This window comes from Carettochelys insculpta, chromosome 23 (genome assembly GCF_033958435.1).
Source record: "Carettochelys insculpta isolate YL-2023 chromosome 23, ASM3395843v1, whole genome shotgun sequence".
Classification (NCBI taxonomy): domain Eukaryota; kingdom Metazoa; phylum Chordata; order Testudines; family Carettochelyidae; genus Carettochelys; species Carettochelys insculpta.
Genome location: NC_134159.1, coordinates 3,120,550 through 3,263,286, shown reverse-complemented (window position 1 = coordinate 3,263,286; position 142,737 = coordinate 3,120,550). Strand labels below are relative to the sequence as shown.

Below are 142,737 nucleotides of genomic sequence, written 5' to 3'. Positions count from 1 at the left end.
ATTTCAAAACAAGTTTTCCTAGCTCTCTGGGCAGTGGGAAAAGCTGGACAGGCTCTGAGTGTGTTCTCTAGGCTCCCCCAGCTGGCAGGCCAAGCATGAAAATCCAAAATGGATGAATTCATCAACATTTCCTGACATTTAACCTGATTTTTGTTTTGGGGTCCTGGTTTATGGCTTGCAAGTGCTGCACTGCACAGGTCAATCCCATTCTCCATGCACACAAATCACAGAGCTTTCCTGCAGCCGTCCCCCAGCACTGGCCCTGCAAGGAGCTACTGAGTCATGCCCAGAAGATTCAGTACCCTGTGAAGCCCCCACTGGGCACTGCCCACCTGCCAGCCCGGCTGCCCCCATAGACAGCACTGAGAGACCCTTTGTCGGGGCTGGCCTGGCAGAAGGCCCAGTGGTTGCTGCATTAGCTGATGAGTCATATTAAAAAAAAAAAACAATGGCACAGTGAGGGCTGCAGGGTTTGCTCATAGCTGCTGCTGCTGCTGCATTGCTAAGAGCTCCTGGCCAAGCTCTTGTAAGGCACCAGGGCTCCAGGGCCCAGCTATTCCAGCTCTGTCTCAGGGTAAGGTGTACCTTAGCAGAGGGGCTGGACTTCCCTTGTCAGGGGCCTCCAACCTCCCCACATCCCCTGGGAAGGCCATTAGGAGGGTTAATTCAGGTGTTGTGGACTCAGCTCCTGGCCTGGATCCTGACCTCAGCTGCATAGTTCCAGTGCATAGCCACAGAGAGGTGGCCATGGTAGTCTGAATCGCCACAAAACCGAAAAGCAGTCCTGGAGCACTTTAAAGATTATGAAATTAATTGGTTCGGTGATGAGCTTTTGTGGGGCCGACTCACTTCTTCAACCAAGTGCTGTAACCCCACGGAGGCAACTCTGGAGCTACCGAGCATAAGTGAGCTCAGACAGAGGTCTCCTTGTGCTCCCAGCAGGCCAAGTCCACTCCAGTGCTTCTGCTTTGTCTTGTTGGACTTAACGTCCCTCCTTTAACCTGGCTGGGCAGGGAGCGATGCTTCCCACAGTGCTGCACCATGGCTAGGGCTATGGGCCTGTTGCAGCCAGAAGGGGCTGTTTGGATCACCCAGTCCAACTGCTGGAGAGCCCAGAGCAGAGAGCCTCCCCCAGAGATCCCTGAACCCAGCCCTGCGCCACCACCCTGCCAAGCCCAGCTAGCTCATTGGGTGGAGCAGGAGGCCTGAAGGCTATGTCTGCACTATACAGTTAGCTGCAGCGACTTTCAGTATCTGCTTTTGTGAAGGGGAAGGCACCTGGCTGCACTGTGCACAGGAGGTCGATGGAGTGTGTCGCCACGGCCATCGCTAACACCGACTCCTGCTGCATTGTCGCTGGTTGTTCTGGGTACGTGTTGTCAGCTTCCCATGTTGTCAGCTTCCTCCCCGCCCCTCCTCTCCACTCGAAAGCAAAGGCAAACAATCGCTCCACCCTCTGCAAGCCAGTTCCCCCCGCAGCTGCAAACTGCTGTGGCCAGCATTGCTCACACCACATGCACTACTCTGCCCAGAGCCCAGCCAGCAGCCGCTGGTGCAAGGAAGGCGGTGAGACGGCCACGTGCGCAGCCATGCAGGAACCCATTGGATGGAGCAATTGGTGCAAGTCAGGCATGCTGACAAGGGAGAAGGCCGGGGAAGCAAGCACAGACTAATGGGCCCACGTTGTTCTGCAGCTACGGGATGATGATGGGATGATGACCAGAGGCTGCAAAACTTTCACATGCCTAAGGCCACTTCCATGGAGCTGGGTGAATTGCTTCCCTCTACCCTGAAGCGCAGCAACACCGGCATGAGGTTGTTAAGTCCCAGCTTGACATAGTCCTGGCTGGGATGATTTAGTTGGGGTTGATTCTCCTTTGGGCAGGGGGCTGGACTCGGTGACCTCCTGAGGTCCCTTCCAGCCCCAGGATTCTCTGATTCTATGAGACCTGCTCTGACAATTGAGCAGGGAGTGGCCACAGCCCTGTGGAAGCTTGCAATGCCAGAGTGGGTAAATCTGCTGTGATCCAAGTAGCCAAGAGAATCGCTGGGTCGGTCTCCTCAAGGAAACCTGCATTTTAGAGCAGAGCCTCAAGAAAAAGGGGCCCACCCACTGGTCTGGGTTTGGTCAAGAAGGCTCCACCTAGCCTTGAGATGCAGCATGCAGAAACCACAGCACTTACCTGGATCCATGCCTGAGGGCTCATGATTTCCTGCCAGGGCTGGCTGCAGCAGGCTGGGGCCATTTCCACCCTGTGTACTGCTGCAGGCTGGGCACAGTGATGGCACACTGACAAGGGCTGCTGGGGAGGTGTCTGTGGGGTCCAATAGATGGAGAATCTGGAGTTCTGCTGCCAGCTCTGACACCAGGCAGGTGTTAAAGCCACAGCTTTTGTGCCTTATTTTATGCCATCTGCCCTCTAGGTTCCATTCCCAGCTGAGCCACTGACTTGGCTGACTGTGGGCAAGCCCCTGCCCCGATTTCTGCCTCAGTTTCCCCACCTACAAAAGCAGGAGACTCATGCTTGCCTTGTGGTATTAATAAATCACCTGTCTCCATCCCTGAGCTGGTGGCCTGAGGTCCTGCTGTTTCCTGGTAGCTCTTTATTAAATATCACACTTTCCTTTTGCTGCAGCTCTCATTTTAATTAAGGTGGCTTGCTATCTCCCAGCCCCTGGGGCTGCATTGCAGGGATTAATGTTTTTTTTCGGGGGGGGGGGGAGCAGCACCTCCCACCTGACCAATCTCCTGCCTTGCGGCTGCTACAGCAGCACCCAGCTGTTGTCCTGAATTTGCACCAGCCCTGGGTTTGGTGTGGAGTGGCTGGTGGGATAACACGGCCCTGAGCGGCCCTGCTCCAGTGGCCAGAAGGTCATGAGAATTCTGTGTTGGCCACACCCTTCCAATGCAGCTAAACCCTTTCCTCCACATAGCCCTATTTGTCAGGCACCGCAGGAGATGTTCAAATGAGACAGATACATGTGCTTCTGCAAGGGAGACCCTCTCCCTGGCTTCAGGTCTGACGCTGCTCAGGGCAGCAGGCAGATTTGACCACTATGTTTTCTTGGTTTCCAATAGGAGCAAATCAGCCACTTGCAGCAGGTATGTTAGGTCCAAAGCCAAGGTCAGGGCTGGTGTAAGAGTCTGAGCCACCTGCTGATTTTGTGCCTGGTGAGCCGGGGATGAATCTACAGCTCCCTAACCTGTGGGGCAGACCCAGCTGTCACACACGCCTGGTCCCATGCAGTGCAGTGCGGTGCTCTGGTTTGAAACTGCAGCTCATCAAAGGGTAGCAGGGAACTTGCAGTGTGTCCACCCGTCCAGTTAGGCAGTGTCTGCACAGCGGCAGTAGTTCAGGGTACAGCACTGTCCTGCAATAGCTGCGCATGTCTGAGAAATGGGCGCAAACAGGCACGCTACTCCGGCATCCCTGTACTCCTCCCGGTACTCCTCGAAATACAGCTTAAATTCAGTGGCCCTTGTAAGCAAGAAGGCTAACGGCGTACGAGGGTGCGCTAGGAGGAGCCTTGCGAGCAGATCTAGAGAAGTGGTTGTTCCCCTCTATTCGGCACTGGCGAGGCCACATGTGGAATATTGTGTCCAGTTTTGGGCCCCCCAGTATAAAAAGGATGTGGATGTGCTGGAGCAGGTTCAGCAGAGGGCAACAAAAATGATTAAGGGCTGGAACACATGACCTATGAGGAGAGACTGAGGGATGTGGGCTTGTTCAGTTTATAGAAGAGAAGAGTGAGGGGTGATTTGATATCAGCCTTCAACTTCCTGAAGGGGAGCTCTAAAGAGGATGGAGAGAGGCTGTTCTCAGTGGTGACAGATGGCAGAACAAGGAGCAATGGCCTGAAGTTACAGAAGGAGAGATGTAGGTTGGATATTTGGAAAAACTAATTCACCAGGCGGGTGGTGAAGCACTGGAATGCGTTGCCTAGAGAGGTGGTGGATTCTCCATCCCTAGAGATTTTTAAGTCCCAGCTTGACAAGGTTCTGGCTGGGATGACTTAGTGGGGGTTGATCCTGCTTGAAGCTGGGGGTTGGACTAGATGACCTCCTGAGGTCCCTGCCAGCCCTAGGAGTCTATGATTCAGCCCAGGGCACTGTTTGGCCACTGCCACATGCTGAAATAGCCAGGTTCAAAATCCCCTCAAAATAACCTACGCAATTAGCCTCGCACAAATTGTGTGGCGTATTTCTAGGTCAGGCTGTTGTGTAGAAGTAGCCTACGTGCGGAGCAGCCCACTTGCTCAGCTAGTCACAAACGGCTTGCCCTGCACCATGGGACCACACAGATAAGCCCATAGAGTCCTTGAGCTGCTCAGCCCCTGTGTCAAAAAGTGTGTGTCCACTTGCTGGCCATGACAAAGGCTTCTCTCTCTCACACACACACACACACACACAGGACAATCCCTGGAGCTGCAAACCTGCTTCCTCCGGTGCCAGCCCCAACCTGAGCCAAAGGGGGAGGGCGGGGGCAGTTATTCTGATGAGTCGGAGACCAGATAATTCATGCACATGCAGAGTGCCTCCCCCTCCCCCCCCAGATCCCACTCGCGTGACAGGGAGGGGCTCTGGGAAACGGGGAGGCTCAGTACACCTGGGATTAGGGGAGGGTTTGACAACTGCTCTGCGGAAGCTGGTTGGCAGTAAAGGAAACAAATGTGGCTGTGCATTCTGATGAGCCCGCGCCCCCGTCAGAGCAGCAGGCGAGGTGCGGCTTGTTAAAGGGCCGAGGCTCCCCACATGGGCTGCGGGTGTGGGGCCCTGCAGTGTCAGGGGAACACAGAACAGGCTATGCTGAGTGGCCAGGGAGGGGTCTAGGAAGCCCCTGGGTCTTCTGGGCGAGGGGAGAGCTGGCTGCAATATGTCCTGGCAGTAATAGCTCGTGTGGCCAGCTGGGTGGACCTCGCTTGCTTGCTCTCCTGTCCCTGTAAGAGCCCCCCTGGCTGGGCAAGACCAGGGGCAGGCCCCTGAGAGTGGGGAGCAGAGGAGGGCACAACACAGGCCCCTGCTCTGCCTGGCTCAGAATAAGAGCTTGCTCCTGGGTTTCCTACCGGCTGAGGGAGGGCCCGACTCCTTTGCTATCGGACAGTTGGGAGTGGGCTGCTCTCTCTGCCTGCCCTGGGATGGTCATAGGGTTTGGCTCAGTGAGGACTGGGGAAATTTCACAAGACAGCTCTTGTCCTCCGGGCTCCCCAGGCCTGAGAACCTGGCTGGCTGAGAACGCGCCTGCCCCACTTTGCAGGGAACACGGGGTTTTCTGCAGGGAGCTCCGGTTTCCTGCTCCTGGCTGCAAGCCCAGCAGGGGCCTCAGCATTCAGCCCACCAAGGAGGTGGATGGAGTCAGGCTGCTCCAGAGGCTCCCTGCCCTCCACCCCAATCAGCAGCCCCCCTTTGACTCTCGAGACAGAGCTGTGTGGCCCAGCTGTGCCCTCCCCTGGGGGATTCATCACAGGGCTGGTGCGCATGGCTCACATTGGCTCTGGTACATGGGGCATCTCTTTCATGTACCTATCTCAAAGAGCTGGAAGGGACCCTCAGATGTCATTGAGTTCAGTGCCCTGCCCTCACAGCAGGACTGATCGCCGTCCCTGACAGATTCCCGCCCCCCCATCTATTTGCCCCTGCCCCCTAAAGAGCCCCCTCAAGGACTGAGCTCACGACCCTGAAGTTCAGCAGGCCAGTGAGCTGACCCTCCCACACAAGCACTTCCAGCCTGGCTGTGCATGCTGCGCTCTCACGTAATTCAAGCCAGCGGCAGCCGTAGCCACAGCTCCCTGGCCAGGCAGATCCGAGGCTGGGTGGAAGGAGCCTTTTGGAACCATTTTGAGCACTTTGTCTGGAGCAGCATTTTACCAGCCAATCCTCCGCACGCTGTTTACCTCTTGGCGTGGGAGGCTGTTATTACTGCAACACGAGACGGTGTGTTTGTGAGTCCTTGGCAGTGCGGAATCGATCATGCTGTGTCAGCGATGCAGGGGAGCTCGGCCACTATCTGCTACGTGCCGTTATTAATTCAGGGTAGCATTCTCTGTAAGGCTGAGTGGGATGAGGATGAATTTAATTGGCATTAACCGCTCTGTGCCAATCACTGGGATTGTCCAAGGCCAAAATGCTTATGGAAAAGCACACACAGGCTTTGAGCATTTCGTGACGGTCTGGCTGTATGGGTCCCCTATGCAATAGCCCAGGGTGGCCAGCATGTGGCACACAGCTGGTGCCATCAGCAAAGAGGTGCTCCCTGTGCAGGGAAGCATCCCAGGAGGCAGTCTCCGCAGAACGGCTCATGACAGACAAGGAGCTGTTATGCTTAGGTTGTGCCTCTGTAGTAAGAGTGGGACATAGGAATATAGATGTGTAGAGCTAAGGCCTGGAGGGGTCAGCTCCTGCCCTGTGCCCTCAGGCAGCACCGAGTAACCTAGAGCATCCCTGGCAGGCCTTTGTCCTGCTTGTTCTTCAAACCTTCCCAAAGGGCTTCCAGGACTCTCTTGGAAGCCTATTCCAGCGCTTAACGACCCATAGGCTATGTCTACACTAGCCCCCACCTTTGAAAGGGGGATGCTAATGAGACACTTCGGGATATGCTAATGAGGCGCTGCAGTGAATATGCAGTGCCTCATTAGCATAATGGCAGCCACGGCACTTCGAAAGTGCCACTTTCGATCGCACGCGGCTCATCTACATGGGGTCCTTTTTGAAAGGCCCCTGCACACCTCAAAATCCCTCTAGTCCTATTTGGTGTGCGGGGTCTTTTCGAAAAGGACCCCGTGTAGACAAGCTGCATGCGATCAAAAGCGGCACTTTCGAAGCGCCGTGGCTGCCGTTATGCTAATGAGGTGCTGCATATTCATTGCAACACCTCATTAGCATATCCCACAGTATCTCATTAGCATCCGCCTTTTGAAAAGGGGGGGGGCTAGTTTAGACATAGCCATGTAGTTAGAAAGCTTCTCCTAATAACCAACCTCAGTCTCCCTTGCTGCAAGTTAAGCCCATCACTTCATGTCCTTCCTTCACAGATTTGAAGCCTGCTACCGGGTTGGCCCTGAGCCTTCTTTTCTCAAGACTAAATGTTCTGTGTTTTGCTAACCTTTCCTCATGGGCTGGGTTTTCGAAATCCTCAGTGATTTGTGTTGCTACCATCTGGATTCCCTTCAGGTCACGCAATCTTTTCAAATGAGTGCAGCCTGGAACTGGATGCAGAACTCTATGTGGGCCAAGCAGAGCAAGCTACTGTTTCCTACTCATCCCTCACCTGCAACACTCTTGTTACTAGCCCCAGAACAATGTTAATCTCTTCCACATCTGCCTCACTTTGCTGACTCATTCAGTTTGGACTCCACTGAACCTCCAAGATCCATTTTAGCTGCACCACCTCCTAGCCAGGTAGTCCCCATTTTATAGCATGTACAATTGATTTTTCCTTCCTCAGTGAAGTACCTTGCCCTTGTCCCCATTCAGTTTCAGCTTGTTGATTTCAGACCAATATTCCAAATTACAATGCCCTCCTCCGTTTTAACCCAGTCCTGCTGACCACTGGCAGCCCCACCAGCCTGGAGTCAGCCACAGGTGTTATAAGCATGCCATTCACTCCATTATTCAACGAGTTAATGAACATCTTGACAACTATCAGAGAGGTAGTTGTTTCAGTCTGTCTCCACAAAAACAGTGCGAAATCCTGTGGCACTTTATAGACTAACAGATTTTACGGAGCTTAAGCTTTTGTGGGCAAAGACCTGCTTCATCAGACGTGTGTAAAGGTTATATGAAAGCTTATGCTCCAAAAATCTGTTAATCTATAACACAGAACTTCTCATTATTAATGAGCATCTGGTCATTCATTATCATTATTGATCCCGCTCTACTATGGATTTACATATATATCCTGATCTTAACTCAGGAGTCCAATCCTGGAACCACAGATCCATTTACAGCAAGTACAGATATTTTCATCTGCTGGGAGGAAGTTCTTTCTATCCTTTTCCTTATGTTTAAGTACAGAACCCGCTTCAAACTGGTCTTTTCACTGAATCACAGTCAGGCCTAATCAGCAGCAGGGGTTGAGCTCTAACCTGGGCTCTTCCAGGAAAAATTGGTGCTGCTTTTGTAACCCACAAACCTATGAGGAGGGGGTCAGCAAGCAAAATAGCAAGAAGAGCCACTGGGTTTTTTTTCAAATTCAGTGCAAGAGCTGAATACTTCAAGAGCCACACAGCATGCGAATACGAGATGGCCCTTAATAAAAAGCATCAAACCGTACATTCTGCAACCCCTGTTTTAAGACCAGTGCACACACAATGATTTGTAACCCAATACGCGTTTACTGCAGGACTTCCACAATTTTTTACATATGCTTTTGAGGTTATATTTGTTTGTTGTTGGCGACTTTCTCATTGCAAATGAGACACAAAGGGAGCCCAGACCAGCTTGATATAAATGGGAAAGACGGGCTCCATTCCATTTGGATCCTCTATTTTCATCTGCGATTTTCCTCCTTTTTGAAGCCATTTCAACCCCTCTCTAATGAGGCTGATTTTATTTCACGTTTAACTTCAGTTTTCTTTCGTTCAGTTTTCTTCACAATAGGAACGGCACAGGCTTCCTTTTCCTTTTCAAAATCAAGACTTTATTAACAACACGAACAAAACACAGATGTCGTATCATATCCCACAATGCACATTGCACATATTAAAGGGGGAGTTATCCAATGTTTCAAGATCACATATCGTTTGCTATTTCGATATGAGTTGTTCATTGCTGGGGTTTTAGATGTTTTCCATTTATCAAAAATAATCAGAAGGGTTTTTTTAACTTGGCAATTATAGCGTTGGGAAGCACAAAGAAGTCCTTAAAGACCACATGCAGCTCCAGAGCCCCAGGTCACAGACCCCTGCCTATGGGTGTGGGTCACTCTCCCATGGTGTAGCACCTAGACCACTTACACAGAGGAAGACTGAATCTCCTCTGCAGACTTAGCTGAGAGCAGCTGGCTTTCAGCTGAAAGTGTAACAGCTCCTGCACTGTGCTACTAAGGTTCTAGGTTCAAGTCCCCCTGTGGGTGGTTGTGGTTTGTGTCAGCCAACCCTCAGAGGACTTAAATGCTAGCTAGTGCAAGACGGCCCTTTCTCAGTCAGACATAATGTAGGGGGGATCAGGAATTATGGCATCAGTCATGGTTTGGGGTGAAGAGTATTTATTATAGCCACTAACAGAAGCAGATCCCAACCTGCTCTGATGCCCTAAAAAACCTGGCACAATAAGTGTAAGGCACCTATCAGCAGGCATCCAAACCTGCTGAGGGAATTTGAGAAATGTGTCCTTCATAGGTCATTTGCATAAAAACACAAAAATGTTCATATGTGATGCCTTGTTTGCAAGGCCTGATGAGTAGCAGATGAGATAAAAGGGTTTCACCAATTATAAACAACATGTTGTTGTAAAGTCCCAATTTATAGTCTTCCCCACCCCCATAAACCTTATGAAATTTCTCTTATGCATGAGGTTTTTCAGGGTAGCCCTGTGCAATCCATATCTTATGAGAAATGATGACTGCCTTGTTCCCCCACCCAACAACTTCAAGCATTGGTGAGACTCCACAATTCTTACACTGGGTGATCGCATTAATTGTGGCTTTACAACAATATGTTGTTTACAATAGGCAAAACTCCATTGCTTCCTCTGCTACCCATCAGGCCTTGCAAACAAAACATTACAAATGCATACTTCTGTATTTCCATGCAAATGATCTCTGAAAGGACACATTCCTCAAATTCCGTCAGCAGGATTGAGCTCCTGCTCACACATTCATGGAACAATGGTCTCAAGTTGAGGTTGGGAAGGTCCAGGTTGAACATTAGGAAAAACTTTTTCACTAGGAGGGTGGTGAAGCATTGGAATGGTCTGCCTAGTGGAGTCTCCATCCCTGCAGGTGTTTAAGTCTCGCCTCGACAAAGCCCTGGCTGGGCTGATCTGATGGGTTTGGTCCTGGGTTTGGTCCCCCCGAGGACAGGGGGCTGGACTTGATGGCTTCTTAGTTCTCTTCCAGCCCTATTGTTCTATGATTCTATGATTCCTTAAGCGTGTGTGGTCAGGAGGTATTTTAGAAACCTGAGCTTGGAGCCTGCATAATCTTGTTGGAACTCTGATCTTGATTATGGTCTGGTTGGAACGAGAAAGAGAAAGAGATGGGGGTGAATCTGCAGCTTTTCTCTGTCTCCTGGGATGGCATTTGTGGTGGATATGCAAGAGGGGCTGGGTGCTCAGATTCAGTGAAAACATTTCCAAGAGACATCCTCAGGTCCCATGCCCCTGGACCGTGTGACAGTTGTGTGAGGAAGTATTACTAAGGAGCCACCCCCGCCCCCGCTGTGCAGGGTCAGTCGCACAAGGGCGTAAGTTGGAGGTCACAGATCCAGGCCTTGGGGCAGTCATAGTGAGGAGGTCATGACCGGTCAGTGGAGTTTCAGGGAATGGGGAGCACACGGAGCAGTGACTGTCAAGGGGACTATGTGCTGGGTTCCCTGGGGTGCTCACTGCCTTGTCTGAGCGTTGTTCAGGCCCCAGAGAGTGCAGCAGAGGCTGAGGGGCTGGGCAGTTCAGCTGGCAAGCAGGAGACATGCAGAGGTACTCTTCTGGAGGCCGAGAGCTGCAAGCTGGTGGGGTCTGCATGACTCATGGCAGCAGTGTGGGGATGGGCGCAGAGGAAGCTGGTGATAGACAACCCGTGGGAATGAGCAGAGGAGAACAGACAGCTGATGTCCAGGAGGCTAGTGAGAGGGAGTCAGTGGAGGGGCCCAGAGCAAGGGTGTACTTGCAAGCGTCCTGGTGAGAGGAGGTGAAGGGCAGAGGAGGGGAAGTTCAGCTTGGGGCCTGCATCAGCAATGCTAGCCAAGGGCAACGAGAAGCTCTAGAATGGGTGGGGCGATAGGAAGAGGACAGCTCTGGGGGGAGGGTGAAGCCCAGGTGATGGAGGCCTGAGCGTGGCATGCACATGGGCACATAATGCACACGCCACATCTGGGTCAGTCACAGACACCTGGGCAGGGTCAGAAATAAATACCGGGTTGGTGGGGACAGCTGTACCCAGACCGCGTCGGGGAGATGAAGCTGGGTGCCCAGCTGTACCCGCTGCTGGTCCCCACCTCTGATCCCCACGAACCCTGGGCATATCCTGCCCTGGGGCCCTGCTCCGACTTGGAGGAGCAGCCTCCAGCGCTGGCTGTCGGGGACCTGGCTCTCCAGCCCTGCGGAAGCATCTCCTCCCCATCAGCATTGACTCTGGCTTGCAGGGTGAGCTAATTCTGGAGCCGCTTGTGCAACGGTGATTAACGACAGGTGTGCTGCTCTTCCCTGCCAGCCCATCACGGATTTGAAAGCAACCCAAGGCAGAGCTAGGAATTAATTAATTCTCTCAAGCGGGAGGCATCAGGCTGAAATCAGGTGAAATTTGGGGCTGGTGGGGAAGCTGGAGCCGAGGGAGCTGCACGTTATGCAAATGGACACCTCCTCCTTCGGAAAGGGCGTCACTTCCCAGCACCTTCTCCAGGGGCAATTTCAGCAGCTGCAGACCTTCTGCGGCGGTGCCACCTGCACAGCCTGGGGCGCTGGCTGCCTGGGGCACAGGGGGCAGGACACATGCTCACCAGCTAGCTGCCGGCTTTGGCTTTGCTCCAAGAGCGAATGGGTTGGGGTTCGGTCGGGTTAGCTAGCACAGCCCAGCCGCACCCTGACGCATCTTCTTGGCCAGCTGCCGGGTGGTGCTTCTAGTTGGTAGATGCCCCGCGAAGGGGTTCTTCTGACAAAGTATGTGTTTGGATCGTTATCTTCCGGAGCATTGCAAAATATTTTTCCAAAATTAATTTTTGTTGTGAAATGTCACTAAAATGTTCATTACTTTGTTAGCACCACATTAATTCATGGTAAGTCCATAGTGCAGAATATGCCACATCGAGCCTTATTATTTGTCAGCCTGAAATTACTTTTCTATAGCGTGGAAAACAACTCCTCTAATTAGTACATTGAGTGCTTAGCTTATTGTTTAACTGTCATCGTGGTAAACTGTTTCATTACAACACACCCAGGAGAGCCCGAGCAGGAAAGGATAATATGTCTCCATCCGCAGGACGTAGCAGCTAGCCTCGGTTATTTTAAAAATGAAACAAAATAGTGGCATATAAACAAATAGAATATTTTGATCATTGTAAAATGTCACAGGATGGAATTATGGTGTCATGTTATATTCTGACATGCCTGTCGTAATAGGACCTAACATGACATGAGGTGCAAGAACGAAACCAGGGTATATTATACTCTCTTACTTGGGACAGCTAATTTACTCATGGGAGAATAAAAGTGATATAAAAGCAAAACAAATGCATTTCAAAATGAAAATTGTGTTTGGAAATAAAAGCGGCAGGTGCACAATGAGCTTCCTGAGCACTTGTCTCCTAATCCCCTCTGAGCTGGGACACCCAGAGATAATTGGAAGAAGCAGGGGCGCTCTGTGTGTGGACTGAGAGAGACTCAAGGAATCCAAGCAAGGTTGGGCTGGAAGGACCTCAGAAGGTCACCTCATCCGCCCCCCTTCCTCCCCGCGCCACAGGCCTAGTTCAGGGTAGGCAATAAGCAATCCCCAGGATGGACGTGGTCCAACACAGTTAGCCATTGATGGGCTGCCAGATGTTTTGTTGCCTGAGCAGCCACAGGTACAGCTGCTCGCCCCTCCTACTAGCTGTGGTTCACTATTCCTGACCAATGGGATCCGCATGAGCTGCAAACATCCAGACACCCGCACACTCAAGTAAACAAAGGGCCAGATAGCCTGTCAGCTGCTAGCCCTGGCGAACCACATCCAGAATGTGAAGGGTAACGAGAAGGGGTTCTACAGGCACATTAACAATAGAAAGGTGATCAGAGAGAGTGTGGGGCCATTAGTGGATGAAGGAAGTAACCTAGTAGCAGATGATACAGGAAAAGCTAAAGTATTCAATGCTTTTTTTGCCTCCATTTTCACAGACAAACTCAGTTCCCAACCTACAGCACTAGGCAATGCAGTATGGGGAGGAGGTGGGCAGCCCTCGATGGGGAAAGAACAGGTTAAAATCTACTTAGAAAAGCTAGTGGTGCACAAATCCATGGATTGCGATTTAATACATCCAAGTGTACTGAGGGAATTGGCAGATTTCATTGCAGAGCCTTTAGCCATTATCTTGGAGATCAGGAGAAAACCTGAATGGCCGTGTCTACACTAGCCAAAAACTTCAAAATGGCCACACAAATGGCCATTTCAAAGTTTACTAATGAAGGGCTGAAATACATATTCAGTGCCTCATTAGCATGCGGGCGGCCGCTGCACTTTGAAATTGACGCAGCTCGCAGCCACGTGGCTCATCCAGACAGGGCTCTTTTTCAAAAGGACCCTGGCTACTTTGAAGTCCACTTATTCCTATGAGCAGATGGGAATAAGGGGACTTCGAAGTAGCTGGGGTCCTTTTGAAAAGGAGCCCCATTGGGACGAGCTGCGCGGCGGTGAGCTGCGTCAATTTCGAAGTGCCGCGGCCACCCACTTGCTAATGAGGAGCTGAATATGTATTTCAGCGCTTCATTAGTAAACTTTGAAATGGCCATTTGCGTGGCCATTTTGAAGTTTTTGGCTAGTGTAGACGTAGCCAATGACTGGAAAAAGGCAAATGTAGTGCCCGTGTTTACAAAAAGAGAGGACAATCCAGGGAACTATAGACCAGTCAGCCCTACCTCAGTCCCCAGAAAATCGTGGAGGGGATGCTCAAGGAATCCATTTTGGAGCACTTGGAAAAGGGGAAGTGATCAAGAGTAGTCAACATGGATTCACCAAGGGCAAGTCCTGCCTGACCAATCTGATTAGTTTCTATGATGGATAAACAGGCTCTAAGGACATGGGGAAGTTAATGGATGTGATACACCTTGACTTTAGCAAAGCTTTTGATACAGTGTCCCACAACATTCTTGCCCATAAGTTAAGGAAATATGGATTGGATATATGGACTGGAAGGTGGATAGAAAGCTGGTTTGATGGACAGGCCCAACGGGTAGTGGTCAATGGCTCATTGTCTGGTTGGCAGTCAGTTTCAAGTGGAGTGACCCAATGATTAGCTGTAGGGACAGTTCTTTTCAACATCTTTATTAATGACCTGGATGAGGGGATGGATTGCACCCTCAGCAAATTAAGAGATGACCCTAAACTAAGGGATGAGGTAGATACACTGGAGGGTAGGGATAGGGTCCAGATTGACCTAGCCAAATTGAAGGATTGGGCCAAAAGAAATTTGATGCTGTTCAACAAGGACAAGTGCAAAGTCCTGCACTTGGGACAGAAGAATCCCAAGCAGTGTTACAGGCTGGGGACCAACTGGCTAAACAGCAGTGCAGCAGAAAAAGAACTGGGGATTACAGTGGATGAGAGGCTGGATACGAGTCAAAAGTGTGCCCTTGTAGCCAAGAAGGCTAATGACATATTGGGGAGCATTAGGAGAAGCATTTCCAGCAGATCTAGAGAAGTTAATATTCCCCTCAACTCGGCACTGGTGAGGCCACATCTGGAGCATTGCATCCAGTTCTGGGCCCCCCAGTATAGAGAGGATGTGGGTCCATTGGAGACGGTCTAGCAGAGGGCAACAAAAATGATTAGGGGGTCTAGAGAACATGACCTATGAGGAGAGGCTGAGAGATTTGGGCTTATTTAGTTTGCAGAAGAGAAGACTGAGGGGCAATTGAATAGCAGCCTTCAACTTCCTGAAAGGCAGCTCTAAAGAGGATGGAGAGAGACTATTCTGAATGGTGACTTCTGGCAGAACAAGGAGCAACGGTCTGAAGTTACAAAGGGGGAGAAGTAGGTTGTTTATCAGGAAAAACTATTTCCCCAGGCGGGTGGTGAAGCACTGGAATGTGTTGCCTAGAGCGGTGGTGGATTCGCCATCCCTCGAGGTTTTTAAGTCCCGGTTTGACAAGGTCCTGGCTGGGCTGACTTAGTTGAGGTTGATCCTGCTTGAAGCAGGGGGCTGGACTCGATGACCTCCTGAGGTCCCTTCCAGCCCTAGGATTCTATGATTAATCTGTTACTTGTCCCATTGCTTCTTGTCCCACCTTCAGGAGCCAAGGAAAACAGTTCAATTTTGTAACAGCCCTCCATGGCACCCGGCCTGCGGTGGGTGGAGGGTGAGGAGCCCTGAGCCTCACGGGCAGGGTCAGGCAAGCTGGGGCTGGATCTGGACGCAGGCTCTGCTGAGAGCTGGGGGCCTGGGGGTGTGGAGGGGGGCAGGAAGCGGTACCGGGCTCCTCTGCCGCTCGCTCCTCTTCCCCAGCCGGCGGAAAAAGACGGGAAGCAGCAGCAGCCTGGGCAGCACTGCCAAGAGGCTTCCTACTGCTGCTGTGATTGGTCAGAATTCCAGCCAATCACAGCAGTGGCGGATCGTGCCTGGGAGCAGGGAGAGGGGATGCAGAACCATGTGCACCTGGGGGTGCTGCAAATGAAGAGCACCCCGTCACCCAGCCCCCGCCCCTCCAGACCCCCAACCTGACTCCTCACTCCCACTCTGACCCCACCCTTCCAGATCCCACTCCCTGAACCCTCCTGCACCCTCCCTCTCACCTACACCCAACCCCCGGCCCATGCACTCCTGTGGCCCCTAACTGGGCTGTCTGTGGGTCAGTGGCCCCCCGACCTGAGAATGGTTCCCCACCCCTCGGGTGAAGAGTGAGCAGGAAGCAATTGGTTATTAGTGAGCATCACCCAGACGTTCTAAACGTCACGTCACCAGCAACTTGCCCCGGGTGGCCTAGTCTCTCTACGCAGTACAAGAGATGCTGACCGGCGTCAGTGAGTCCTTGATACCCTGCAATAGGGGAACAGGGCCGAGGACAGCAGTGGGTCCTTCCCACAAGGTGTCCTCACAAGCTCTATGCTGTGTGCTCAGCAATGAGAGAGGCTGGCCCCGCACGCAGGGCCCTTGGGATGCTGGGCTGGGGGGCGTGGTCTGTTTCTAGCAAGTCACTTTCTAGTCAGGCCCTTCTCAGAGCTGAGCCATATGGCCCCACAAGCCCTCTGACATCCATGGAACCCCGTACCCTGGCAGTTCCTCCCTGCACTTGTCCACTGCCCCCTTCCTCTGCTGGTGTCCTGAGATGTCCGAGCAGGCGGTGTCGCTGGTCTGTGCATGCAGGGCCCCATGCAGTGGGGCCCCATCCTGAGCAGGGCCTCTGGACCCCATCTGAGTGTAAACCATGCCAAAGTCAGTAGCAGTAAGTGGAGGGAACATACCTCCCTGTCAGCTGAGAGGAGCTGGGCGGCCGGCTGGCCCCATCTCTGTCTGGCTGTTCTGCTCCAGACGCTCGGCTCCCCCAGCTCTAGGGCTCAGGTTTGTTCACCTTGGGGCTAGGATGAATTTCTCCCTTCTGATCGATTGCCGGGGGCCCGAGGGGCCGAGCGCAGGGCTGGGGAGGGAGGAGTCTCTGCTCTCTCCTGGCTGCCTCTGCAGCAGCGTGAGTGACTTCGTGATAGAAGTTGAAGAAATTGAAAGACACAGTTTTCATTCCATTGGTAATTAACTCCCGCAGCTGTGTTCCCACCTAATTGTCTCCATTACTCCAGCCAAAACTGAGATCAATAGGAACCAGAGTCTCTGGGCTGGGAAAGTCACAGTTAATTAATTATCACTCTCTTGTGTGCACTGTTGCTGATCAGAGAAGAGGAGCTGCTCAACCCTCCAGGCCTGGCCCATCTGCAAACACCAGGGCCTATTCTCACCTTAATCTGCACAAAGCTGAGCCATGCACTAGGAGCGAGACCAGCCCTCGGATGTCGTTCCCAGGTGCTGCCCCATGGCCAGGCCCCTGAGCAGCTGCTTGCCCCCGTACCATTTGTAAGGCACTGCTGGCCCCTGACTAGAACGCAGTGGGCTTTTTGGGGAGTGCTCACTGCCGAAAGGAGGGGGACAGATCAATGGGAAATCAGGACCTGAGACTGACAGTCCCCAGGAGCAATAGGGAGAGGCCAGTGCTCCAGGCCAGCCTGACTGGCAGGACGGGCAGGCAGCTGAAGGAGCCAGGAGGCCAGAGGGGTCTGGGCCGTCTTGTGGGCTGGGAGCTGGGTCAGACAGGGTGGGGCCCAGCTCCGGGGAGCGCAGGCACCTGAGCAGAGCTGTGCCAGGCAGAGGGAGCCAGAGGCGCAGCCCAGGGGGTTGGAGGCAGAGCAGCCTCCAGGCCATAGAGGGTGGAGCTGGGGCTGGAGCAGTCTGGAGGCTGTGGGTGGTGAGTAAGTGGGGACAGCGCAGGGTTAGGGGGGCCCTGGGCAGTGGGCCCAGTGCAGAGACATCCCCAGCCAAGTGTCCTTGCAGGCCATACTTGGAGGAGGATTATAATCCCAGTGGGGAGAGGGAGGAGGGTGATGCTGGGATAGGGTGACTATATCTCCTTGGCCACATACAGGAGGTATGGAGGAGAGGGGCGGCTCCTCCCAGCTCCACCAAGCCCCAGGGAGCCAGGAAGGAGGTGGCAGCCCCAGTGCTCTCCCCCCGGCAACTCCCCAGGGGGCCCAAAAGTAGGGAGGCCTTTTTGTATCCCAAATATGGGACCATCCCTCGCAATACGGGACGGATGGTCACCTTGTGGTGGGAAGACGGATCCTGCCACCACTTCTCACAGTCCCATTGGCCGGGATTAGGGAACCGTGGCCACTGGGTGCTGGGAGCGGCCATGCCTGCAGACACCTAGGTAAGCAAACCATCCGGCAGCCTGCCCGGGGCTAACCCTGGCAAACCATGGGTGGTTCAAGGGCTGGAGATTCCCTGTTACTGACCTCGGCCTGTACACAGGTATTTCTGGGGGGTATGTGCTTTTTTTGTTACCACGCACTTTGTGGATCACTAAGTTAGGGAGAGAGGTAGATATGTTGGAGGGTAGGGATAGGGTCCAGAGTGACCGAGATAAATTGGAGGATTGGGCCAAAATAAATCTCATGAGGTTCAACAAGGACAAGTGCTGAGTCGTGCACTTGGGACAGAAGAATCCCAAGCACTGGTGCAGGCTGGCTGGGGACTGACTGGCTAAGTAGCAGTGCAGCAGAAAAGGACGTGGGCATTACAGTTGATGAGAGGCTGGACATGAGTCAACAGTGTGCCCTTGTAGCCAAGAAGGCTAATGGCATAGCAGGGTGCATTAGGAGAAGCATTTCCAGCAGATCTAGAGATGTTATTATTCCCCTCTACTCGGCACTGGTCAGGCCACATCTGTAGTATTGTGTCCAGTTCTGGGGCCCCCAGTATAGAAAGGAAGTGAATGCACTGGAGTGGGTCTAGCAGAGGGCAACGAAAATGATTAAGGAGCTGGAGCACGTGACCTATGAGGAGAGGCTGAGGGATTGGGGCTTAGTTAGTTTGCAGAAGAGAAGACTGAGGGGTGATTGAATAGCAGCCTTCAACTTCCTAAAGAAGATGGAGAGAGGCTGTTCTCAGTGGTGGCAGATGGCAGAACAAGGAGCAATGGTCTGAAGTTACAGAGGGGGAGGTGCAGGCTGGATATTAGGAAAAACTATTTCCCCAGGTGGGTGGTGAAGCACTGGAAAGCGTTGCCTAGAGAGGTGGTGGATTCTTCATCCCTAGAGGTTTTTAAGTCCCAGCTTAACAAGGTCCTGGCTGGGATGACTTAGTTGGGGTTGATCCTCCTTTAGGCAGGGGGCTGGACTCGATGACCTCCTCAGGTCCCTTCCAGCCCAAGAATTCTATGATTCTGTGATCACTTCCCTTACGGTGGGCCCCACCCTTCTCCCCTCCCCCCCAGATCTCCAGCTGGCCCTGCACCTCTTCCCCACCATCCCTGCCACTGATGGCCATGCTCGTGCACACCAGGGTCCCTGCTGACCTGCCCCTCTCCTACTTACCCTGCACGCCAAGGTCCTGCCTGCTGCATACCTGGGGCTCTCTAAGCTACTCCCAGCCCCATGCCTGCACCGGGGCTTTCCTGACAGTACGTAGGGCAGGGGAGCTGAGTTTCCGCAAAGATTTCCCATCCTTCAGCAGGTTGACTCGTCTTTTGGATGGGTTGAAACATTTTATGTTCAGCACCACCACTGAGGTCGTGCAGGGGTGTGCGCTGCTAGTCCCAACAAAATACCGAGCTAGAAATATGTATTGTAAACAGCCCATAGGTGTGGAAGAAAATGTATTAAAATGAGGGCTAATTAACAAGGAGCAATGCCTATGGTGTTAATTATGAGTACCTGTATTATCAGCCTTTCAGACAACTCAGGCCAGCAAACGCACCAAAACGTGCATGTCCCACATGCAGCTCAGCTGCAAGACGCTGAACAAATCTCTGTGTCACTTACAAACACTCCCAAAGTCACGGGCTGGAGGGTTGGAGGCTCAAGGCAGTGGGCTGGGGCTGGGGGGTGCAAGAGTCAGGGCTGGGGTATATGAGGCGCTCAGGTATGGGACTGGAGGGGGTAGGTGGTGCGGAAGTTAGGGCAGGGTTCTGGGGCCATGGAGATGCAGGAGTCAGGGTGGGGGGTGCAGGAGGGGCTCAGGGCAGGGGTTTGCAGCGTGTGGGGTACAGAAGTTAGGGTAGGGTGCTGGGGACGTCAGGGGTTCGGGGTAAGGGCTGAGGCACATGAAGGGCCCAGAGCAAGGCATCCTGAGTCATGGAGGACTCAGGGCATGGCGCTGAGGTGAGGGGGTTCTGGGCTCTGGGAATGAAGGGTGGAGTACAACGTGTGGGGGACAGGAGGGATGACCTGGGGTCGGATTATTTTACGTAGCCCCTGGGGCCGAGACCACGGGCAACTCCTAGCCATGGATCTGCTGTTGCCAGTTCATAAAACTCTCGTGGAGCGTCTACACTTGCACTGCTCTTTCAAAAGGCCGGGGGGGAGACAGTGCGACATGGCCGTAGCCCACAGGTTCCTCTTTCCAAAGAGGAATGCGAGTGTAGACGCAGCCATGGAGTGCTCGCTCGCTCGCTCTCTCGCAGCCTCTTTTCCCGTCACTGATGCAACCCCGTAGTTACGTAGCTCGTGACTGCCTGTCGCCTGGCACATTGCTGTCCCATTGATACCACTACGCCGTGCATGCCCTGGTCTGAATGGTGCCATTTTACGTCCGGGTGTAACGGGAACACCAGGGCCAGCGGTAGTAACCAGCACAGACCTTGATGGGAGGAGCGCAGGTTGCAGGAAGGAAGCTGGTCTGTGCTCATGGCTGGAATGTCAGCCCCAGGGGCAGTAGTGCTGTGCATAGTTCTCCGCAGAAGGAGGCAGTTTAGTTTTACTAGCACTGAGTCCTCTCAGGATATTACCCGGCACTCATCGGTGAAATGCCCCCACGGGGAACTTGGCCTTGATGCCGTGTTTGCAGGGGCTGTACCGCAACATTTCCAGTGCTGTGGGTCTGGGCAGGCTCCATGGCCAGGTTTCTGGAAAACAGCAGAGGAGCAACATTGCCGGGGGCTCAGCCTGTGCCGCAGAGCAGTGGCGCCAGTGGGAATTGCTCCCAGTTCTCAAGCTTTGGTCAGTGAGAAGGGTCTCCATGGCGTCTGCAGCCCAAGCGTTCAGCCCTGGCTGCGCAGTGTGACATGGCCGTAGCCCACAGGTCGCTCCCCTACAGCAGCCACCTGTTATTTGTGCTGTAACCCCCCCTCCCCTAGAGGCCTCCTTTCCTCCAGGCCAGAGGGGATTTCAGCCTGCAAAGCCCCCTACCTCTCCCTGTGCACTGGCTTCCTCTCAGCTGACAGCCAGGCCCGGTCTGCTTGTGTCTGGTGGTGCCCTGGAAGGGGTAATGCCCCCCACTGCTCCCGCCACCTTGGGCTGCCACAGGAATGGCAAAGCAAGATTAAGCTCCCAGGCTAGCTGTGACTGAGCTGGGGGCGTTAAGCAGACCCCTGTGGGGGCGAGGGCCCCAGCTGTGCTTCCCTCTGGCAGTTGGCTTGATTGGTAAGGTTTCCCTGTAGCTTATTGTAAACCCACAGGCCCATGTGCGGCAGCACTCTGCTGAGGGGTCGCCATGTTCCCGGCTCTGCCTTTGGGAAAGACCTGTGGAGGGGAACAGGGATGAAGTCGACGAGGCCCCACAGACATGTGAAGGGCTTCCGTGAAAGGCGCTTTTCATCCCTGGAGGCCTTCCTCACCAGTGAGTCCCTCTGGCAGGGATAGCATCCCCGGGCCATTCTGTGAAACCCTACGGGGTGGCTCCCGACCTCGGCTGAGCCTCCGGCCCTCTTCCCCTTGCTCGCTGACGTGGACATGAACTGTTACAGCCAGTCCCTGAGCAGACCCGGAGGATGTGCTTGTGGAGGGGACTTAAGGCTGCTGGGCTCAGGATCTGGCCTCCTGAAGCAGCTGTGTTCCCTGGGTGGTGTTCTAGTCCAGCTGTGGCATCCTATAATGCACTGCAGCAGCTCAGCCACAGGGCGATCCCACTGTGGATCACCAGGGATGGCTCCATCAGGAAGCCCCGACTGAGAGGGGGATGGGGGTGTGAACGGCCACTCCCGGGGGGGCACCACCGATTCTCCGACGGATGCGGAGATCCAGGCTGAAGAGACACGGAATGTCTAGTTTCAATTGTCACAAGGAAACATTTCAAACCAAGTCGCTCTGTCCCGGTGAAACCTTTCCACGAAGCCCCATTTGCCGATGGGAAAAAGTGTAATTTGAAACTTGTCATTGCATGGCCCAATTTCTCCTCAGCCGCTGCTATTCCCTTTGTAGCCCTCCTGCGGGCGCCCAATGAGACTTGATGGTTGTCAGACCAAACAAAGGCAATTTCCTTTCTGTAGAGGACAAAGCAGTTACCAAGGGCAGACACACACGCAGCAGTGTTCTTCTGCTGATGCCCGGTGAACCGGGAGACCCTCTTCTGCCCCCACAGTGGCTTTCTGAGCCTGTCTGGTATCTCCAAGAAGGAAGATGGAACTTCCTCAGCTAAACAAGCACTTGTTTTTTCACAAATATCCTGGCAACTTTGTATTTCGTAAAGCAAAACAGGGCAGGAACTTGAAAAGCAAATGAACTTGTGTTTTATGCTTTCTAAAGATGTCTAACAGAGTACAGAAGTTCATCTTGAACGGGAGGGCAACTCAGACTGCTGAGAGCTGTGGTCTGACACACATACCGAGCTCCAACGCCTTTGAAGTACCGTCTGATTTTTCATTCTGCCTGAAGTAACGTTAGATTTATGCAGCAGATGGGGAATGGTCCCTCGTTACGCGGCTCTCTTCTCCAACACTGGCTGCAAGATAAGACAACCCGCCTCGTCTGCAGACGTTAGAAGAACTCTTAGACAGCCTCATGGTCCTCAGGGGCTTAAGTCTGTCATTTGCATATTTTTTTCCCAGTTCCGCTCTAAAATTACTCTTGAGAAGTCCAACATGTTGTGAGCATCTTCAAAGGAGGAGGGAGGGAAGCTTGTCTGTGGGAGCAAAAGGTGAATCATTTGAATTCGTTTGAAAACAACTTGCCTTGTGTTTGCGGGAAGAAATGGGAGTGGGATGAAACGGAAGGGCCTCACCGTGACCTCCCTCAAACAAACCGGCTTTGAAGAAATCCTTGAAATGCTTTTTGTGCAAACCTCAGAGCTGAACACTGCACCTTGGGCAGAGCCTCCCCTGCCCCCATCTCCCAGGGGTGGTCCCTGAAGGGCCTGCAGAGACAAGAAAACCTTACCAGAGTGAGCTGAAATCAATGGGGGAAAGGGGGACCAGCAAGCAGCAGAAATGAGAGGATGGATATGAGTCAGCAGTGTGTCTTTGTAGGCAAGAGGACTGATGGTGTAGCAGCATCTCCAGCAGATCTAGAAAAGTGATTATTCCCCTTTAAATAAACCCACAGCTGGAGTATAGCATCCAGCTCTGGGCTCCCTGGTACAGAAAGGATGTGGATATGTTGGAGAGGGTCCACCAGAGGGTAACTAAATGATTAAGGGGCTGAAGTACATGACCGCCAAGGAGAGGCTGAGAGATTTGAGCTTATTTAATTTGCAGAAGAGAAGTGTCAAGGGTGATTTGATAGCGGCCTTCAACTTCTTGAAAGGGGGCTCTAAAGAGGATGGAGAAAAACTGTTCTCAGTAGTGACAGACGGCAGAACAAGGAGCAATGGTCTGACGTTACAGAAGGAGAGGTGTGGGATGGATATTAGGAAAAACTATTTCACCAGGAGGGTGGTGAAGCATTGGAATGCGTTGCCTAGAGAGGTGGGGGAATCTTCATTCCTAGAGGTCTTTAAGTCCTGGCTTGACAAAGTCCTGGCTGGGATGATTTAGTTGGGAGTAGTCCTGCTTTGGGCTGGGGGTTGGTCTCAATCACCTCCTGTGGTCTCTTCCAACCCTGTAATTCTATGATCAGTATTTCCCTGCTAAGGTCCAGCCAGGGTGTCCACCCCAGACCACAAGCTCTTCAGTCATCCTCTCTCTGGGGTAGATACATGGCAATCCCCAACCTGACCGGAGCATTCTCATGGCGAACCATGCCCTGACTATATGGTGACCTCCCCAGCTAAAGACTGAACCTCGGCAGGCTTGCTTCACCTCTCCTCTCAGAGAGGGGACACAGTGCGATTGTTCACCATGAAGTAAGCACACAGTTTGTCTAAGCAAGCGCAGATATGCGTAAGGTAAAAATATCATAGAGAAAACACACTGAAAGGCGTTACGCACATGCCAATAAGCTTTTCATTGGTCATCCCAGTTCTAGCAAGGGCTCTGGCCCGGGAGTAGTCCTTCCAGCCCTGCCCAGGGTTCTTCCTGTGGTCACAAATTCACAACAGCTTAGGCTCAGAAGATGCCTCCTTGGGCAGCAGGTTCCCCCCTGCTTTATGTCAGTGTAAATTCAGCCAGTGTATCCAAAAGTCCTTTCTTTGTCTGCTAGGTGCTGGAGAACCCAGCTTGACCCAGTCGCAGGACGCATCTGCAGGCGTTGCTGCTTCTCTAGAGGTACCACAATTTGAGTGAATTTGCCCAAGCAGCCCTGCACTTTTCTCAGTTTCTGGAGGAAATGCGGCTGCCTGTGGAGATACATATAGTCCCTGGCCCGCTGGGCTATGTCAATCTGTCATTGAAAACAGCAGACTCCAGCACCAGGAAACTTAGTTCCGTAAAGGCTGGCCAGGATAGTGCAGGATGTCGCCGTACCTGGCAGGCAGGTCCCAGCACCCCCACAGCCTTTCCCAGCTGTGGGAATGGCTGGGAACTCTGCCAGGCCCCTGACTCCAGTAAATCCAACACCTGCAGCAGATCATGTGGATTGCAGCCAGGCAGGAAATTTTGACAAAACTGTTCTGTCGGAAAATGCTCGTTTATCACAACCAAAACTTGTTGCAGGAACGTCCCAAGAGTCTTGTCGGGAATGCTTCTCAGGCTGAGACTGGAATTTCTGTCCATTAACAAAGGCAGCCCCCCTGCCCTCAGAATGTCTGGGGAGAGTAAACAACCCCCTTTGGAAGACCCCATGTTGGGCCTCGTGTGGGTCTGGATATATAGGCATGTATACACGCAGCTGGGCAGTGACGGAGCAGCCTCCCAGGGAACATTTCAGAGAGGTGAAAGTACCAGGCCTGTGGCTCCATCACAGCCTGACCAAAGAGATTCATAGTTGCAAACATTTAAATTAAAAAAGAAGTCCTGTGGCACCTTATAGAGCAACAGATTTTTTGGACCGTAAGCTTTGGCAGGCAAAGACCTGCTTCGTCAGATGCACACACAAAGACCCACATGTATCTGACGAAGCGGGTCTGTGCCCGCCAAAGCTTACGGTCCAAAAGATCCGTTGCTCTGTAAGGTGCCACAGGACTTCTGGTTGTGTTTGCAGATACAGACTAACACCGCACCCCCGCTGATGCTTGGCAAACATTTAAATATTACCTTATACTGTGGGATATGAATATGAGGGGGAGGATTAACATACGCAGCCGCCTTCAAGCAGGTCGTCAAGTCTAAACACCCATCACATGCCTATCACACTAATACCTAGTCACACGCCTAGCAGAGATGTGAGTAAGTCTGGTGTCCAACGTGGCCTTTGTGTTCAGTGAGGCCAGGAGCCTTGGCATGGTTTGGCCCCTGGTCTGCTAGTGTCACCATGACACATACATGGAGGGGGGTGATCGGGGTTTCTTAGGAAGCATGGCACAAGCACGTAACAGATGTTTCAACATGCCCATGTGTAACTCCCTATCTGCAGGAGCAAAGAAAGGAGACCTGGGGGGTTCGATCCTGGGAAGCAGCCACTCAGAAGACTTGGGATGGTGGTAGATAATCAACTCGACAAGAGAGCCTCCCAGGGCACCAATGAGGCTAAACAAAAATGGATCCTGGGATGTATGAACAAGTGCCATGGAGTGTGGGGGGTCCCCAGGCCCTGCCCCCATGTGCAGTCAGACGTGACCCCCACTCAGCAGGGGGAACAGGAAGGTTATGAGGCAACAGGGATACAGCGTAGAACAGACTTATCAGCACAGAAACAGAGGCAGTCACGACAATCCACTTTGGGGAGAGGGGCCCAGGTCCCCTTCCTCCTTCTGTAACCAGGCCAGACTACCCCACTGCAGAGCCCAGTTCCAGTTCAAGCCAGCCAGGCCCCTCTTCCTGCCCTTAGCCTCTTTCCCAGGAAGAAGAGTGTCACCTGGTTGCCTAGGTTACAAACAGCCTGGAGAACCATTGCCTACATGTGAGAAATCACCACACCAAAACTGCCCGCACCAGTATGCCCGGATGCTGTGCCTAGGGAAACTGAGGCACCCACCTCAGGTTGCTCCAGGACAGTAAGAAACCAGGCAACCCAGCCAGGGGAATAAAATCCTCACACACCCCACTTCGTCAGCTGGGGCATTGCAAATAGGAGCAGAGAGGTTTGCCTTTGGTATTGGTGCGTCTGCTGCTGGAACTCCAGGTCCCACTGTGCTGCAACTCAAGAAAGGTGCTGATAAATTGGGGAGGGGTCGGAGAAGAGCAACAAGGTAGCTTAAAGGGTTGGAAAACCTGCCTGACCCTGATAGCAGCTCCACCATAGAGAGAGGGTCAGCTTGTGGCTTGATCACAGTCAACAATACCATGAGGGCAGGGGGCTGCACTTGATGACCTCTCAAGGTCCCTTCCAGTCCTAGTGCTCTATGAACAATACTAGGTGGGAAGCAATACGTAGTAATGGGCTCTTCGGGCTAGCAGGGGAAGGGTTAACACAATCCAGTGGTGGGAAGTGAAACTAGAGGAACTCAGAAGAAAACAAGGTGTAAGTTTGATGGGGTGGGCAAGGAGCAGAATTAATTGTTGGAACCTTTTCTCAAGGGTCGAGGTGGGCTCATCATTCCTGGAAATCTTTAACTGAAGCTTGGGTGGTTCTCTAGGAATCACACTGGGGCAGGTCTCCAGCCTGCATGCTGCTGTTATGGGGCTTGGGGTCCCCAAGCACTTCACCCTAACCACAGCCAGGAGTGACGCTCACTCAGCAGGTAGAACAGAGGCACAGCGCAGTGCAGAGGTGTCAGTATAGCAGGCAGAGACAGTCATTCCAACCCATCCTGGGGTGAGGAGGCCTGAGGGGAGCCCCCATCCGGGGTGTAGCCCCCCCTCAGCACGGGCTAGCTGCCTTCCCACTCTCCCTCCAGCTTCCAACCGCCGCTTCAGATTCAAACCCAGCTGGGCTCCTCCCCGCTCTTTGTTCAGGGACAGAGGTGTTACCTGCCAGCTCGGGTTACAGGCAGCAGGGGGTCATCTCACATAAACCCCTCCCTGCCCCACTGTGTCACAGATGCTCACCATGGTTCCATCCAGCCTTGGAAGCTGTGAGCTGCTGTGAGGTGCTGAGCCCCTGCCCCGGAGCAGTGCCTGGTGCCTTTGCCATGAGTGGAGTGAGAGGTGCTGTACAGAGATCTGTCCCTGAGGAACAGCTGGGGATCCCCCAGGTCTCTTTGCATGGAGAGTTGGGAGGGGTTGGGTGGGTGACTGGGCCAGCAGGGCCCCCATGGGATCCAGAAGAGACCAAGAGCAAGTGGGGCTTGGCCAAGGGCCGCTGGGCTGGGCTGGCCTGGGAGGGAGCAGTGACTTGTCTGGCCTTATGGGGCCATCGCCAGCCTCCCTGGACAGATGAGGAAAAGGACAAAGTCAAAGGAAATTAACAGAGCAGAAAATGCCAAATGACATGGAAATAATTCCCCGGTTTAAGGGAAGCTCCTGGACTGGTTAATTTCAGAGCCCAACTGTTTTCTTGTTGCTGAATTGCAATATCAAAGTGAGGGGCCGAGAGGGACCGGGGGGGCCCATGGGAAATTGACTTGCAAAATACGGGGTTTCCAATGCATAAGGAGGCCAGTGGGAGATGAGGACATGCCAGTGTCCCCACCCTGTGGGCAGGTCTGAGGCTGTGTGGGAGAGGGGACCAGGACTGGACCAGGGTTCTGCAGAGATTTAGACGGTTAAAATGGAAAAATTAGGAAGTGGTTACCCTGCCCCTGATTGGGGTAGAAGCTGGATCAGGCTCCGCATGCAGAGATGTCCCTGAGGGGGTACTGGGGAGAGATGCCAGGTATGCGGAAGCTGGGCCGGAAGACCTGGGGGCAGTTTGCTGTGGGAGAGACAGGACAAGCAGAGACCAGAGTCACACAATGAGATGCCAGGAGGGGTCGCCCAGGGGCAGGGAGAGCAGCTGGGCTGGGTGATGCCAGTTAGGAGGTGGGATCAAAATGCCAATGGCTCTGCAGGAGCTAACGGCATATTAGGATGCATTAGGAGGAGCATTTCAAGCAGTGGTTGTTCCCCTCTATTCGGCACTGGTGAAGCCACATCTGGAATATTGTGTCCAGTTTTGGGCCCCCCAGTATAAAAAGGATGTGGATTTGCTGGAGCAGGTTCAGTGGAGGGCAACAAAAATGCTTAAGGTGCTGGAGCACGACCTGTGAGGAGAGGCCGAGGGATCTGGGCTTATTAAGTTTACAGAAGAGAAGAGTGAGGGGTGATTTAATAGCAGCCTTCAACTTCCTGAAGGGGAGCTCTAAAGAGGAAGGAGAGAAACTGTTCTCAGTGGTGACAGACGGCAGAACAAGGAGCAATGGTCTGAAGTTATGGAAGGAGAGGAGTAGTTTGGCTATTAGAAAAAACTACTTCACCAGGAGGGTGGTGAAGCACTGGAATGCATTGCCTACAGAGGTGCTGGATTCTCCATCCCTAGAGGTTTTTAAGTCCTGGCTGGACAAGGTCCTGGCTGGGATGACTTAGTTGGGGTAGATCCTGCTTGAAGCAGGGGGCTGGATTAGATGACCTCCTGAGGTCCCTGCCAGCCCTAGGATTCTGTGGTTCTATGACACCACACCTCTTGTGCCAAGGGACCTGGGCATGGCTGTCTGGGGAACGAGGCCCCCAAGAGTCCTGTTAGAAAGCACATCTTGAGCCTTCTGGGCTGCGGAGAAAATCTTGACGTGTGAGGCAATGGGACTGAATGGAAGCCCTAGCCCCCACCCCAGGTGCTAACAAAATCTGCCCCATGGGAGCCAGCCTGCTGATTTGTGGTGCAGGACTTGGCTTCCGAGAAGACCAGATGCGGCTGGCAAACCCACCTATCTGCAGCAGGCGAGGCCTGCACGCGGCGGCTGGTTACCTGGGATGCGGTGCTGAAGGAGCAGCACTGAGGTAGCTCCCTCCAGGCCCAGACAGACCCCTCCTTGGAGGGGACGGGGAAATGCAGAGGAGCTGGCAGGCCTGGAGTGATGGCAGGGGCCTTCCCTGGCTATTTTATGAGGCTTCGTGTACCCCAGTCACTGTCCCATCTGCAGGGGGAGGGGCTGAGGACTGGCTGAGTCAGGCGACCAGCACTTGGGACCCTTTATGCTGCTCTGCCCAGCAGGCTCTGTGTCAGCGGTCCGGGGGTAGTCAGAGCCTGTGTGCGACCGCACTGATCTGGGGGAGCGCAGGACCCCATCCATCCAGCTGGGTACAACACGCTGACCATGAGGGTCTCTGGGCACCACCGCTAGGGTCGTGGGAGCTCCCAGTGAAGACGGAGGTGGACGGGAAGAGAGGACATGAGTCTGCAGACCTGGCCCAGCAGCTGCCTGAGCTCTGCTGGACAGGCCATGAGCTGTGGCCAGGCAAGTGCTTGGCAGGGTGAAGGAGCCGCTGTGGGAGCAGAGGGTTCATTTACAAACCCTCCTTCCCCCTGTTTGCACCAGACCCCCTGTGTTTCACCCACCCCATCTCCCTGAACACAGAGATAGAGCAGGTGATTTAATGACTCTGGCACTGGCCACGGCCCTTCAACCTCGCTGACCTGGGCACCCAGAACAGCCTGACAGCTCTTGTGTCCTGCCCCAGGGCCTCAGAAGCCTGTTCTTCCCACAGGGCCTGCTCAGAGCTGGGTGCTGAGCGCCACACTGGGCCAGGCTGACCTGGGGATGGGGGAGCAGGCACAGGCCACACTCCCTCTGAGGGCCAAAATCCATCCGGAAATCCCCCAGGAGCCCTGAAGAGGGGAGTCAGCTTCTCCCTGGCAGAAGAAGAGAACTTTCCAGCTGCCCTTTAGGCCCCACAGCACAGTGAGACGGAACTGCGCTCGGCCCCTGAGAAAATCACTAGGCTGTGGCTTTTCTCTCCTTACACGTTCATGAGCAGGAGCGACTCACTCGCTCCTCTCCAGGCAGCCGGAGGAGCCTTCACAACCCCATGGAGGAGAGAGGAATCAGGCGACACGTTACCAGTGATTGCTCTAGAGTCTTCGCTGGGGCACATCCGTTCCCCTGGGCGATACGGCAGAACAGGGGACAGACACTGAGACTGAAACGGGTCAGAGGGAGCACCTCGCAGGCCAGCCACAATGAGTCTGTGGAACTCGCTGCCACAGCAGATTCCTGAGACCAAGGGGGTAGCGGGCTTAGAAAGGGGGCCCCCTTTGTTGGAATAACAGGAGCATCCCAACTGACAACAGAGTTTTAAAACATCAGCCAGGCAGAGGGAGCTGTGAGACAGACAGACATGGACAGCAGGGAGCAGGGGGCATATCCACTGGGCACACATGCACCCAGGCCTGCCAGTGCAGGATTCTGTCCCTTCCTGGCAGCTCTGTCCACCAGTGATGAGACACCAGGCTGGGAGGGGCCCAGGGGTCTTTCCTATGAGCTGCTTCTCTGCCAGTTGTTTCTCTTACAGGGACATTGCTGAGCTTTGTGAAAGGGACTGGATTAAAAGCTCCAAAAACTGAAGCCCTTTCGGGGCAGAGCAGCCACCTGGCTCCTTCCTGGCACCCTGGTGGTGTGTGCTGCACCCCTGGACTGCAGCAAACAGCTCAGGAAAGAGGTTGCCAGAGCTCATGGCCTGGCCACTCCTGAGACAGCAAGACGGGCAATTGTGGTAGGATTCTGAGCTGGGAGCATCTGGAGCTTCACCATCATGGCTGCCACCTCATCATCTCCTGGAGACCTGGTCCTCTTTCAGTCTAATCCTGAGCACTCTCCTGTCCAGACTGGGCCAGAGAGGGCTCCTGGTGACATTACCACCAGAGAGCAAATAAGATCAACAGCAGCAGTAGCAACACCAGCTCAACTCAACTAACTTTCTCTTTTCCCAAAGGGACAGTTATCCCCAGGTCTGATCCCATCGAAGAGACTAAGGGAGGCTGCTGAATCTCCAACACTGGAGATAAAGACAGGTTAGGTGAATATCTGTCAGGGGTGATCTAGACGGTGTTTGGTCCTGCCAGGAGGGCAGGGGACTGTCCTCAATGACCTCTCGAGGTCCCTTCCCGTTCTAGTGTTCTATGAATCTATGAAACGAGGGGAAGAGGGTCCTTCTAGAAACCCTCTCAGCTAACAGGAAGGGGAACAAGGGATGCTTTGAAACTGGAAGCCTGACTTAATACTTCACCTTTCCAGAGCTTTCATAGAATCCTAAGACTAGAAGGGACTTTAGGCGGTCATCTAGTCCAGCCCTAACTAAATCATCCAGACAGGACTTTGTCAAACTGGGACTTAAAAACCTCTAGGGATGAAGATTCCACCACCTCTCTTGGTAACACATTCCAGTGCTTCACCACCCTCCTGGGGAAATTGTTTTTCCTAATATCCAGCCTACACCTCTCCCTCTGTAACTTCAGACCATTGCTCCTTGTTCTGCCATTCATCACCACTGAGAACAGCCTCTCTCCATCCTCTTTAGAGCCCCCTTTTGGGAAGTTGAAGGCTGTTATCAAATTGCCCCTCATGCTTCTCTTCTGCAAACTAAATAAGCCCAAATCTCTCAGTCTCTCTTTGTAAGTCATGTTCTCCAGCCCCCTAATCATTTTTGTTGCCCTCTGCAGACCCCCTCCAGTGCATCCTCATCCTTTCTCTACTGGGGGGGCCCAGAGCTGGAGGCAGTACTCCACATGTGGCCTCGCCAGTGTCAAATAGAGTTTTCCTTCTTATTCGAATCTTTAAGAAAGGGTGGGCAGGCTGTGGGATGGTGTGTTTCCCCTGCTACTGAGCAGGCTGCGGTCTCTATACCACCCAGACCTTGTTTAGCACTGGTTAATGTCAGACAATGGCTGGCTTGTGTTAACACTTTTGGCCCATTTAGTCCATCTAAACTCAGTCAGGAGAAGGGGAAGGGTCTGTGTGTGCACAGACTGGGGCTTCAGGATGCTCCATGGACAGCAGCCCAGGATGGCTCTGCAGCAATGGTCCAGAACCAAAAGAACAGCTCTCTTTGCAGTGTCTTTGTGGTCCTGCTTCTAACCATGGCCTCATAGCCCTGTCTCCTGCTTGGTTAGGAAGTGAACATTTTTGAGCAGCAGGCTCCACAGAGAGATGGTGATGGCTGTTGCTCCATCATCCTTCAGGTGATGGAGTGAGAACCTTCTCCCCAGTGGATGGGGCACAGGAGCAGTCCGGGGTCATGCTCGGGATGTATCTCTGTGCAGCAGAGTCTTTCCTGAGCCTGGAGAATCTCAAGCAAATAGTGGCCCTCTGGCTCACAGAGGGGCCAGGGATGCATGGCCCAGCGTCAGGGGCTGTAGCCTGCATGGGAAAGAGAAGGGCAAGAAAAGCAGCAGCCGCAGCCAAGAAATGATGAGCAGAAGGTCCGGCTTCACTGGGATTTTCAGAGCATTTTTCTCTCTCTCTTTTGCACCACCCCCTCCCCCCCCCCCGGGCCAGAAAAGTGACTGTGTCTGGGAGGGAGGGGGGAAAGCAGGCGCTCTCAGGCAGAGAAGCCCCTGGCACTTTGCTCCCTTGTGCCAGCAGCAGCCTGTGGAGTGCAGCCAATACGAGAGGAATTGCGTGTCAAGTGTCCCCCTGGGCCCAGGGATCACTGCCTCTGGCTCCCCCTCCCCTGCCTGCTCTCCGCCTGGAGTTCAAGGTATGGCTGCGAAAAGGAGCTGGCAATGGTCACCAGGCCCCTGCGAGCCGGGAGGCGGTGGGGGGTGGAAGGCTGGGAGCACCCCGTCAGGCCTGTGCACCTTCGGCACAATGACAACGTGCTGGCTGCCAAGCTGAGAGCTCGGGCTGGGCCACCTGGCAGCTTTGCTTCCTGATCAGCCACAAGAGGGGCTGGCTGTCAGGGGGCGGGATGCACCTGCAGAGCACGGCCAGGGTGAGCCCCCTCTGTGTACAAGAGAGCAGGAGAATCAGCCCACCAGAGTGAGCCTGATCCTGAAAGCAAGGTAGCGCAAGTGAAATCGGTGGAGCCATGCTAACTTACACCAGGAGCTGGCCCGCTCTTGCAAAACTGGGCCCCTCTCCGCCATGCAGATGCCACTAACACATCCCTGCAGAGGGAGTTTGTTCTTCCACAACCGACCGCACAGTATAATACAGCAGGTTAATGCTGGATGTTTGCAGGCCCGTATAAACCCACCTAAATATGCAGCCAGGTTAGCTTCAGAGTTAATAGCCTTGTGCCTTCAACTGCACCGAAAGAGGCAGAGTGCCACATGGGTGTGCAGGTAAATTAGCTTTGTAGTTAATTGCATTATCTCCTGAATTACACCTAAGGAAGGCTGTGCAACCTGCTGAAAAGAAATTGCACAGTACACAGCCACTAAGAAAATGATTGAGAGACGTGCCCTGCAGAGAGAACTCTCCACGTAGAAAGCCCATTTCGGTAAGGATAGACTGAAGTATTGTGACAATGAAAAGGGTGAGAGCAGGTAGCACAGAATAAAAATATATTATAGGGTAATCTACATGGGTCTGTCTGACACCGTTAGCAATTCTGTGATATTGTGTTGGCTGCAAAATAGTGCGTACACATGTAATGAAGGACTGGCCAGGAAGTTGTGTGCACCAAAGGGCAGAGTTAAGGTTACAAATGCAAGGTTAACCTTGACTTTCTGTGCTTGACTAAGCAGCAAGAGTGTAATTTTCTGCGGGACTATGCTGTGCCTTAGGTATGGGAAATTCATGCAATTGTGAAATCGTAGAATTTTGAAGAGGAGATGCGAGCCCACAGAAAGCACAGTAAGGACCTGCCAGACACCCACTACGCATGCACCAGATGCAGCAAGGACTGTCACTCTCGTGTGGGCCTTCACAGTCACCGCTGCAAATGATGATCCCAAATGGAACTACAAAGGGCACGATCCATAGTCTACGTAGGCTGAAGGATGCCTACTACTAGAATTTGGAAGCAGCAAAAGAGCACGTGAGCTGTTGGACAAACTGGGCAGACACTGCGCCACAGAATGAATGGACACAGAACAGACATTAGGGATCTCAATACACATAAGCCAGTCAGTGCGCATTTCGATGGACTGGGCCATTCTGTTAAAGACCTGAGAATATGCGTCCTGCAACAAAGAGACTTTAAAAGCAGATTGTAAGGGGAGATTTGTGAACTGGGGTCCATACTCAAATTTGCCACATGAACGCTTGGTATGAACAAAGACAGCAATTATCCCATGCATTACAAGGGCCGCTTCCCTTCCCTTGATGCTCGTAATTATCTCAAGCAGGACACTGAACATCCCCTGCCCCTCACTTCACTTCTTCAGTCCTATGTCTTTGATTTGTCAGTTTTTATTGCCGTTTTTTTTTTCTTTGGACCTCTGGGCTGTGCAACTGTGTCTGGACTGGCAATTCTACAGATCTGAAGAAGTGGGTCTGCCCCCTGAAAGCTCAACACTTAATACATCATTTTGTTAGTCTTTGAAGTGCTAGAGGATTGCTGCTTTTTTTGTTAGAATACAGACTAACACGGCTGCCTCTCTGTTACAATTCAAGCAGTAAGGGAGGTCGACAGGAGAGTTTCTCCCACCAACCTCCCTCTGTGAGGATGGCCAGATACGTCGTTTCTAGCTATGCAATTGCCATAGCTGGAATTGCACATGTACAATCGACTTTGAGGTCTAGTGTAGACCTGGCCTCAGTGCTTGCTGGTGATACCGTTAGTGACTGTGGTTTTCTGACACACTCGCTAGTGGCAATGTGAACACGTCTTAGCTTCCTCTGCAAAGCTAGGGAGCTGGGCCCCAGGCTTGATGAAGAGGGACCTTACCCATTCCCTGGGTACCCGCCCTCCTCACCTCCAGCCTCTCTTCTTTCCCTTGCCCTGCTGAAATTCCTGTTCATGCTCAAACTGGTCCTGTGCGTGCTGCCCAAGCGAGGATCTGCGCTGGTGACCAGCCAGTCACATTCTCCCTGTTACATTTGGGTTCCAGCTGGAAAAGCAGCAAAAGAAGAATTCGCTCCCAGCTGAGACTCTTTGGAGGAACACCAGCATTGTGGCTGGTGAGCGACCAGTGCCAGGGGATGACCTAGCTACAGGCAGCTCTGGGACCAGGCTTTCTTCCAGCCACTGAGAACCTAAGAACATAAGAACAGCCAGGCTGGCTCAGACCAGAGGCCCATATGCCCAGTATCCTGTCCTCCGACAGTGGTCAATGCCAGGTGCCCCAGAGGAGATCAGAGCAGCATTCAGTGAGAGACACAGGGAGCTGCTCCCACGCCGGGGCTGGGGGACTGCTGGAAAGGGCCAAGGAGCCTGTCAAGGCAGCAGGCAGGGAGTGGACAGTTGCAGGGAGCCATGAGCTGGGAGTTAATCAGCTGCCTGCTTCCGTGACTGAGCTTGGCGTTTGCTGCAAAGAGCTGCAGAGCAATCCCCTTGCTCATGAAAGAAACATCAGCGCTAATTGACTCAGGATCCATCCCGGCAGCACGCAACGCAGCCCAGCGCCTCATTCATATTTCATCCTGCATACCACTGATGCAAAGCCAAGATGGGGAGTCCGAGCGATGGGGAGTCCTGCTGGGGGGCTGGGACAGGCCAGAGGAGGGAGCGGTGTGTGGCCAGGAGCCTGACACCAGACCTGGGTGAGCCGGGTGGAACACACCTGGGGGCAGTGGCATCAGATTGCATGGATTCTGTTCTGTGCAAAGATGAGAGGTTTCTGAGCTGCCTGCGCCTCGCCGTCCTTGCCACCCCCGACCCTAGCAGAGGATTGGCTGTGGAAACTGCTTTATGCTAGTTGTCATCATTGCTGATGGGCAGCAGATCTCCAAGAACGTCCATATACCCAACTAAAACACCACCACACCTTTCGCAGGCCAGTCGTCCAGCTGGAGGGCTGACAGGTCGATTATCTCAAGGACCTCTCTGAGACCAGGGCAGTGCTGAGCTGATCGCGCCCCATGGCTGGTCTTGCTGGGCTGCATGGCTGGGACGCCGGAGCAGGATGGAAGGAGGGTGACGAGGGGGGCAGCTGAGGAGACAGTGAGAGGCCAGCAAAGAGGTGGAAGTTGGGCCCAGCTCGGCTGCTAGATACTGATCTGTGTGGGACCCGCTAAAACCAGGGGGGAGCTGCTGCCAGTTCCTGAGCACTGGAAACAATATCACATTCCTACCTGTAGCAGGGACTTCTAGCTGGTGGGGGAAGCCCCGGTACAGAGCCTGGACCAGAGACTTTGCTTCCGATGGGCCCCTCCTTCCCTTCCGACATGCCCTGGATGTAGTAAACATTGAGGTGACCTGGACACGCCTGATGAAAATGACCTTTTGATCGCAGGACTCTCAGCTGCTCCATCCTCTCCACGCTGGAGGTGCTGTGCACAATGGTGAATGTACCCTGGCTGTGGTGGGGGCTCCCAGGGTCTCCCGTGCCAGTGTCTTGCAGGGAGGGGGGTGAGGATTGGGGGCTGCCACACACAGTCGCTCCAGAAGGAATGCTGCAGAGAATGGGTGGGGCCAGTCCCCATGCCTGGGGGAGTAGAAAGCTCCTCTGGTCTCCTGCTCTGCCAGCTGCCAGCAGCTCAATACCAGGCAGCTGTGTTCCCTGTGGCTGAGCTCGTGGGTGGACGCCCAGGAGAGGCTCAGGTGCCGCACAGCTGATCGGTAGAACGCCCACAGCCGACAGCGTGTGGTTCTGCTGGTGGTGCACGTCCCCATTTGTCTTGATGCGCATAAAAAAATGTATTCTGCCCAGGGAAGGAAAAAAAGTTGGTGGGAATCCTGCCAGGCAGCCCTGCCTGCCCCCTCCACACACCTGCCCAAAGCCTCACTGGGCTCTTCTGCAGCCCCTTGAGCTGCAGACTGCAAGGATCCCTCCATGGGAACTCCTGCTTGCTGGGCCCCCTCTCTGGCTGACTCACTCAGACGGGGGCAGACGTGGCAGGGGAGAGGTGGTAAGCCACCCGCCTGCCCTTGGTTCTGCCTCTCAGATGTCACAGCCCTTGTCCCACACCCCTTGCCTATCCCAGGCAACTGGCGGAACTCACCCCTGCTGCTTCAGCCACCCCTCCCTGCCACATTGCTCCCATCACCCCCAGCTGCCCAACGATCCCTCTCCTTCCCATCCCCAGCCTCAGACGGGCACTCAGGGGTCCTGTCTCCTATCCAGATGGTGGGTCCCACCCCTCTAGTGGACAGTGCAGGAGCCAATAGGCTCCCCATTGTCTTCCTTGGCACACAGGGTCCCATGGGCTGGGTGGATCAGCTCGTTCCTTCTGTCTGCTGCACTCCTGAGTATCAGGGATTGTCCCTCGTGTGACCAGAACCGCACAGCACTGCAGGGAGTGGGGTGGGTGTTCAGCCCTGGGGAGCTCCCAGTTGTGCCAGGCCTGGTCTGGGCACTGCAGGGAGCAGGGCAGGAGAAATGGCTCAGTCTCTGACAGTATGAATATATGGAGGGGAATATCCAGCCAGGCTCAGCGTCTCCTAGCAGGGGCACTGTGCTGAGCTGCTGGCAGGCAGAGCAGGGCCACTGGGATAGAGGGGCTGGCCGAGAGGGTGGTAGAGACAGACCCCAAGGACTCCCCCTCTGTCCAGCCTGAGCTTTGGCCTGCTGAACCCAGGGTTGTGAGTTCAATCCTTGAGGGGCCATTCAGGGATCTGGGGCAAATAGATTAAAAACAATCTGTCAGGGATCGTGAGCAGCCCTGCCGTGAGCGCACCAGGGGACTGGACTTGATGACCTCCCAAGGTCCCTTCCAGATCTATGAGAGGAGTATAGGTAACATGCAGGGCAAGCTGCAGGCCACAGGGCCCAGTGGCTGCTGGGAACCAGCGCAGGGAGCGATGCTGCTGTTTGGAGGCACATACCTCCTCCTCCTCCTCCTGCCCCATCTGTGCCCTCCAGCGCAGGCTGCTCTATGCGCCACCCTCCCAGCATCAGGCGCATGGCGAGTACCAGGCAGAGGGTGAACACTGACATGCCCAGGAAGAAGGAGAGGTGCCCAGGCATCGGGAAGAGCAAATCGGGAGACCCCGTGATCAGCTGCTGTGTTTGCAGCTGGCCCTGGCCTGGGCAGCGGAGCTGCGTGCAGGGCTGGCGGCTGCCCCAGGGACGGGGTCACAGAGCAAGAGGGATCGATCTGTTTGCATGTTTCCGTGACAATGTTTTCCTGCCTGGATAGCGTGAGGACTGGTCTCTTCTTGTCACCTCTGGGAAAGTGTGCCTGGCGTCCGGGGTCCCTGTGACACAGATGGAGCTGAGCACAGAGCCACCCGGGAGCAGAGCTGCCGGTGGAAGGGCTGGAAACAGTCTGAGCCGGGCACTCCTTGCCCTGCTCCCGTGCCCACCGAAGAGCTTTCAGCAGACTGGGCTAATAGCGAAGCCAGTTGAAAACTGATTGAAACTGACAAGCTCCTGGCCTCCTGCAGGGCTGGGAGTTAAAGAGCCAGCCCCCTCCCCGGCTCACAGCCTACATGGCTGTGTGTGCAGACAGCAGCTTATGCAACGGGGGTTCAGCACAGTGACACTGGGGTCTTCAAGGCATGCTGGGAGCTCGGTGGCTGTATGCCAGGGTTATATCAGTGCACAGGGGGTTGCACCGTGCTAATGAAATGGGGTTAAAAATCACACCTTTGGTTCAAAGAGAGCCACCTTGCATGGAAGGGTGGGAGGGAGAGATCCCTGTCAGGAGAGGTACAAGCCGCACCTCCGATCACTGCTCCTGTGTGCTCAGTGTCACAGAGCAGGGGGGATCCCCAGGCCCTGCCCCTCCTTCCGCAGTGAGATGTGACCCTCACGCAGCAGGGGAAGAGGAAGGGTACTGGGGACAGGGACACAGCATAGAACAGACTTACCAGGACAGACACCAGAAGCCGTCAGCACCATCCGTCTTGGGGAGCGGGGCCCAGAGGAGGTTCCCGAGTTGACGGGCAGGGAGTAACTCAGGAAAAAGCCAGGGAAGGGCTTTGGGGTCCAGTGTTGGCTAAAGAGGCTTGGGGCACACCCAGGATTGACTCATTTTGTACTAGGTTGCACTGAGCTTCCAAAGGGAGCAGGCGCAGGGCCCCGAACTTCAGCAGCTTCTCTGGCCAAAAAGTAGCAACAAGACGCAACAGTTGTCCCCATGCCATATGGACCAACCCATCCCATCTGGGCATGTCCCCACCCCACCAACCTGTTCTCCTTGCACCCTCGTCCTGTCCCTGGCACAGCATGTGGGGGTCCCCAGGCCCTGCCCCCCATCCGCAGTCAGATATGCCTCTCATTCCGCAGGGACAGCCAAAGTTTTAGTATGCGACAGGGACACAGCGTAGAACAGACTTGTCAGCACAGACATCAGAAGCCGTCAGCACCGTCCATCCGGGGGAGGCGGGCCCTGAGGGGGTCCCCAAGCCAGTGCCCTCGTCCCCTTCCTCCCTCTCCATCCAGATGAGACTGCCCTCTCCAACAATCCTATTCCAATTCAAACCAGCCAGGCCCCTCCTCCCACTTTTGTCCTGTTTCCCAGAGAAGAAAGGTGTCACCTGGTTGCCTAGGTTACAAATGGCATGCAGGCCCTATTGTGCGTGTGTGAGAAATTCCCATCACCAACTAGGCACTGATGCTGTGCCTGGGGAAACTGAGGCGCTCACTTGATGTTACTACAGGACAGTCGGAAGCACTTAGAACCTAACCAAGGGAATAAAATCCTCTCTCTCTCTCACACACGTGTCAGAACAAAAGAGTCTGAGGCAGCCCTGCCCCAAAGAGGAGACATTCTGGTGCAAACTCGCCATTGTTTGGAGGGGAGCTGAGATCCATATCCTTCAGAAAGTGCCTGACCAGGGGCTTGCGAAGGCAGAGTGACCTGCTTCTGCCACCTTAACCATGAAGTAAACTCGGTAAATTGACCCTTCTCTTCTCTTAGAAGCTGCCTGTCCTTGGGACTCACACGATGGCGCTGTGACAAATGGGCACATATGTGACCGTGCAGACGGTTAGTAGTAGGCATCCTTCGATCCCGAGGGATCATGGGTTTGCGCCCCAGCTGGACTGATTCGAGCAGCGTCTCCTGTGGCTGTGCAATCCAATCCGGGAGTAGCAGTCCTTTCCGCACTGTGAGCAGCAGTAGGAAGATGTCACTCTGGTGTCACGGGCACGGATCTTCCTGAGGGCTCTCCTGTCTTCCACTTCCTTCACCAAGGAAGTTTCATACATAACAAGAGCTTCCTTCACTCCCTGTTTCCAGGCATGCCTGTCTGAGGCGAGCGAATGCCAGGTGTTCGCACTGATAGAGCGAACGCTGAGGTCACGCTTGCACATGTCCTTGTAGCGCAATTTAGGTTGCCCTTTCGGCCTCTTTCCAGACGCCAGTTTGCCGAAGAGGAGGCCTTCGGTATTCGGCCATCCATCATGTGTGAGACATGGACAGTTAGATCTTAGAGAAGTGCTATGTTAATCTCAGTGCAGGTCTTCGGGGGGTGTTTTAAGCTGAGCGTGTCATCGGTAAACGTTTGTTTACCGCCGTAGTCACTCAAAAGGGTTTCTTAGCTGCAGGGCTGGCGTCTAGGATAGACCCCTGGAAATGAAACTGTTGCTTCATGTCAGACCATGACACCCGCCGCTTGGGAGGCTCATTTCTCTCGCAAGTCAGTAGCACGCCAAAGAAGGGGGCTGCTCTGGGGAAAACGCCTCCTCCCTGGCTGCCAATCCAGTGCAGACTGTGCGCCAGATTTCACTGGCCGCGCTGGCCCTGTCGGTGCGGGGCAGCTCTGAGCTCTGCCCAGAAGGGAAAGGCCCTGTGAGCCCAGCTCGAAAGAGGCGCAGCCTGCAGAGGGGGGGTGGGAGAGTTCAGGGCGATTGCTGCCAGGAAATTGGCTCCGGAGGGCGGGCGCCTGGAGAGGAGAAGCCCAAGGAGGGAACGCAGCGGCGGGAGACGATCCAGGGCCCCGCTTTGCGAGGGGGGGACGCAGCAGCGCTGACTGTCAGGGACTCATCCAACCGCACGGAGCTTTCTGCAGGCCGGAGTGAAAAAATCTGGCGGCACAGCCCAGCTGCCGGGCACGCTGCAGAGGGGATGCCAGGCAAACCCCACACTTCCAAAAGCAACGTCCCTCCTGGCCCGCCGTGGCGTGCACGCTGGGCATTTCGCAGCAGAGTGGGGCTCTGCTCTCGGCAGGACCAGGCCCTGGCCAGGGCTCCTGGCTGCTGCCATGCTGGGGGTGTGGGGAGTGGGTTAGGGCTGGGAAACCAGGAGTCCCTGGCCTCGGCAGCAGTTGCGCAGGCTGGGGGTGGCTGGGTCGTGGGTAGGAACAGGAGACACGCTCCAGTAGTGGCCCGTAGGACAAAGTCAGGGGGCCGGGCACACCCTGTGCTTTTGGGAGCCACCCAGCTGTCCTATGGATGGGAGGGGGAAAGATTACCGGGGGCAAGGCCCAGCGGTGCCCCCCCCATGCTGCACCACACCACAGCCTCCTGGCCTGCTCAGCCCCACTTCTTCACGGCTGTGGGGTGGGGCAGAGCAAGCTGCTGCACGTGCCATGCGGTGAGGGTAGGTGGGAGGGCGGCTGGGGGGGAGGCAACCCCCTGCTGCTGCTGCCCCAGGTAATCCCCGGCCCCCACCCCACAACCCAGCGGTGACCCAGACGGCTGTGAGTCGGGCTGCGCGGGAGCTGTACTTACTGGTGGCCATGCCCCCTAAGGGGCGGGGCGTTACGAGAGCCCCCGGGCGCAGGGCTGCACTGCTGTCCAATAGGCATTTCTCGGGGCAAAACGTTTCGGTCTGACGCGCTGCCCCAGCCGCGGCACAGCAGCGTGGAGGCGCCTCGCCGATTTCTCTCGCCCGCCCCTGGGAGACCAGAGGGACCCCGTGCCTTGCCCAGCGTCACACCAGGAGCAAGGGGCTGGGCCAGGATCGGCTGTGCCCCATCCACTGCCCCGTCCTTCCTTCCCTGCCAATGGACGGTCTCCTCTGCCCCGCCTGGCTACCCCCAGCCTCCATAGTTCCCTTCCTTTCAATGGCCCACAAATCTCCAGCTGTCCAGTTCTAACCAGCTGCTTGCTCACTAAAGGTTGGGGGGCACCAGGGACACTGGCTCAAGGGGCCCAGATACCCCTGAAGTGAATGGATCTTGGCAGCGCCACTAAAGACTCACCAGCACAGCTGACCTTGAACGGATGCTCTGGGACAGTGTCCGATCCTTTCACTACAAGATCTCAAACCCGTAGGAGGGGACGTCAGGCTCAGCAAGGCCTCAGCTCAGGAACACGGCCGTTAGAGAAGGAAAAAGCCTATTCAAGTCCATCTAGCCCATGGCCCCTGGGCCAGGGGCGAGCTGCTCCCTGCTGCGTTCACTCTCCTGCCCTGACTCAATGGCTCCTGATTCTGTCACTTATCAGAGAGGTGCCTGTGTTAGTCTGTAGCTCTGAGAGGAACAAAAAGTCTTGTGGCACCTTACAGACTCATAGGTATTTTGGAGCATGAGTTTTCCTGGGCAAAGACCCATTTCATCAGATGCATGAGTGGGGGGATGGTTCAGAGGGGTATTTAAAGAGTGGGGTCCCAGTAAGAGGAAGGGCCAGAGCTGACAAGGTCTATTCAGCAAGGTGGAAATGGCCCATGTCAATGGTACTTATCAAAAGAGGAAAAAATAAGTCAGATCAGGCAGGGATGTGGGCCTTTGTCAGAGTCTAATGGGGAGCTATCAACATAGTGTATCATATGTATGTTGATAGCTCCCCATTAGACTCTGACAAAGGCTCACATCCCTGTCTGATCTGACTTGTTTTTTCCTCTTTTGATAAGTACTGTTGATACTGGGCCATTTCCACTTTGCTAAAGAGACCTTTTCAGCTCTGGCCCTCCACCTTACTGGGACCCCACTCTTTAAATACCCCTCTGAAACCATCTCCCCCCAACTCATGCATCTGACGAAGCGGGTCTTTGCCCAGGAAAGCTGATGCTCCAAAATATCTGTTAGTCTATAAGGTGCCACAAGACTTTTTGTTGTTCTCGATTCTATCATTGTTCCATTTAAGGAGAGCTCTGTGTTAGCGTGTAACTCCCTTGGAAAGTGGGGTACACACCAGGCAGGGTGATCTCCGACTGCAGCCTGGCTGAGGAGTGCTGCAGGAGACATGGCACAAGCCACTAGAGACGTTTTAACTTTGTTTGCAAATCGTCCGGAAGATTTAAAGCTAAAAAAACCCAAACCCCATTTTCCCAATACAAATAACCCTAGTGGGGCTGGATCACAGGCAAAGAAGCAGCTGGTATGAATCACTAGTCGGAGATATTGGCTTTACCTGGGGAAAGCTTAACTACAGTTTCATTTCAAACAGTTATATTCGCCAGATGCTTAGGAAAAGAACAGACCAGAGCCTTGTGACAAACAGGTGAAAAGGCTGGAAATCCTGGAGGAGTTTTCATCATAAAAATTCATGGCTCCGTGCACCACTGATTAAGAGCAGTTATTTAAAAAGATCTCAGTTCCAGTTCCCATCATTTTCAAATACCCACCACATGTCTATTGTACCGACAGCAACTTCAGTAGCTGCAACAAAAAGACTTTATTTATTCTATTTATCCCCTTTGAAGCCAATCTCTGGGTTGCTATTAAAAAACCAGTAAAGGATTTGTGCTGTTGGTTGCAATTTAATAATAAATACTGCTAATAATAAAATGCATTTCCTAGTCAGTGCCCCTTTAGTTCCACTGGATCATTTAGAGGTCGGGTTGAGTTGGAAAAGAATTCAATAGTTCAATAGAAGTGTCCATTCGGACCTCTTTGAATTTGTCAGCTGGGTTATAGTTCTGGCACAGAAGCCCAGGGCTGAGCCAGCGTCGTATCAGGCCCATTTGTTTAATGGCACTTTTGCAGTCCTGGTGTAACCCACACACCGAGGTGCGATGCGCTGTGCCACGTAGGGGCGCGTAGACCACTTCACAGAGAACAAATAAGTGTCTTCTACAGCCTGAGCTGAGCACCAGCTGGCCGTTACCTCAAGCTGCGGAGAGGCCTGCACTGTGTCCTAGAGCACCCAGGTTCAGGTGTGCCTGTGGGCCCTTACACCAGCATCAGGGCTTACCCCCTTCTGCTGACTCAGCTTTCAGGTGCGTTTGGCCCTGTGTTGCTACCTAGCTCGTCCTGTGGCAGTGCCTAGTGTAATATGAGCCCCCATCTGTGCTTTCCAGCAGCACGTGAAACCTTCTGGCCGCAGGCACCTCCCCTGGTTTAGCATTGCTCAGCTCTGGGGGGGCCTTGAGGCTGTTGTACTGCCCAGCTCTCTCCAGCAGGGCCTGGGGTCTCTGGGGGGTGGGGGGGGCAGTAGGTCTGTCGTACAACCCCCCTCTCTCAGGCAGGGTCTGGGGTTGTTGTACAGTCCCAGCTCGGCTGTTGGCCTGTCATACCCTTCCTGCTGTCTCAGGCAGGCTCCAAGGCATGTCAGACCCCTCTGGCTCTCGCAGGGCCTGTCATACCTGCCTGGGCCCCTCAGGCAGCGCTCTGTGCATCGTGCCCTTCACAGCAGCTCTTGTTGGTTCCTTGCTGTGTATTTTGAGCCTTTCACACCGTCCTTGTGCCTACAGGTCCCCGCTGTAATGAGCCCAGCAGTGCTCTGCTCAGCAAAATGCGTAGAGGTGTGGGGTGGGGGGAGGTGGGGAAGGCCCGGCGTGTAGCAGGGGTCCTGGCGTTCTGATGAGGGCAGGATTACAAAGGCTCCCAGGGAGAGCCCCTTGGCACAGGCCTGGGCGGAGAGACATGAGGCCCTGGGAGGGTTTCCCATTACCTGAGCTTTGTGCTAGAGCAGATGGAGCCAGGAGTGAGGTTCTGAACTGCTTCCCTGCACTGATCGTGCTGCCTGGGCCGAGCTGCTGCTCGCGGAGACCCCAGTACTTGCTCTGCTGGTGGACAAGCCGCTAGCAGCTCTGGTGGCCCAGGTGCCAGCTTCACAAGTTTGCTCCTCTCAGGATCATGTCCCCAGCTTGGCAGCTCCCAGGCAAAATGTGACATGCAAGAACGGGGCCTGTTGTTTAGTCCCCATTTGAAGTGCTGCTAATGTGCGGTGTGTGAGCCCCAGTGTTTGGCTCGGCTCTGCCAGAAGAAAGGCTTTATCATGTTGCTCTGCACGGACTGGAGACCTCCCATTTTAATCTGTCCATCGTCTCCTCACAGCTCAGACCCAGGAAAAAACGCATCAGTGCAAAGCCTCTGGGAACTGGACATTTCAGACACGCTGCTGACCCTTCGCGGGCAGCGCCGGGCGTGAGAGGCAATAAGGCATTCTAACGAGGCACCTTTCCTGCTGCTGGTGGAGGTGGGGGGGGCCCAGCACTGACAGGTGCTGCTGTCCTTACTGCGCTGCCTGCAGAGAGAGAGCACGGTGGGAGCCAGGCCATTCCTCCAGGGCCAGGGCCTGCTCCTCAGTGCGTGCTCACACCCCTGCTTGCACACTCACCTGTTCCTGTGTTTAATTGCACTCACATCCGGCTCCAGGCGTGAGCACTTACAATCACCCACACACTTCCCTGGCCATTCTCTAGCTCACTCACCTCTGCTTACGGCCTGCACCCACACGTACTCAGTGGTGCACACAAAGTAAACCTCCAAGTGCCCTTGGCCTGGCACCCTCCTATTTGTGAGTCCACTGGTGGCTGATCAGCCTGGTTCTGGACCTGCCGGTCTGAGCACAGAAGGGGCAGGTGCTGGCAGCTGTTGCAGGGGCACGGGGCAGTTTTTGACACTCTTTTCTTCTCCACCTCTCCTCGTCTGCACTGCAGAGGGACCTCTCAAACTGCTCTCCACTGGGGACAGTCCTGGGCATGGTTCTCCCAAGTGTCCACACCGATGCTGCACTTTTTCGTGTGTGCCTTCAGCACGTGCTCGTCTCTCTTCTGTCCCCCCAAAGCTCCCCCGGCCTTCCTCCAACTTGGAAAACAATCTGTTTTGGGAGGCGCTGAGCAGACAGCTGACCCACATGACCAGTCCAACGAAGATGCTAGGGAATGATTATGGCTTCCATGCTGGTCTGTTCGACTCTTCCAGGAGGACGTTCATGTGCCTGTCCTCCCAAGAGCTATTCAGGGTTCTCCTGAGGCAGTGTTGATCATATTGTGCAAGTGCCTTCAAATATGCTTGTGTACTGTCCAGCTTTCATATGCCCACAGTACCGTTGGCACACAACCACAACCAGTGCATCCTGGCACGCATGCACGCACACACACACGCATGCATGTGGTCCCTGGAACATGCCAGTTCGCTTGTAGGCATGTTGTATTGCACACACCCCATGCTCCACACTTAGCCCCCACAGCCAGTGAGTTATGACCACCCATTTGCACACATGCACCCTGTCTCTCACCTGCTCAGCCAGGCTTGCGCTGCCTCCACCTGTGATCCTTTTGCTGAACCCTTCTGTGTTGCGTAGTTGCGAAAGTGGACCTGAGGAACACTATGATTTGTCCATTACCGTAAGGATGGATTCTGGCGGACCATCTGGAGTTCAGGCTTGTCTCTCACCAACAGACATTGGGCCACTAAGCAATGTTACCTCCCCCACCTTGGCTTTCTCCAGGGCTGTAAGTCAAAAGGGAGCAGAAGAATGCAGACCCGGCACTTCCAAAATGCAGCGTTTGAGTCCCTTAGGGGAAGGAGAAGGATGGGCTAGATCCCAGGGGATGCTAATATGATGGGGTGGGGAAAGACATCCTGGAGAGCTGGCTGTGTTGTAAAGAAGACTAGAGGGTGGCATTTCCTTCTAACATATAACATATGTCCCAGCCTTTAAAGTAAAACCCCATTTACACGCAGATTATTCAGTAGAGAAAATGCAGGCAGAAGCCCAGCAGCAGAGTGGGGGGCTATCCTGTTTATTGTGTAGAGTGCAACATGTACAACTACCTGCCCTGTGGGCTGGTGGCGTATGTGTGTGCTTCTTGCAAGGAGCTCATGACCCTCAGAGACCGAGTTTGGGCTTTGGAGGCCAGGGTGGCTGAACTGGAGGAGCTCAGAGAGGCAGAGAGGTATGTGGATGAGGCTTTCTGGGACACCGTAGTACCGTCCCACCTGCAGTCTGAGAGCCCCCACGCTCTTAAGGAGGATGAAAGGCTTGGGGAAGACAGCAGCCATTGGAAGCGCAGGGAAACCATCCCATAGTTGGGACCCTCTTTCCAAGGACTGTTACGGTATCCTCTCGCACTGAGGATACCTCTTCGGGGGAGGGAACGCCAGGTGTTAGGAAAAGGCAGGTGTTAGTAGTGGGTGATTCGATTGTTAGAAATCTAGATAGCTGGGTTTGAGATGAGTGGGAGAGCCGTTTGGTGACTTGCCTGCTTGGTGCGAAGGTTACGGATCTCTCGAGGCATCTAGACAGAATAATGTGTAGTGCTGGGGAGGAGCCAGTGGTCGTGGTACGTTGGTACAAACGACATAGGAAAGGGTAGGAGAGATGTCCCGGAGGCCAAATTTAGGTTGCTGGGACAGAGACTGAAATCCAGAACCTCTAAGGTGACATTCTCAGAAATGGTTCCTGTCCTACGCCAGGGCCAGGTAGGCAAGCAGAACTTCAGAGTCTCGATGCATGGATGAGACGATGGTGTAGGGAGGAGGCATTTAGATTTGTTAGGAACTGGGGACACTTTTGGGAGCGGTGGAGCCTATACAGGAAGGATGGGCCCCACCTAAATCAAAGTGGATCCAGACTGCTGGCACTGAACATTAAAATGGTCGTAGAGCAGTTTTTAAACTAAGAGTTAGGGGAAAGCCGGTTGGTGCAGACGAGCACATGGATCAGACAGAAACTCCTCTTGGAGGAGAATCCATCGACAGAGAGACTCTAGGTGTTAGTAAAAAAGAGAGGAGGGGAGATATCAAACAATGGGCTAGCTCAGACAAACAATCATGTGTAAAAGTATCTAATACATCTGGGCTGGGAAGACAAATAAGCAGAGGCAAATCTTTAAAATGCTTCTACACAAATGCTAGAAGTCTGGCTAATAAGATTGGTGAACTAGAGTACCTTGTATTAAAGGAGGAAATTGACATAATGGGCATCACGGAAACCTGGTGGAATGAAGACAATGTATGGGACACAATCATACCAGGATATGAAATATATCGGAAGGATAGAATGGGCCGTGTGGGTGGTGGAGTGACACTGTATGTGAAAGATACCGTAGAATCAAATGAAATAAGAATTTTAAATTAATCAAAATGTTCCCTAGAATCACTATGGATAGTAATTCCAAGCTCTACTAAGAAGATAGCAGTAGGGATATATTATCGACCACCCGATCAGGACAGTGAGTGATGCTGAAATGCTAAGGGAGATTAGAAAGGCTACCAAAATAAAACACTCAATAGTAATGGGGGATTTCAATTATCCCCATATTGACTGGGTACATGCCACATCAGGATGAGACGCAGAAATAAGATTGTTCGATGCCATTAACGACTGCTTCTTGGAGCAGCTGGTATGGGAACCCACAAGGGGAGGGGCAATTCTCGATTTAGTACTGAGTGCAAGATCTGGTCCACAAGGTCACTATTACAGGACCACTTGGGAATAGTGATCATAATGTAATAACATTTAATATTCCTGTGGTGGGAAGAACACCTCAGCAGTCCAACACTCCAGCATTTAATGTCAAAAAGGGGAATTATGCACAAATGAGGAAGTTAGTTAAACAGAAATTAAAAGCCAGAATGACTAGAGCAAAAACCCTGCAAGCTGCATGGAAGCTTCTCAAAGACACTATAACAGAGGCACAACTTAAATGTATACCCCAAATTAAAAAACATACTAAGAGAACAAAAAAAGAGCCACCGTGGGTTAACACCCATGTAAAACAAGCAGCGAGGGATAAAAAGGCGTCTTTCAAAAAGCAGAAGGCTAATCCTAGTGCGGTAAATAGAAAGGAACATAAACACTACCAAATTAAGTGTAAAACTGTAATAAGGAAAGCCAGAAAAGATTTTGAGGAACAGCTAGCCAAAAGCTCAAAAAGTAATAACAAAATATTTTTTAAATATGTTACAAGCAGGAAGCCTGCTCAAAAACCAGTGAGTCCCCTAGATGATACAAATACAAGAGGAGCAATCAAGGATGATAAAGCCATTGCAGAGAGACTAAGGCTGGGTCTACACGTGCCCTTTCCTTTCGAAAGGGGCATGCTAATAAGCAGGTTTGAAAGATGATAATGAGGCGCTGCAATGAATATGCAGCATTTCATTCACATAATGGTAGCCGTGGAGATTTGAAAGTGCAGCTTTTCTAATCGTGCGCCCCCCCGTGGAGACGAGACCTTCCGAAAGGACCCCCCTTCCCAGTTTTCAAACACCCTTCTTCCGATCACAGATAAGAAGAAGGGCTTTCGAAAACTAGGGGGTCCTTTTGGAAGGTCCTGTCTCCACGGGCGGTGCGCGATTTGAAAAGCCGCACTTTTGAATTGCTGCGGCTGCCATTATGCTAATGAAATGCTGCATATTCATGGAAGCACCTCATTAGCATCTTTCGAACCTGCTCATTAACATGCCCCTTTTGAAAGGAAGGGTCACGTGTAAACCCAGCCTAAATGATTTCTTTGCTTCAGGCTTCATGGCTGAGCATGTTGGGGAGGTTCCCAAACCTGCACCGTTTTTTGTGGGAAATGAAACTGAGGAACTGTCCCAGATTGAAGTGTCATTAGAGGAGGTTTTTGGAACAAATAGATAAACTTAATGTTAACAAATCACCAGGACCGGATGGCATTCATCCAAGGGTTCTGAAAGATCTCAACTAGGAAATTGCAGAGCTATTAACACTAGTTGGTAACCTGTCCTTTGGATCAGCTTCCGTACCTAATGACTGGAAGATAGCTAATGTGACACCAATGTTTAAAAAAGGCTCTAGAGGTGACCCTGGCAATTACAGACTGCTAAGTCTAACGTCAGTTCAGGGCAAATTAGTTGAAACAATAGTAAAGAATAAAATTGTCAGGCACGTAGAGGAACATAATTTGATGGGCAAAAGTCAACATGGTTTCTGCAGAGGGAAATGATGTCTTACTAATCTGTTGGAGTTCTTTGAAGGGGGTAACAAACATGGAGACAGTGGGGATCCAGTGGATATAGCATACTTAGATTTCCAGAAAGCCTTTGACAAGGTACCTCATCAAAGGCTCTTATGTAAATTAAGCTGTCATGGGATAAGAGGGAAGCTCCTTTCATGGGTTGAGCACTGGTTACAAGACAGGAAACGGAGGGTAGGCATAAATGGTAAATTTTCCAAATGAGGAGGGGTAACTAGTGGTGTCCCCCAAGGGTCAGTCCTTGGACCAATCCTGTTCAATTTATTCATAAATGATCTGGAGAAGGGGGTGAGCAGTGAGGTGGCAAAGTTTGCAGATGACACTAAACTGTTCAAGACAGTCAAGAGAAAGGCAGACTGAAGAACTTCAAAACGATCTCATCAGACTGAGTGATTGGGCAACAAAATGGCAAATGAAATTTAATGTGGATAAGTGTAAGGTAATGCACGTTGGAAAAATAACCCCATCTATACTTACAATATGATGGGGGCTAATTTAGCTATAACTAATCAGGAAAGAGGTCTTGGAGTTATCGTGGACAGTTCCTTGAAAACATCCACACAGTGGGCAGCGGCAGCCAAAAAAGGCAAATAGGATGTTAGGTATTATTAAAAAAGGGATAGAAAATAAGACAAGGAGTATCTTACTGCCCCTATATAAATCTATGGTGTGCCCACATCTTGAATACTGTGTACAGATGTGGTCTCCTCACCTAAAAAAAGATATTCTGGCACTGGAAAAGGTTCAGAAAAGGGCAACTAAAATGATTAGGGGCTTGGAACAGCTCCCATATGAGGAGAGGCTAAAAAGATTGGGACTTCTTAATTTAGAAAAGAGGAGACTGAGGAGGGACATGATAGAGGTATATAGAATTATGACAGGTGTGGAGAGGGTGAATAAGGAGAAGTTATTTACTTGTGCCCATCATACAAGAACTAGAGGACACCTAATGAAATTAATGGGTAGCAGGTTTAAAACTAATAAAAGAAAGTTCTTCTTCACTCAGCGCATAGTTAACCTGTGGAACTCCTTGCCAGAGGAGACTGTGAAGGCGAGGACTATAACAGAATCTAAGAAAGAGCTAGATAAATTCATGGAGGTTAGGTCCATAAAAAGCTATTAGCCCAGGGTAGGAATGGTGTCCCCAGTCTCCGATTGTCAGAGGCTGGAGACAGATGGCAGGAGACAAGTCGCTTGATCATTGTCTTCGGTTCACCGCCTCTGGGGCACCGGTACTAGCCACTGTCAACAGACAGGCTACTGGGCTGGATGGACCTTTGGTCTGACCCAGTATGGCCGTTCTTATGTTCTTAGGCTTGTAGAGGGCAGAGGAACAAACCATTCCAATGTGAAGAAAGGATCCCAAATACGGTAGGTGACCTGCTTGGCTCAGAGCGGTCTTCAGAGAGCTTAAACACAGAAGGGAAGCTCACCAGAAGTGTAAACTTGGCCAGATGGTTAAAGAAGAGTATAAATATATTCCTCGAGTATGCAAGGGTGTAATCAGGGAGGAAAAAGCACAATTGCAAGGAAAGTGAAGGATAACAAGAAGGGTTCCTACAGGGACGTTAACTACAAGAAGAAGGTAAGACAAAGTGGGGGACGCTTGCCGAATGGGGACAGCTGCTAGGTGACAGATGATGTGGAAAAAAGCTGAAGAAAGAGTATCTGGGGGACTGGTCAGCCTCACCTCAATCCCTGGAATAATCAGGGAGCAGGTCCTCAAGGAGTCCATTTTGCTTCCCTTGGAGGAGAGGAAGGTGATCAGGAATAGTCAACATGGATTTGCCAAGGGCAAGGCATGCCTGCCCAACCTAATTACCTTCTGTGTTGCGCTAACTGGCTTTGTGGATATTGGGAAACTGGCGGGACATGGTATGCATTGACTTTAGCAAAGCTTTTGATACACTCTCCCACAGGATCTTCACCACCAAATTAATGAAGTATGGCCTGAAAAGTGCATAGAAAGCTGGCTAGACCATTGGGCTCAATAAGTAGCGATCAATGGCTCAATGCCTAGATGGCATCTGTGTAAAACATTGTGCTTCTGGGGTTGGTTCTGGAACTGGGCTACCTGTCAGATACGGGGGACAGAGGAAGCTCCAGATAGCAAGGGCTACAAATTGACAGCTTTATGGTTTTAGCATCTTTGTGTTCTAAGGGCTCGGCAGGAGTGTTAGGGTTGAGACCATGCACTGTTTTGTTTGGAAAAGGCTGTCAGCTCCCTCTTTGTATGCCACTGGTCACAGCTCCTGCAGATGGAACTGCCCTGCTGAGGCAATCCTGCAGCCAGGTCTACGAACGGGAAAATCCTGGGCCTCCTTCCTGAGAGAGAGAGGAAAGCTCCAGGTTTGTCCCTGGTGGGGTGTAGCTTTAAGGTAGGGCTGTTCTACAACAGACCAGCTTTGCCATTCCTTAGTCAATCCAGTGCGCTGAGAGGTGGTAGCTGGGTGGAAGAGGCTTAGGATGACCAAGCCATGGAACTGAATAAATGCAGTTGGATGACTGACTTTTGAGTTATAAACCACCTTAGGGCTCACTCAGGGTAAATTCTCTAGGCCCTGGCTGGCAGTTTTCGCTGAGGGGGACCTGAGGCCATGTCTACACTGCAAACTTTGCCCAACTCCGCTCACGTTAATGCCAAAGTTTGCATGTTGCTCAGCTGTGTACAAAGACTTGGCACTGCAGGTGCTGCCCGGGGCAGGTTAAGGAGAGCGCGGTGTGTCGCACGGAGGTTTCTGGGTTTGCCATGCACCCCATCTGGGGCAAAGCCTTTTGGGACCAGAACTGAGGCGCCCAGCTGACCAGCACATTACCAGGGTCAATAGTGTGATGAGAGGGTGAGTCCGGAGGGGCCCAGCTGACCCCCGCCTCACTCATGCATTACACCAATATTCCACAGGTGGCTGCACTACAAGCTGTCAGGGCCACTGGCCCCACGACGCAGCTGGTGGCTGAGCTGTGTGACTGGCCTCACCCACAACGATTTCAGACCTGGGGCTAATTTAGACCTTCAGGTCAGCAGCACGGCTATGGTACCTGCACACAGGGCTGGCTGGTGGGAGGGGCAGGGCGCAGCCTAACCCCTCCCCAGTCCTCCTGGTGCAGGGCCCTGGGCACACCAACCATGCCACACGCCCCGTCTTTTTCCTGCTCTGCCCACCACCCAGAGCTCTGGTCCCCTCCCTGGCCAGCTGAGCCCCAGATTACCCCGGAGCAGGGGCTGGCAGCAGCTACCACAGGGGGGTTGCCTCCTCCTGGCCTCCCTACCCCCCGCCCCAGCCCCAGCACTCTGCCATGGTCTCCTGAGTCCCACTTCTCCTGGCTGCCAGGGCTCCCCCACCTGGGGTTACAGCAGCTGCCCAAGAGGGGCTCCCTGCCCTGGGCTGACAGCAGTTCTGTACCCCTGGCTGTCAGGAGGTGGTGGTGGCTCTGCTCCCAGCCCATTGGGCTGCCTGCTGGACCAGCTGAGCTGCCACCCCAGCAACCTCTATGGCTGGGGCTCCCCTGGTTGAGCAGTGTGGACATACCCCTGCCGGCCTTGGTCTTCCTTTTGCTTCTAATGCGTTGGCAGAACATTTTTTCCTGTTATTCTTTATGCCTCTCGCTGGACTGAGCTCGTTTTGTGCTGTGGCTTTTCTAATTTTGCTCCTTGCTGCTTGTTTTATTCTTTCCTTTGTCATTCGACCTAGTTTCTATTTTTTGTAGGACTCTCTTGATTTTTAACTTAGGCAAGAGCTCCTTGGTATGCTGGGGTGGGCTCTGCCATAGCCTATAGCCCGTCTCTCTCCCACACAGTGTGATAGACCTAGCGCATAGGGCTGGAAGGGACCTTGAGAGGTCGTCCAGTCCCGTCCCCTGCTCTCAGGGCAGGACCATCCTTGACAGTTTTTTTTTTTAATCTATGTGCGCCAGATCCCTACATGCCGCCCTCAACGACTGAGTGCACAACCCTGGGTTTAGCAGGGCCAATGTGCAAACCACTGAGCTATTCCCCCGCCCCCCACATGAGAGACTGGCCTCGGGGAGGGGGCGAGCTGGGGAACGTGAGAGGGCAAGCAGGGGGAGAGAACACAAGGTGGAACCGCCAGGGGGATAGGGAGGAGAAGCCGGGAGGCATGACACAGGGAGGAGGGAGAAGGTTGGCGGAGCAATGCGCTGAATAGGGAAGGAAAAGTACACCAGGGGGCCAGAGCTTGGGGAACTGATTGGCCAGGAGAGGCAAAAGAACGGATGAAAACTCCTGAATTTTAATTATAGCCACAGTGGCAGAGCCACTTCAAGAGAGACTGAGAACCTTGCACCTGCCTGTCCCTGAGGTTAACTCATGCACCTGGGAGGCAGCAAATGGCTTTTCCCCACACCTCCAGGGGTGCATTGGACTGGAAGGTCCTGCAGTGCAGCGAAGGGCTGTAACCAATAGGCTGGATGTGATTTTCTTCCAATAACAGCACAGGCGCCTGAAACCCAGAGAGGCTTTGCAGCCGAGACTCCCTAGCAGAAAGTGGGTCTGCCCTGCAGTTCGGATGGAGGTGCCGAATCTCAGACACCTCTCTCATAGAATCATAGACTCCTAGGGCTGGCAGGGACCTCAGGAGGTCATCTAGTCCCACCCCCTGCTTCAAATAGGATCAACCCCAACTAGGTCATCCCAGCCAGGACCTTGTCATGCTGGGACTTGAAAACTTCAAGGGATGAAGAATCCAGCACCTCTGTAGGCAACGCATTCCAGTGCTTCACCACCCGCCTGGTGAAGTAGTATTTCCTAATAGCTAACCTACACCTCTCCCTCTGTAACTTCAGATCATTGCTCCTTGTTCAGCCATCTGTCACCACTGAGAACAGTTTGTCTCCATCCTCTTTAGTGCTCCCCTTCAGGAAGTTGAAGGCTGCTATTAAATCACCCCCAAGTCTTCTCTTCTATAAACTAAAGCAGCCCAATTCCCTCAGCCTCTCCTCGTAGGTCATGTGCTCCAGCCCCTTCATCATTTCTGTTGCCCTCTGCTGAACCTGCTCCAGCACATCCACATCCTTTTATACTGGGGGGGCCCAAAACTGGACACAACATTCCAGATGTGGCCTCACCAGTGCTGAATAGAGGGAAACAACCACTTCTTGAGATCTGCTTGAAATGCTCCTCCTAATGCTCCTCCTAATGCACCCTCGTGTGCCGTTAGCCTTCTTGGCTACAAGAGCACACTGTTTACTCATATCCAGCCTCTCATCCACCACAACCCCTAGGTCCCCCTCGCCCCCGTGGAGCACTTCAAAGACAAACAAAATGATTTATTTGGTGATGAGCTTCAGATCTATAGCATTTCCAGTACAGACCGCCATCTATAACTACAGCTGTCTGAAAAAAAATTGCAGTAAAAACTGACAAATCAAGTACATGGGACTGAAGGAGGGGGGTGGAGTCCTACATACTTTGTCAGTTTTTATTGACTTTTTTTGGGACCTCTGTACTGGAAATGAGATTGGCCTGATGAAGTGGGTCTGTCCCATGAAAGTGCATCACCAAATAAATCACTTTGTTAGTCTTTAAAGTGCTCCATTGCTGCTGCTTTGTTTCATTCGTAGACTATTGCACTTTTCCGTTGTGTGTTAGTGTTTGTGCCACAGCTGGTTTCTCTCTTAGGTGCAGAAAGGAACCTGTGGCCTGCTGGAGTCATAGGCCTGCAGATCCACCTTCCTTGTGGCTTTGGCTGGAAGAAGTGAGAGGAAGTTGGGATGATAGCAGAGTAACTGATAACAGTGGATAGCGATGGGAAGAGGTCTGACAGGGAGATGGGCTGAATGAGTCCAAACTAAAAGGCTGCCTGGGGTAACCCAAAGGCTGTGGCACATCATGTCTGGCAAATGGGACGGCAGTGAACCAGAATCGGAGTAGCAGACAGCAGCCGAGGAGCGGAAGCACTCCTGTGCCACCACTCCCTTCGTGAGGCCAAAGAAAGAGACTTAGGGGAGAAAAGTTGGCTACTGAAGTGAGTGTCACCAACATGAGTTCACCATGAGGTGTGGCTACTGGATCACCGTCATGGCAGCCACCTCCACCGCCTCTTGGGGCCTCTGTCCTCCTGGTCCTGAGCGACGTCCTCACCAGCTCTGGCCAAAGAGAGGGACCCCAGCGACATCTCCATCCAACCCCGGTCAGGACTGGATTGGGTCAGTGGTGGCAACAATGGCAGCTACCACCATCTCTGCTTTCTCCTCCCACACCCAGGCACAAACACATCCAGGCATGCGCACGCACACGCACACACACACACACTCTCTCTCTCTCTCTAACTCATGCCAATTTTGCCACGTCACATTTCTCAGCTCACTCCAGCACCCTCACTCAGCAGGGGAGCTGCCCACAGGCACTCACGTACGATAACACTGCAGCACCGGGTGGGGCTAGAGAAGGGTTGGGCTGCCTTGGGTCTGCCAGAAGGGATGGCAGGAACAGCCTGGGATCCCGCAGCACTGGGTGCCCAGCGACAGCAACGCTGCACAACGCCTTTGTCAATAAGAGACAGCGGAACGGGCAATGGGAAGAGTTTTATTGTCCTGCAAGAGGTGCAGACTCCGACCATAAAACAAAGACAAGGAAGAGAGAGGCCTGGGCCATCTAGCAACATTCCTCTGCTGTGGACCATGCCCTTGACAGCAACTCGCCCTCCATCACCAAGGTCTGTCCAGCAATTCCCAGCCCCAGGGGTTGGGATTGTCTAGCAACCCCCTCCCCTGTCTGTGGGTACCAGGACCCATCCAGCAACTGTCTTCCTGCTGGGAACCAGGATGTGTCCAGAACCCACCTGGCCTTTTACCTCCCATGTGCAACAGGGTGGGTAAGGGCCAGCCCACACTCCCCGCTCTGGGCATCCCTTGTGCTGCAAGAAGAGCTGCTGCATAAAGGTCTGAGCACTCAGACCCCATCGTTTGCTGACTGAGCCCTGCCTGGGCTCGGGAGAGGTCTGAGCACCCAGAGGGTGGAATGTAAATAGACCCACATGCTGCATCCAGCCCTCAGAGGAAGATCTTCCATAGGAAGAGGTACAGTGAGATGGCTCTGGATCGAAAACTAAACCCAGCCCGGCGGGCTCAGCTTACACAGGATTATTGCAGACTGGAAAATGGCTTTACCCCCTCCCCCCACGTCCCAACAGTCTCCTGCTCGTCCGTGGCTGCTGGAAGGAGGTGACCTTAGGCCATAATCCGTTGTCACAGGTGCTGGTGTGAATCCAGAGGAACCTGGCGGGATGGAGAGCAGACTCTGGCCTCGCCAGCGGGCCGGTGCGGCTCTCGGACCAGCAGCCCTGACGACGTGCGCCTGGAGGACTTGGCAGCGCGACCAGCCCTCGGCTGGGATTTCTGTGCTTTCAGACCGTTTGTAAATGTCTAAAGGGAGATGCCACAAACCGGCTTTGAACACAGCAGAAAATCATATTTACAGAGGGGGTGACAGGGCTGCTTCCCTCACAGGCCTGCCCCGGCCGGCCTCCTTCAAGCGTGCTTCTGCCTCTGGGGCTGGCTCAGAGTGGCTGGTGCACTAGCTGGCTGCCTTCCAAAGCCCCCCTCACACCAGGGGTGCGTGTGCCAGTGGGGGGCCGGGGAGGGGGCCGTCGCATCTCCCATAGGGTGGCCCAGAGAAGCTGCCACCGACTGGGCAGCCAACAGCTGACAGCTGAGCAGCACCTCAGGCTGAGCATCGTATGCTCACAGCTGGGCCTGCTCCTGGAAGCGGTACCACTGCTGGTGACTCTCCAGGAGAGGCTGGGCAGCCCCCGCCTCGGTCCCGGATGAAGATGCGATGGGCAGAGGCCATGACGCCTGGTACGGCACAAGCCTGGCAAAGAGTCACGGCATCTTTGTAGCCACAGGGCAAACCTGAGCGTGTGGCTGTAAGCCACTTCCCCTCGCCTCGGCCTGTGCTAGTTAGGCTGGTGACCTCCACCTGGTTCTGGGTTCTCCTTCGACAGCACGTGCCAGCCCTCCAGGTTCCCTCTCCCGAGCTCCAGGGAGGTCCTTCCACTCCCAGCACCAGCAGAACTTGCTGCCGGAAGGTCCAGGACTGTCTGGTTTTCAGTCTCCTGTGGCCTGACCCTCCTGGAGCAGTGGCAATGCCATCCATAGCCCCTCGGGTTGGTGGGGAGGCAGAGGTGAGGAAGGGACTGTTCTGCAGGTCCTGGGTAGAGCAGGCCACCATCATGGGGTGGTGGGAGCAGGCGCTCTGCTCTGCCAGCCATGCCAGGCTCAGAGATCACACCCAGCGTCCAGGCAATAGAGCAACTCAGACACAGTTAGCAGCTGCCGTCACTTTCAGTCAGTGCAATCCCATTTGGAGAGCAGCTCGGGACCCAGCCTGGGCAGCGCGCCCCTGTGGCTGGCTTGCTGGAGCAGCCCAACAGTGTGGGCACCTTCTCTGACATAGCCCCTGGTGTGGCCAGGGGAGAAGCCAGCCCCTCAGGGACACAGAGGGGAGAAAACCAAGTGCCCTGCCCTGCGCTGGAGGCTGTGGAGGACTCAGCAACGCAACTGGAAAGTGCTTCTGCTCTCCCTGGGGAGGGCAGAGCCCAGCGAGGCAGGAGAAAGCCACAGAGGCTCCGCTCGTCTCTGGCTTCCCAGGCAGGCTGCTGGGTCTGGGGAGCTGAGGATTAGAGGTGGCGCCTGGGGCTGCTGGCGTTCAGCAGCTGAGACCTCATGATCTGGATGCTGCTCAGGATCTTCTTCTGGTGCCCCACCAGGGTGACCCCCAGGCTCCGAACGTCACTGTGGAAACGAAGGCAACGTCAGACCCACGGCTCCCCAGACGGCCTCCCCCACCTGTGCTGCCAGCCGGGCCTGAGGCTGCCCCTCCGCTGGCTCAGCTGTACTCGCCTGCCCGCTCTTCTCAGGAGCGACTGGCAGTGCCACGGACCCTGCGCCGTCCCTGGAGGGAGGCACAAGCGGAGGGGAAATGGTTGCCGACAGGCCAAGGGCTGGCAAGAGCGAGGTTCTAAAACTGGGCTCTGCTTGAGTGAGCTGTTCCCAGACGAGCCCGTCAGACCCACGCCCGGACGGACGGACGGACGGACAAAAAGCCCGCCCCACGCAGCAGCTTCTCTCATGTCCCTGGAACTCCAAAGAGCCCCCCACATTCCGCAGCCCTGCTGTGACCACCCAGGCAATTTGGCTGACAGTGGCTGAGTGTCCACTGTGCAGCCTCCCATCCAAGCCTGGGGTGCGCAACCATCTCGACAGACACACACAGCCTTACACATGCACACACACACGTGCACACACACAGTCCTATGCACATGGCTGCATGCACAGTACCCGAAGGTGTGTCCACACACACACACACACGCGCACGCACGCACACAGCCCTATGCACACGCATGTGCATACACAACCCCACACACATGCACTCATGGCCCGAAGGTGTGCCCATACACACAGTCCTACACATGCATGCACACACACAGCCCTGTGCACATGTGTGCGCATACACAACCCCACACACATGCACTCACGGCCCCGAGGTGTGTCCATACACACACTCCCACGTGTGCACATGCACACACACAGCCCTATGCACACGCATGCACAAAGAACTCTGTGCACACACCCACTCAGGTGTGCTTACACACACAGCTCTGTGCATGTGAGCATGGACCCAGTCCAATGCACATGCATGTACACCCCCGGAGCCTGTTGGATATGCACGCACAACCCTACGCATGCACACACACACGCACGGAGCTCTAGGCATGCATCAACACACAGCTCAATGTGCACAAACACACAGCCCTATGCATGCACACAGGGGCGCCCCCCCCCCGAGCCCCATGCACGCGTGCATGCCCACCCAGAGCTCAGCACCGCCTAGGAGCACTGCCTCAGAACTGGCTCCTACAGAAGACACCATGGAGAGATGCACCAACACCACTTCCTGCGGTACTTGGGTCTCCCCTCCAGGCGCGGCCTCGGCCAAACGCAGCCCCCACTGGGAGGGTGGCAGAGGGCGTTGGGTGGTGCTGCACATGCAGCCCTACCTCAGCCCCTTCTCCCCCTTCGTACTCACTCAATGTTCATCTGCATCACCATCCCCAGTGAGGAATATCCAGCCACCGCAAAGTTCTCCCTGTAGCGCCCCAGCTTGATGGACTCCAGCCAGTCCTCCACCGTAAAGCAGCTCGTGAAGTCGAAGAAGCCCCTGTCCAAGGGGGTCTGGGTGAACCTATGAGGCAAGAGGAAGGATATACACTTAGCACGGAGGAGGTGGGCTGGGGTGGGCCATGAGTGGAGTGAGGGTAACTAAAAAGCAGCCATGGCCCAAGCTGTGCAGCTAGGACAGCCACCTGGTGCCCCACCATTGTTCTACCATCCTGCAGATCCGGACCTCTCTTCCCGGCTGCCTGTGGCCATGGACGCAGTGACGCCACGAGCCCCACTGTGGCCGGGATGCTCTTGTGGCTTAGTATGGCTGTGGGCCGCCCTAGCAGCTCGCTGGGGCTCTGGTCCAGCCAGCGCTGTGCAGTGCCGTAGCAGGTGAGTGCCTGCTGTGGCCGGTGCCAGGTTGGAGCCTGGGCTTGACTCGGTCTGTGACTGTCTCACAGTCAGAGTGGACAAGTAGGTTCTGGGGGGCTGAGGAGGCTCCTTAGCTTCCTGGGTGCCTCAGCAACCTCCCCGTCTCCAGGGAGATTAACAGATAAACCCAGGAAGCTACGTAGCAAATGCTGCTTCCTCAGCCACTCCAGAACCTGCCTGGGGCACAAAGCTTCTTTTGGATCCACTACAAGCGACGCTTTCCCCGGGATGGCTGGAGGTCCAGGGAGGGACGCACAGAACAACTGCAGCTGGGCTGGGCCAGGACTCCTCCAGGCAGGTGGTCATGGGAGCTTCTGGCCAGCAAAGTGGGGGGGTGGTATTTGGGGTTCTTCTGGGTGGGGGAGGGGTGCTCAGGGTGACAGCCACAGAGGGGGAAGGAGAGGCAGAAGGACAGAGTTGTGGCTCATCTCCATGGAGGGGAGCTACAATGCACTGGCTGGTGCTGGGGGTGGAGTCTCTCTGGCTCATGTTGGCCATGCGCAGGGGGTGCTAGGAACTCTAAGTGGCTCTCTCTGGTTGTGGCCAACTATATCAGTGCATCAGGCCTATGACTGGCCTTCTCAGCCCACCAAAACTGTGGCCAGCCTTCCTAGGTCACTGGGGCTGTGGCCAGCTGTGTCTGCTGACCTGGGCTGCGGCCAGCCTTACCGGTTCACTGTGGCTGTGCACTTGAGGTTCTCAGGGTTGCGGATGAGCTTGTCCAGGATGCTGACGATCTGGGAGAAGCGTGGCCGTGCACAGCGGTCCTTCTGCCAGCAGTCCAGCATGAGCTGGTGCAAGGCTGTAGGGCAGCCCATGGGGGCAGGCAGGCGGTAGCCCTCCTCCACCGAGCTAATGACCTGGAAGAGAGGTTGGCTCGTGGTGAGCGCACTGCTCTTCTGCGGCGCCAGCCACACGCTATCGTTGGCAGAGCCGCTGCGGGAGCAGCTCTAGCAGTGACTGGTGGACAATAATGGTAGCGTGTACCTGTTCTCTGGAGCTTTCACGCTGCACACCCCAAACCCCGGGCTGCCTGGCCCTGTATGCCACCCCCTCACCTGCCCCACTCCCCTCCCTTCCCTTGTCTTTTCCATCTCCACAGCTTAACCCCACCTACAGCACATAAATAACACGCAGGGGGCGGGGACGCCCAATGACACGCAGGGGGCGGGGACGCCCAGTAAGACACAGGCCTGGTGGAACACCGATAACCTGCCCCCGGGATGGAGAGGCGCACGGTGCAGAAAGAAGGGTCACAAAGCGGACCTCTGACAATCCCCCTGTGCTCAGCTGAGTGCGGCGTCGCAGCCCCAGCATTGCCCGTCCCAGCCGGCAGAATGTCTCAAGCTGCATCGCTGACAGAGGCCATTAACGTGGGGAGGCAGCAATGTCCTTGGCCCGGAGAACTGCACTCTGGCATTGGACTTCATTCCCCAGTGGCCTCCACCCCAGCGTGCCGTTTCAGAGGAGTGTGAAGCACTCCCCTGCCTCCCCCCCGGCCGGATGGATAGTCAGGGGAACGGGCAAAGGAGCACCCAGCAGCCCAGCACGCATGGCCGCTGCCCCCTCTGTCCTTCCGAAACGGCGTCCTTGCCTCCCTCCCAGCTCTCCGTTAATGGGAGGGGCGGCCTGCAGGCCAGGGAGGGAGGGTCGGCCTGCAGGCCAGGGAGGGAGGGTCATCTCACTTACATCCCTGTTGGTCATGTTCCAGTAGGGCCGTTCCCCGTAGGCCAGCACCTCCCACATGACGATACCGTAACTCCACACGTCGCTGGCCGAGGAGAAGGTGCGGTACACTATGGCCTCGGGCGCCGTCCAGCGAATGGGGATCTTCCCCCCCTGGAAGAGAACACAGGGATACACTCCAGGACAAGGAGCGGCAAGGCCATGCAGCGGTTATTGCAGAGAGCCAGAGGTGGGTTTCACTGCCCGGGCATAGGACCTGGGCTCAGGCATGCAAGGGGAACGTCTCCCAGAGCCTTCCCTTGCTTCTCTGTGGCCACCAGTATGGCCAGGCTGTCACTGGGACCTGCCATCTCGAACCCTTTGGGCTCTCAGCCACCACTGAGAGGGCATAACCTGCCCAGCTCTCTCAACAAGATGCTCCCAGGCCTTATCCTGCTCAGCCCAGTTCCCTGAGGAAGGGCTCTCTGTTCTTTGAGTGCTAACAGGCCCCAAGCACCGGGGGTGCTGAGGGGCTGACCCACTCCGCTAGGAACACACATCCCTCGCTCGAACTACAGCCGCCCTCAGAGCCAATGGACCCCAAGAGGGGGCACTTCCCAGTGCAGCGTTGCCGGTGGCGCTACTGAGACGGAACTGCGGACAGGCAGCTCCAACCCCACCCCCTGAAAACATGGGGAAGCTTTCTGGTTTGGTGGCTGGCCCCGGGAGTACGCAGGGCTGCAATGCTAATGGATTTCCTTCCCTGTGCTGGGCCAGGGAGGTCATCTAACAGCGAATCCCTCCCTCCTCTGAATGGTTAGCACCTCCGTCCTCTCCCGGGCCTTCTTGGTATGGTAAAGAGGGGCCCGTTATTCACCACCAGAGCAATAGCAGGTGCTCTAGTGTAGGCAGGGCCTGGCACGTCACCATCACGTCAGCCACCCGAGCTCCGAGCAGGGGTAGATGGAAGACAGGCTGAGCCCTGAGCCAGGCTATGCAGGTGCACCCCAGCGTGAGCGATTAGTTCTGGCTTTGCCCGTGGAGATTCAGCCCTGCTGTCCTCGCAGGACGCTGGAGCAGTTGGTAGTGGCACCACGAGAACTGGGCTTTGGCTCCTACCGGCAGTGTTTGCTGCTGAGCAAACCTGCTCATTTCAAAGGCAACCAACCTGACCTCAGCCTGGCGAAGCAGAGGAAGTTTAAATTCAATTTCTTGCCCCTGCCTCAGGCTCAAGGCCAGATGTTCGCCCACCCCGAGCACCCACCGACGCAAAGGCGAGTGGAGTAACTCTGGTAGCAAATGCCCATGGAGGCAAAGCGTGCCCTCGTCTACCTAGAGCACCGAGACATGGGGCGGGTGGGAGCGCTAAGGGCCAATGACCAGCTCAGGCCTAGTGGCAGGACAATCTCATTGGGTCACCCAGACCAAGTACTAATTGTTTTGCTTGTGTGCAGGACTGAACCCAAAAGCACCTGGAAGATTAGCCTGGCTGCTAGAAGGCCTCCGTCTGCAGGTGGCCCAGAGAGCTGGAGCTACAGACGACAGTGAGACAGACAGTAGCTCAGGCTGACTCCCCAAAGCCTAGACTCTGAGCCCCTTCTTCTCCACCTCACTGAGAAACTCAGCCTCTGCCCTGAGGGCGTCGCGTACCCTGCTACAGGGTGGCCACACGTAAGCCCAGCGTGGAGAACAAGCCCAGAAATTATTAGACACTGGAGGTGTGTAAATATCTGGATGAGCAGCTGTACCCCCTGGATGAGCTCTCTGTACCCCTGGGGGCTGCACACCCCTGCTTAAAAACAATGGATCTACATTATGTTTGCAGTGTTGCTGTAGCTGTGCTGGCCCAAGGGTATTAGGGAGATGAGGTAAAAGACGTGTGGACCCAATAATAGATTGTACTTCCTCCACCTCGTCTCACTAAACTGGGTTCATTTAACATTGTTTTTGTCTGTAGTTTCCTGGATTTTCTTTCAAAGGAAAAGCAGATTCTGTGCTGTAGATCTGTTAACCAACCCACCCCCAACCAGACGACACCAGCAGGACTAGAAACCCTCAACCTCCATTACTGCCACACAGACTTCGATCCCATTTCCCACAGCTGCAGGACAAGGGGGTGGGATGGGGACTCTCTCCCGTCCCAGGTCAAGAAGTAATGGGCTCCTGCTCCCTGTGGCGCCCTAGAGTGGGGATGGGCTCCTCTCACACCCAGCAGGGCTGGGAAGGGGTGTGGATCCGGGTGAGAGCTGTGCTAAGGGCTGGTCCCCATCCCCAGCATTACAGCTGCTTTGGCAGATCTCTGTGCCGTGGGTCTGCTCTGGCTCGTCCTCAGAGCGTTTATGTTGAGTTTGTGGTCTGGCAAGCTACCAACATTTCCCTCAGAAACGTAGGCCAGAGTGCGGAAGCGGTGATGGTTAGTGGTTTTCTGTAGCCACAGAATTTCCTGGGACAGGCGAAAGGTCTGTCTCGAGCTCAGGAGCGTTGCTCCGGCGGAGCGTCGAAGGCCTGCTGCAGAGCAGGGAGGTGTGAGAGCACCTCAGAAACAAAGGGGAGGGGTGTGTGAAAAGTAACTCCAGAAACAGAAACTGAGGGAGCATCCATGAGGGGGCCAGGCCTTCCTTGGCAGCGAGACTCGGTCACTTGAAACCGTGTAGCACCTCTTCTAAGACTGACGTAAGTTATTTCTGAAATGAGCGTTCACAGTGGAGGCCCAAATTTCAAACTAAGAGCAATGATGAGCAGCCTCCCTGTCATTCTCTCTGCTTGGTACCCCTGAGTCCATTTGGAAACTGGAAGAGAGGGTGGGGGGATTGTCGGCAACATTCATCCATTTTGGTGGAGTTACTATTTTGGGTTAGAGAACAACAAGAAGTCCTGTGGCACCTTACAGATGCATCTGACGAAGCGGGTCTTTGCCCACGAAAGCTTATGCTCTAAAATATCTGTTAGTCCGTAAGGTGCCACAGGACCTCTCGTTGTTCCCGAAGATACAGCCTAACACAGCCACCCCTCTGACACTATTTCGAGTTAAATGCTCCGTTATTCCAGAAAAGAAACAATCTGTGGACATCAGGGTCATCCCCTCCCACCTCGGGGAAAAGGTTTTTTCCCACCAAACCCCATCCCCCCCCCGAAAGCCGTGTAGCCAAGCCCCGAGAGAGGGAAGTTGTTACCCCGCTCGGTTCCAAGGGAGAGGGGAGGAGCTTACACAGCGAGTGGAGGGTCTGAGCAGCCCTGAGGCAGGAGGAAACCCAGGAGCAGCGCAGCTGCAGAGAACGTTTGATTTTATCCCTCCACAGGAGAGACGATGTGGGACAGGATATTGTGTGGACTGTATCTGAGAGCAGGCTGGGAACAATCACTGCTGTAACTCCCTCCGTGTATGGCTGGGAAGAGATGAGTTTGTTTTATATGATGGGTTGTCCAATAGTGTACAATGGGCCACAGAGGTCAAGATAAGGCTGGGCTTCCCACCCCAGCGCTCCATCCCTTGACTTCAGACTGTCAGATTTATCTCCCGGGAGGTTGCCTGGAAGGAGCGCTGACCTTCACCAATCAGCCCAGAGGAACAGAGTTGTAACAGCAGCAGTGGCCTTGCCTGCCAGGCGGGGAGGCGCAGGACGTACCGTGGTGGTGTATGCAGCATCCGGATCGTCCTCCAGGATTCGCGACAGGCCAAAGTCAGACACCTTGCAGACCAGGTTGCTGTTGACAAGAACATTGCGGGCGGCCAGGTCCCGGTGCACGTAGCCCAGACCGGACAGATATCTCATGCCGGCGCCGATGCCCCTCAGCATGCCCACCAGCTGGATGATGGTGAACTGGCCATCGTGTTTCTGGAGAAAGAACAACCCAGTCTCTAGTCCTGGCCTCTCACTGGCCCCTGACAAGCGCCGATCGTGTGTCACTTTCCTGGGACCTCTGGGCTCTGCAAGGCCTCATTAAGCTACATGCACTCAGCTCAGCTGTTGCAACCTGTAATGCCCCCTGTCCTCACTTGGGGACCAAACCCAGACACCTCTTGGGGCAAGCCAGAGGACAAGCAGGAGAGGTAGTACTCTGGTCACCTCCAACCTACCACCCTCTGCTCTTTGCATCACACTGTCCTGTGCACCAAGAGCCACCAGGAGTCCTGCCTCTAGCACCAGGGTGCTCCTCAGGAGGGCAAGTTCGGATGCCTTGGAGCTACTGTTCTCTCTGAGCTGGCACCTTTTCCTTAGTGCTCACACTAGTCACGAGGCTGAAGAGTGTGGATCAGCCTGTTCTTCTCCCTCATCAGCCGCCCAGCCCAGAGGAACGTGCAATGAATAAAAACACAGAGGAGCTGATTACCCGGAGAAAGGAATCTAGTGAGCCGTTCTCCATGTATTCTGTCACAATCATTACCAATTTGCCTGCAGGAGACAAGAGAGGTCAAGTTAATAGAGAAGTCACCTTCCCCTGGGAGTCCCAGGGCCTGCCTGGTGCAAGGAGGGATGCACGGTATTCCCACAGCCCTGCAAAGAGCTGGTGAGGTCCCACATGTGAAAAACCCCATTGTGTGAACACAGCATGAAAGCGTCCAACTCACACCCACACATCCAACTTGTGCAGTGACACAGTCAATTTGCACACTAGCGTGCCACATGCCCTCGCACCTCCAACTCGTGCATCTAACTGGCACTAGCACACTATTTGCACACACCCGCCCTACTTGCGCTTGTGTATCCTACGCACGCTATGCATTCCACTTGCACTGCCACCTCTGATGCAGTGGGTCACTCCAGGCACCCTGGATGTTGCCAAGTCGGTTTCATTGGCGAAATGAAATTTGCATCCCATTACCATAATACTTTGCATTTCAATGTGCCTTTTAAAACTAAGACTTCGCATTACAATTCCACATTGTGTGGCCTTTAAATGCAGGCTAACGTGTAGTGCTTACCCTCATCCGCTAACTCCGATCTCGGGCGTGGAGGGGCAGAGTGAAGCAGTGGAGGGGGAGCCATTACATTACCGCTCTCCTGCAAAGGACCCCATTGACATCCCATTTTACCTCCCTCGACCGAAGGATTGGGAAAGCCGCAAGTAAAGCCTTCGCCTACCCATGGTTTGAGCTGCAGCCAGGAGTGAACACTTCGTTTCTCCAATGAAGTTGGAGGGGAAGGAGAGAAGCCCTGGTCCCGCCAGTGACAAGCGTCTCCCTCGCTACAGGCGAATTTGAAATATCAAAAGGAGCAGATGCTGCTGGGCTGAGGAGCTGGCTCCTAGCGCTTGACTGTAGCAGCAGAGCCCTTGGCTCACGGGCAGACTTCAGCCTGGGTCCCTGAGCCTCCTGGCCAGCAGCAATCCCAAAACACTTCTTCCTCAGATGCCAGGAATTCAGCGCTCTGTGCACATCCTGGTGCAATGACACCCTCCGACCAGGAACAGCCAGGGCTGTGTCAGGCAAACATCAGCCATACACTGCCGCCTGTCAGTGCCCATCCAGCCCTGAGCAGGGGCGCTCTAGGAACCACAACATAGCTATCTCCATGTTCCTTTGGTAGGACTGTCTCTGGGTGCCACGCCTAGCAGCTGTCTCTGTTGGGAACCAGTGGGAGACTCCACCCAGGAGATGTTTACCCCCATGTTCTGGACGTGTTTCATATTGGCCATCTGTGCCCCGCCTCCCGGAACTCCCCTGCAGCTCCCACTGGACACAGGAGCCTCCGTTCTTGTCCTAAACTCGGTAGAATCATGGAATCCCAGAATCCGAGGGCTGGAAGGGACCTCAGAAGGTCATCAAGTCCAGTCCTCTGCCTAAAGCAGGGCCAACCCAACCAAATCATCCCAGCCAAGGCCTTCTCAGGCTGGGACCTAAAAACCTCTAGGGATGGACATTCTATCACCTCTCCAGGCAATGCATTCCAGTGCTTCACTACCCTCCTAGTGAAACAGTTTTTCCTAATATCCAACCTGCACCTCCCGCTCTGTAACTTCAGACCATTTCTCCTTGTTCTGCCATCTGTCACTACTGAGAACAGTCTCTCTCCATCCTCTTTAGAGCCCCCCTTCAGGAAGTTGAAGGCTGCTATTAAATCATCCCTCAGTCTTCTCTTCTGCAAACTACATAAGCCCAAATCCCTCAGCCTCTCCTCATACGACATGTGCTCCAGCCCCCTAATCATCTTCGTTGCCTTCTGCTGGACCCTCTCCAATGTGCCCACATCCTTTCTATACTGCGGGGGCTTGGAACAGGACACAATGCTCCAGATTTAGCCTCACCAGTGCCAAATAAGGGAAACACCTTTTAGGCTGAGAAAGTCATAAGAATAGAACTGCCTAGCCTGGGGCTTAAATCCATGAACCTGAGAATAAGAGCATTGCAATAGTCACATAGCTGCCCAATTCCAACCCACAGGCAACTGCCTGTGGACGGCGAATAAAGGGATCTCTGCAAAGAGCAGATGGCATTTTGGTTTGCTATACTGGCGCTCTCTGGGGTGAAAGAGGCCAGCAAAGGGCAATGCTCCCTTTAATGAGCTATACATCGTGCAGCGGCTGGCTGGCCTCTTGGGACCTCGCTGCAGCCAGGCTCAGGAGAGGAAGACACCTCCTGAGTGATTTAGCTGTGAATCAGCTCCCCTTGGGTCTCCCTGGGACTGCGCTGCAGGTGCGGTGTCACCCTGCCTGCTGCACCCAGCCACGTACTCCTGGTGACCACGCCCTCCAGGCGGATAACGTTGGGGTGGTCGAACCGCGCCATGATGCTGGCCTCGCTCAGGAAGTCCCGCCTCTGCTTCTCCGTGTAACCCGCCTTCAGCGCTTTGATGGCCACGGGAAGCTCCCTCTTCCCCGGCACTTTCAGGTGGCCATAACACACCTCCCCCGATTCTCCTGCAAAGCAAGAAAAGACAAGGCAGAGGGCTCAGCATCACAATTCATTGCAGCCGTCTGGCACCCCAGCAGATCAGCCCCTGTTCTGTCATGAGGCTGAACTGCTGTCCAGAGCCAACAGCTCGGGGACCTGCTTCTAGCTGCAGCATGGTCCAGTGCTCCAGGGGTCAGGACTCCTGGGCTCTATTTCCCAACACCGCCTCACCTTAAGGAAACCATTGCCTAGCTCTGTGCTGCAGAGGCACACTTTTAATAGTAACAGAGAGGCGGCCGTGTTAGCCTGTATTCTAACAAAACAAACCAGCAGCCCTGTAGCACCTTAAAGACTAACAAAATACTTTATTAGGTGATGAGCTTCTGTGGGGTCTTGTGTTTTTTTGTGATGTGGTTTTGTTACCCACCTTTGTGCACAGTGGTGTTGAGATGTGCTAAGCAGGTCCTACTATAGGATTTCCAGCTTCCCTCACAACAGTGTGTCAGGAAAGAGGAAGAGAGGGGCTGGTTTAGTGAGAATTCCTGGCACCTCCCAGGCTGGGCCCCCTGGAAGCCATCTGAGCCTCAGGTCCTGACTGGTTCTGTGCAAGAGCCAAGCAGGAAGGTGCTCGGGTTCTGTGCATACTCTGGGTGTCACCAGTGGCTGACATCTCAGCCGCTTGCTCACTCTCTTGTGCACGTGCCTCCCAAGCCCCTCATCTCAGCTGCTATCACTTTCCAGGCGGGGGAAAAAAAAAAATCACCATTTTTGCTAAATTGGCTCAAGCACCTTCTCAGTCCAAATGTGAACACTGGGGGTGAAAGCCAAGGTGGCAGCTTAGCAGACACCCAAACGTGGATAGATGGAACCTGCAGCTGGTGCAAGTTGTCGTGGTTCCATTGGCTACAGCGGAGCGTCACCGATTAACACCAGATGAGCTTCTGACTTGGGACAGTTCACTCCATACATGAAGAAATTCTGCATGCGCGTTTTGTGCTCAGAAGGCTGCAGAATGGCTTAAGCCCTGGCTGAGGAACATCGTAATGCTCAGCATGGTCTGAATTTACTGAGTCCCTCACTTCTCCAGAGAACTGCACAAACCTCGGGGGAGAAATGTGTTTCCAAAGGAAATTCCAATTGCACGATGTGAACAGAGTCAGGGCACTCACCAGACCCGATGATTTTCTCAATTTTAATCCTGGAGGCCTCGATCTCTCGTGTGAACTCGTATGCAGCCTGGCTGGGGTCCTCGTACGTGTGTTGGTCCACATAGAACTTTGACTCGGGGAAAGTCACTGTTAGATACCAGCAGGGAAAGAAAAGGTGAGATGGTTCCAGGAGCAATGCCAGAGGGGCAGCTGGAATGCAGGCACAACAGCATTCCAAGTGGACTCTGCAGGGCCACATGCAGAGGAGAGATGGCTCAGCCGGAGGGGGCCTGTTCTCAGGCACCCCGCTTCCACAAAAGCCAAATTTCCCCTTCAGAACACAACCCTGCCCTGAGCAGCTCAAAGGCCTGGACACCCAGAGGGACAAGGCAGATCACCAGGAGTAGCTGGTCCAGAATTCAGGCCCTGCTGGGAAGCAGAGAGCAGCTCACCCCAGACACATCTACATGGAGATTTGGATTTTCTGCCTCATGTAGGCCTGTTAGCAGCATTTCCCACTGCCCCGCTCCCAGCCTTCCAGCGTGGGAGTTCCATCTGCTGAGATTCCCCTCATGCTGGGAACCCATGAGTTACTGACACACCACAGCCATCCTCCCACAGCTCACAGCCTGGCCTCTGCACCCAGCACTGTCAGATGAGAATGAACGCAGCCAGTGCCCCGCAGCTGCCAGCCCCCAGACACTCGCTGAAACCGGAGGCTCCATGTGCTTGGTGCCCTGAAGACAAGAGCCCGGCCAGCCATGCACCTACCCTGGCCATTCTGATAGTGCATCTTCTCCTCATCTGAGTCCTGGAAAGCCTTGCTGTAGCCACAGTGTCTGTCATGGAGACAGAAGGGGAAAGGGAAGCGTCCCGATAGAGCACCACTGTTCCCATCTCACACGCCCAGCCGGGGGTCACCAGAGAGGGTTGCAATGAGCAGGGTGCAGTACCTGAGATTCACCCCAAAGCTGGCCAGGAGCTGCCTGCCACTGCCACGGCCCCCGCCCCTCTTGCTGAGATCGGACACACGACAGCTGCACTGCAGATGTGGACTGCCACCCCCAGCTCTCGACTTGCTGGGATAAGGCTGCCCTGTGTACCACACCCAGAGCAAGCAGCTTGGAGAACACCATCCCACCCAGCCCCTTGAATATCTGCTCTTCACTGCTCTGGGTTTGTCCCTGCACAGCCTGCAGCACCACCGTAGTCTGGCAGCCCCTCCAGTCGCCCTTCACAGCAGGGCTTCTGTACACCACCACCCACCAACCATCATGCACATCAGCCAAACGGCGCTGCCACCGTTGAGCATTTTGAACTATCGACATTGCATCCTCCCACGTTGGCCACCCCCCTGAGCAGCAGGAGCTCGCGTGATGTGGAGCGGACAAAACTGAGGCAGAAAAGTCCTAATAGATGAAATCCGCATCTTTAGCAGGTGCAATGGCAATCAATAAAAACATGGATTTGAGTAACAGGGGCACATGAAGCAGAGGGCTGGGGGTGTAGTGTGGATCTCACTTGTCATCTGAGACAGCTTCCACTTCTGATTATGGGGAAAACAGTCAACAAATCAGAAACTGCCTCTACAGCCAAGTTACGAATACAGTAATAACTGTAACCAGCCTCTTCATTGTGGAATCATTCTAAGTCTCATTCCAACACCAGCCGAGTGTCCCAGCACTAGTAATACAGGTCACTACTTATCATCATGGTTTTATCTGCAAGTGCTAACACTGATTTTATCAGATTACTACAACACACCATATCCTTGTGGCATGCCCAGAATGTGGTTCATGGCAATCTGGCTCATAGGTTTACCAGGTGAATTACCCTTGATTAACTTCAAAGTATCTGTGTACCATCGGCTGGTACAGCTTTTGGAACAGTACATGCATGTCCATTCATAGTGCTATGGATCCAGCAGACAGGCAGCTAGCTCCAAAGCACCTGACTATTGGCTTATTTTACATATCCCTTCCTTTAGTGATGGAAAGGAGCTGAGCATTGGGTTTGATATGCTACCTTTGCTGATTCCTCGCCCATGATTTCAACCATGCTGCTGTAGCATGGGGACACTGTTTGATTATCTGTAGCATTCAGCCATGAATTTGATTGCCTGGTTAGTTACAGCAGGCACTTCTGCATTGATGTTACCCAGCAGAAGGGGAGTAACCAGCCTGCAGAATTTTCAGCAGAGTGCTGCTTAGGAGGCCAAAACAGGAAGTTACTATATCACAGCCTGAGCGCATGGATGCATACAGCCCTGCCTCAATGTTCTGGAGCTGCTCTGCAGCAGCATGGATGGCTACTACAGCTCTCTCTTGGACTGTGAATTCCATAATCACTAAATATGTTAGGCTCTGAGCAATGCACTGATGGAAGAGTAAGACAAATACATCTATGTCATCTGAGAACACTGACTTTCCCCCACGTTCTCTTTTGCAACCACCATGGTTTGTGGTCTGCAGTACAGAATGAGAAGCGACTCCCTGCGAAGGAGTAATGCAGAAAGGGATCTCAGAATCATTGTGGACCACAAGCTAAATATGAGTCAACCCTGTGACACTGTTGCAAAAAAAAGCAAACATGATTCTGGGAGGTATTAACAGGAGTGTTGTGAGCAAAACACAAGAAGTCATTTCTTCCTCTCTATGCTGATTAAGCCTCAACTGGAGTATTGTGTCCAGTTGTGGGCACCAAATTTCAAGAGGGATGTGGAGAAATCAGAGAAAATCCAGAGAAGAGCAACCAGAATGATTAAAGGTCTAGAGAACATGAGCTATGAGGGAAGACTAAAAGAATTTGGCTTGTTTAGTTTGGAAAAGAGAAGACAGAGAGGACATATTAGTGGTTTTCAAATACCTAAACAAGTGCTACCAGAAAGAGGAAGAAAATTGTTCTCCTTGGCCTCAGAGGATAGGACAAGAAGTAATGGACTTAAATTGCAGCCAGGAAGGTTTAGGTTGGACATTAGGAAAAACTTCCTAACTGTCAGGGTGGTTAAACTCTGAAATAAATTGCCTAAGGAGGTTGTGGAATCTACATCCCTGGAGATATTTAAGAGCAGGTTAGACACACATATGTCAGGGAGGGTCTAGGTGGTGCTTGGTCCTGCCATGAAGGCAGGGGACTGGACTCGATGTCCTCTCGAGGTCCCTTCCAGTTCTCATGTTCTGTGATGCTCCTGACTTCCTCTTGCAAGGTGGCTGTGTCTCCTCAGTTGACCACTGTGCCTCACTGGTTTATTTCAGCTCAGGTGCTTTCTTTGCTCGTAACAATTAGCTTATGCTAATTATGTGTGGTGCTGATGAAATTATATGTGGTCTTGAAAAAGGTTTTAGGATTAAAAAAATAATCATAGAATCCTAGGGCTGGAAGGGACCTCAGGAGTTCGTCGAGTCCAGCCCCCTGCCCAAAGCAGGATCAACCCCAACTAAATCATCCCAGCCAGGACTATGTCAAGCCGGGACTTAGAAACCTGTTGTGCCAGAACAATGTCACTCGAACTCTCTCTTACTCTCATTAACTGTCAAGACAACTTTCTGGGGAGGCAGCTGAGCATTAGTTCTCATCTCATGCTCTCTGCCCGCTTCTGTAGCTGAGCTTGATCTTGTGACACTCATTGTGCTGAAGGATTTTCATCTGTCCAAGACAAGGTCCGCAGCACCTGCTACCATCCCATGTCCAGGGTCAGTTCTGAAATTTGTCACACAGTCCTTGATGACACAACATGCTGGCCAGGGTATGGCTGAGCCATCAGTGACTGCACTGGAACTGATAGGAAGTATATCTCGCTGACACTTCTGTCTGTAGCTGCTTCTCTAGCTTAGATTCTCTAGCTTAGGTTCAGCCTTGTTACCAGAGACAGGGGTACAGAAACCAGCTCACGTGATAAAACATTATTGATGTAAACCTCTCAGGAACTTGCTTACAGGTCTACCACTCATAAGTAGAAAATAGTGTATCTGGTTACATGACTAACTGATAAGCATCTGCTTAGCAGCTCCCCTGCTCCAGGTAAACAGGGGTGGCTGGCTCAGGCCACGTCTACATTTCCCAGAAGACTGACCCACTCGAGGTCGATCTTCTCAGGTGTGATTTCACGTGCCTGGTAGAGACGCGCAAAATTGACCTATCAGAGGTCGGCAGTCGACCCCTGTACTCTTCACTATTGTGAGGCGTAAGGGAGGTTGATGGGAGAAACTCAGTGAGGTTGGCCAGGTAAGTCGACTGCAGATTGATCAGTTGCTGCTCATATTAACAGCAGAACTTCAGCGATATGAACTGACTGGTCAACCACACACCTCATCTGGAACCAGAAGTACGCACCCAGGCAGCAGAGAACAAAACCCCAACGGCTGCACAGTCAAGGTCCAGAGGCCCGAGAAAGTAACAAACTGGCTCCCAATAGTGAGAATACGAAATAAATACAATAAATAAAAAGTTCAAGCACACCTGGTGGTCTGGATTTGGTCCAAAGCCACCTGTGGTTTGACTCCTCCTGCCTGACATGGACACAGTACAAGGTGCTATGAGACAACTGCTTTCCCAACGGGGCTACGGCACCTTAGCTCCAGGTCCCCCATCTGCTGTGTTAGGTAACCGGGAGCCCGGCTCTTGTCAACTCATCTAACGCTGCCAGGACCACGCTGGTCTCTCAAAGCATTTCCATAGTTTGCCCACTGCCATTCTGCCTCTACATCTGCTGCTCTCAAAAGCACTTCACTCCCCGTTGACTGGACGGAGCAGAGTTCCCAGGTGTGAAACTCACACAGCCTCTTCTTGCCCCATCTCTGTGCAGAGCTGAGATAGCGTCTCTGAGTTCAGCATGCAGTAACCTCTGTGGGTCTCCTACCTCTTCTTGCAGATCAGGACCACCAGCAGGACTACAAGGCCAGTTATCAGGGTCAGGCAGATCCAGATGATTGTCATGGTGTCATACCTGAGAGCTACTGGACGAGAAACATCACAGAAGGGGAACTCAGGGCACGTGGGCCAGGTGTGAGGAACCCACTAACCCCCCGCTGTAAAGCTACAGTCCATAAGATAGAACAAACTGCCCCATCGCCACGCCTGCCACTGAGGGTCTTGGTGGGAAAGATATTAAGTTTCCTGACCCCCTATGTGGTGACCTCTTTACAGGGGAAACTGAGGCATGGAGCAGGGCCACAAGTGAGTGCAGAACGCAGCAGTGCCGGCTGCCAATTCCTTGTGCTATCTGGAATCCTGCGTCTTCACTGGGGCCACGATCCCCAGCGAGTTGCTACAATTCTGGGGCCTTGACCCACGGTGCGCTGTGTGAGTCCTTCCCAGTACATTGGGGGAGAATTTGTCCCGCTGGGCACGCCAGAGGACTGTGGAAAAGCCCTGGAGGGCTGTCCCGCAGCAAGGATTTCACCTGCATCTGCCCCCCAAAGAGCAGTCACACTCTGCGAGAGCTCCCCTCCGGGTCACAGCCAGACAATCCCAGTTCTGTGGCTCTGTCCACAGAAAAGGAGAGCGGGGGAGGCTGTGGATGCGGGAATAAGCTGGCGGGGACAGCGGTGGGAGCGGGGCCCTGTGGAGTGATACCAGCAGCAGTGGGCCTGCACCGGTGGATGTCCTGATTCTAGGGAGGTGCCAATGGCCACTCAAAGGTCAGAGGCTGGCGGGCAGGGTTCAGAACAACACTCAGCTAGGAGCTGGGCTAGCTCCGCAGGGAAGGCAGGACCACTGGGGTCTCTCCTGCCCACCTCCTCGCCTTCAATGTCATGTCCCAGACCCAAGAGCTCAACCTCCCCCAGCTTTCCCTCCCCATCCCACAGCCACCACCCCCTGCCCCTTTGTGCCAGAGCTGCTCCCAGCCCTTCCTGCTTTCCCACAAGCCCGCAAGCAACCACCCCCCACTGCCACCCCAGGTATCAGCTGCTGCATCACCCGCGTCAGTGCCCTGCACTGCCAGCCTGGCTTCCAGCAGAGCTCCTGCTCGCCTGACTCAGCCTGTCTGTGTACTAGTCTCCCATCAGCCTCCCTCTGACTGGGCGGTGGATGCTGCGCCAGCTGCCCACTGGCTGTGTGTCTGGCTGCTGCCCTGTAACCCCCACACCTCACCCTCTCACGCACTCACTCGCTTTGCCTGTCTCCACCTCCACCATCTGGCTGAACCTCCCACAGCCGGCCGAGGTCCGGGCCCGAACCTGGAAGATGTAGCGGGTTGCAGGCTTGAGCCCAGACACGGTGACACTCGTGTCTTTGGACTTCAGCGTGGAGTAACTCTGCATTTCCTTGTCCTGGTGGAGAGCAAGGCAAAGATCTCACTGAGACGCTGCAGGGGCTGGGGAGGGCCCAGAAGTAACCTCCTCTGTGTGGCTGGCTAGTAACAGCAATGCCACCCAAGCAATAACCCCGTCTTCACGGGCCTGGCCAGGTAGCAGCGCCTGGCCCAGCAAAGGGCTGTTACCTTCTCGTAGTACTTGACTTCGTACTCCAGGATGACGCCGTTGGGCTGGTCTGGCTCATGCCACAGCAGCGTGACGCTGTTCTGACCTGCGCTTTCCTGGCGAAGCACCATCACCTGGGATGGGGCTGAGAACGCAGATAAAGCACGTCAGAAACGGGGCCTGTCCCCCGTAACAGCGAGCCGTGCGGCAGCTTGGGAATCCGAGCCTCTGGGGCCCTGGAACTTCCAGAGCCTAGACTGAGCCCAGCCATAGCCCCAAGCTTCGGGCCTCCAGGCACGTGGGCAGAGGAGAGCCCAGCTGCCTAGCACTGCCCCTGAGGGTAGGACACAGCTGTCCAGTCGCTGGGGCCCCACGCAGCGCTGATCCCTCAGAATCCCTACATAAGCACACCGGCCGAGGGCTCCACTCTGCTCCTCAGTGACGAGGGGCAGCGACCTCCTGGCACCCCCAGGATGTGGACCTGTGAGCACCACGACCAACCCCTGGGGAGCTGCTATGCCAAGGGGTATCTATTAGCGCAGGCAGCACCTCCAGCAAGCACGGCAGAGTACCAGCCGCCGGCTGCTGGCCTTTGTGTGCGGTGGGAAAGGAGCAGGCGACGGAGCATGAACTTGCGTGCGACCCTGTGGGAAGAGAAGCGAGGGGCAGGTCGAGGGGTCTGTGCCCTGCTCTGTGTTCAATACACAGAGTGTATTGTCAATACACAAATATCTGAGGTGTGCCCGGGCAGCGGGGGAAATGGAGCAGCCCAGCACAAGACCACAGCCGAACAGTCTGGGAGGTGGTGGTGATGAGGGGCTGAAAGCAAAAGGAAGAAGATTAAATCCTCGCTCACTCGAGGCGTGCTCCTGCAGACAGCAGCCCCGTGGTGAGCCCCAGCGGCCCTGTTGCCCCAGAGCTGGTGCCGCACAGACCGAGGACCTACACACCATTGCTCACAGGTGCCTGTCTGGTCACCACGCCCGAGCCAGCACAGCTGCAGGCCACCCCACACAATGGCCACCAATTCCCTTCTCAGTACAGGGAATCCAGGGTCAACACTGCGCCCTCAGGGGCCTGTAGGCAAACGCTGACCCCTGGGGTTAGGGTCCAGCCGGACCCAGCGGGGGGATGTGCACACCGGTTACTGTGGCCAGGGCCTTGTGTGGGTTTCTGCTCCTCCTACCTGCCTGGTTCGTGGTGATGTTGACTGTGGCGAATCTCCTGGGCTCCAGGCTGAGGTCGGACACGCCATTGACAGCCTCCACCCAGAAGGAGTAGTTCATGTGGGCCATGAGGCTGGCCACCACGAGGGCAGGCCGCGCCAGGCTCGTCTGCTGGGGAATGAAGCGGATCCCGCTGCCACACGCCTCACACTGGTCCAGGCCCCACGCGCAGCGCCTGCAGATCACGTTGTACGTGATGTCAGTGCGACCCCCCTTGTCCAGGGGTGCGCCCCACTCCAGGGTCACCGAGGTGCCATTCACACTGGAGACCAGGTTCACGGGAGCAGAGGGGGGCCCTGGAAAGAAGCAGAGATTCATCCTGATTGGTGCCGTGCGGTGCACGGAGGGAGGGGATGGCAGAGAGAAGAGCCATGGGACAGGGATGTGATCTGCAGGATGGAATAGGGTGATACTGCCTGACTGGAGGGTGATGTGCGCTGGCTGTGTGTGGGAAGGGAGAGGGACAGGAGTAACACAGCCGAAACACAGGCTAACTTGAGGGTGACAGGCTATGTGAGAACCCTGCCTAGAACAGAATTAGTGGTAGATTTCACAGGTCTCCCAAGACCCCGTGTTCTTCTAGACGTGTGGCTCACGTCCACCTCCCATTAGGCCCAGTGCTCGCCACGTGCACCTGTAATGGAAGTTCTTCCTCTAGCAGCATTTGCAGGCGGCAGCTCTGGCAACTCCTGCTCCCTTCCCCCCATCCTCAGGTCTTTCTTAGTAGAAACTCCAACTGTGGGGACGGAGGGCGGGTCGTGGCGCGGACGTGAGCACCTCATCTCAGAAAACTGCTTTTAATTCTTTGAGCGCCTGCTCCTGTCCAGTCCACCGTACGCGACTCCGAGCAGCACTGCTGGAGGCCGTTAGGCATTCGTGGACGTGCTGACGGAAGCACAGCTCAGCCAAACTCAGCGTTGCCTCTGGCCAGCTAAGTGACGGTAGAATGAGACGTAAATTTGTCGGTAGAGGAGCGGGTCACAACTGTGCAGATGTGCTGGAGGGGTACCTGTGCCAGGAAAGCCATTGAGGATGTCCGGACCCTGGGGGAGTGGGCACAGATGAACTGAGGCCAGGGTATCCCCCACAGCAGGGGCGTATTCATTCAAATACCCAGGTTGAGATCTGCTGCCGAGGTACCAGTAGGCCCTTCGCGCCGCCTCCAGTGCAACAAACAGTTGCGTTGGCTCCTGAAAGGCCTTGGTAGGCTCCAGGCAGAAGGCCGGAGCTCGCCACACGTCCACAGCGCGCAGACGACCTCCCCCACTGTCTGGTGAGGCTTGGGGAAGTGCCTCCCATGATGATGGAACCCAGGCCTGGCGGTGCCATCCTGAAGGGGTCAGGAGCAGGGGCAACCCCTGGCCTGTGCCGCAGGCCTTGCCCCTCCTCCACCCTTTCCCCTTACCCCTCCTGCCCAGGCAACAGGGCCAAGGGATTATGAGGGGGTCACGGTCAGGCGGTGGAGGCAGCAGGACTCACCTCTCCCCACCACCCACTGCTCGGGCGGCGGGAGCAGCCGCCTGCTGTGCGCTGCTGTCCTCCCCGCCTGCTGCCCCTCGCTGCTCCGCTGGCAGCAGGAGCTGGAGAGCTGCGGAGGAGAAGTGAGGTGCGGCAGGCTGGGAGGGCGGCACGGCACAGCAGGCTGCTGCTCCTGCTGCCCACGAGGTGAGCGTGGGGACGGGGGGAAGAGAGGCAACCACCTGACCCTCAGCCACAGATAATCTCCCCATTCCTCCCGTCCAGAGGCTGGTTGGGGCGGCGGCTGTGGGGGCCCCCAAAAGTAGGGGGCCTGCGGCATTTGCCCCACCTTGTCCTAGGGATGGGACGGCTCTGAGGCCTGGGGAATGATGCAGGCTCCGGCAGGCCTGTTTCACCAAGGCTGAGGGGCGTTGGCGCCACAGGGGTGAGCAGTGGCGGGACACGCCCCTGGATTGGGAATGGTGCCTAAGGCACAGAGACCTTGGCCTTGGGCCCTTTGAGCGGGGAGCTGCTGTAGTCGGTGTGGATGTCCTGGGCAGCTTGCAGGGCCTCTGGTATGGATGATGCTTCAACACGGCCAGAGCCTCTCTGCTGTGCGGTGTCACAGGCCTGCATGGGGCTAGACAGCTCAGCGGGAGTCAGTGCCCATGATCCTGATGAAAGGGTTGAGTCACCTGGCGTGGCCAAGGCTCTCCTCTGGCCCTTCCTTTCCCTGACGGGAGGCGGAAGATCTGTCCCTCATGGTCTCCGCTGCACTCTTGGACAAGGCCAGCATAGGGGACTGGCGCTGGTTGGAAGATCTGGGGGAGAACTCTGCTCCAATGCCGCAGTGCTCAGAGCTGAGTCCAAGTGCTGCTCTGGTGCCAAAGCCAATGCTGACTCCATCAGGGCAGCCCAAGGGCAGATAACACACTCCCAGTTAGTCCCGAGCTCGAACGATGGAGAGATGCCACGTCAGCACCGCCTCCTTTCCCAGACTCCTCTGGCTGTGCGAGTTGCTGATGGGCACAGGATGCTTGCAGAGGTCACAGTGCTCGACCGGGAAACTGGCCATGCCTCAGCTTGGGGCAAACAGTACCCTCTGGGACTAACGACTGATGCTTGTCTAGAGCAAAATAAAGAAGAAACAGGTCGTTCAGCCGAACGACACAACAAGCGGGCAGGAGGCCGCAGAAGGTTCCAGCACCATCACTGGTGACAAGGAGGAACTGAGAGTGGCGGGAGCGCGCAGCAAACCTTATACTCTGCCATGAACGTGCCACTCCAGGGGGCGCTAAGAGTGCTCCCTTATGGGTACCGCTAAGGGAATGACTTCCAGCATGTGGCAAGCAGATGCACCTAATGTGGAATGGACGTGAACAAGCACCCGAAGAAGAATATGTTTTATTAATGTGATATACATATTTATATGTTAGCCAATATCTAAATGGCAAGTGAGCGTAGCAAGTGGTACCACAGCCTCCGTATTGCGACGTCAGGCCCAATGCTGGCAATGATACCATAAAACTACATGTACCGAACAAGATTGTTTTAACAACACATCTCCATTAATATACTGTGTCACTGAACAGGAAGTACGACTGGTTCTTAAAGGGCATTTATCTGCATGACTCACCACACTGCCGGTTAGGCATAGTTTTGTCTTCCACCGAGAGCAATCCCAGTTAGCTTACTGTTTATCAACCAGGCAGTTTTTTTTTCCCTGAGGAGTTGGTTGTGGTAGTTACCATGCAACTCCCAAAAGCAGGAGAAATAATTTATATGTTGGTCTGGTTTTTTTCTTCCTTTTTTATCACTTGCTTCCATTAGGTTGCTGACTTTAGCTGTCTTTGATCAAACAGTTTAGCAATGTGTCCAGCATTTGTAAGCATCCACTCCCTCACTACCATGAGTTTATGGATTTAGAGACAGTTTATGTCGCCTGTGGTCACAGTAGTAAATGTTCATATGTGTATTTCATTTTACATGTATAGAGAGTAATCAATATTTCCATCTAGATTTTGGAGTCTCCTGTTTTGCAAGAACATGGAACAGCCTTTTTCCTGCTCTTGAGAGTTTTGTGCAGTCCTGATAAGGTGATATTAAATTAATTAACAAAGAAGTATACAGAAGTGATATACTTGTTTTTATGGAATAACCAGATGATATAATATTTCACCAAGAAAGAATTAAATCTTTTGGTACATGCATGAAGTCGCTTTGCTTAAAAATATAAAATTTAAATAATGGTTAGACCTGACCTGATTAGAGTTGTTTATAATGTTTCTATAGTCGATTGTCCATATATTGTAGGTTGAGATATAGATGAGATGTAGTTGACCAGTGTGTTGTTATATTGTGGTTTGTTTTCTTCACTCATATCTTCTGATGTCTCTGGCCTATTGGATATACCCTTAAATAGGTTAATATGATGAAAATGGTCAATTTTTTATTTGTTGTTGCATGTCTCTTGTTTTAGTGACCCTAATTTACATAGATTAATTTAGCTTCTTTACAGTGTAATAGGGCCAAATGATTTATGATGCTTTTGTTCTAATTTTCTCAGAGCTTTAGCACAAATATCCCTGTTTAGATGCTTTGTAGTTTCTGCAACATTTATTTCTATTGCATTAACTTGTGCTTTACTAATTTTCCACCTACTATATATTTTAGAGAGTTTGTCTGTTTGATAAAGAACTCCTCCTAACCAGTAAGAGCTAAGACCATCGAATTCGGTATACAGCTTCTTCTTATAACCTAAAGCAAAGTAAGGGTTTGGTTGCGCCAGGAAAGCAAGATGTGCATGGGATGGGATTACTTCTCATAAGCAAGACACATTGTAAGCAAGACCTAAGAAGTAATTCTTCTTCTTTACTCTGTGCTGATTAGGCCTCAACTGGAGTATGTGTCCAGTTCTTGGCATCACCATTTCAGGAAATATGTGGAGAAATTACAGAAAGTTCAGAGAAGAGCAACAAAAATGACTAACAGTCTAGAGAACATGATCTATGAGGGAAGACTGGAAGAACCGGGCTTGTTTAGTTTTGAAAAGAGAAGACTTAAAGGGAACATGATAGCAGTTTTCATGACCTAAAAGAATGTTACAAGGACGAGGGAGAAAAATTGTTCTCCTTGGCCTCTGAGGATAGGACAAGAAGCAATGGGCTTAAACTGCAGCAAGGGAGGTTTAGGTTGGACATTAGAAAAAGGTTCCTAACTGTCAGGGTGGTTAAACACGGGAATAAATTGCTAGGGAGGTTGTGGAATCTCCATCACTGGCAATATTTAAGAGCAGGATAGACAGACATCTATCAGAGACGGTCTAGACAATGCTTGGTTCTGCCGGGAGGGCAGGTACTGGACTCAGTGGCCTCTCGAGGTCCCTTCCAGTTCTGGTAATTTATGATTCTACGAAAACCAATCAAAAAAGAGAGAGAATCACCGAATCAAGTATAGCCCTCAAAACTGATATAACTGAGCAAATATTGAAAGAGACTAAACCACAATGAGCGTGAAAAACAGGACGAACCTGGAACAGGACTGCTTCTCAATAAACCTCACAGAAAAGAGATAGAATGGAGAAATCTAGTTCTCTGTTTTGGCACAGCTAAATCAACGCTTTAGGTCTGAAAACTAGCAGAAAATATTATTGGAATTCAAATTGACTCTAGCCCTCTTTTGTTAAAACACAGAGGACATTAAGTTTACAGGGCTGAAGAAAAAATACATTGATAGAATTCCCATTTAAATTTTGTACTTATATCAAACAAGTAACACAAATTTTAACAAGCCCTCTTTTAAGAAATTCAAAATAAAAGTTAACATTGTATTTTTGAAATGTACAATCATTAAACAAAGCACGTACATTTTCCATTTACTCCCCCCAGCCTCCGCAAACCAAAACCAAAACCAAACCAAAACAAACCCCTTAACTGAGTTGAGGACCCGAGCAATGCCAGGTAAATCTGCTAGTAATAGTCTAGTGCTTGACTGATAAAACAGACGCTTACAATCTTCTGAGAGATACACTGCTTTCTCCTACTTAGAGGCTGGATAGGGGTTTGTGGGGCTCTGGGCCAGAGCAAGTGGGGGCCCCTTCCACTTGCAGTCCCCCCCCTGCTATCTCCCCTTCTCTGAACTTCTGCCAGGGATATGGGGTTGAGTGTAGGGACTTGCCACGCTTGACCTCACTTTAAGCTAGTCTAAGAGGAAGCTTCATACCAAATTTGCTGGTCCCAGCTCTTACCTTTTAGGAGTTCTTCAACAAATGGATTCACAGATGGACGGACTCACAGACAGACGGATGCGTGAGCTTTCTGATACGTGTACAGAGAGAAAACAATGAGCAGTCCCATGGCACCTTATAGACTAACATGTTTTTTTGGAGCGTGAGCTTTCGTGGGTGAAGACCCACTTTGTCAGATGCATCCGTAAGTCTATAAGGTACAACAGGACTTCTCGTTGCTTTTGCAGACACAGACTAACACGGCTCCCCCCCCGCCCCCCATACAGAGCATATCAGTGTAAAACTGGCTTTAGCGGCAACAAAATGAAAGCATCATTGGCCACATGACAGACACACACAACCCACGACGAGAGGAGGAAACCCTGCCCTAGGCTGGCGAAGGAGATTGTAGCCACCAAGGCAGTCCGTAGGGGCAGATGACAAGCGCGTGCTGGCTACGCCAAGTGTATGAATCATCTGTATGCCCAGATGCACATCTGTTCACATGCATGAAGCACTACTAACATCAGGCACACACCAAGATGTCACTTGCGCTGGATTACATCGTGATCCTGTTCACTTTTGCTAAGTATCCCGTAACTCCAGCCATCTTCTGTCTCCATGTCTCTGCTACCTCATCACCCGGGCCTAGAGCAGTGGGAGGTGAAGCTGCAGCCGAGGCAGGACAAGGGACTAACCCCCCGCTGCTGGCACAGTGAGTGAATGGTGGCATCCTGCCCACGGGGGTGCTGGCTTCTCATTCTGTAGCAGGGAGGAAGAAGATAAAGCAGCTGTGCTGGACGCACACGTCAGCTGAGTGTTCCATGTCCTTAGCATGGATACGGAGGCAGATGAGGGATTTGTGAGGCCGTGGGAAAGAGTAACTGGAACCCCCACCCCATGCTGCTGCCAGGGAGGGAGGTTGAGGTGCAGAGGCTTCTCCTGTTCTCCAGGAGGCACTGCAGGCAGCCGGAGCAGGGCAAGCCCCTACATCCTTACCTTGCTCCCCAGCAGCAGTACCCAGGCAGGCAGGGAAACGGGGGCACCCATTTTTCCAGGGGTCCCCCACTGGTTGGGGACTCTGGGCACAGATTCCATTGGGCCACCAGCTAATCTGCCACTGCACGGATCTGCTCAATCTTCGGTGAATGATCCAAGGGAGCAGTGTGATAACCAGGGTCCAGACACCCCAAGGGGAGAACAGAAGATTTAACACCCACACAAGCAGTTAAGGCGACTGACTGCAAACTGTGTTCTTCTCCTGACATGGTCTATATCAAGTGATATCCTCTCTGGATGCTCGTGTTACCGCCCACAGGGGGACTCGAACCTGGGACCTCAGGAGCTAAGTGCAGGAGTGTCTACGGCTTGAGCTAAATGTCAGCTGCCTCCCTAAGACTGCAGGGGAGACTCCATCTTCCTCTAGGTAAGTGATCGAGGGCAACTACATGGGACAGTGATCCACGCCCAGGGGTGTGGCTTACACCTGTGAAGCAGTGAACTGAACAGTCACCGGCCGTGTCTGCACGTGCCCCAAACTTCGAAATGGCCATGCAAATGGCCATTTCGAAGTTTACTAATGAAGCGCTGAAATGCATATTCAGCGCTTCATTAGCATGCGGGCGGCAGCGGCACTTCGAAATTGACGCGGCTCGCCGCCACGCGTCTCGTCCAGACGGGGCTCCTTTTCGAAAGGACCCCGCCTACTTCAAAGTCCCCTTATTCCCATGAGGTCCCAGGTTCAAGTCCCCCTGTGGGCGGTAACACGAGCATCCAGAGAGGATATCACTCGATATAGACCATGTCAGCAGAAGAACACAGTTTGCAGTCAGTCGCCTTAACTGCTTGTGTGGGTGTTAAATCTTCTGCTCTCCCCTTGGGGTGTCTGGACCCTGGTTATCACACTGCTCCCTTGGATCATTCACCAAAGATTGAGCAGATCCGTGCAGTGGCAGATTAGCTGGTGGCCCAATGGAATCTGTGCCCAGAGGCCCCAACCAGTGGAGGACCCCTGGAAAAATGGGTGCCCCCGTTTCCCTGCCTGCCTGGGTACTGCTGCTGGGGAGCAAGGTAAGGATGTAGGGGCTTGCCCTGCTCCGGCTGCCTGCAGTGCCTCCTGGAGAACAGGAGAAGCCTCTGCACCTCAACCTCCCTCCCTGGCAGCAGCATGGGGTGGGGGTTCCAGTTACTCTTTCCCACGGTCTCACAAATCCCTCATCTGCCTCCGCATCCATGCTAAGGACATGGAACACTCAGCTGACGTGTGTGTCCGGCACAGCTGCTTCATCTTCTTCCTCCCCGCTACAGAATGAGAAGCCAGCGCCCTCCCATGATGGGAATAAGGGGACTTTGAAGTAGGCGGGGCCCTTTCGAAAAGCAGCCCCATCTGGACGAGCCGCGCGGCGGTGAGCTGCATCAATTTCGAAGTGCCGCTGCCGCCCGCATGCTAATGAAGCGCTGAATATGCATTTCAGCGCTTCATTAGTAAACTTCGAAATGGCCATTTGCGTGGCCATTTTGAAGTTTGGGGCACGTGTAGACATAGCCACAATGAGCTTGGCCTGCAGCCCATGGCCCTGAAGGGGTGTTTGTCTCAACTGCAAATTGTAACTGTAACCATGGGACGACTGCAGCTTCATCTCTCAGCAGGGCAGCGAAGCAATCAGGCAAGACTGGCTTCAGGCACCTGGCCATTTTCCAGCTCAGGAGCAAACGATGAGGAACCATCCACAGAAATGGGAACAGCTTGAAACTGAAAAAGAAATCCCTTGTGCATGGAATCTGAGCTACACTAGAAAATTAAGTCATCTTAACTCTATCCCTCAGGGGGTAACAAATCCACACCACTTAGTGGTGGAGTTAAGTCAACCTAACTCCCTCCGTAGCAACCCGAGGTTGACAGAAGAATTCTCCAGTCCATGCAGCTGGGGAGGTGGATTACTTATGGTGCCAGGCGAACCGACCCTGTCGGGGTAGCTAGTGTCTGCAGCAGTGCAGCTGGAACATTTCAGCTACATCTACACGAGAGGCTGTTCCCAGAAGAACTGGGCTTTTGTTGGGGAAAAACGTGGCACACCTACCCGCAAAATGCGCTTTGTTGATAGTTTGCGGACAAAACCCGCCACATCTGCCAGCAGCGTTAGACCCCTCCCCTTCAGGGATAACGCCTCTCTCGACAGCGCTCTGTTGATGATACAGCTGGTAGACACTCTGGGCCCTTTTGTCAACAGAGAGGGCTTCCGGTTCACTGGGCAGCCCTGTGCGCAGAGCTTCTGGTCAGACATTCTGTCAAGAGAGGGCTGGGCAGCCTGGCTGCTCTCTGTCCACAGAGCAAATTGCTGTTTCAATCCGCTTTCAGGTGTAGACGCAATCTGTCGACGGAAGTTTTGCCAGGAAATCCCTTGCGACAGCGACTTCTGTCGACAGAGGAGTGTAGACGTAGCCTTCAGGTGCAGATCAGCCCTAGGAAGAGAGTTTCCACCACTCTGAACATATGCAGTGAGTGACGGATTAAAAACCAGCAGCCCTTTAAACCTGAAAATCATCCAGAACTTGAAGGCAGCCCTGAGGCAGTAGGCTGCCCAGGAACCCTAGCGGGGAAGCTGAGAAAGTGGTTGAGGGCAATAGGCAATTATCATCAGACAAATGACTGAGTCTACAGATTGAACCTCTCTAATCCAGAACTCTCTTGTCTGGCAACATCCATAATCCACTGATTTTAGTTAGTCTGATGACCACTTACCACGGGCGTGGCCAAGTTTCCTACAATCCCATAAAGTTCGTTTCCAGCCACGAGTCCTGGCTGTCAGTGTTCAGTGCTGTTATTTAGCTGTAATTACCTCTAAATGTCTTCTCAGAGCCCAGTGGGCAGTGGAAGTGTGGGTAATATGCTAGACAATATTGACCTCCTGTGGTCCAGCAAAATTCTCTCATGTGGCACCAGTCAGGTCCTGAGGGTGCTGGACTAGAGAGGTTCAACCTATAATATGAAAGCATGAAGCCTGCAGTTGTGTCCCTAGGTTTGTTATCTGGGACTGGTAGATGCTTGTTTTCTCCTTGCTGGGTCAGCCTGGGGTTTTCTATAAACACCGTTTTTTGTTTTCTTCTCACACAGGCCTCTGTTGTGCAAACTGTGTGGAGGGCACAAGCCAAACTGAACAGATAACTGGGGGGCTGGTTTTGTGCTTTTTGGGGTGACAAACCAGAGGGAACAGTCTGAGTGGCTGGTCATTAGGGACTTGTGGAAACTCAGGGCTGGGTGGCTGTTGTGTCACTGTGCCCCACGGATGGGGGCGGAGCTTTGTGACTTTGTCTTCACCCACAAACATTGCAGATGTGAAGACAATGTATACCTTCAAATCAGTGGCACTGCTGTGGGCACCCGCATGGCCCCACAGTGGGCCAACATTTTTACAGCCGACCTGGAACAACGCGTCCTCAGCTCTCGTCCCCTCGCGCCCCTCCTCCACCTGTGCTACATTGATGGCATCTTCATCATCTGGACCCGTGGGAAGGAGGGGCTTGGAGAGTTCCACTGTGATTTCAACAACTGCCACACCACCATCAACCTCAGCCTGGACCAGTCCACACAAGAGATCCACTTCCTGAACACTACTGTGCAAGTAAGTGATGGTCGCATAAATACCACCCTCTATCAGAAACCCAGGGACCGCTATGCTCATCTACACGCCTCCAGCTTCCATCCAGGGCACACTACATGATCCACTGTGTACAACCAGGCCCTGAGGTACAACCGCATTTGCTCCAATCCGTCAGACAGAGACCAAAACCTACAAGACCTTTACCAAACTTCCCTGAAACTACAACACCCACCTAAGGAAGTGAAGAAACAGACTGACAGAGCCAGACGTGTACCCAGAAACCACCTACTACAAGACAGGCCCAACAAGGAAACAAGAGAACACCACCGGCCATCACATACAGCCCCCAGCTAAAGCCTCTCCAGCACATTATCAGTGATCTGCAACCCATCCTGGACAATGATCCTTCACTCTCACAGACCTTGGGGGCAGGCCATTCCTCGCCTACAGACAGCCTGCCAACCTTAAACAAATCCTCACCAGCAACCACAGACCACAACACAGTAACTCTAAAGCAGGAGCCAGTCCCTGCAACAAACCTCGGTAACAACTCTGCTCACATATCTGCATCAGCGATATCATCACAGGACCTAACATCAACCACCCCACCAGGGGCTCTTTCACCTGCACATCTACTAATATAATATATGCCATCATGTGCCAGCAATGCCCCACTGCAATTTACATTGGCCAAACTGGACAGTCTCTACGTAAAAGAATAAATAGACATAAATCAGATATCAGGAACAGTAACAAACAAAAACTTGTAGGTGAACACTTTAATCTTCCTGGACACTCAGTAACAGATTTAAAAGTAGCAGTCCTACAACAAAAAAACTTGAAAAATAAAATGCAAAGAGAAATTTCAGAGCTGCAATTCATTTTCAAATTTGACTCCATCAACCAAGGACTGAACAGAGACTGGGAGTGGCTGGCTCATTACAAAAGCAGTTTCTCCGCTCTTGATGTTCACATGTCCACACTAGCATCTGACAATGGGCCACATCCTCCCTCTCTGAACTGACTTGATTTCTCCTCTCTTGATGTTCATAACTTCACATTAACTACTGATAATGGGCCACATCCTTCATGACAGAACTGACCTTGTCAGATCTGGCCCTCCCCCTTGACTGAGACTCCCTCTTTAAGTCCTTCTCTGAAAACCCCCAATCATGCATCTGATGAAGCAGGTCTCTCCCACAAAAGCTTTATGCTCCAAAATAGCTCTTCATCTATAAAGGTACCACAGGACTTCTTGTTATTGTTGAAGATACAGACTAACTCAGCTACCTCTCTGATACTTGTGCCCGTGTAGCTATGCTGATGAAAGCCAGGGTGAGACTTGTGATATGAGGGAACAGAACCACAGCCTCGCATCACTGAGGTCCCATGGCTACAGTGAAAGCACTCACAGAACTCTTCTTGGGTCTAGGGGAACCCCCAAATCTCTCAGGAGGAACCTGTTTTCCCTCTCAGCCCAGAGCCCCTAGCATCATGCTGGAGCACCAGGGTCAGTACTGACACAGAGGAGAATTACACACCCTCCACCACAGCACAGCCATGCCAGACCCAGGTTGAGGGGAGAGCCCCCATCCTCAGTAACTTGCCCTATTCTGTGCTGCCACTAGAGCAGTTTCGCACGGTGCTTAGCTTGGGAGATCTCAAAGGATCACGTCATCCTGTAGCACAGACTGCCGAGGAAAATGTGCCAGCAAAGCCATGTGGGGCACCAGGCCTGTCTTACACCCATTTGATCAGTGTGCGCACTAACCCAGCACAGACTGACCCAGCGTGTTCAGTTCTTCAGCTGACACAAACCTAGAGACACACGGATCTCCCTAAAACCACATACATGGGCAGGCACATGTGCTCCAGAAACACTCACACACTCTTCCTCCCAATGAGCAAAACCATCCCAAAGACACAGGCATGAAATCAGCTCACAGAAAGAGATCTGCAAACACACAGACAACTCCCATGATTGATGTCTATACACACCCCCGCTCAGCACCCCCACAGAATATCTAACAAACACAAGAAAGGGGGAATTGTGCTGAATATAAATCAGAACCTAGGGACTGTAGAAAATTGATAAGGAAAACAATGGACACAAAGAGAACTATGCAGCCAGGAGAGTTAAAGACAGCAAGAGTTTGCCTGTAATGGGTTAAACCCAGCAACAGTGGGTTTGCTGCTGGCAGGTAGCTGGGTGAGCCAAGGGGAAGAGAGGGAGATTTCTGAATTGAAGCAGTTACCTCCTGAAAGGCTCTTTCTTTTGTGTGGCTGGAGGAGAGAAACTGTAATGGTTTAAGTCTGAATCAGGCTTGGAGGATTCAGTAAATGTCCAGGCCTCAAAAGAAATCTTGGCATAGAGATATGTGAGGAGAAAGGAAATGTTTAGTCAGATGTGATGAGGTTAGTTTTTATTTTTGGGTTTGGTGCAAGACTTCTCAAGCTGGCTATTGTACCTACCCTGTACGCTGCGGCTGTGGCCACACTTGGCCAAAATTTCAAAATGGCCACGCTAATGACCAATCGAAGAATACTAATGAGGCGCTGAAATGAATATTCAGCACCTCATTAGCATGCTGCCAGTTCTGCTCGCGCGAGGCTCAGCTACACAGGGTACCTTTTCGAAAAGACCCTGCAAACACTGAAATCCCCTTATTCCTATCAGCTGATAGTAAAAAAAGGATTTCGAACTCTGAAGGGTCCTTTTGAAAAGGATCCCCCTGTAGACGAGGTGTGAGTGAGCTAAACGTGGCACTTTCAAAGTGCTGTGGCTGGCAGCATGCTAATGAGGCCCTGAATATTCATTTCTGAACCTCATTAGTATGCTTCGATTTGGCCATTAGCATGGCCATTTCAAAATTTTGGCCAAGTGTGGCCACAGCCTGTAACTTTTAAACTGAATCCCAGGGAAGTAATTCTCTGTGCTTTAATCTACCTTGTTTTGTACTTGCTCTATAATGCCTAGCAACCACATATGCTTTATCACATATACATTTTCGTTTTGTTAACAAATCACCTTTTTTAAGGCAATGATTTGATGCCTGTGTCCTAGAGAAGGGTCTGTGTACGTGCATGCCTAAGACTGACAGGCCAGCTATCGGAGATAGCAGTTTAATTACTTCCTCTCTTTTCAAGCTCTCTCCCAAGGGAGGGTTAAGAGCTTGGGGTTTCCCCATAGGGAGACATCCCCAAATGTGTCTTCCTGGGTTCGAAAGAGGGGTTTTCTCACTTGGGTGGTGACTGGTAGCAGCAACCTCCCAAGGTCAGGGAATCTGTGACCTTGAGAATCTTTTAAGCAGAAGCCTATTGAGGCAAAGTAATTTTAAGGTCTCTTGTGGCTCCCCACCTTCTGCACTCCGTGTCAGAGTGGGGAACAACCTTGAGACATATATTAGGAACATAATCCTAGCAAAGGAATTTGTCCATTGCTTAGACAGAAATGGAAGAATTATCAACAGTAATGGAGAAAAGGCAGAAATATTCAATAAATGATTCTTTTCTATATTTGGAATAAAACATGCTGCAGTCATATCATATGATAACGCTTTCCATTCCACTAGTATCTCAGGAAAACGCTCAACAGCAGCTACTAATGTTACACATTTTAAATCAGCAGGTCTGGATAAGCTTGTAACCAAGAGTTTTAAAAGAGCTCGGTAATGAGACCATTGATGCTGCTTTTTCAGTAAGTTTTCGAACACCAGGGAAGTTAATGTTATATCACTATGTAAAAAGCGTGAATGGGATGACCTAGGTAATTATAGGCCTGTCAGCTTGACATCAGTCCCAGGTCAGATAACGCAGCACTGACTCGGTTAATAAAGAACTATAGGAGAGTGATATGAGTAACTCTGGTCAACATGCATTTATGGAAAATAAATCCTGCTCAACTAAGTTGAGCTCTTTTTTGAAAAGATTGCAAATATGGTTTATAAACTGTGATGAAGTGGGGGATACCTGTGTGTGTGTGTAAGTGGCTCACAGAGGGTGTGGGGCTCCTGCTGAGGGTAACCCTGACAACCAGGTAACACCTTTGTACTGCAGACAAAGGAGGAGGTGGAGCCTAAGGGGTTTAAATTGAAACTGGGAGTTGGAAGCAGTTAGTCTGGGCTGAGGGAGAGAGAGACCAAGGAGGGGGCCAGGCCCCGGCTCTGGGGACCCCTCGGGGCCTCCTCTCCCCAACATGAATTGGACTGGCTGTCTCTGCCTGCTGTACTGACTCCTCTGTACGATGCTGTGTCCTGTCGGCTAATAAACCTGCTGTTTTCCTGCTAAGTGAGAGACTCTCCTGCCTGCGGACAGGGTGCAGAGCTTGGGGGACCCCAGAACCCCATCACATAAACATAATAGTATTGATATAATGTTGATATAATTACCTTTCTGTAAGGTACAATATTTGGATTAAAAATGAATATGGCAAACAAAAAGGGATTAAAAGCTGGCTAAGAGACAAGACTTAACATGCAATTGTAAACGGGCAATCATCACTGAGTGGGTGTTTTTCTAGTGGAATCACACACAGATCTGGTTTTGCCCCTATGCTATTCAACCTCTTTATTAGTGACCTGGAAGAAAACAGCGTCATCACCAATACAGTTCACAGATGACATAAAAATTGGATGACTGGTACATAATTACAAGGACAAATTGCCACTATGAAGCAATCTGGCTCCCCTGGTAAGCTGGCTACCAGCAAAAAAATGCGCGCTTTATGATGATTAAATGCGAACGTATATAACTCTAAGAACAAAGAAGGCAGGCCACACTGGCAGGATGTGGGACTCTGAACAATATTTGGGGGTTGTGGTGGATGATTGTCAAGCACAAGTTTCCAGTGGTAAAAGGCCATTGCGATTCTGGGATGCATAAACATGGGAGTCTCGAGTGGGAGCAGAGAGATTATTTTACTTCTGTACTTGGCACTCGCATGGCTGCTGCACGAATACTGAGTCCAACTCCGATGCTCGCAATTCAAGGTGGATATTTACAAACTGGAGAAGATTCAGAGAAGAGCCATGTACATGATGTAAGGACTAGATCACCTGTCTGAGAGTGATAGACTCACAGAGCTGAGTCTATTTAGCGTGACAACTAGAAGGTTAAAGAGAGACTTGAAGACAGGCTGTACGTCGTTGCAAGGAGAACAAATGTTTACTAATGGGCTCTTCTGTCTAGCAAAGAAAGATTCACTGTGCTCCAAAGGCTGGAAATTAACCTTAGGCCATGCTCCCATTGCACAGTAGATCAACGCGCTCAGAATCAATCTTCTGGGGCTCAATTTCATGCGCCTGATAGAGATGTGTGAAATCGACCTACCGGGGTCAGCAGTTGACCCCCCATTCCTGACTACTGTGAGGTGTAAGGGAGGTAAACGGGAGAAACTGTCCTGTCGACCTTCCTCGGTGTGGAAGGCCAAGTAAGTGGATTGCAGATAAGTCGATTCTAGCTACACAATTGCTAGAATTGAGTATCCGCAATTGACTTACCTGCCTAGTGTAGACCAAGCCTTAGACAAAATTAGAGTGAAAAGGTGGAGTACATCTTTAATAGTGAGTGAGTGTAATTAACCACTGACACCACTTACCAAAGATCGGAGTGTATTCTCCAACACGGGTGATTTTTAAATCAAGACTGGATTGTTTTGTTCTAAAAGCTCTTTGCTAGGAATAACCTTGGGGCATGTCTCTAGACTGAGTGACGTTACACAAGAGGCCAGACTTTTTGATGCCACTGGTCCCATCTGGCCTGGCAATCTGTGTACCTGTAAACCCATGGCAGAGAGGCAGGTCCCATCTATGCTAAGGGAAAGGAGCGGTTAAAACACAAGAGGTTTTATTTTCGTGCTGTAAAATCCTTGTGGAGTCAGGGCCCATTGCAGCTGGAACAGGTGAGAGACACACCCTCAAACTCATGCAGACATGCCTCCAGGACAACACAAGCATCCCTCCAGGGCACACTCCCAGCAGCCACTCCCGATATGCATACGAACATACATGCCTCACCCGGCACTGACTCCAGGGAGGCCAGGCTTCCAGCCTGACCCATTCACCCTCAAGGACCAGGGGCTGCCCTCCTCTCAGACAGATACTCCCTCACCCACCTTCTGGCCTTTCCTGCTCCCATGGGAATCTGCCTCTGCGGCTGTAGCCAGGCTGAGCTGGGACGTGGGCAGGGTTTCCTGCATGCTGTGGGAGGTGTGAGGCAGGCTGGCGTGGGCAGTCCGAGGCAGACGGGCAGGTACTTACGTGTGCAGGCCGCAGACGGAGGATCTCGTGGTGCCCGGTAGTAGCTGCTGTTGCAGAGACACACCTGTGCGGCCCGGCTGTGGGAGTAGCTATGCAGGGGACACTTTGCACACAGCTGGTCACCAGGGGCTGACTTGTAAAATCCCAGCTCACAGGCTAGAGGAGAGGAGGAAAGGAAGCAGTTAGAGGGCAGCACCCAGCACAGACTCATCCACTGGCTTGGAAAATCCCTTATCCAGACACCCAGCTCAGTTCCCTTATGGGAAAGGGGCTGAGACACCTCGGTTCCCACCTCTCTGCCAGGACCTCCCAGATCACTGGTCCTTCTACAAGTTCTGGTGAACCCAGCGCTGGGAGCTTCATGGTCACCATGGGCCTCTGCATGAAACTGACCCCATCTCCTGGCTGGCTCTGCCCAGCTCTCCGAGAGCTGTCCACTAAGCTGCTGCTTCCCAGCACAAGGCAGGGAAACGGCTGAGCAAGCTGAGGGGGAAAGGAAGTAATTCCCCACTGGAGAAGGAGGTGTGACCTGCCCAGGACTCCACTCCTGTGGCTCCCCACCACAGGCCTGTCCATGTATTTCAGGTACCACATGCTGGGTAATAATACGAGAGGCCTCCATGCTTATAATACAAAATGAAATTATTAAGAGAACTACTTCCAGAAGTGCCACCTCTGCCACATAGACTGACTTCCTAGGGCTTCCTCCAAATTCTACCTTCTTGCAACCTCAGTTCCTCCCTTCAAGTTCCAGGAAGGCTGCTGCATCTGGCACATGGAGACTGGCCGATCCTTGACTAAAGGCAGGAGACTGTTTTCAGAGGAATGCAGCTGAGTTGGATGCCCAGGGCTGTGCCGGCATTGCAGGACAAGACAGAGGGACAGCTGGGAGCATTGGCTCCCTGATTCCTAATTCCTACCTTCCAGCACAGTTGCTCAGGAGAAGCTGACAGTAGCTTGGGGGTAACAGGTGAGGAGAGGAGAGGGAAGAAGGTTGGAGAAAAGCACAGCAGCCAGGCCCAGGTGTACTGCCTTCCCTGCTTCTGCAAAGCATGTCTCCACAGCAGCTCTCCCTCTCCCCAAAGCTACGGTCAGCTTCTCCTGAGCCATGACTCAGAAACATGGAGAGGGCAGCCAGGGCCTGAAGCTGCTGGAGGGTCTCCTCCGTCCTCCCCCCAGTCTCAGCTGCAGCTCCAGGCACCTAAGGCTGACCTTTGACCTTCACTTCTTTGTGCCTGGTCATATAATGTAGAGACCACTATGCCCCTTCCTCCCAGCTCCGCTCCCCAGCTGTGGGAGAAGCACTCACTTAGGGCAGGCTCGCGTGGGCTCCATTAGTCAGACTGCTCGTCCTCTGCATTTGTGCTTTTGGACCAAGGAGTCAGAGATGATCCCCCAAACCAGGGGCGGTGATGTCAGAGCCAATTTGTCGCTGAACACGGCTCCCATTTATCAGCTGGCCAGGACGGGTTGGAACAGAGCGTGACAGATTTTCATTGAGCACGACTTGTAATCATTTAGACTTTAACGTTGTAAAGAAATGTTAATTACCTGTGGTGATTGTTCGCATTTATTTTAGATGTAGTCAAGGGGAAAATTATGTTAAATTACCACACGTTACACATGCACCAAACGAAAGCCGGCAGGGGGACAGGGCTGGTGGAAATGTGGGAGGGTGTCAGACATTCAGCCAGACCCATTACCAGCACTGCACAAACCCCTGCTGCAGACCTGGGGATCTTGGCCAATGTCTCTGCTGGAGCCAGGCCAAGTGCACTGGGAGGTTCCTGTTCCAGGACTCACTTTCTCTCTCTCTCCCTCTTTCTCCTGCCGGGCCTGCCAGGAAATTCATAGCATCATAGACTCCAAGACTGGGAAGCGTTCACCACCTAACGACGGTCACGCAGTCCCCAGCAGTTCTCAGGGGAAGTGGTGTTTTTCTTCTCTTTAATAAGTAAAATGTCTCCCTGCACGTGAACTGAATTAGAGGTGCTTCCTGGCAGAAACGTCCAACCCTGACCCAAGTGGGAAGACGCTTGGCCCAGGTCACCAGAGCTAAGCTGCCTTGGGAAGCAGCAGGGGAGGGCGCTGTTCTCCCCAGGTGTTCCGAGGCCAGTTGTCCATCTGTGTCTCCAGCCCAGCCAGGCCTGCCAGCAGGGAGCAGGGGCTGGGCTCTGTTACTTTGAATGGAAGCCTCCCTAAACCAGGCCATAGCCAGGTGCCAATCTTCAGTGACCAACAATGGGGACCTCCCTTTGACTGGGAGCAGGGAGGGTCTCTAGTGCACCTACTGGCATTCTCTCCCCTGTGTGCCTGTCCCACTCAGCGGCTGGCTGTACCCTTGATCCCTCTTCTCGCTCAGGGGTTCCCTGTGGCCATTCTCCTTCTCTGACTCAAGGGCAGGCTGTTCCACTGCCTTATCCACTTACCAGTGAGCTGGCTGCATCTGTGGCCCTGGCCTGATGAGAGAGGAGGCTGTGGCCCCTTGGGAGGGTCCACACACCTCCAGCCCGAGCCCCAGCCCCTTCCTGGTCTGGGAAGCCCCACACCTCCTGGGAAGAGTTAGGTGGGGCTTCTGATTCGCTCTTGTGACAGCTGCTTTGCCTAAGCACTTGCTATCCAGCACAGGGACAGCAAACAGACAGAGGCCTGGGCTCCTTTGCCCAGAGCGACAGCAGCCGCGAAGCTTACGCGCTGTCCGTGTGACAGGCGCCGTCTCAGGAGTCCCGCCTCGTCTGGGCTGCAAGACCGGCAACGAAGCTGCTCAGGCAGGCCCTGCTGTGCGTGCGGCTGCCTGGCTGACGGACTCCAGACGCCGAGGGATTTGCTGGGCGCGTGAGAGGACAGGCTCGGCAGCCTCACTTGACAGCCACTCCAGACCGTGAGCAGGGTCACGGCTGGGTTACTGCGCTGAGGAGAGGAGCTCACAGAGGGGGCGCCGGGCCAGAGAGAAGCCAGGCGAGAGCTGCGTTTCCCAGGCAGTTAAGGGAAGAACAACCAGCCTATTGACTGTGAAACAGGAAGCTCTCCAGGACGGCCAGCAGCAGCCGGCCTAGCGAGAGAACAGCAAAAAGGCCAGGGCCACTTGGCCAACAAGCTCCCTTCAAGACCAGCTGCTGAGCCGGCCAATTCTTGCTCGGCCTCTGCATTTGAGCTCCAGTACTGTGGAGGCCCCAGCTCAATAGCTGAGCAGATCCTGGGGGCCTGAGCCCAGCTGCTCGTTCCCAGAGTTATTGGGCAGGTGGGGCAGGGAGGGGACCCTTGGTGGCTCATCGGAAGAGCTGAATGGGGAGGAAAGCACCACAGCGTCAGAGAGCAGGATTGCTCTGTGGGGTTTTCAAAGCACTTCTGAGCCCGGACCTAGGTCGCTCTTCAAGTCCACATCAGGGCCATTCCAAAAGAGCCTGATTGGTTTCATTCCCTCTAAGCATTGCAGGGTTGCTCCACAAGGGAGAGGTTCTGCGCTGCAGGCAGGCAGGCTCCTGGCTTTTCTCTGCTCAGAACTACCTTGAAGGTTCCTTTCTGCTAGGAAGGGCCTGTGGATGGCATCCCCAAGGGATGGAGATCCTGTTTTAATGGGGTCACCAGGGCTGGTGTTAGATTTGCTGGGCCCCAGGCTAAAATCAAAGTCTAAAGGCTTTGGCCCAGGTGGCAGGGTTAAGTTTTAGGCCCTTGCTATAGGAGTTAAGTGGGGGCTCAGCTTCTGGGGCAGGGCTCAGGCTTGGGGAGGTCAGACTGTAAGCTCACATTAATCGCTCCTGGACATGGAATCTCTGAGCCGATGAACCTGCAGTTACCCTGCGTACAGCCCAACAAACACCTCGACTGTCCCAGCATGGCCGGGGCACAGTGAGAGCTAAGCCTCTTCCAATGGGCTCTCTCAGCATTGCAAATCACAAGCTAAGGCTGCTGAGAGCACAACACGTCAGTGTCCCCGGGAGGCCCATCACTTCCCCCCCAACCCCCAACCCACCAGCATGTGGGTGAGAAGGGCACATGCGGACTACGAAATGGCAAGTTTCCAAGGACCTGAGACTTCGGGATGGAACCTGTGTTGCCTGCGCTGCTCACTCAGCTCCCTAGCCTCCCGCCTCTCAGCACCGATTCCTCTCTGCAGTCGTGCAGCCTGTTACAGAGAGGGCACACACTGTGCTCGCTCCTGGAGACGGCGATCGTTCTCTTTGCTTTCCTGCATCTAAAGTAAAAGGCAATTTGAACTGTGCCTCAATGATCCCAGTGCCAGTGGTGCTTATCTGGGGCCGGTCCCTGTGCTGCTCACATGTGGCTGATCCCTGGCTCCTGGGGTGCTGGGACAAGGCCGGTCCCCATGCCTGGGGTGCCCAGATCTGGCTGATCCTTGTGCCTGGGGCGCTCGGGCATGGCTGATCCTGTGAGTACCTGAAGGTCAGAGTAGAATGAAAGTGCTGGGGCTGAGCAAGGCAGTCAAGTAGCAAGAAATGCTAATGCCTCACCTGGGATCTGGCCCATCACACTTTGCTCATATGTCTAGTGCTTCCCAGGTTTCCGTGTGACAGACAGCCGTGCCACAAGCACTCTCCGAGAGCAGCACTCCTTGGGGACAACCTCACGAGACCTTCCCCCCATGCTCCTCATCTCCCCATCCTGCCCCCCACCTCCTATGAGTAGGACACTGACTTTCCTCTCCTGACTTTGTTCACAAACGGCTGTGGATGCAAAACTGTATTCACAAACTCCTAATTACCAAGCTGGGGCTGTCGCCTCATAATTAGCAATGCTGTGGCACTTTAATTGCTCAATTAAAATTGCCCACAAGGAAGGTTTAAGGTCTATTAAATTTGTTGATTGGTTCGTCAGCAGGAATCCCACGGACAAGAAAACAATCAACTGGCTTCCAGATTGTTAACGGGGCTCCCAAAGCCATTTCCAGCAGCCCTGTTCCACCAGGGCCACAGAGCCAGCCCACACTGGGGTCCTGAAACCTATTTGCTTGCTGTGTTTGTAAAGGCCTTGTGGTCCTGGTGTGCCAGACAGGCCATTTCACATTAGCACCATTGCCCCTCTCAAGATCACTGATTGGAAGGATCAGAGATGTCAGGTCACCTTTCCCCATCAGAAGACAGAAGCTGAAGGCTCCACCTGCTAATCCCAGCCCAGGGGCCACATCCAGCCTGAGTGGAGCTGGTCAAGGTCAGACACAGAGTTTTTTGAGTATCTGAGTCAGCCATGCCTGGTCAGTGTTCGCTATAGGTCAGCCATGCCCCAAGTCTGGTAAGTGTTCGCTATGGGTCAGGCGTGTCCCATGTCTGGTCAGTGTTCACTATGGGTCAGCTATGATACTTACAACCAGACAGATACAAGAGAAACATAGAGATAACATCAAGACCTCTATGTGATTTTCATCAACTTGACCAAGGCATGGTCAACAGAAACGGGCTCTGGAAAACACTTGGGCGAATTGGCTGTCCTGAAAAATGCATGAACATTCTTCAGTCTTTTCATGATGGCATGCTTGGTCACTCCTAAACAATGGAGAAACATCAGAACTATCAAACAGTACAAAGCAACATCTCCTTCTCAGTGATGCTGTTCGTTGCTTTTAAGGACTGCACGTTGAGCATACCTACTCAGTTCCGAACACATGGCAGTATTTTCAATCTCCAGAGATGCCAGGCTCACACTAAAGTGGTGACTACAACTAGCCATGTTCTTCTGTTGGCTGCTGACTGTGCATTGTTGGTCCATTCAGTGAAGGATGCACAGGACCTTTTTGCTCACTTTGTTACTTCTGCTCACTGCTTTGGACTCGCAGTGAGCCTCAAGAAGACAGAAATTACACCTCAGCCTGCTTGGAAAGAGCTCAGTACCCCAGTGATCACTGCTGCTGGTACAGTCCTAAAGGCTGCTGACAAGTTCTGCTACTGCAGAAGTGTACCGTCCTCTGAGATAAACGTGGATCATGATGTATCTGCTCAATTAGCCAAAGACAGCGCTGCCTTGGAAAACTGACCAAACGCCTGTGGAATGACTATGGTATTAGACTCCATACCAAGGTAGCAGTTTGTCAGGCAGTTGTCCTGAATATCCTGCTGCATGGCTCGGAGTCACCGCCATGTTTTGAAACTCAATCAATTCCATATGCGTTGTCCACATGAATTGGTGGGACAAAATTCCTAGCACAAAAGTTTTTAAGCTGTGTGGTGTCATGAGCATGGAAGCAATGCTTATGAACAGACAGTTTCACTGGACTGGTCATTTCATGAGGATGGAGGATACATGGATACCAAAGATGGTCTTCTATGGCCAGCTTGCTAAAGGAAAGGGCTCTGTTGGTGGTCAGTACTAGTGCTATAAAGACATCTTAAAGGCCAATGTGAAGTCATGCAACATATCTCCCAATGATATGGAAACTCTAGTTCAGGGCAGATTGTCCTGGTGGTAAACCACTGTACAGGCTCTTAACTACTGCGAGAGTCAGTGTATCCAGGCTCCAGAGGAAAAGCGTAGGATCCAAAAAGAACACACAAACGCCCGTAGTTGGCCTGTTTTTATGTGATGTGTAATTGGTTCTGCTGATCAAGGACTGGTTTAGTCGCTCACCAGCTGCATCATAGAAGACAAGATACATTGATTGATGGCTCAGTCCAAGAAGAAGATGATGATTCTAAGTATGGAGAATAAGCAGAAAGGACACATACTGCTCATAAACAAACATAACTATTAGATTTTGGCACCAGAGAGACTTGGTGGGATAATAGGGATGACTGAAACATTGGTACAGAAGAGTATAGATTGTTCAGAAAGGACAGGCAGGGTGAAAAGGAAGCACATATTGTCTTATATGTATACCTCGGACTGAGGTTGAGATGCATGTAGGAGACAGACTTGTTGAGAGTCTCTCTGTCAGGATAAAAGAGATTTAAAAAGGTGATGTCATGGTATGGGTCTACTGCAGACCACCTAACCAGAAAGAAGAGGTGGATGAGGCTTTTTTTAAACAGCCAACAAAATCATCCAAAGCACTAAACTTGATGCTGATGGTGGAGTTCAATTATCCAAACATTTTTGAGTAAAACAGTACAGCAGGGCACAGGTTATCCAGCAACTTCTTGGAATACACTGGCACAATTTTTCATTTCAGAAGGTGGAGAAAGCTACTGGGGCAAGTAGTTCTAAATTTGATTTTGACAAATAGGGAGGAACTGGTTGAAAATTTGAAAGTGGAAGTCAACTTGGGTGAAAATTATGAAATGACAGAGTTCATGGTTATAAGGAACAGTAGGAGGGAGAATGGCAAAATAAGGACAATGCATTTCCGCAAGGCAGACTGTAGCAAACTCAGGGAGTTGGTAGGTAAGATCCCATGGGAAACAAGTCTAAGAGGAAAAACAATTAAAGAGACGTTATTAAGGGCACAAGAGAAAACTGTTCCACTGCACACAAAAGAGAGGACATATGGCAAAAGACCACCCTGGCTTAACCAGGAGATCTTGATGTAAAAATCAAAAGAATCCTAAGAAAAGTGGAAAGTAGGTCAAACTACAAAGAAAGAATATCAATGAATATACAAATAAGTAGGGGCAAAATTAGACAGGCGAAGGCACAAAACAAGCTCAAACTAGGTAGACACACAAAGGGTAAAAAGAAAACCTTCTACCAGTATGTTAGAAGCAAGAGAAAGACCATGGGCAGCAGAGACTGGTCCATTAATCAATGGGAAGACCAGTACGAGAGAATATGGAAATGGCAGAAGAGCTTCTGACAGGGTGTTGTCACAGGAGACCCCCTGGAAATGTTCCCCAGTGTGCTGATCATGTCACTGACAACTGCTTTCTTGCACCCTACTACTGCCCACCACTCTGTGCTACTGAGCCATATCCTCTGCTCTCCCCCAGTCAGTGCAAAGTTGTGGTAACCACTCCCAAGCAGAACAGTGCAGACACTGATTTACTTCAGCTCTGGGAGAAGGCAGACCTAGGGCACAGCTCCTAGGAAACCAACCCCCCAAAGGGATCAAAACTCCAAATAAATCTGTTTCTCTCAAAAGTTTTGAACAGAATAAGCTTGTCAGGTAAGTCCCCTTCATCCATGAAAGGGAGATATGGGCAGTGGTGCTCCTCCCTGAAATAATTACTTACACTGGGCTTCATCAGAAACAAGAGTTTTTATAAGCATAAACACTGGGATTTAAGTGTTATAAGTAAAAACAGACAGATTAAAGTAGCTATCAAAATGAAATGAAAATGCACAGCTAGTTCTATCTTCCTTAAAAGATTTATTGTAGAGAGATTCAAACCCTAAAGAGCTATTCTCCTGTCAGGTAAAATCTTCAACCCAGAGTTGTTCTCTTTCTTTGATCTGGGTGAACAGCCTTTGTTCTCCTTGGGTGTGTCAGGCAGATTCCAAAGCTGACTGAAGACAAAGACCTGATAGATTCCCTTTGCTTAAATAGCCTTTCCCAGAGGGTGGCAAATCTTTGTTTTACAACCTTTCCCCCACGGAAAAACACTGGGTCAAAATTGCTTCCAGTACCAGGTGGGGTCCATCAAGCTCTCACATGGAACCCACAAGGAAAACGCAAAAAAGGAAGACCTTGGACATCGTGGAGAAGGTCTACTGAGATTGAAGGACAATAACTGGAGTACCCCTGGAGCCAGCTAGAAGTTTTGTCCCAAGACAGAATGAAGTGGAGGAGACTTGTAGATGACCTGTGCTCCATGCGGAGTACAAGGGTTAAATAGCAGTAGTAGTAGTAGTACCACCACCAGGTGGGATGGTCACATGTCTTTCTGGCACCAACCTCCTTTCAGACTTACAGGACAAACATGGCCATTTATAAGACATCAATTTGATGACCCAATCATTAGGGTTGGGGTAGGAAGAATGGCTGTCACTAGCATATTTACAGCTATAAACTGAGTTACAGTTCATATTTCAAACTTCACATAGAAGACTGACACATACACCAAAATAGAATATACAGATCTAGCAAACTGACATTAAAATTGGCAGGTTACATGAGATATTTTGTACAAAGTGTCTTCAAGTTATGTGTATTTATATTAATAAGCCAATTTTCATAAAGTTTGAGGAGAGAGAGGTCCATCACAGTGTTTAATGGCTTCTTTGTTTCAGTTTTCACCAAGAAGGTTGGTGGTGATTGGATGCTGAACGTAGAAAATGCCAGTGAAAACGGGGGAGGTTAAGAAGTTAAAATAAGAAAAGAACAAGTTAAAATTACTTAGATAAGTTAGATGCCTTCAAGTCACCAGGGCCTGATGAGATGCATCAAAGACTACTCAAGGAAATGACCGAGGAGATATTGGAGCCATAAGCTATTACCTTTCAAGAGCCATGTAATACAAGAGAGATTCCAGAAGACCACAAAAGGGTAATACAGTGCCCATCTATAAAAAGAGAAACAACCCACAGAATTACAGACCATTCAGTTTAACTTCTGTACCCAGAGAGATAAAGGAGCTAATAATCAAGGAATCTACGTGCAAACATCTAGAAGACAGTAAATTCCATTCAGTGTGGATTTGTAAAGAAGCAATCATGTCAAACCAACCTGACAGCCTTCTTTGATAAGATAGTAGGTCTGGTGGATAAGGGAGATGAAATAGATGTGGTATATCTAGATTTAGTAAGGCATTTGATAGTCTTGCATAACCTTCTCACTCACAAATAAAGTAGGGAAATACACCTTGGATGCAGCTACTACAAGATGGGTGCCTAATTGGTTGCATAACCATGGCCAGAGAGGAGTTCTCAAGGAGTTCACAGTCATGCTGGAAGGGCATACTTAGTGGGGTTCTGCAGAGATCAGTTCTGAGACCAGTTCTGTTTAATATAATCAGCAATAATTTACACAATGAGCTACTGAGTACACTTGTCAGGTCTGTGGACGACACCAAGCTGAGAGGGGTTGCAAGTGCTTTGGGGGATCAGACGGAAATTCAAAATTCAAATGATTTGGAGAAAGTGGAAAAATGGCCTCAGGTAAACAGGATGAAATTAAATAAGGATAAATGCAAAGTACTCCACTTAGAAAGGAAGAATCAGTTTCTACTACTACTTAACCCTTGTACTCTGCGTGGCGCACAGGTCTTCTACAAATCTCCTCCACTTCACCCTGTCTTGGGACAAAACTTCTAGCTGGCTCCAGGAGTAGCCCAGTTGTTGTCCTTCCATCTCACTAGACCTTCTCCACGTTGTCTGAGGTCTTCCTCTTTTGCATATTCCTTGCAGGTTCCATGTGAGAGCTTGATGAACCATGATGGCTTTCTGAGGCTGCGTCTACACATGCACGCTACTTCGAAGTAGCGGCACCAACTTCGAAATAGCGCCCGTCACGTCTACACGCGTCGGGCGCTATTTCGAAGTTAACTTCGACGTTAGGCGGCGAGACGTCGAAGTCGCTAACCTCATGAGGAGATAGGAATAGCGCCCTACTTCGACGTTCAACGTCAAAGTAGGGACAGTGTAGACGATCCGCGTCCCGCAACGTCGAAATTGCCGGGTCCTCCATGGCGGCCATCAGCTGGGGGGTTGAGAGATGCTCTCTCTCCAGCCCCTGCGGGGCTCTATGGTCACCGTGGGCAGCAGCCCTTAGCCCAGGGCTTCTGGCTGCTTCTGCGGCAGCTGGGGATCCATGCTGCAGGCACAGGGTCTGCAACCAGTTGTCAGCTCTGTGTATCTTGTGTTGTTTAGTGCAACTGTGTCTGGGAGGGGCCCTTTAAGAGAGCGGCTTGCTGTTGAGTCCGCCCTGTGACCCTGTCTGCAGCTGTGCCTGGCACCCTTATTTCGATGTGTGCTACTTTGGCGTGTAGACGTACCCTCGCAGCGCCTATTTCGATGTGGTGCCGCGCAACGTCGAAGTTGAACATCGACGTTGCCAGCCCTGGAGGACGTGTAGACGTTATTCAGCGAAATAGCCTATTTCGATGTTGGCTTCACGTGTAGACGTAGCCTGAGAGTGTGGCCTAGCCATCCCCCAACTGCTCTGTGATCACTCTGAGAGTTGCTATGTGGTCAGTACAGGATCTCTCGCTTCAGAAGCCAGCTTGTTGTTCCCTGAGCTGTCTATTGATTTCTGCCTTCCTTCTCTCCCGGAGAATCCTATTGAACACTTTCTTAGAATAGTAACGTGATGCCCCTCTAGTTCTTGCATTCCTTCAGGTTGCCTTTCTTTGGAAGCTTGTTTCCAGTCTTGTGGGATCTCTGCAGTGTCCCAAATAGATTATACATCATGTTGACTGATGTTTGACTACCTCCCATGATTGCTTCTCCGGGGACGTTGTTCGCACCAGGTGCTCTTCCACTTTTTAGGTGCGCTATGGCTTTTCTGATTTCTCCTTTTGGAGGTCTGCCGTTGTTAATTTGCAGCCGTATATTTGCAGGCAGTAACTCAGGATATTCCATGTGGGTGGTTCAGTAGCTCTTCAAAGTGTTCCTTCCATCTACTGAGCTGCTCACTTGGGTTTGCTAGCACACCCCTCTCCTTATCCTGTACATTAAGGTCTCAGAGTACACAACCCCGCTCTGATGCAGCTGATCCCCGATCCCTACAGTAAACCCTGGAAATATGCGATTTCCAGATGCATTTAACTCAATCCCCCTCTGGCCCTGGCTCAACCTTCCCAGCTCCGCATAGCCCCGGCTCAGCCCCCTCCCCCTCAGCTCTGCTCACCACCCTCACATAGCTCCTGCTCACCTCCCACCCCCACCTCTGGCTCCAGCTCACCACCCTTCAGGTATCAGAGGGGTAGCCGTGTTAGTCTGGATCTGTAACAGCAACGAAGGGTCCTGTGGCACCTTATAGACTAACAGAAAAGTTTCGAGCATGAGCTTTCGTGAGCACAGACTCACTTCTTCAGATGCTCAGGCATGACTCTGGCTCAATCCCCCTGGCCCCGGTTCAACCCCCCTGCCCACTCACCACCAATGCGCAGCTCCAGCTCACCCCTCACCTCCACACCCAGCTCTGGCTCCTGCTCACCACCTCTCACGCATGGCTCTGACTCAAACACACACCCACACACCCCCCAACTGTCCCAGTTCAACCCTCCACATGCAGCTCCAGTTCAACCTCCCACCCCACCCTGGTTTAAACCCCCTGTGTGTGGACCCCATTCAAATCCCTGCAGCCCAGTTCACCACCTCCATGCACAGGTCAGGCTCAACTCCACTCCTTGCTCCCCTGCAGCCCTAACCCATCCTAGGCTTAGCCCCCTGCTGTCCACGTCCCATGGCCCCCACCCACTGCCAGGCTTAACCATCCCCAACTGCCCCCCACATCCCAGGATTTACTTTTCTGGTGCTTCCCCAGCGCAGAACCTGTGTTCTGCTAGAGAAAAAGCCATAAGCCCACTTACACAAAATCCAATTTACACAAGGGTGCATGGAACAGAATCCTCGTGTAACTCAAGGGTCTACTGTGCTGGCTGACCCACTGTACACCGTGACCCAGCTAGCTTTCATGTGATGTTATAGAGCGCTTTCAGGTTTCTCCATCCTGCAGCTTGTTCGGCTTGTTGTGCAAGATTTTCCACAAAGTTCTTCTTCTTCTTAACTTTGTTGTTGGCTTCTGCGTACAGCGTCTGAGCTTCCATCTTGGCTGCTTTCCTGTCCATTTGTTCCTTCACTTTTCTCAGAGTTTCTGCTGTGATCCATTCTTTGTGATGCCCCGTCCTCTTTCACAATGCTTTATTGCAGGTTTCTTTTCAGGCTGTTTTGGTGTGTTCCCAAATTTGTTCCACGGTAGCATCGTTTAGGATGAGGTTTGCCAGAAGTGCATCTCTGTTGTACAGCTCCACTTGGGAACTGATTCTTGTCAGTTAAACACATACAAAATGGTAAATGACTTCTAGGACCCTGTACTGCAGAAAAGGAGCTAGGGGTCAAAGTGGATCACAAGCTAAACGAGTCAACACAGTGATACTATTGCAAAAAAACAAAAACTTTTCTGGGATGTTGTGACAAGACAGATTAGGCCCAGAAGCCGTCTGCTGGACCCTTGTGGCCTTGCCACTCCCTGCCCCAGAAAAGAGCAGTAGAGAAGTATTCCATACTCCCTAGAGTGGCTGTGTGAGAAACCAATCAGGGCCCAGTGAGTCAGTATAAATAAAGCTCTTGGTGTAGAGCCAGGCAGTTGCTCTCTGGAGCTCAAGGAGTGAAGACAGGACCGGCTGAAGTAACAGCAGTACCATGGACAGCTCACAGTGAAGAGCTTACTGTAGGCCCCCATTTATAGGAAGGCTGTGGATACACTGGAGAGGGTCCAGCGGAGGGCGACCAAAATAATTAGGGGGCTGGAGCATACGACTTATGAAGGTTGAGGGAATTGGGACTGTTTAGTCTGCAGAAGAGAAAACTGAAGGGGTACTTGTTAACAGCCTCAAACTTACTGAAGGGAGGCTGCAAAGAGGCTGTTCACAGTGGTCAAGGATGGCAGAACACAGAACAATGGTCTCAAGTTGCGGTTGGAAAGGTCCAGGTTGAACATTAGGAAAAACTTTTTCACTAGGAGGGTGGTGAAGCACTGGAATGGTCTACCCAGGGAAGTAGTGGATTCTCCATCCCTGGAGGTGTTTAAGTCTCGCCTCAACAAAGCCCTGGCTGGGCTGATCTGATGGGTTTGGTCCTGCCTAGGGCAGGGGGCTGGACTCAATGGCTCTTTTAGGTCTCTTCCAACTCTATTGTTCTATGATTCAATGATTCTACGACAGGACTGAGGCTGAAAGACAGCGGCTTGGCTGATGGGAAGGGCTGCAGAACCCTGTATAGGGAGCTGCTGGGACTTTATGGAGACAAAGCCCTAACACAAGGGCAAGGATGGCATGGAACTGTGGCAAAGTGGCCCAGAGAGTTAGAATAGCAGCAGAAGTTTAATGATCAGATTACAGCAAACAACTGTTGTTTAAGGGATCCCTGAGCCAGGACCCAGAGTAGTGGGTGAGCCTGGGCCTGCCCAAGCCCCATTATCTACTAGGTGAGAAGAAACCTGGTCCCCAGGCAACCCAGGGAAGGGAGCTCTGGAACACCTTCCCAGCCCAGAGCCAGAACAAACAGGAAGAGCATGTGGGCACACGCCATCAGCCATAAGAGGTGGCTTCACAAAAAGACGGTGAATCCACTACAGATGTCTTAACAGGAGAGTTGTAAGCAAGACAGCAGAACTAGTTCTTCCACACTACTCTGCGTTAGTTAGGCCTTGACTGGAGTATTGTGTCCAGTTCTGGGTGCCACATTTCAGAAGAGATGTGGACAAATAGGAAAAAGGCCAGAAAAGAGGAACTAAAATGATTAAATGTCTAAAAAAAGTGACCTGTGATGATAGGACACAAAGCAAGGGGCTTAAACTGAAGCAAGGGAGGTTTAGGCTGAAGATTAGGAAAACCTTCCTGTCAGGTGGGTTAAGCACTGGAACAGCTAGTTCCACTGGAGATTTTTAAGAGCAGGTTAGACAAACACCTGTCAGGGATGGTCTAGATGGTGCTTGGTCCTGCCACGAGCGCAGGGGACTGGTCTTGACCTCTCATGGTTCCTTTCAGTTCTATAGTTCTGTCCCTGACTTGCTGTCCTCTGGTCTGTGACCAAATACAACCCATCCCACAGTCACCCTGGGACCGTGGGCTGGAATGAAGCATCCAAACTCTTCAGCAAATAGGCACAGAGAATGAAGCTAACCAGAGAAATCAGGGCCAGGCCAAGAAAGAGCAACTCATTTCTCTGCAGGTGTTATTCCTAATGAACGTGTGTAACTGCCCACAGCGGGAAGGGAACCTGGGCCCTCCAGAGCTTAGTGGAGGAGCCTCTACAGTTTGAGCTCCAAGCCCGCGCTCTCTCAGCTCAGGCTGCAAAGCAGACTCGTGCTTTCTCCATGTAAGCGGTCTAAGCACCACTCCATGGGACAGAGACCCACACCCCTAGGTATGTGGGTTACATGTGCAAATGGGTCTGACCCCAGTGTCAGCACATTTCATACACCTCTTGCTCATGGTTTACTCATTCCTGTTTGTTCACATAAACACTTCCCCACAGACACTGCAGAGCCAGATACCACCATGGCTGACTCATGGCCTGAATGAATAGCTGATGGTCAGTTTCCAGAGAACACTGCTCCTGACTTGTAGTCACATGGCTTTATGCCAAACAGGTTTAATGGATTAGCTACATGCCCATAACTTGCAATCTACTGCACAGACTTTAATCCAACTTGCTGTAATAGCTGCTTTACACCCTGTGGCCTGCCACCAGGAGAAACCAGGCCATGGAGTCAATTTCTGAGAGCCATACAAGCAACAGGGCAGAGGAATTTAGGACTGGCCATTTCAGCAACTCCTCCTATCTCCTAGGGAGTGTGTGATGGTGACCCAAATGTGTACAGTCCTTGCCTCTGAACTGGACCATATATTCCCAGTCACCTGCAGAGTGGGACCTGGGAATGGCTGGTCAGCGCCCAGCAGTGCCACTCAGCACCCTTGAGGGGAAGTGGAAAAGAACCATGACTCCAGCTGGAAGTCCAAGTGCAGGCCACAGGACGTGATGGCCCCAAATGGAGCAACTGGAGTTAACAAGAGAGGAGCCCAGCTCCTGCACAGAGCCTTCAAGGCCTTTTGATGACTGAAAATGGCCAGACTCTGTGTTTTACTTGCCCACAGAATGACATGCCTTCACCTCCTTCCTGGCTGCAGGTAGCAGGGGCTGTGTCTGTTGGGACAGAGCTCATGCGATGACTGGAACAGAGGCACAATGCAACTGGCTTCCAGAACCCATGAAGCTGCTGTCCCTGGGGCAACTATGCAACCAAACCCCCACTGCTTGCCCTGGGGCTGCAGGATGGGATGAGGCCAGGTGTCTGTAGGCAGGCATGGGACGACGCTGATAATGGGACTGACAAAACAAGAAGGACACCATGGCAGTGAAGCCAATGGCGACACCACCGACCGTGAGCGACACGGTGGCGAGCACCTGGATGTCTCTGCACAGAGCCCGTGGGTCTGCCAGTCTGAGGAAAGAGGCATGCATTGTGTAGGTATCACAAGTGTGACACTGGTAGGAACTCACCCAAAGAGCCAGCTGGGAAACTCGGACAGAACTTCAGGCACCCAGCAGCTGCTGTGAGGTGTTGGGCGATGAAATAATTCTGCACCATGGGTGTAAGGAAAGTATCTGCTTACACTGCTTCAGATTTGTGCACTTTGAATGCCCTGGGTAGGGGAGGACGGCAGATCAGTCAGTGACCTCGCTGAAGGGCGGCGTCTCTGCAACCTAGAAGGTGTGGACAAGTGGGCAGAGCAGCAGAAGACCAGCCGGAAAACCAGAACTGAGGGGCTGCTGCACCGCATGGTGCTACAAGGGGACATGCTGATAAGAAAGCACTGTAACGAGCGTGTAGTAAATCCCAACATTAAAGCAACAGGAACCCAGGCAATAAATGACAGCCTGTCAATCACCCCTTCTCGGTGTCAGCTTGAGGGAGGGTGTGTCCAAGGAATATATTTACACACAGAAGCAAATGGATACAGGTCTTTGGATCGAAGGTTCAGGTGCTCGATATGGGCAGAGTTAATTTTTCATAGCGAAAAGGGCCTTTCTGGGGAGATTTATAGCCTGAGTGGATGGTCGAAAGTGGAAATTAGCCGTTTTAATTGTCAGGCAGACAAGAGCCTGATTCCAGCAGCTACCACCCCAGCAATTCTTCATTCCCTGCCACTGGGATGAGACAATATAAATCACTTCGTGGAGCCATAATCATCTTTATATTAATAGCAGGGAAATTCTGTTTTGGCCAGGAGAAGAAATGAAAGACAAGAGACTTTGCCTTTATAGCAGTGTTTAAAATGCGAATCCAGATTAATTTCCTGGTGCCTTCCCCAGCCAGACACCTTATTTGTCAAAGCTAAAGATGTTTGAACAGTGGATGCCTTCTCCCTTCTCTCCCCGTTGTTCTAAGTACCTGCCAGAGTGATGGAAGACAGGTCAGGAAAATGGACCATGGACAATGCACTTCTGAACCTGTCAGTGCTGGGGGATGGGAGGCTGGAGCAGCAGAGCTGGGGACCGATGAACCCCAGGCCAGATGTAGGATGAGGCTTATGGGCACCCAGCATAGAATCATAGGCCTAGACAGAACCTCAACAGACCTCTGCACTTACAGCTGGACCAAGCACAATCTAGATGATCCCAGACAGATGTTTATCTAACCCGTTCTTAAATATCTTCACCAATGGATATTCCACAACCTCCCTGGACAATTTATTCCAGTGCTTAACCACACTGACAGTGAGGAAACTTTTCCTAACGTCCAACCTAAACCTCCCTTTGCTGCAATTTAAACCCATTCCTGTTTGTCCTATTCTCAGATATTAAGGAGAAAAAAAAAATGTCTCCCTCCTCCTTGTAACACCCTTTTAGATCCTTGAAAGCTGCTATCATGTCCCCTCCCAGTCTTCTCTTTTTCAAACTAAACAGATCTAATTATTTTAATTGTCCCTCATTGGTCCCACTTTCATCATTTTTGTTGTTCTTCTCAGGATCTTCTTCAGTTTCTCAATGGACACAGTATTCCAGCTGAGGCTTACTCAGTGCAGAGTAGAGCGGAAGAATTACTTCTTGAACCTTGCTCACAACACTCCTGTTAATGCAGCCAAGAACTATGTTTGCGCTTTTTTTTTTTTGCAACAGAGTCACACTGTTGACTCATATGTAGACCCCTGGATCCCCTTCTGCAATGCTCATTCCAAGACAGTCACTTCCCATTTTGTATGTGCGAAACTGATTGCTCCTCCCTAAGTGGAGTATTTTGCATTTGTCCTTCTTAAACTTCATCCTGTTTACCTCTAGGCCATTTATCCAGTTTGTCAAGATCATTTTAAGGTATATCCCTATCCTCCAAAGCACTCACTATCCCTCCCAGCTTGGTATCATCTGCAAACTTTAGAACCCTACTCTCTATGTCATTATGTAAATCACTGATTAAGATATTGAAAAGAACCAGTCCCAGAACTGATCCCTCCAGAATTCCAGTCATAAGGCCCTTCCAGCATGACTGTGAACCACTGATAACTAATCTCTGAGAATAGTTATCCAACCAGTTATGCACCCACCTTACAGTAGTTCTAGCTAGGTTGTATTTCCCCACTTTATTTATCAGAAGGTTATGTGAGACTATGACAAATTCCTTACTAAAATCTATGTAAACCACATCTACCACTTCCCCCTTATCAACAAGGCTTGTTACACTTTCTTCTGGAAGGGCTTGAGTTCAGAAGAACAACGCCTCTTGGGAGTTGGATTTGCTGTTCAGAACACTCTCCTGAAATCTATCAATACGCCCACAGGTGAATCGAAACATATTATATCCCCTGAAGCTCTGCACCAGGTCAGGATATGTCAACATCATCAGTGCTTACGTACCCATGTTGACATTATGCGCCAAAGACAAGGACCACTTTTATTATAATCTTCAGAAAGTTATTGACTCTTTTCCAACTGGCGAACAACTGCACATCCTTGGCAACTTCAACGCTAGAGTTGGGTGAGACCATCAGTCCTGGCCCGTTTGCGTCTGTCATCATGGTATTGGGAAAATGAACAAAAATGGTCAAAGGCTTCTTGATTCAGCTCTCAGAATCAGCTCTGCCATCACTAATACTTTCTTTAACTTGAAAGAGTGTCGCAAGGTTTCATGGTGTCACCCCAGATCTGGTCACTGGCATCAACTTCACCTTGTACTGGTATGCAGGAAACAGCTCAACACTGTCAAAATTACACACACTTATCACAGTGCAGATTGTGACACTGATCACTCCTGGATCATCAGCAGAGTGAAAATCATCCCAAAGAAACTCTATATGACAAAGGAATGCAATAAGCCAAAAATCAGTACCCTCAAAACCAGAGATGCACTGAAATACTCTGTCTTCAAGGATGATCTCACCTGCAAAATGGAACACAAACCTGACCAACAAACCATTGATGAAACATGGCCCATGTTGAGAGACGCAAATATACGAATGTGCTAAATCTGCCTTTGGAACATGTAAATTCTCCAACAAAGACTGGATCGACGAAAATGCTGACATTCTTGGGCCTCTTCTTGAGGAAAAACTCAAGGCACATCTGAATAACGTAAAGAACCCATACTAAAGCACAAGAGATCAACTTTGACATCAAAAGGCATCTGATCTGGGCGACCTGAAAACCATGTATGATGCATTGAAGAAAGCACTCAGACCAAACATTACCAAAGTCGCCCCACTGAAGCATTTAAATGGACAGGCAACCACAGACAAAAAGCTGCAGGTGTCCAGATGGGTGGAACACTACTCAAGTCTTTAATCCCACGAGCACACAATACAGCCTGAAGTTGACAATCTCATCCCAACTCTTCCAGAAATGTCTGAGCTAGATGCAGAGCCTATAGAGGAGGAACTTTCTCAAGCTCTTGATGCTCTCTCCAGTGGAAAAGCACCATGAAAGGACAGAATTCCAGCTCAAGTGCTGAAGGCACACAAGGCTGTGCTCTTCCCGTTCCCCTATGATTTACTCCTAAAATATTGGAGAGCAGGTGATGTCCCACATGATATGAAGGGTGCAAACGTCATCACTCTCTATAAAAGCAAAGGCAAGAAGGGGGACTGCAGCAACTACAGATGCATCTCGTTACTGAGCATCACAGGCAAAACACTCACCCCTGTCATTCTCAAATGCCTGCAGAAACTCACAGTTTGAATCTATCCAGAAACACAATATGGCTTCAGGGCTGGCAGGTCAACAACGGACGTGATTTTCTCACTTTGACAACTACAGGAAAAATGCAGAGAACAAGGAAAGCTGTTATTGATAGCATTTGTGGACTTAACAAAGGTGTTTGACACAGTCAGTAGATCAGGACTATTCAGACTATTAACCAAGATTGGCTGCCCACCAACCCTACTCAAGCTCATAACATCCTTTGACAAAAATATGAAAGCAACAGTGCAATATGATGGATCTGCGTTGGAACCATTTGCAACGAACAGTGGAGTCAAACAAGAGTGTGTTCTTGCCCCTACCCTCTTTGGCATATTCTTCTCAGTTCTACTCAATTGCCCATTTCAAAACTCACACAGCGATGTATTTCTCCGCACATGATTAGATGGCTCTCTCTACAACCTGGCAAGACTCAAGGCCAAAACTAAGGTCAAGAAAGTCCTCATCAGGGAACTCCTCTTCGCAGATGATGCAGCTCTTGTTGTTCATAATGAAGACACGCTACAGTAACTGATGGATTCTCTATCCAGAGCCTGCAAGTTGTTTTCCCTTGACATAAGCATGAAGAAAACTGTTGTATTCTCTCAAGTTACACCTCGGCGACCCAATGTCATTCTGGATAACAGCCCATGAGATGTGGTTCAACAGTTCTGTTACCTTGGATCTACTGTCAACACAAACTTATCCATGGACAAAGAACTGAACAACAGAATCGGAAAGGCAGCTACGATTTTTGGCAGACTAACAAAATGAGCATGGAACAATCCTAAACCGACAGTGAAAACAAAGATACTAATCTATCAGGCATGTGTATTGAGTATTCTGCAATATGGTTCTGAGGCATGGACCACCTACTCGAATCAGGAGAAAAAACTGTGAGGGAGGGATAGCTCAGTGGTTTGAGCATTGGTCAGCTAAACCCACAATTGTGAGCTCACTCCTCAAGGACGCCATGTAAGGACTGGGGCAAATAGATGTCAGGGATGGTGCTTGGTCCTGACAAGAGGGCAGGGGACTGGACTAGATGACCTCCCAAGGCCTCTTCCAGCTCTAGGAGATGTGTATCTCCAACTATATCATTACTACTGTAACTGAACAGCTTCCATCTTCACTACCTCCACAGAATTATGAATATAAACTGGCAAGACAAAGTTTCAAATGCAGATGCCCTGTCAAGATCTGGCATACCCAGCCTCATAGCGATCCTCTACAGCAGAAGATTACGATGGCTTGGTCATGTGAGAAGAATGGGTGACAAACATCTTCCCAAAGAAATCCTCTCTGGTAAACTGTCATGTGGGTTGAGAACAAGAGGAAGACCAAAGCTAAGATTCAAGGATACGTGCAAAAATGCCATAAAGAAATTCAACATGGATCCAAAATCCTGGGAATCTACATCATCAGATCAAAATACTTGGTGACGATTGCTATGACAAGGCACGTCATCCTTTGATAATATACGTGCAAGCCATGGGAAAGAACTTCATCTTAGAAGGAAAAACTCTCAGACTCAAGAATTCAGAAACAGACTGACGTGCGGTTACTGCAATCGACCGTGCAAATCCAGTGTTGGACAGATAAGCCAGGAGAGCAGCTGCAGACTCAAACGCTGCCCATAGATCCTCACTACCGCTAACCACCACCTCTCGAGACAAAAAGGGGACACACAGTGTAATCCTACCAAAGAAAGCAGTCAGGTTGGTGTGCCATGATGCGTTCCTCACAAATCCACGCTGGCTGTTACTCATTATCTTCCAGATGGGTTCCTAAATTATTTGCTCCATTATCTTCCCTGACAGAGTCAGTGGGACCGTTACTGCTGCTGGCGGTGATGGCCAGAACCAGCTCTGGGTGCACACCCCTGCCACTGCCAGACTTTGACCAAGGTGAGCAGGGCTGCCACTCAGGGAGAATTGCTAATGGGAGCACACTGGAGATGTTCTGTCCCATGTGAACTTACCTGCGGCCAGCCAGCTGGGCAGGAGCAGAGGCACTGCAGTCAGCCCAGCCAGCATCATGGAGGAAGAGAGGTACTCGCTTATCTCAGGTAACCCCCCTGGTTTGGTAGGAGCAGCAGCAGGGGTGGGCTCCCCGGGAGGCTCATTCTTCTCCCTGGGCCAGCAGGTCCATGTGGGGAGTGGGTGAAGCAGGCTGTGTTGGAAAAGGCTCAGGGTGAGTAGCTGAGGTTGTGGGAGGAGCTGAGGAAGGGGCATGTTTGTGCAGCTTCTCCCTGTGTCCTGGCTGGCTGGGGTTTGGAGCAGCCCTGCTATCTGGGTGTGAGCCAATGCAGAGCGGGGGTCAGCAACCTTTCCCAGGCGGAGGGCCGAAATTTGACCTGTCCAAGGGCCGGTGACACTTTTTAAACTAATTAATAGCCCTACTTACAACAGCTTTATTAACAAACAACTCAAGAGGCAGAGCTCTGCCACGTAGGTGCTGGTTGGTTGCATTAGCCGGTCTTGTGTCAAACCACAGGCGGCCTGGCTTTGAGTGAGCTCCCACCTGCATGGGGAAGGATGGGGGGTGCTCAGCTTGGCTCATGTGCCACTCTTAGCAGACGTGCCAGGGGTTGCTGACCCCCGAGGCAGAGCAAGTCTGGGTCCACCCCCTCTTTACTGTCCCATTCCCCCTAGCAGCCCCACTTGTCCAGGAAAGGGCTCGCTCTCTTCCCCAGCTTTGCTAGCTGGAGTGGTGCACACATCTCTCTACCACGTGAGCAACAGGCTAACCCAGGCTGCTGCTGCAGCCTGCCTGCTCCCATCCCATCCCTGCCCTTCAGAGAGGTGACACATGGCGGAGGGACATGCACTGCACTGGGTCACACTACTGCCCACTCAGTTTTCTGCCAGGGTCTGCCAAGGACAAGTGCAGAGTCCTGCACTTAGGACAGAAGAATCCCAAGCATTGCTCCAGGCTGGGGACTGACTGGCTACGCAGCAGTTCTGTAGAAAAGGACCTGGAGATGACAGTGGATGAGAAGCTGGATATGAGTCAGCAATATGCCCTTGTAGCCAAGAAAGCTAAGAGAAGAATTGGAATGGGAGGGGCTGGGCTTTGATAGCAGCTCTCAGCTTCCTGAAGGGAGTTCCAAAGGGGATGGAGAGAGGCTGTTCTCAGTGGTGACAGATGGCAGAACATGCAGCAATGGTCTGAAGTTACAGAGGGAGGTGTAGGTTGGATATTAGGAAAAACAGTTTCCCCAGGAGGGTGGTGAAGTGCTGGAATGCGTTACCTAGAGAGGTGGTGGAATCTCCATCCCTAGACGCCCTAACCTGACGAAGCTCTGGCTAGGATGATTTAGGTGGATTGGTCCTGAACGGGATTCTTTTTCATTTGACTGTTTCTCATCAGATCTTACCCACATTTTACCATCTTCCATCCTCTCCTCTTATTTACTAGAGTTACCAAATGAAATTAATAGGCAGCAGGTTTAAAAGAAATAGAAGGAAGTATTTCCTCACACAAGACACAGTCAGCCCATGGGACGCCTCACCAGAGAAGGTTGTGAAGACCAGGCCTTTAACAGGGTTCAAAAAAAACCTAGGTAAATTCATGGCTAATAGGTCCATCAATGGCTATTAGCCAGGATGGGCAGGGCTAGTGTCCCTAGCCTGGTTGTCAGAAGCTTGGTGTGGGTGACAGGAAAGGGATCGTTCCCTCGGGGCACCTGGCTTTGGCCACTGTCAGCAGACAGGACACTGAGCTCAAGGGTCTGACCCAGTCTGGCCGTTCTGTTTAGAGAACCTCTGTTAATTCACCTCCCCATCTCCTGCCCACTGGAGGGGTGTGTCTGTCTGATCCATGTGCTCCTCTGCACTGACCGGCTCTCCCCAGCCCTCATTTTTAAAACTGCTCAATGACCTTTTTAAGTTTAAAAATTTGCCAGCCATCTGTTCGATCAGTCTATGCAGTGGTGAAGTATCACAAGGCAGGAGCAGTAGGAGACAGGCTCATAGCACTGCAGATTTAAGGGGAGACTCCAATCTCTTTGCTCTGCCAAGAAAAATAACAACTGGTTACTGCTACTGCCTGACTGTGATCTGTCTTGGGACCCTGGCACTCAGGGTGGAGGAACCAGCACTGGATTTGTGCAACAGATTTCCAATAAGGACAGTAGGGCTAGTTACAAATTACCTAGTCAAAGGTGATCTTCTGCCTGTCCCACCCCTACAGCTTTATCCACAATGTGCCAACAGGAACCCTCCACCAGCAGAAAGAAGTCCTCCCAAACACCCAACTCGGGTTAAGCCGACAATCACATGTATCCCCGGATGACATTACAATCAAAGACACTGGGAGAGGTGGACTTTAAGAAGTTAGCTCTTATTCTGCCTGTTCTCCCAACTCCAAGTTGACTTCCCAGCAGAAAATGGTCCCAGAAGAACCTGGATCATTTCTGCTCTGGCTGTGGAAAGTTCTAACCTTGCATCAAGTCTTGTAGGTCAAAACAGCACCATTTACCTCACCCCTCAATTCAAATAAAGCGCCGGGCCCATGTTTGATATGCTGGCGCTCTGCTCCTCTAAATACCTGGCATAAAGAAATCAACAGCAAACAAATCTGCACCGAGAGGTCTCCCGGGGAGCCCAGCAACAGAGTTCTACACACACACACAGCCCCAGACCAGCAGCACAGCCTGCTCCCCAGGCTTCCTTATCACAGTTTATTCAGTCAGCAGCTGAACCTCTTCCTGATGTGGGGGAGGACCAGGGGAATCTCCTCTACAGCCCTGGGGGCTGTGGTGGCAGCTCTGGATGGCAACATGATCAAGGCGATAACCTTGTTTAAAGCACCTCAAGGCCTCTTTTGTTTGCTTTGCTGTTCACTCCCTGTCAAAGAGAGGTGATGAACACAGTGCTTAGGTGTGTGGGAGGAAGGGCTCTTCTCCCTGGCAGCGAACCGCTCACAGGAGTCCTGGATCTTGTGCATTGAGCAGGTCCCAGGGACATGGCCAGCATAAAGTCATAGCTTTCTACAAAGCCAGATTCCTGGCCAAGGTTACCAGTCACAGTGCTGGGGATAACCCCCCCCCCGCATCTTTCTAACATGCTCACAGACTGTCGTTTGCATGGCTGCTTCACTCGCAGCTCAGAGAGGAAAGGGAGCCACTGGCCAAGCATGTTTCATGCCTGGTTAGCCAATTTCTGGCCAAGGTCACTATTGGGTTCCTCTGCCCTGTCTGGATTACAGCCGCTGCAGGGCAACGGCGACTTGTCAATAAAAGATCAGATAAAATAAATAAAATCCCCCACTCCTGCCGCACCAAGATCCACTGGGATCCTTGAGACCATTCCTGTGGTGAGAACACAATGTGCAACATGGAGGTTCTAGGGCCCATTTTGACCTGTGGGTATGGTTGTACCCAGCCCTCCTCCGCAATGAGTACTTAGCATCCCAGCCTCCTTCCCCTTCAAGAGGTAATCAGTAGCACAGAGAGACTTACCCACACACGAATCCCTCTGCTCTTGGTAGCCAGCACTGCACACGCATTTCCCAATGGGCACCAGCCATTCCCCCTCAGCACTGCAATACATTTTGGGGGTGTCTCTCTCCTCCGAGTGCCCCACACACTCGCCCCGCACCTCCACCAAGGAGGAGGAGTCCGCCCCGGTCACCACCTCGGAGAAGGCTGCCAGGTTGCGGACCGTGGCGGGGCACTTCTTGTAATATACCCGGACAGAGACGATGGCAATGCAGGCCCCTATGTCCTGGAAGGCCAGGTAAAAGCCCCGCTTGCTCAGGGGTCCCACGCCCCGCACCTCGGTGTTGAGCTTCAGGCGTCTGACCCCCAGGTCCGCACCGGTGAAGCTCTCGTCAGCCGCAATGGTGTCGATCTTCACAAACTGGCTGTCCCGGGTGCTGGCACCTAGGTCCCGGTCAGACTCCAGGTAGTAGAGATTGAAGGTCTCCTTGCAGGTGCCCAGCACCCCTGGCATACTGTTACAGTCCCGCAGGGTGAACTTGATCTCTGCGTAAACCCGACGGGCACCGTCCCGTTGGACCCAACTGGTCCGCAGCCAATTGTTCTGGTTCGGGGTCATGACATTACACACCTGGTAGGTGTGGATAGGGCTGAAAAATTCATCCATTTCATTGATAGAATCCCACTGCGGGACAGAGGGGGAGAGGTTAGTATGAACATGCATGTCAGCCATCCATGGGCACCCGTTAACAGAGTGCTCAGGACTGCAGCTGTCCAATTATCTACTGTGAATAAAACTGACTGTGAATTTGGGGGGGGCTCAGTGGGCCAATGAGATTTAGTTGCACAAGCCCCCAGAGCTGCTGGGATTTGTGCTTCCAAATCCCATAGGCACTTTTGAAAAATCCCCTATTCCTTGGGCTCTTTTGATATCTGCAAATTGTTGGTAAAACCACTCCGATTCCCCTGGGCGCGCTCCCTGTTCATGGTGGGGGCAGCTCTCAGCTTTAGGATGCTCACAAACTGTCCCCTGCAGGGAGGCGCTGTTACTAACAGCGTGGGATTATCCCCTCGGTCTCTGCGTCTGCTCCTGGACTGGATGACACACTTTGTACAGCGATGACTGTTGAATGACAAACACCAAGCAATGCAGGTTCCAGCACAAACTATCTTAACTGCAGAGTTCTGTGATACCAGGCCTGAAAAGTTTGTCGGTGCATGAATTAACCAAACTCCTGCCAACACACTGCATCAGCTTCCTTCCATCCCCTGGCACCAGGAGTGGGCCCACAGGGCCTCTGGCCAACCGCCTGCATTGTCTTTTCTCCTCTCTAACTAAAAGAGCACCTTGAAGTTTGCTATTTTTGGAGAGGGCTCCAGAAATCAGCTGGAGCCACCAGGCGGAACCAAGTCCTGGCATAAACCAAAGGTTTGGGCTCCACGAAATCCACCATAATAATCCCTGCTCAAGCCTCCCTCTCTGAGACGTGTTTGGCGTGAGTGGTAAAGACCCTAGACTGGGGAGCAGCTCGTGATGTCCTGCTGGTGTCTGACTAGCAAACGCTGTGGCTGCATAGAGCGCTGCTGGCCCTGGCGAGGTGGTCTGGGGAATCTCCCAGCTCCTCCTTCCATACTGCTTTTTGGGCATCTGCTCTGACCCCAAGGGTCTTGGTTCAGGGCACTGTTCTGAACCTCACACTAATGGGGCTCTGGTCCAGGCTTCCTCTGAGTCTCCTGCTTTGCCACCTCCTTCTCCTCTCCTCCTCCCCTTTCTCTCCATCCACCCAGCCTAGCCCTGTTCTTCTGCCATCCTGCTCCACAGCCCCACCAATGTCCCAGCACATGCCACCGTGGCACCAAGCAGAAGCCCCGCCCCCCGGGATGGATGACAGGTGAGCAATCACTTTGATGATTATCTATTCTGCACACTCTCTCTGGGGCATCTGGCATTAGCCTCTGTCAGAAGACAGGACACTGGGCCAGGTGGACCTTTGGTTTGACCCAGTCTGGCTGTTCTCATTCTTTTGAGTTTCTGGATGATTACAAAAATCACCTCCTAAATTACACAGTAGCACCGAGGCACCTTGTGCTTCCCCAGCACCCATACATGTGATGGCATGTGAGCCATATGTCCAGCATAGCCTTCAGAAAGGCCATGTGTCAGCTCTTTAGGACCTCTTTCCAACCCTCCCAGTGGCGCAGGGCCACGGAGAATGGGTATGTCTACCGAGGAGTTATGGGTCTACCCAGCACAGGCAATGCAGCAGTGAAGAGGTGTAGGCTAGCTGTCCTAAAATAAGCTCACCGGGCAGTCTGGGTGCACACTCAGGTCCATGCCAGTGCACCTTCACAGCTATTGGTACCCAGGCTAGTGAGATGAAAATGAGCCAAGGGATGCATACGTGGGCTACCATCACTGATTAGCTGCAGTCACGGTGGCCAGTGGGGCCAGGGGCCTGCCAAGTTCATAACCCCATCAGAGTCCTTGTGCTGCCTCTGGATCCCCCAGTGGTAGAGATTCCACCTTCAGCACAGGGGGGAACTTTGGAGTGAAACGGAACAAACAAGCGTCTGAGAGCTGGACGCCTGGCTTTGTCATAACTCGGGGGTGTGCAAAGTGAGGGGTGCCAAGTTTTGTAGGGGAGGGTGAAGCATGATTGCTCCTGCCACCCCTCTGCTTTCTCCCGCACGGCTCATCACCAAGGGAACACCACCCCACCCTCCACCCCGCCCTGCTGGGCCAGTCACAATGCACACAGGTCCTGAGTCAAGCGGTGGGGCAACCAGCAAGTTCCCAGCTTGATAAGGTGATCTCCTGGGATCCCTTCTTGGTACCTTCCTGGGGTCCCCCCCACAAGCACACCTCCTCCTCCAGGGAACCCCTTCGAGCCTCCCAGCATCCCCCTCCCCAGCATCCCACCCACCTCCTGAGCACCCCCCTGCATCCCTTCCTGCGGTCCTCCCACAGGTGGGGGGGACGGCTCATAGCAGAGCCGAAAAGCGGGGTGCAATGCCAAAAGTATGCTCACCCCGTCCTAACTGCAGGAGTTACTTACCACCTGCATTCCAGCAAACCTCTCCCGAGTTAGCCCAGTCCCAGCAACAGCGGCCACGCTGCGAAGTAACACGAATGGGTCAGCAGCCGGCGAGCACAGCCTTGGCCTGGGCAGCCGAGCTGAGGGAGGCTCATGCGCCCTCCAGCACAGCACAGGGCGCAGGAAGTGCTGAGCGCACTGACCTGCTGCGGTCCAGCTGCCCAGCGGGGGTGTCAGCCGTGTCCACACTGGGCAGGCAGTGCATGGTGCTCCCGTGCCCACGGCTTTCCACAGCCCTGTGGCGCACACCACTGCACAGCCCAGACCGAGGCCCAGAGTGAGGGGTTTGTGGAGAGAAGCCAGGACAGGGCTGGAAGTCCAGTTAACTCTGCAGCTGAAGACAAGGCCGCGACACAGTATAACCAGAACTGGCTGGGTGCCAGGAACCCTCCGATTAGAACCGAACCCCAATCTTCTCTCTGGCCTTTTCCCCCAGGCGCCACTGCCACATCCCATTGAGAGCTGGCTCCCGAGGACAATGCAGCAAAGCCAGTCCATGATTACAGCCCTTCCTGCGGCATCAGACACCGATGGCGTCATTCGCGGAGGCAGTGGAGAATGACCTGTCTAGGGCCTTGATGATCTCTGCCTCCAGCAGGAGTGTGGCAGCCCCTCGAGTTATGCGAGGTTGTGTTCCCGCGCGCCCTCGTGTAAGTCGGCGGGGGTGGAGGGCTTTTTTCTGCAACCAGGTAAGCAGCAGGAGCACCTGGAGCTCCTTTGGAAAGGCGAGTCCTGGGGCTGGGGGGGCAGTTGGGGAGGCTTATGTCTGACGGAGGGTTAGGGCCATGGCAGGGGGATGGCGGGGTTAAGGCTGAGGTGAGTTAGGGCTGTGGGGCGGGGGGTGGATTTGAGTCAGAGTCATGTGGGAGGTCGGCAGGAGCCATATGGGTTGGGGGTGAACCAGGGCTCCGGGGGGGATGAGGATTTTGAGTTGTGCTTAACTTGCGTTAACGCGACTTCAGCCAACTCAAAATCACACATTTCGAGGGATTACTGTACATGGACGAGAACCCCTGTGACAAAGTGGGATGTGAGGATTTTGTTCCCCTGGTTAGGTTGCAAGTGCTCCCTACTGTCCTGTAGTAAAACCAGGTGGGTGCCTCAGTTTCCCTAGGCATGGCATCGGTGCATAATGGTGAGGGGAGGGTCAGTGCAATGACTTGGCAGCATACACAACGGGCCTCCATGACCTTTGTAACCTAGGCAACCAAGCAACATCTTTTTTCCCCAGGAAACAGGACCACGGAGAGAGGAGGGGCCCATCTCGGGGACCCCCTCGGGGCCCCTCCCCCCAAGACGGATGGTGCTGAGGGCTTCTGGTGTCTGTGCTGACAAGTCTGTTCTATGCTGTGTCCCTGTCCCAGTAACCCTCCCATTCTCCCTGCCGAGCGAGAGTCATGTCTGACTGCAGATGGGGGGTAGGGCCTGGGGAACCCCACATGCCGTGCCAGCCCTCCAATGCCCCAGTCAGCGAGTGAGGGGTCCTGCCACCACACAACAGAGACCAGGCTGCTGCTACTGACACAAAAAGACTGAAGACGACATGCAACTCCCCCACTAACCCCTTGTCTGCGGGCACTTACCGCATCCAAAGTTCACCCGGTGTTTGCACCCCTACCTGCCCGAGCCTCCCTTCTCCTGAAGCAAACATAGTAAAATGAGGGTCTGAAACATAAACTCATCTATCACAGGCCTGTTATGAGGCTTAAAAGCTAGGCCATAATGGTCAAGCCTGTGCTAACAGGGGGAGGGATAGATCAGTGGTTTGAGTGCTGGCCTGCTTAAACCCAGGGTTGTGAGCTCAATCCTCAAAGAGGCCATTTAGGGGTTGGAGCAAATAGATGCCAGGGATGGTGGTTGGTCCTGCCAAGAGAGGAGGAGACTGGACTGGATGACCTCTGAAGGTCCCTTCCAGCTCTATGAAATAGGCATGAGCTGTGAGCAGGAGGCAGGCTTGCTAACAGGGTTACTGCTACAAACACAAAAAGGGCCCAGGCTGGGAGCATAGCCCAGAGTTGCTGTAACACAACAGCTCAGGAAGAAACACCTTGGTACCAAGGCACAGCACCAGACAGAACAGGGTCTAAAATGGCAGAGTGATGTTCTGATCAAATCACCACCTCTAATGTAACATAACAGGGGGATCTAGGTACATCCAAGGGCAACAAACTGATCCACCCAGAGTGATGGGCACCTCTGTGTACAAGTGCCCCCCAAAGAGCTGTCTTGGTCCATCCAAGGGGGCAGTGGCAAAACCCATGTCAATAAGTCACATCCATTGCAACAGGCACACAGTAACCTAACCACTGTCACCTGGTCCAGGGAAGCCATGACCACACCTTGGTTTTATTAAACCAGCCTGCTACCTTCAATCCTTATCTGAGTGTGGGGTCTTTGGGGGCTGTCCTGGAGTCTCCCCCACCAGCCAGCTGGGTAGGGTTAACGGGACATCCAGTGCGGGGGGGGGGGGGGGGGGGGGCAGACCCACATCATCCAACAAGTCTCATCACTGACAGAGCAGTGAGCACCACGCCCCGGCGAGTTCTGACTTCTACAGCAAACTGTCTGTACTAAGAGGAGGCGGCCAGGGATCTTCCTCGGCCTCTAAATACACCCAACAAACCATTCGACGAGCCCCTTTGCACAGGGAGGCATCCCTCCACCCCAGCTTGCCTTCCCTCACCCTCTTCTAGCTGAGACAGTCTCACCACCCTCCCTTAGCACCTCATCCATGCTGGTGAGTGGAGCTGATGGTGACACGTGCAATGCTTAACTTACGTGCCAGCAGCCAGCTAGAGAAACCCACCTTGTGAGACAGCAAACCTGGTGACCTGTCCCTAGCCAGAGACCTGAAGAACACCACGGTCAGCCAAGGAACACAGCTCCTTGTAACAACCATGTGTGTTTTGCTGTGATTTTGATGGACAGCAGGACACCAGCTTTCACCTGGCCCCTGCCATCACACTTCTTGGACTGTGTGTACCAGACCCAGGAGGTCCCTGGTGCCACCAGCATCCCCTCCATGCACCTTCCCAGTGGGCACCAAGAGGGTCTGGGCCGCAAACATTCACCCTGCCTGCACCACACCGGATCCCCCACTGCCCATGCCTGATGGCAACACCCCTCTGCAGAGCTGCTGAGCTTGTCTGGGGCATACTCAGGTGGACTGTCACTACACAGGAAGCTGCTGGTGATGTTATTTGCCCAGCCTGTCCCCTTGCTGGCCTCACCCCAAGGTCAAATCTGCAGGTGATAGTCCTGCTTTTCAGATGTTCTTTGTTTGCACTTTGCCCTTGGCCCCAGTAAGGCCACAACCTGGGGTCAGACCTGGCCCCCCTTTCCATGGCCTTCCCCCCCGTGCAGGGTCTGACAGCTCCTGAGCAGAGCTCTCTTGTCTGACACTCAGGCTGTCCTTGGGAAGTGGAGGCAGGTCGGGAGTAACAGACAGGAGGGCTAGGAGACTCTGATCCACCTAGAGACTGGAGGGCAAAACAGCAACTCTGGTGTCTGATCGCCTGGTAAGTTCTCCCACTAAGCAGCCAGCGCTGCTAGCTAACAGACTCCCATCAGAGCTGGGGGCAGCGGCAGCTCTACCAGGCTGGCTGAGACCAGCAGCCAAGTGCTCCGTGTCTGTGCTCTGGGGGCATTATCCGGGACTGGATAGGTCTGGGGCCCCTAGCTTGGCACAGCCAAGGAGTAGGAGCTACTGGGGGAATTTTAGGTCGTATTATACATCCAGCTTGTCTCCTGCCTGAATTGATGCCAGTCAAACCAGTAGTTTCACTAGATCCCTGTGCTCCTGCGACCCTGATCCAGGAGGGATCCACTACCGAGCACCAGGATCCAAGAACGAGGGATCTAGGGGCCCAGAGCCAGGATCTTCCTATACTAATTGCTGCTGAGGCAGAGTTTGGGAGCATTGGACCAGATCCTGTCTGGGGTGCGGGGAGAGACACAGCCCCTGGGCCAGGCATTTGTCTGCTCTGTAACGTTGCAGGTTTTGCTCTGTTCCTGGGACGCAGAGTCTCAGGGCTAGCTGCCTTCCCTGGCGTGGCGGGGGTCTGGCGGATCTGATTGGCGCGGGGGCCTACAGAGGCGATAAGCCTCAGCTCAGTAATGAGGGCGCTGTGCGTACATCTGGCCTCTCCACCGTATGCTCAGCCTGCTCCCGGCTGCCGGTTTGAAGTGGCTTTTATTAAGCGAAGCTCGGCTCGTCCCACATCCTTGCGATAAGATCCCCCGGCGAGACGAAAATGAGGACATCATAATTAGCGTGGCCGTGTGAGGCGGGGGAGGGGGCACGATTCCATCTGCATCCAGGGGCTCACTGAAGAGTTTAAATTAAAGTCAACAAGTTTTACCCAAAGAAAGAGCAGACTCTGAAAGGCAAACAATGCAAACAGCAGAGGGCTGTGCAGCTGAACCAGGCCTCCGAAAGCGCCTGGGGCCTGCACAGTGCAATGGGGAGAGTCAAGAGGAACGAGCACACCCGGAGGAAAGCTGGGCTCCAGGAAAGGGGCTCAACCCTGTCATTTCCCGCAACAGTTCCCACGCATTGGCTGTGCCAAGCTAGGGCCCCCAGACATACCCAGTCCTGGATCACACCCCCAGGGCACAGACACAGAGCCTTTGGCTGCTGGTCTCACCCAGCCTGGTAGAGCTGCCGGTGCCCCCAGCAATCTCCGGAGCTTTCCTGCGCCGGGTGCTGCAATGTGATGCCTTCCCCGGAGCTGCCTAGCACTGTCTGGCCCAATCTTTCTTAACCTTTACTGCAGCCTGCGCCCCTTCGGTTCTCAAATACGTCCTCGCCCCACATCAAAAATGGAGACGGAGGGGAGCCTATACACTTTTAAATGCTTGTTATATATATGTAAAATAGTTTTGTTACTACTCACCACAGCTAATAGTACAGTAGGCACACAAAATACACAAATACTACCCAGAGATGCTGCCCTGTTTCCTTCCGGAAGTCAATTGTAACAGACACGCTAACAGTTAGCATCTGACTGAATTCAAACACAACCACTCATTTACCTTCCAAAAAAAACCTGGCACATCTCGCACCCCTGGAAAGGGCATCACATATCCCCAGGGGGTGCATGCACCCCAGGTGAGGAACCACTGGCGTAGTGGAAGAGGGACGCCCCTGTGATTGTAGCAATAAAGCACCAAATGGGGTTTACTAGTGACAATCCCCCACAGTCAGGCACTGCGATGGCTAATGAGGGATCTGTCTGGCAGTTAACAACCCTGAGCCCTAACTGCCAGCAGTGACGAGCATCTACATAAGACCCTACAGACAGCCATGCTGGGTCAGGCCCAGGGGGGATTTAGCTATAGGAAGTGCCCCTCGCAGAGGGAGACCAGCTTGTGACTTACTGCAGTCTTTATGTTTAAGGCTCTGCTCACACTGACAGATTCATTTTTAAAGAAACGTTATGTGCACTGGGGCCTGGCCCACATTCCATTCTAAGGGGCAATATTCCTGCAGACAGAAACCCCTAGAAATCTCACAGCAGGCTCAGGGGCTCCCAGGCAGCGGTAAAAGTCTACCTGCCCCTGCACCATGCTCCTGAATGCAGTCGCCCAAGGCCAAAGGCAGATCCCTGGCTCGGACGTCTCCACCAGAGGGCAGGACCCCCAGCCCCACACTCCGTGCTAGCCAGCTACCTATAGTGCAGATGGAGGTCCTGTCTGACAAAGAGCACTGCTGTCTGCAGCAAAGCACCCCCCTTCCATGTCCAGGCCTCCTGGAGCTGTGAGCAGGCCAAGCCTTCGGGGAGCTCCTTGCCACTCGTGTGATGGTACAAAGGCCTTGCAGGAAGAGCCAGCCTGGCTGGCTCGAACCCAAGACCTATTGCCATTGACTGGCTGTCTGCTGGGTGGGTTTATTGGCTTTCCTGGCAGCAGTCTTGGGACAGAGGCCCAGGCCTAGCACCAGAAGGGGGAAAGGTTTTTAGCAGGACAGTGAGCCAGGCAATCCTGCTGCCTATGCTCTGACTGCTCCATGGCTCAAGACCAGCCCCCAGCCACCCTGCTGGTGCTTCCACAGCAAGAAACTTCCATTAGTACCACATGAACGCCGCAGGCAGTGCCTCCTGGGGCGTGCAGCTCTGTTGGCTGGTCAGGCAAATTGGGTGAAATTCCCCTGGATGGTTTTTGAATATTCCAGAGCACCGAGAAGCTGCTTTGGGGTTTTATGTTCATCGTCTGCATTCAGGGCACACAGAAGCAGCTCCTTTTGGGGAGTGGGGGAGAGAGCCGGCAGCAGAGCAGGCAGAGGTGTCCGGGAGCGGAATCTTCTCTGCGCATCCTCTTTTCCACTCACAGCTGCATGGCTAAAACGGAGCGACAGACAGCCCGGAGCCTGCCACCTGCCAGGGAAACAGCAGCGATGCCTCCAGAGCAACACGCTGCAGGCAATGGACAGCTACCGAGCCAGCCCGCCCGCCCACCTACCAATGCACCAGATCTCAAAGCATCTGCATTCGCAGTTGCCAGGACCCTCACTAAGAAGCAGTGACAATAACCCTGGCACTTAACCAGGTCTCACAGCACTTGTCAGTCTGTGAGTATAAACCGCCCCCCCCCCCAGGGCAGACCGGCATTACAGCCCCATTGTGCAGAGGGGAGAGATGAGTCAAGAGGGTGAGCAGCTTGCCCAAGACTAGGTACCCCCAGCTCACACCACTGCCCTTGGGTCTGCTCCCAGACAGATAAAAGGCTGGCGGCCAGCGCCTCCCCGAGCCAAGAGCCATCACATCTGTGTCCACATGTGGTGAGCCTGCCCTGCATGCAGCCAGAGGCGTGGCCATGAGCCGGGGTGGGTCCTCGGCCGGGGGGTGAAAGCGGCCTGGCCAGCCGTTGGCGACGGACAGAGTTACACACACTGGCCATGAGGAAGGGTGGCCCTACCTTCACCCGTGGAGAGAGGCTGAGGTCTGGGCTCCGACTCCTGGATGTGCTTAGCCCACTGGACACATCCATTGCTTAGTCACACACCTCTGACATGGGCTCCTCTGTGCTGTCCCATCCACACAAGTAGCGGGGTCCTTTCCAGCCCGGGGACTCAGCAGGGAGGAGGCTGGAGTACCAGCTGGCCGCGGTCCCCGTGGGGGTGCGGGGGACATCCCAAGAAGTGGGGCGGGCTGCACCGTCAGCACACCAGCCTCCTGTTGTAATAAGCATGGCAGGGACCCTCCCACCTCTTCAGACACTCGGAGTCCGACCCAAACCATTTCCTGTTTGATTTTGTAAATCAAAGGAGAAGACACAATAATTATTAATAATGTGCTGACTTATCCCATCAGTGCTTTAATTAGGCAGTGGAAAAGCAATCTGCAGGCGAGCCGATCGGGCTGTCTCCGAGGCCAAGGCTCAGGGGCCCAGTGGGTGCAGGCAAGAGGGCACCAGGGCGTTTGTCGCGAGGGCTGGTGCTGGGCAGTGGAGAAGGGGAAGTGGGACTCGTGGCGGTGCTGAGCAGAGTTTAATGAGCTGCAGGAAGGGAAGGGTTCCAGGGACAGAGCTGCTGCCAATCGCTCCACTGCGCTTTGAAGTTTTAATTGAGAGGAGCTGAAGCCTGCGGGGACGGGGCTGCCCCCACTGACCCTTTCTCCCACTGCATGTGTCACTGAGCTGGAGGCTGATGGCTGCTGTAATTAAGCCCTGGCATGGCTATTACAGCCAATTACACATCCGTTAATCACCCGGAGGAAACATCAGACCAGACCCTGGTACTTCCCCCCAGCCTGTGCTGCGCTGGGGCCAAAGGGGCACAGCGTAACCACCCACAGTCGGACTCGAACCCGGGACCTCTAGAGCTCAGTGCAGGAGCCAGCTGGTGCTCAGCTACTGCTGTAGAGGAGACTCATTCTGAGTGGTCTCGGTGCCACTCCAGGGGACAGTGAACCACACCCAGGTGTGTGGGTGACATCAGCACACTCAGGAGGCCGGGTTGTGCTTCTGGGCCCAGACCCTCTGTAAGGCCCTGGTCAGAGCAATACACCAGCACTTCCCACCAGGGTCTCATCTCACCAGGAAGGGGGTCCCTTGAGGATGCCAGTCCTAATCTAGCCTAGGGCCATGAAGACCAAAAGGTTTCACCATCTACAGCCAGCTAGTGGCCTCTTGGAAATACACCTATTAGCCTCTCAGTTCACAGCTGTCCACCTGGTAACATATACTGGGCTCTTGCCGGCCCATCCAGGCCTAGAGGAAGGCACTGCTGGCAGAGAGCTGTGATGGGGAAACCCAGGTTTCCTGCCCGGACACCACGACAATCTTCAAGAGGAAAGAAAAGTGAAGGCTGGTTTCCACAAACCCCGATTTCCCTGGTTCTCCTGGAAGCTGGCCAACTGCAGCTCACCCCCACGCAGCCTCTTCCTGGGAAGTCAGGGAAAAGCCTCAGTGTTCAGAAACGAGGTGGTTTAAAAAGTACTTTAAAAAACAACTGCCAGCTGACCCAGATTAGAATAGCAGAATCCTAAATGGCAAGGGACCTTGAGAGGTCATCAGCTCCAGTCCCCTGCCCTCATGGCAGGAGCAGGCACCACCTAGATCATCCCTGTTGGATATTTATCTAACCTGCTTTCAAATATCTTCAATGATAGCGATTTCACAACCTCTCTAGGCAATTTATTCTAGTGTTTAAACACCCTGGCAGTTAGGAAGTTTTCCAAATGTCCAACCTAAACCTCCCTTGCTGCAATTTAAGTCCATTGCTCCTTGTCCGATCCTCAAAGGCCAAGGGGAACAATTTTTCTCCCTCTACCTTGTAACACTCGCAAACTGCTACCATGTACCCTCTCAGTCTTCTCTTTTCTAAACTAAACAAGCCCAGTTCTTTCAGTCTTTCCTCACAGCTCACGTTCTCTAGACCTTGAATCATCCTTGTCGCTCTTCTCTGGACTTTCTCCAATCTTCCTTGAAATGTGGTGGACACAATCTGCACACTATACTCCAGTTGAGGTCTAACTGAGGACTTATGAACCTATTCGATAATATTTTAAACAGCAACCACCACCACTAGCATTTTAAAGAGGCTTCACCATTCTGATCACCCCTTGCCAAACGGCTGGAGCAGAGAGAGGAAACTCCAGAAGCAGATCAGAGGCTTGGAGCAATTCCTCTGGGAGAAGGAATCGGGAAGGTGAGGGTCATTTAGTTTAGAGAGGAGAAGAGAAAGAGAAGTTAAAAATCGGCACTTTCGAGCTGGCCACTCAGCGCCCACCCACTCAACTAGGTCCAAACTGTCCTGCTCCACTGGGCTCAGCCTTGGAAGTCACAGTGGGCTTCGTTTTGTTCTCAGGTCGGATGAGCACAAGCGTCAGAGCAGACACCAACACCACCATGACCACTGTACAGAAGCAGATTTGTGGGGAACGGCTGATGGCATCTTCCTTGTTCCAGACGGAACAGTCCCTCCCTGACCTGCAGGCAGGCACCCCTGTAGCAGGCACTGATCCCTGGTCACAGGCTGATGCGGGCCTGAGCCCACGTCTGGCACAGGAAGGTGCTGTTCAGTGTCAGGGAGGGCTCGATACGCCCAACGGAGACAGCACCTTGTGAGAGCCGGGCACTCTCCCAGGCCCATTTCCACCTTCTAACTCTGGCCTGGCACTGGCCTGTTGCACTGCCCAGTGTAACACCAGCAGGTGGGGGGTGGATTTCAGGGCGCAGCCACTGAGGAGAGGGGCAGATAGGCTGCCAATTCCAGCCAAGAAGCAACTGGGCAAGGACCCGGTGTTGGCTGGTACTTCACTCCATGCTGCACCCGCTACAAAGGCGTGTGCTGTCGGCAGTGTTGTCTAGAGGTGAGATAAGTCAAACCTGGGGTGCTCTGTGTGTGTGTGCGCGTGCGCGAGAGAGAGCGGAGTAGGGGGAGTGCATGCAGGCATGTGAGGCAGGAGGGGAGGGCTGCAATATTTGCAGGGCCGTCGGTGTGTCTGAAGTTAGGCCAGTCTGCATGGCGTGCTTGCTGGTGCATGTGATGGCAGCAGGCTGTGCTGTTCCCGGCTGTCGGCAGAAAATCGGTGGCTCACGGCTACAGCGGGTGTGTTGCCAGCTGCAGTCTCTGATATGGCTGACTTTTAACAGTGCCGATTTTCTGCCATACAATAACCCCGCTGTGCCACTAGCGCCAACTGTGAGGCTGGCGAGAGATGGCCACAAAACTCCAGCCTCGTGTGCTGCGGTAGACAACCACCAAAGGAGACACCAGCTCCTAAGGAGACACCTCCCCAGCACAACCACCCATGCCAAGGCAATTTCCCAGGGCAACTGCACTGTTACCAACCATCAGGCGCACTCCACCAAGCTCAGCTGCAGGGCCTGTATGTGCAACAGGAAGGCAAGGCCGTCTCCGTTCCTTTCACGCCAGAGCTGCCCAGAAGGGCCCCAGGCCCCAGTTTTTGGGTGCCCTGATAGTCCAAGACTTACCCCATGTGACGGATAGGTCAGCCAGCCCCAGTCTCCGGGGATCATCGCTGTGTCCAGTAAGTTCACTAGAAAACCCAGGAGGAAAAAATACTTTAGAAAACTGCTTCTCTTTCATGAGCAGTCTGAAAACAGCACAGCCCGACCCAAACCGCCCAGCCCTGCGCTCCCGCCCAGCTTCACAGCCCCTCCCGCGCCGCCCAGCCCTGCGCTCCCGCCCAGCTTCACAGCCCCTCCCGCGCCGCCCAGCCCTGCGCTCCCGCCCAGCTTCACAGCCCCTCCCACACCGCCCAGCCCTGCGCTCCCGCCCAGCTTCACAGCCCCTCCCGCGCCGCCCAGCCCTGCGCTCCCGCCCAGCTTCACAGCCCCTCCCGCGCCGCCCAGCCCTGCGCTCCCGCCCAGCTTCACAGCCCCTCCCACACCGCCCAGCCCTGCGCTCCCGCCCAGCTTCACAGCCCCTCCCACTCCACCCAGCCCTGCGCTCCCGCCCAGCTTCACAGCCCCTCCCACTCCGCCCAGCCCTGCGCTCCCGCCCAGCTTCACAGCCCCTCCCGCGCCGCCCAGCCCTGTGCTCCCGCCCAGCTTCACAGCCCCTCCCGCGCCGCCCAGCCCTGCGCTCCCGCCCAGCTTCACAGCCCCTCCCACACCGCCCAGCCCTGCGCTCCCGCCCAGCTTCACAGCCCCTCCCGCGCCGCCCAGCCCTGCGCTCCCGCCCAGCTTCACAGCCCCTCCCACTCCGCCCAGCCCTGCGCTCCCGCCCAGCTTCACAGCCCCTCCCACACCGCCCAGCCCTGCGCTCCCGCCCAGCTTCACAGCCCCTCCCGCGCCGCCCAGCCCTGCGCTCCCGCCCAGCTTCACAGCCCCTCCCACACCGCCCAGCCCTGCGCTCCCGCCCAGCTTCACAGCCCCTCCCACACCGCCCAGCCCTGCGCTCCCGCCCAGCTTCACAGCCCCTCCCACACCGCCCAGCCCTGCGCTCCCGCCCAGCTTCACAGCCCCTCCCACGCCGCCCAGCCCTGCGCTCCCGCCCAGCTTCACAGCCCCTCCCGCGCCACCCAGCCCTGTGCTCCCACTAGGGATCTAAAATCCCACTGAATTAGTTAACCACCTAAGCATTAGGTTTCAGTAGTTAACCAATTAAACTGGATGGGTGGGGGGGGGACGCTGGATCCCCTTGGATGCACCTTGCATCTGGTTAACCTCTACAGAGGGTCCTGTGCTTTGGGTCTGTGGCTGTGACTCTGGTACCAGACCCGGGGAGAGGCCCCAGGACAATAGGCCAATCTGCAGGGACCCTTCTCACCTGGGGGGTCATGTAGCAGGCCCAGGGCAGGCCCCTGGCTGGGCTGGGGAGGGCCAAGGCTCTAGTTCCCAGGCTGTCCCGCTAACACAGGTCTATGCGCTCAGCCGTGCTCTGCAGATGGCCGCAGGTCGGGATCCTCTGCACAAGGACCCACGAGCTCCTCATCTCAGCCCCCCAGCACTACAGGGGGTGGGAGAGGACAGCAGGATTGCCATGTTCTCCTGAGCCTGCTCCAGGTCAGCACAGCACTCACCCGGCCAGGCCAGAAGCACCTCAGTGTCTTACGGGGACTCAGCTGAGTCTGTTCTACTCACTCCATGCAGGGCATGATGGGGGCTTGAGGCTTGGAGACCAAACACTACCCGGCTGTGCAGCCCAAAGCAGCCCCACCCCCAGCCCTGACACACCTCTGCTAGTGTCCCACGAGCTAGAGCTCCCCAGAACACACTGCAGGGAAGCAGCTGCAAGAGAGGTACCAGCAACCACCCCTTGCAAAGGCCTGCTCTTGCCAGCCCAGCCTGAGCAGGAGGCCAGACAAGCCAACCCAGGGAGATGAAACCTGCTTAAGGCAGGGAAGGGACACGCCTTTAAACGTGCTCTGGAGCATCTTTATGAGCCTGTTCAGAGTCTCTGGGGGACTGCGGTGAAGGGAGCCGCCCGACAGCTGCAGGCTCATATGCTCGGCTCCCACTAGCCCCATAGGGATGTGCCCAGCGGCTCAGCAACTGCTTGGCCTTGGCCCAAGGTGCGGTGGCTGCGGGAAGTGCCCTCCTGCCCCAGGAACACTCCCTGGATGCTTCAGTCCATACAGCCTGTATGGGAAAGAGGAGATGGCGGATTCCTGGAGCCACTCGGCCTAGGATCAGGAGCAGGTCAAACTCACCTTCCATTGCGCCAACTGAGCAGCAATCCAGCCTCCCACCTGCCCTCCCCAGCTTGGCCACTGGCTTGAGCTACCTGGCAAGCTTGTAGCCACACCTGCCAAAGCTCCATGTGCTTGGCCAGCACCGGGCTGCAGACCCTGCCTGGCACAGCCCTGCACCCCTGCACTGCCCACCACCAGCTCCACAGCCCTGTCCGCTGGCTGCGTGACAGGCGACGCTGGAGCCTGCCCGTAGGAGCGGGGAATGCCCAGCTGGCACCGACACCCGGCCATGTGCGGCGAGCCCATGGGCAAAACACTGCTGCCTCCAGCTTGCTCTGGCAATGAGGAAGGCACAGGAGCCAGCCAGAAACTGATGCCCTCTGCCCAGTGGGATGGGGCCCAGACCCTGGGCAGCTGCCACCCCTCCGTGTGTTACCCACCAAGGCCAGTTTACAGCTTCTGTGTCGGGGCAGCAGCGAGGGGTGCTGGCTGCCCGCATTCCATCTAGAAAAGGGGACCTGGCAGTGCCCAGTCAGATGCACTCACTGGACACCAGCATCGCAGAGGGCAGGAGAGAAGCCAGCCCCTGCTCAGAGACAGCCACCATCTACCATGCAGGCAGGCTCCTCGTCAGGCTGCAGCAGCTCCTGCCCCAGAGCAGAAGGAACCCGGCTGGGGGCCGGGTAGCAGAGGGCGACAACCTGGCAAGCGAGTAGGAGGAGAGCAGGCCACAGGGGTGGTGCCTTTGGGAGACGGAAGTAGCAGGGGTGGGGCACTGGCTGAGGAGGTGGAAAAGGGAGTGGGAGCTGGAGAAAGAGGCAGAGGAGAGGCAGGGCCTCAAGGGAATAGGCAGGGCAGGGCCTGGGCGTCAGGACTCCAGTTACCAGCCATCAGCAAGGGGGCAAACCAGAGTCTCTGGTGCTAATGGAGCCGGCATGGCCCTGAGGCACATCAGCCAGAGTGCCAGATCCAGGCGACCACCCCAGCTGCGTGGCTGTGCAGGGGCAGCTCAAAATCTCAGCCAGCAACCGCAGGTGCAGAAGCGAGGAGCCTGGGCCCCTGCCGAAGACATCAGAAAGCTGCACCCTGATCGTTCTCTCCTCTCTGCCCACGGGCTATCGGCACCTAGCAGAGAGTAAAGCTACACCAGAATCAGGCCCCGCTGCAGCGGTGGAATGTGCCATGCCAGGTCACTTTCCGAGTAGAAAAATCACAGCCCTAATGGGAACAGCTCAACTGGACCACAAGCGATGTGGAGTCTAGACCTGTGCAGCACCTAGCACAGCCAGGCCTGATCCTGGCTGGGGGCTGAAGGAACTGGAATACAAACAATATATACCACTGCTGAGACTACCTCTGCCGTGCTCCCTCAGGGCCAGGGGGGAGACTGCAGCAAGCAGGGCATTCAGTGCAAGTAAGGGCGGGCACCGTGCAACGGGCAGAACAGTGCCCCTTTCACTTACTAGTCCAACCGGGGGCAAGTGGCAGAGGCAGGGAGCGGAGCTGAGCTGCCTGGGTAAGGCCCGGGCAAGGCCCGGGCATCACACTCCTGACAGCAGAGCATCTGCTCTGGAGCCATCTATTAACCTTAGCAGAACACTTGGAAAGAACTTCCCAGGTTTCTAATGCGACTCCCTTGGCTCCGCAGCAGGACAGGGCCCTGTGCCGCCCGGCGAGGTGCTGTCCAGACTGCCAGCGAGCCGACTTGCCCTCGCACAGTAATTACCTCCAAAAGCTCAGAGCCACTTTTATTTCTTAGTTTAAATGTGAAGATTTTCTGCCTATTTGCCCTCGGTAATTTGCCCAGCAGGGGGCTCGGCCCACAGGATTTTCTGCTCTGATGCTGCAGTATGTTACCTGTGCCCCTAGACACACACAGGTCGCACCACTGGCTGGTCAGGCAGCAGGGAGGTTGCTGCCAGCGAGGTGATCTGCCACACAGAAATCAGAAACGGGGCTCCCTGGTCAGCAAAGACTGCAAGTGACCTGTGGAAGGCTGCTAAAACCCATGCACGTTGGACGCCTCTGGAGCTCTCATCTGGCCCTACAGATGCAGCCTCCAGACGATGTGCTCACGTGTGGCAGTAAATACCCTGTTCATATGGCTTATGAACGAGGCTCACAATCCCTCAGGCAGGCGGCAGGACATGCTGCTATTGGCTCAGTCTGCAGAAGTATGATGGGCTTGACTAGTCATTGTAATAGTGATCAGATTTTGCACTGAATCCGTGGTTTGGACAAGTGGGTAAACAGGCTGAACACTACTTCACAGGTGGGGGCCCCTGAGTAGACTTCCCCAGAGACATTGGCTTGGCTAAGGACCGAGGCCCACTCTTTTGGCTTGGATTCCCTTGCTCCAACCACGAGACATGCTGCCTACGGGTAGCATATGAAGAAGCTGGATTAATTCCTATGTGAAAAAGAGAAGACGAAACAGCCTAGTAAGTTTCTCACCATGGAGACAGCCACACAACAGCCACTGATGTTAATAAAAGGCACAGCAATAAACTCCAAAGGAAGCACAGAAAACACCTCCCACCAGGCCTTGCTGCTGGGCTCTCACTGGGAAAAGATCTTAGCACGAGGCTCCCATCGCTGCAGGGGAGCTAGGCTAAACCACCAGCTAGCAGTGACAGTGCAGACACAGAGAAACCAACCAAAGCCGTGCTGGGTGCCCCGTAAGAGGGGCCTTTTCACCCAAGATCTTTCTAGGCATTTCAGAGAGCAGCAGGGAACCAAGATCCCTTGCTACTTTCTAACCTGCTGCAGTCCTTGATCCAGAGATTAGCTCCTCTTCCTCCCAGGCAGCCATCCCTCTCATTGGACCAAGGCCTGCAGCAGGTTAGAAATTAGGGTCAGCGGAAGCAGTCCTGTCCCCCTGGGCTTTCTTCTTCTTCATCATACAAACTTCAAAGGCTTCCCAAGATTCCCAGCCAGGCTCCAGCCCCGGAACACCTCGTGCATTGCTAATCAAACTATTCGCCATGTCTTCCCCACACACCTGCTCTCAGCCTCTCGGTTGTTAACCCAGTCAAAGAGCAGAGCGGTGGGACTATGCACCCCTCTCCAAGCAGGGCTCCCGGCTCCCAGCTCCCCCGCCCGCTCTAGGGTCTCCCCATGGCTGGATTCAGTGCAGCACCATGAATAAACCAGCGGGTTTTAACGGCAGCCGAAAGCCAGCATCAGGCTCTCAGCCCGTCCACCCCCAGCCTTCTGAGAGTCACACTGGTAAGCTTCCCTGGAACGCCTGCTCTTGTTCCAGCAGGTATTGCCATGGGGGAGCTCCAGAGAGCTGGTGTCCCAGAGCGTGGGTGACCCCAGGCCCTGTCCCCCACCCGCAGTCTCATTGAGCAGGGAGAACAGGAAGGTTATGAGGTGACAAGGACTGACTTGTCAGCAGAGACACCAGAAGCCATCAGCAACATCCATCTATTTGGGGAGAGGGGACCCAGAGGAGGTCCTGAGCTGGGGCCCTGGTCCCCCTTCCCTTCTCCCTAGCCAGGCCAGACTGCCCCACTGTGCAACCCAGTTCCAATTCAAACCAATCAAGCCCCTCCTCCCGCCTTCGCCCTGTTTCGGGAGGAAGGAAGGTGTCACCTGGTTGCCTGGGTTACAGAGGCCAGGGAACACCATTGCCTACATGTGAGAAGTCATCACATGGAAACTCCTCTTAGCACTCTGCACTGATGCTGTGCCCAGGGAAACTGAGGCACCACCTCAGATTCCTGCAGGACAGTAGAAAACACTTGCAACCTAACCAGGGGAATACAACCCTCACCCCTCATCTCGCCTTCATCACAGCTGGACTCAATGACCACAATGGGCTCCTCCAGCCCTGGAACCTATGGGCAACGGGCAGGGAAAGGACGCCCCCCACAGGAGGCAAACCTGCTTTTCCCATAGACTGAAGCAGTATTTTCAAGAGCCGGTACCTATGTGACCAGTGAATCAGCCGAGCAGCCGACACCAAGCCTCCCAGCACCGCGAATGGGGTCTCAAGACCTTCTCAGACTAGCTTAAACCCCATGAGACATGAAACAGCAGTGGCGTTCCGGGTCTTTTTCTTGGTCTGCTGTCTCGGGGGATGGGAGGGGATTAAGCCCCTTCATGCTTCTCTGCACAACAAGGAGGCCAGGAAACGGACCTGTTCTGGGGCAGGGGGATGAAATCCTCACAGAATCATGGGACTCCAGGGTCTGAGACAATATCAAATCAAATCCTGAGAACCTGACAAAACTCTGAGCATTAGCACCACTGGAATACAGCCCTTGTCCTGCCCAGGAACAGCACGGAAATAGCTGCAGGTTGTTTGCTACCCATGATTTTGTGGTGGATCACGTGTCTGCATCAGGGACCTGGGCTGGTCACAGGCTTGACCCAGACAGGTGCTAAACCACTGCTGCCTGAAACGGAAGTGCAGCTCCTCAGCCACTCGGAAAAGCTGGGTCTCGTCCTCAGCAGCCACAGCACTGCTGGGAGGAACACGGGCCCTGGGGACTGGAAGTTTTACTTTTAACCAGGAGACTAATGAAAGAGGAACAGCGGGTCACCCCCATCAGCGCCATCCCTCTCTCACAGCCATGGGGTCCAGTTTAGAGATGGACCAGCCCACTACAAGCAGCACTACTTGCGCTGGCTTCAAACTCAGACAGCTGAGTCCCCTCTGCTTAGATCCAGGGGGCCCAGACTTGATTCCTGCTGCTGTGACCCGGCCGGGGTGAGGCTTTACGAACCCCTCTCCTGGACTGTGACTATGGCTCTCTGCAACCGCGCAGCCTCTGGAGGCCGCCCAGGGCCACGCTCCCACAGCTCAAAGCTGTTGCCTCCACTCACCTGTCCTCCTTCCTCATGCACAGCCCCCTCCCACTGACACTAGCCATGTCCTCTCCCCGTCGAGTGACCCCTCTGCCCCCCACGGCACCAGCTCTCTCAGTCCCACGCCTGTCCTCTCCCATGGCTCCGGAGAGTTCAGCTGCTTCCGACCTCGCCAGCTCCGTAAAGCTGAGCCCCAGGAAGCAGAGGCAGAGGGTGGGAAGGGGTATGTGAGAGGGAGGCTGTGGAGCTAATGTGTACAGATAGAGGCCCCAGGGAGGAAGCGGCTGGCAGGAGCGGGGCGTGAATCCCCCATTCTTCCCCAGGGAAGGCTCCCGATCCAGATTGCTGCATCCTGCACCTTTGAAAGACGGGCGCAGGGACTGCCCCGGTGAGGGGGCAACGAGGAGCTGAGCAGCCGGGCGGTGCCCCTCGTGCTGCCCACGCTGTGGGAGGAGCGCCAGACCGAGAGTTCAGGCCAACGAGGGAGTGAGGGGAGGCGCAGACAGGAGATGAGAGAGTGTGAGTGTTATTTCCACCACAATCTGCTCAGTCTCCCTTCCCTCCTCCCACGGTGAGGGGAGCCACCGGATGAGGTGGGACCGGGAACGCTGCTTGCACAGAGTCCTCTTTCTTTGGAGTCCAGTGTTACTGTCCAGCACCACCCGCTGGCACCAGATCTCAAGGCTTCCCTCTGCCTGGGTAGTGCCACCAGGGTCACTCAGCTGTGGAGGCTCCCCCGTGAGTATCTTCAGGATTGGGCCCATGCCCACTCCGTTTTCCATCCGCCCTGGTTGCGCAGTGCGGGGGAATCGAGTATTGATTTTCCTCCAAGCCGGAGCCTCCCTTTCAGCCATCCACAAATCTCAGCCTCCGGTGCAGCCCACACACGACAAACTGCCAGAGAGACGGTTCCTCCTGTGGGAAACCTCCTCCTCCCCTAGACCCTCACGTTACCGACTGGCAGTACCTCAGCGCACAGGTGCTCTGCCTGGCCAAGTTTCAGAGAGGCTCTGGAACCAACAGGTTCTGCTCTATAATCGGAGGAGGTGGGTCTGACCCTCAGAAGCTCATTACCCAATCGAGAAAACGGTTAGGGTTTAAGGTGCTGCAGGGCTGCTCGCCTAGGGTTCCCTTGAATTCCTTTAACAAAACCTCTTGCTGGCTGATCCCAAACCACCCAGAGACGCAGGTTTTCAAAGGCGCCTACCTCCCCTGGGACGGGGGCTCATCACTCCCTAGGGCTGCTTGGGGAATGCCCACCTCAGCGCAGCAACCTCTGGGTCCTCAGTCAGGTCAGCCCCAGAGCAGCCTCCATGTCTCCTCTCCTTTCTAGCAGCAATACAGGACGTGCAGGCTGTGCTGTGCTGTGCTGCTCTCTCCCCTGGATTTTGGAGCACTGCACTGAACCACCGAAGTTAAAGGCGGCGAATGATCTGTGGTGGTTCCAAGTCTAAAACATCTGGGCCCAGACTGTCACACATCTTCAGGCACCTAACGCTCACCAGAATCAAAAGGAGTCAGGCACCTACATAACTCTGAGGATATAGGTCCTGCTGCCTAATTTCCAGGGGAGCCCTGGGGCTCCTGGTGGCTTTGTTTGGACTTGCTGATGCCTGGAATTCACTTGGAGACAAACTCTGTGGCCACTTTGCGTCCATGTTTTCAGAGCCAGGGCACTGGGCTGCAATTTAAGTTTGTGCCTCATGTTTCAGACGTCACTGCTGTGCTAGGCATAGGCCCTTCAGGACTACAGCTGTTCAGTGTTCCTGTGGCTCCATTTTTGGTGGGGGGGTGATGCCTGTACGATCCTTTTGCCCAGATCCCCATTAGAGGGACAATCCTGCATGCTTCCAGGCTGTCTCACTAGGCAGGTCCCTACTACGGATGCACCCCACAGCAAAGTTTCTTAGAGCTGCAGCTCCTTTCTCATTGCACATTCAACACTTTCAAACACAATTCACAGTGTCCACAGCTCTTGCCCACGACCAACCCCAATAGGCTGTTCTCAGTAACTTCCCATGAAGCTTTTCGCTACTAGCTGCGTATACACATGGGTATCTCAGCCCTCCCTCTATTACTGCCCTGAACCCATACCCTGAGGCCCTGGCCTTTTAAATCTGCTCTAGCTTCCTGCAGTAGTTCTTTCTGTAGTCTAGAGCTGTGGAGGTTGCGAGCCAAATTCAGCACTGGCGCAAGGCAATGCAGCCTCCACTGATGCCAATGGGAATTTTCTCACTGAGGGGAATTCGGCCCTGTATGTTTAAGCTAAACTATTTATCTTAGGGAAAACAAAAATCACGTTACACTTTTATCAGCAGCTGAACCTGCGGCTCAGCAGTCTTTGCTTCAGGGCCCCCAAGTGCTGTAACCCAGGGGGTACTCCAGGTGCAGGGGTGGCCATATGCAGCAATGCTGTGACCTAGCTCCCAGGGAATATGAACACAGGAGAGTCCCTGAGACCACCACCCTGGGGGGCCACAGGCTCACGAGTTCCATGGATAAAAGAGAGGGGCGGTTCCCCGGCCAAGGGAGCCCAGGGTCCCTGGGGAAGCAGGTGAGTGAGTGGAACTGCGCGCAGTGTTCCATAGGGAGTTTTATCAGTGCCTGGAATGACGGCGTTAATGCTTCTCTCTCTGTACTGGAAACGCCTTGCCTGATGCACCCTAGGAAGGTATCTGACTTCTTTACCAACACACCACGCTGCTACTGTATCCTGTGATCACCCACGCCCTGCAGGCTCCCTCCTCTTCCCTCACTTCTCCCTGCTTGGAGACTGTTCACTGAGAAATTCTGATTTTTTTTTTCCACAGAATGTGTGTGTTAGTCATAATCATGTGAAGGACATATCAAGTGAATGCGATGCAATCTGTTTGGGGTTTGCCCCCTCTTTGCTTTGATTACACCAAAAGCAATGAGCTCGGTTGTAGTCAATCTGACTGGTCACCCTACGAAGGTCAACCCATGCAAGGTGTGGGTGTGG

General features: G+C 53.2%; 1 protein-coding gene across 1 annotated transcript; it reads right to left on the bottom strand.

Moving 5' to 3' along the window:
* Nucleotides 1–58,334: 58,334 nt before the first annotated feature.
* Nucleotides 58,335–132,834, bottom strand: EPHA8 (EPH receptor A8). Its single transcript, XM_074975916.1, has 16 exons — nt 132,778–132,834; nt 119,267–119,930; nt 94,084–94,239; nt 77,503–77,838; nt 76,337–76,461; nt 76,004–76,166; nt 74,753–74,849; nt 70,666–70,733; nt 69,916–70,041; nt 68,587–68,772; nt 66,247–66,308; nt 65,541–65,750; nt 61,939–62,088; nt 60,919–61,109; nt 59,744–59,899; nt 58,335–58,449 (listed from the first exon to the last, which is right to left on the bottom strand). Exons 1-16 carry the CDS (start codon nt 132,820–132,822, stop codon nt 58,335–58,337), a joined length of 2,850 nt encoding a protein of 949 aa, XP_074832017.1. The 5' UTR covers nt 132,823–132,834.
* Between the last annotated feature and the right edge of the window lie 9,903 nt (nt 132,835–142,737).

Coding starts and splice junctions, on each gene's coding strand:
- EPHA8 (XM_074975916.1), bottom strand. CDS start 132,822: ATGATCCCCGGAGACTGGGGCTGGCTGACCTATCCGTCACATGGG. Junction 65,751..66,246: donor CACTAGATTCCTTTCTCCGG/GTAATCAGCTCC, acceptor TTCTTTCTCCAG/AAACACGATGGCCAGTTCAC. Junction 58,450..59,743: donor GTGATGCAGATGAACATTGA/GTGAGTACGAAG, acceptor TCGTTTCCACAG/TGACGTTCGGAGCCTGGGGG.